Source organism: Rhinichthys klamathensis, unplaced genomic scaffold (genome assembly GCF_029890125.1).
Source record: "Rhinichthys klamathensis goyatoka isolate OS25496 unplaced genomic scaffold, OSU_Roscu_1.1 h1tg000076l_1, whole genome shotgun sequence".
NCBI lineage: Eukaryota > Metazoa > Chordata > Actinopteri > Cypriniformes > Leuciscidae > Rhinichthys > Rhinichthys klamathensis.
The window spans coordinates 2629541-2764241 of NW_026606618.1; the positions used below are offsets into that span (position 1 = coordinate 2629541).

Consider the following 134701-nt stretch of genomic DNA (forward strand, 5'->3'; position numbering starts at 1 on the left):
CGGTATTTGTTGTTGACAGTCTGATATGATGATTTGGATGAGAAACCGCAGACATTGACCCTATCTGTCACTGCACATTTATGCCATGCATGGTTGCATGCTATACTGCAGTTTTACAAGGCCATCTGAGGAAATATTTATTATTATTTATTTTTGGGGGGGTGGGGTTAATGTCTAATGTTGTTTGTCAGGGCAAATACGACCATCTGTGACACAAATTGCATTAACCTTTTCCCAAAAGCTATTCTCATACATCCATGATTCACAGTTAACAAAATGAATATCATGTTATATCTTGCAAAATAACTGCAGGAATGTTTTTCGACAAATAAAAAGTAGCATGCATGAATTCTTTTGGACAGAAACCCTGAACCAAGGTAACTACCTTCCTTTTTCATAGTTCACATTTTTAAATGGGCACAAAATATCTCAGTGATTTTTTTCTGTACTGTAAAAATGATTTTTCAAAGTTGTAAATAACAACGATTATTGAAATAGTTTTTAGAGCAAGAGCATTTCACATTTAATTCAGTGTGTTACTTGGACAGTTACTCAGAATTTATGAGTGAAAATTGTTTCAAAGTAAATATTATTGCTGTTTTTTAAAAGAGATTAAAAAAAGGTCTGCAAAAAGTAGTGCTGTCAAATCGATTAATTGTGATTTATCGCATCTAACAGTTCATCTAAGTTTGTAAATATGTATGTATGTATATATATATGTGTGTGTGTGTGTGTGTGTATACGTGTAAAACTATATACAGTATATACTTTTATGTTAGGTGCGCTTCATCCCGATTAATCGATTTGACATCAAGCTAATTGCTGAGAGTGACAGTGACATAACTTATTATATACATTTTATTAATAAAAAGTATTACAATATACATGACAACAGAAATGAAATCGACTGAAAGGCACTTAAAAATAACTTTATTTTAGACAAAACATTTTTAACATTATACATGAATGCATTTCTCAATGCATTTCTTATTTTTAATACAAAAGGCAGTGAATCCTGTCAAAACAAGGAAGTGCTACTTTTGCTCTGAGACTGCTTAGGAACAAGCTTTGAAAGACTTTGAAAGGTCAAGGAGAATAAGTCATTACAATATGAAACGAGACTCTTCTGTTCGTTTTATTTAACTGAAATCTTGTCTCCAGGTTCTGAAAACTCCTTCAGTAATCTGTGCTCAAATATGTTCCAGTTGTCCGAGCTACATCTGCGCCATTTCCCGGACGGAGGCTTTACCAAAGGAGTAGAGCTGGGATTTAAATTGCAAGACAAAGTACAAAACACCTTGTAAATCAGCTACAATGAAAGTCTGAAGCCATCATCTACATGATATGCCAACTGAGGTAAGAGAAAACGCAGACCTCATGCTCGCTCTTTACAGCTACACCTACTAATTATCAAGGGAAGGGTCCAGGATGGAGGGTGTTTCAGGAGAAATGGGCATATGGACTTTCTTTGCATCACTTGCCTCTAAGTCAATTAGAATGCTACTAAGAGAAAAAGTCCCCAGCACAGTACATTAGCTGCCAGTGATTTGAACATTTATCACTTCAGGACAAGAGGCTACTGCGCTTGCCTGCATAATGGTCCTTACCCTTTTGGGGGCCAACAACAATGTTGTATGTAGACATAACCACCCCTGTGCTCATCTAGTGCAGGCAGTGAACACTTTAAAGACAACAAAAGCCTGAAGTTCTTGCAGAGTAACATTGAGTAGTAGACGATGTGAGCTGGTTAGATGTTTACATTTTTGTCTTATCTCGCATAGGAAGATGGAAGCATGTTTCTGCTTCAGGATAAAACAAAAGATCTACAGTATCAATCATGATTTTATTTAATCAAGTAATATTTATTCACAATTGCAACTCTATTTGTCATAAATGTGACTATTTTTCGTAATTTAGATTTTTTTCAAAATTGACACACAAGTGCAAATTTATATCTTTCATTTGTGTTTTTCTCACAATTACGAATTAATATTTTACATTTGCAGCTATTTCTCACAATTACGACTACATATCTCATTTGCAACTATTTCTCACAACTGCAAATTTATATCTCACATTTGCAATGATTTCTCACAATTACAACTATATATCTCAAATTTGCAACTATTTCTCACAACTGCAAATTTATATCTCACATTTGTGACTATTTCTACCAATAAACGACTACAGTTTATCTCTCATTTGCAACTATTTCTCACATTTACGACTATTTCTCACAAGTGCGAATTTATATCTTACATTTGCGACTATTTCTCACAATTACGACTACCGGTATCTCTCATTTGCTAATATATATCTCTCATTTGCAACTATTTCTACCAAATTTATACTCACATTTGCGACTATTTCTACTAATTGCATATTTATCTTACATTTACGACTATTTCTCATAATTGTGAATTTATATCTTACATTTGCAACTATTTCTCACAATTGCAAATCTCTATCTCACATTTGCGACTATTTCTACCAATTGCGAGTTTATATCTCAAATTTGTGACTTTCTCACAATTACGTCTATCTCACATTTGAGACTATATCTAACATTTACATCTAGTTCTTACAATTGTGAATTTTATCTCACGTTGGCTTTTGTGTTTATATCTCTTTACTATTTCTCACAATTACGACCATATGTCTCATTTGCGATTGTTTCTAACAATTGTGACTTCAGTATATTTCTCATTTGCGACTATTTCTCACAATTGCAAATTTATCTCACATTGGCTATATTTAAATATCTCATGACTAATTCTTACAATTACGACTATATCTCATATTTGCGATTATTTCTCCCAATTACGACTATATCTCACATTTGCGACTATTTTTACCAATTGTCAATTAGGTCACATTTGCGACTATTTCTAAACATTTTGACTGTATCTCACATTTGTGACTATGACCCGGTTTCACAGACAGGGCTTAGATTAAGCCAGGATTATAGGCCTAAATTCAATTAGGGCATTTAAGTAGCTTTTATAAATGTGCCTTAGAAAAAAACATTAGTGGTGTGCATCTTGAAACAAAACAATTGCACTTACATATTTTAAGTTATAAGTTAAGACTAGCTTAAGCCTTGTCTGTGAAACCGGTGGTATATGTCACATGTATGATTATTTCTCACAATTGTGACTTTATTTCTCATAATTGTGACTACAAAATACAGAATTAAAAGATTTTTTTAGCACTTTTCTGACAGCTGTCAGTCATAGGCAGGAACTTCTCCTGGGTCTGCATCATTTGGGATTATAGTAGTGGCTTCAACATTAAAACAAGCACAGCAGCCTTATAATGTGTTATTCATAATGCTGAGAACTGACTAAAACACTTTGACTTGAAAAGCACTGTGTGGCTTTTAGCTCTGCAGGTCCACTCCTGCCTTGGTCTCCAGCTGTCTTAAAGTCTGCTGACGCAGCATGCGATTAACATATACATGAGAGGTGTTTCACACCTGAGCTTTTAAACAGCTTTTATATGTGCCGCATGTGGCCAAAACAAATTTTCTATCAGAAAAGAGTTGAGTCTATCAGAATTGCAGCTTTACAATTCACTGCGATGTCTTAGGATAAACAGAAACATCATATGATGTGTGCCGACTGCCGATGCACTCAATGACCTTGTTGGATATCAGGACTGTCATGGAACTTAAAAGAGAGCTTCCTGGCAACCTCAACCATTTCCTTAAGTAGTAAAAGCTGTCTCCGTGAGACATTAAATTGCCATCTGGCTTAATCACCGATAGGTTTGACTCAAGTCAGTGTTACCAAACTGACATCTGGACGCAAAGCAGTTTCATACTGTAATAGTTACTTAAAGGAATAGTTCACCCAAAGAAAATTATTTTCACCCTCATGTCTTTCTAAACCTGTATGCTGTTAATTTGTTATATACTGTATATTACACATACATATAAAAAAGAGCAGCATAACGAGTAAAATATCTCAAAATATCACCTTTTTGTGAAATGTATATATACACTAAAACTAAATAATACTTTTTTCTTTTCTTTTTTGCGAACTATCCCTTTAAGATGACTAGCATATTTAAACGGCCAGCAGTCACACCGCAGAGAAAGTCTATGATTTGTCTGGTTGAGCTGAAGTTTTTCACTTCCTTCTCTATATTTAACTAACTCTTACATTTCTGGACTTTGTCCTTGGATTCTGTGGGCGAAAAACCGGACGAAACAGGGGGAAAAAAAGAAAGAAACGTCAGTCCGCTTGCCATTCCCCATCCGTATACCTCCTCTAAACTTTCTTTTCTCATCTCTCTCCAGAGTTGCACAGCCTGTGCCAAAGATGAACTGAAGCATTAACAAGCTCAAATGCTGCTGGTGTGTTTCTCTCACACAAGCCCTGAGCTTAAGGCCAATACAGCCAAACAAACCTTCTGCCATATTTCACAGCCCCTTGAGTTGTCGCAACCCCAGGCAGATCAATAGGTCGGGTGACAAGATCACACACATAGTGAATGTGTGAGGTGCCAAACTAACAACTCGGCCTAGAAGGTCGTCCTCTATAGACATTTATGAGCAGATTTGGTCTTTGTATTGTTAGAAAGGGACTACTTTCGTTTGCCCTTTTGGTGAATCATGCTGTTTTGCCCTTCATTGAGAGAATCAAAGGTGGTTTTGGTAGGGAAAAATTACAGTAAAAAAGGTCCAAGGCACACAAAGCATTTATCTAAGTGGATTTTTCATTATATAATTTTTTTTTAAAAAGACACATTATTTGTACTGTTTTCCTAAAATTTTCCATATCTTTTATTATGAAATATCCAGGTAAATACAGGCTTTTTAATAAACCTAAATAAATTGTAGGATATTAGAAATGATCGATGCAAAGAGGGTGTATTTTAAGCTGACTCTTTTCTATAGATTAAAATGACCACATTTGTAAGCTAATTAAATGGTGTGTTGAAGTGTGGGAAATCGTTTTCATTAATTATTAGGGCATAATTCCAGTGCAGTCTGCTGGTGTGTTTCTCTAACTTCCTTCGGAACAGACAGATATGTAGTGTATGCAGATGTCCCAAAGTAATTATTGTAAATTAGTGATTCTTATGGGTCAGGGCCTGCTGGGGGCCCTCAACATTTTTTCAAGGGGGCCACAAAATGATTTAAAATGAGGGGGAAAAAACTGCCTTGGCCTTAAATAAAAATAATATGCTGAGACTAAATTGGTGCAAACTCAGAAATTATGTTTATAAAATATATATTTACAAATTGCACCAAGTTGCTAATGATATCTGAGTCCACATCAGTGATTTCAAGGTTAGACTGCTGTTACAGCACTGTTACACTCCCATTCAACACTAATATAAGTTTCCTGTTAATAATTATTTAAGCAAATAGGCCTGTACATGTTTAGAAATGTAATATATCAATATTCAGTATTGCAATGCACAGCACTGTAAAATATCGCAAGGATTTTACCAAATTTAACTTTAATTTCTAACACTAAAAAAATTGTATTCTGAATTTTACTGTGGAATTTACAGAGCCCCTAAAGGGACATGCAAAAATAAAGGAAACAAAAGATGAGATGGGAGGAAAAATTATATGTCAATATGGTTTTGTTTTCTCAAACTTTGCATTCACTTGAAAATGTTGTGCGTTACCTCAAGAAACTTTGCGTTTGCTCGTAAAGAACTTAAAAGTTTTGCCAGCAAATGCAAAGTTTCTCAGTGGAACTGCAAGGGAACACAAAAGCATTGAAATACTGAATGTTTTTTTCCTCCTATCTCATATTTTTTCCAGCATCACCATGTCTCTTTAAGGCTCCATAGAAAGCAATGCAGGCTAGATCATTTCTTTTAATAACTTAAAAAGTTACTCAGAAATATACATATTTTAATTTTCATAATTTCAAAATGAGTTCACTGACTGACTTTTAGAAGTCGAAGCATCAGTGTTTGTTTTCTCGCCCCATGATCGTTTGGAGCGGGTTTCTCTCACTATTGTGAAAGGGAAAACCCGAAATGGAGCCGGAGCAGAGCGATACAGAGCGCTTTGAGCAGGGAGAGGAAATCACTCCGTTCCACTCATATGTATTTCCAGTCCGGTTTTCAGTCTGTATGTTGCCCAATTTTGTCTGAAAAATAAATTACCCTATAATATTTACTTTTATAGAACTGTTGTAGGTACATTAACTTTATGTTGTAGTATTGTTGACAAGCACGGTTGTCATTGCATACAGATATTCAGTAGCCTACATCAACACAGATAGTCTTGCTTTCTTATGTAATTAAAAAAAAAGTCTGTTGGACCGGAAATAAACAGTTAATTCCTCAGATTAAAAATATGTGCCCCCAAATCATTCTCTTGCATAAACAACCATAACAGACGGAGGAGTTCCCAAAAATTATCCTCCATGTCTCCTTATAGTGCGCAGCTCCCTGTGATTCTTTTCTCCTGCTGCTGCAGCTCGCGGCTGTTCAAACATTCGCGATCTCTCTCTCCTCACAGCGTCTCAAAAAGAATGTCAGCCGTCTATGTCTAGGTTTTGTTTAAAGTCTGAATCTTTTCTCTTTAAGTCTGAGCCCGGTTATCAAGGAGACCATATAGGTATTTCTCAGTGTGAATATCCTTTGAGTAAAGTCAACATCTGAGTCTTCTGTCTCCGCGCTCGCCAATCTCGCGCACCGCGGACACGGGACTATCAACCGTCCGCAATCTCCTCAGTGGGAATGGATACGGTGTCTTTGCTCTTTTTTTATTCGTGAATGGACCCCAAAATAGACAAGTCTGGTCGATTTATGTGTCTGTTTGCTTTGACCGTCTTTTCCAGTTCTTTGACGGCGTTTACTTGCTGGTACTAGATTGCAAACTTGTGTTTGGACAGCCAAAGAAGGGGAAATGATGGACAAAGACGGACTGGTTGTGCTGTTAGTTTTCTTAAATGTCTATTTCATCCACACGGATGCGTTCAGAAGAGATACCACAGAGAGACAGTCGAGATCCGAGGGTGGTTTCTGTCGGATCTTGCGGACGCAGACGCGGGGCGCTCGGAGAGAAGGACACAACGAGTTTCGCCTCAGAGTTGAAGGAGACCCAGAAACTTACCAACCCAGGAGCACTTACAGAGGTTAGAAGTCACAAAATGACCTTTTACTGTCAAAAGGCTTTTCATGCAAGCCTGTCCAAAAAACAGCATGTGTGGAGTTTGTAAATATTGATGCGTAAATCGTCGTGCATCTTCTGCAGGTAACGTTAAATCAAGTTTGGATGACACTAAAATACTGAACAGTGTTTTATGTGATGGTGTGGTGAATATGTGTGATTATTGAAAAAGTTTAGAAAACCTGCTTTTTGCAGCATTATGTTTACCAAAGAGGACATTTGGATATGGGAGAATGGGATTTTAGTAACACGTTTGTTTAAACGTCTGTAACGTTGTGTTTGTGTGTGTCTGGTGACTCAAATTTCGATTGAAATATTCACGTGTCTGCTACAAATTGAAGTAGGTCACACATGTACAATGTATAACTTAACATACTGAAACATAAAAAACATGAAATTATGGGCAATGGCATGCATTTATTGTGGAAATCACGTGTTAAAAAAATCACTGCTGTTTTATTTGAAACATTTTAATTCCAATTCAAAACAACAAAATTGTATTATAAATATAGAAATACATTAAACATAAGTAAACAACTTGTCAAAACAAGACAATCAGCTGATTCGGATGATGCCAATTCTGCCATTTAACATCCATCATTATGATTTCTAACCAAATTATAAGAAAGACATGAAATTATACTTTCAGAATGTTTTTGTCTTTTAAATCCTTTGTTTTCACACACTTTACAACTTTTACTGTCACCTTAGGAGAATGATGGTCATGGCTTAAACTGTTACAAACCTACCCAGTCTCCCCTACAAGTGAGGAACTGTTAGACAACATTGTGACTGATTTGAAAAACCATTTGCAGTATAACCTAGTGTACATTTTAATGTTTCCACAATAAATTACCTGTCAGGATAAGTTAAATATTGGTTTCAACATCAAAACGCCCCATAACCTGATATATTTACTGTCATTTGGATTCATGTAAGTGGCCTTCATTAAGCAGCAGATGCCTTTTTATGAGGGTTTTATGCCCGGCGTGTTTGTACATGCATATGGATTCACTGCTCCATGTGAAAAGCACTCGCACATCCCACACACGCAAACGTACAGTACGTGCCAAATGCGAGAGCAGTTTGCGACTTGCCCTGGCACACTGTTGAGATCTGACCTACTGTTAAGCTCATTTCTGGTACCTCTGACCTATATTTTGTTCTCTCTCTCTCTCCAGTCAGTTTGTATGCCTCCAGCCCATCTTACTTTCGTGGCTTTACCCTCATTGCTCTGAAAGAAGGAAGGGAGGGCGTCACTCCTGACGATTACGCCGGCACTTTCAAGGTGAGGGATTGCAGTGACCCCATATAACTGCCTTGAACTGTGGCAATCAAAGATGACAGTCTAATTGCAGTCTCTGCTAAAGGATTTTCAGTTTATGTCGGGTTGCATCTGCATGTCTGTATTTAGACGTGGTACGTTTTAGGAAGAAAACGACCATTAACCCTTTGACGCATGAAATATTAAATCATAAAAAAAACACATTTGATTACAAAACAAGAATAAAATCTTTCTTTTTTTACCCAAATAATTATGTATTTAGAAATAAATACAGTGCAAAGAGGATTTCATTTTTTGTTGTCATAAATAAAAAAATATTAACATAAAGAGGAAAGTCCTATGGAATTATCGGTTGAATCACCCCTTAGTTAAAGTCGTCATGAAACGAAAGGTGCAATAGTCTTTTCTTCCCTATTGTGAGTGACGTATATCAGAGTTAAACAGCTTCTCAAACAAGAAAAAATGTTGGGCGGGACTTGATTTTGTCCATTGAGAATTGATTGGATGGTTGTGGTTTGCTATTGCTTGTGATGTCATGTGAGTGACTGGTTGTCCCGCCCTCGCGCCAGTAAACACGTCATCAGAGAAGAGAAGACAAGTCACTGCAAGAGAGAGAAGTTATTTTGATTAAAGATTTTGACACATGAATTAAAAAAAAAATAATGATGTGCACAGATAAATCATTTATAATAAACACTGCAATATTCCATAAAAAACAAGAATTGTCCATTTTGATTTCATGGGGACTTTTTTGAAAATGGCTGTAGTGGATGTCATACATCAGAGGGTTAAAAGTGTGTTCACATAAGCAACATTTCTGTGAATTTTCATAGGCAAAAAGGTACATTATCTATTGTCGATAGTGTAATGATGTATGAAGCACCACTCAAACAGAAGCCACTTTCTGTTTGTCATTGCAGCGAATCCTGTCTGACCAATTCGAAAAATGTATCGGGAAATCTCTTGCCCTCACACAAAATTTCCAGACGCGTGGATTCCTATTGAAATGAATGGATTTCACCCGCAAAAATTTGCTAAATGATTGTAAATGTGACCATATACTGTTTTAAGGATTTCAAATCCATCTTTTGCCAGAGAGCAAAGCTGAAGTTGATTCAGACATGTTGCCCCTCATTGGTAACGCACTGACCGTCTCAGAGCCGTGTCCTCTCTGAAAGACAGGACCCCTATCATTTAGTGCTCTCTACATCAAGCCGCAGTGCTTCCCAAACTGAAGCAGGAAGGCTGTTAGCGCGGCATCTCTCCCCCTAGATCTCATTAACTGTGGTTGCCGCTCTACACTCCTTACCGCTGTGTTTTTCAGCGCTCAAATTGCCTGGCGGATGTTAGCAGACGTCCTCTGTTGAGGTCTTTAACTGGGGATTCTTTGGTCTTGACAGACTAAATTGAATGAATGAAAAAACACAATAAAGGCAACTACAAAATGACAAAAATCTGTGGTTTTGTCCTAAACGTTTATGAAGCAATGACATATAATGATGCTGGAGATGTTGAAAAGGAGAAATCTTTTTAAAATCTAGTTCAAAGAGTTTTTAGAAATGGGATCTTTCTATTCTTTTTGGTTTTATTCATTTTTGAGATTTGATTTTTACTATTGACTAAAAACTTGCTTTTTTTATTTATAATAACACTTTGTCAATGTATAGTGAAGCACAACGCTTTAATTATTTACATGCGTGTAGGTTACGTGTTTCTTCCAGCGGCTCCATTCACAGTAATTGCTGCTCCACACGAACTCAGTCTCTGCATGTGCTGTTTGTTTGTGTTTTTGTAACATGCATTTGGGAACGCTTATACAGTCTGACGCACTTTGTGTGTCATAGTGAAATGTTGCACTGTTATCATTTACATGCATGGAGCGCGTCTCATCAGCTCGGTCTCCATCTCCAAACTCCATCTCTGCATATGCTATGAGTTTGGGTCGTTTATAACGTTCATCTGGAAACGCAACATGAGCCATTTTACCAGATGTAAATCATTTATAATCCTATGCCAATTGCCAACACAGAAGAACACATCAATATGTTTCTAAATATGCAAATTGTTGTGCATCGCGATTTCAACATAAAAGTTGAAACCCTCGCTCTGAGTTTTGATGTCCACATGTTCTTGTCCAAGTAATTAACGTGGCTTTAGAATTTCTATCGTACAGAAGTGACCAGATATTAAAGATTAAGTGGACATTTGAATTAAATGTTGTTTGTCCAATATTAAACAAGGATTTGATCATGCTAAACTGTGTAACAACAACAATCACCAGGCCTTTGGTGCTCTCTGCAGGCATTTGTTATAATACATACAGTAATGTACATAAGTTGATAATGTTTAAATTATGTATATTACATTTATGTATTTTAACAGTGTTGTGAACTGATAGATCAAAAATGAGCTTCATCTCAATGACCCTTATCTGTTTTCGAATATTTATGTATACAATAATATATTGTGCAATATAATGTCTGAGAAAAACATTAAAGTCCCTGTAAAGTCAAAATTAAGTATGTGTTCTGAGGTTGTCACACCACAGAAAAATGTGTTATTAGCCACCCAAACAAATTTGAATGATAAAAAAGCCAGCAAGTACATAAAATAAGCTATCAAAATTTAGAAAAAATGAGCAGTATTCTCTGCTCTCAAACGCTGGGGGCGTGTCCACTGGCTGCGCTGAAACCACGCCCACTCGCGGGAATGCTGCCGACGGTGATATTAGGTGATACTGCTTTCGGGACGGGGAGATGAAGGCCGAGATGAAGGCCCCATTCACCAGTAACAGCGGATTATCAGTGAATCCCAGTTGTCTCCGACGAAAGTTTATAAAACTATCCCGTGTAAAATGATCACTACAGAGGCAGGTGTTGGCGGTGATCCTCAGCTCTCCATCAAGGTTGGCTCTTCACAAAATTAATCCACCTCTTCTTGATATGATCGTTTTTAGGAAATTTAAATAAAGACACTGTACATGATCGCATCCAGGTAGTAGCCTACGCATTTCCGTGTCGAAGGCATAGCTAGCTAGCAAACTGTAGTAACTAATAGTACTGACAGTAACTCGCGATTGAGCGGCGAACTGATGCGAATGTGCTCTATTGTTAGGGGAGTGGCCAGTCTCAGTGCGTCATCAAGTAGGGGCGTGTCCATGAGCTCAGGGGCTCCAGTGCGTCATCGAGCCCCGTTTTAGCCCCGCCCAAAAAATCCGGAAAATAGCAATGGTGAAAACCCTGTTTACGGTCTAACTCCACAGTTCAGTACTTCACGGTTCACAGTCTTTGCAATATGTTTTAGCAATACATTTCTAACATTTATAATGGGTTTAGAATTTGTTTTTAGAATTGCCTTTACAGGGACTTTAACATGTCCACTGTAGTATAATGACACCATTTATAACATTAGAATCTATTTTTATGAGCACAAGTTTAGCAGGGAGCTTGACCCATTTATTAGGGTGCTGTTGTGTAATGTAATTTTTGCCCATTGAAAATGATTGCAAACACATTTGCTGGGTGAAATCTATAAGAAGTTCATTCTACTTTAGTTTAGTAATTTGATCAATGACCCTGACCATGACCTGTATTATCTGCAGAATAAAACGTTTCTGTATGTTTTCGGTACTACGATTTGTAACATTTAGGTGTTTTAGATGTTACCTCATTCCTAGATGTTTGCTACCCATGTCTGCCTTTCAAAATATTCATATTCATCAGTCATCTTGACAGTTCATAATATACAATGCTGTTGCACTTTTCAAGCAAACACAAATTGACAAACAAATCTCGGGCCAAACCAGTGTGGTTGAAATAAACATCGCGACATCTCACCATTCGTTTCGCTTAATCTCTCCAAGGAACCCCCTGGAAGATGAAACATCCTCAATTCCTTCAGGAGACGTTGTTATTCACTCAGGCCACGGGGTTCTGTGCGTGCGAGAGAGACAAACTGAAAAGAGGCAGAGTTTAAAAGAGCAAACAGAAAACGGCTTTCACTGTCTCTCAGGAGCAGGGCCACACAGCCTCGCCAGGAGCCACAATTAAAACAAATGCCTCTCCTCTGTTTCCTACAACTTTCCCCCAGCTGGTTCGCAGCATTTCTGAGACAGCCACTTAAAGCCCCCTTTTTTACCCAGGAAACAATGCACCCGGCTGCTTGGCCCGCATGGCCTCTTTTAAAATAAACACTAGGAGAGCGGCTGTTGCACAGTCCTACAGCTCAAAGTTTAGCCTAGTTTCCCTATCAAGTCAGAAGTTTCCGGTTCACTGTTTTGTTTTTCAGTCCGAACATGGTTGCAACAAGGTTGCTTAAGATGCCAAAAATTGTAGATTTTACTTTGGAAATGAAGGCCAGAACCAGAGGGTAATGTGTGCAGTTGGGGTTTGCATGAGAGTGTGTGTGAAAGAGTGGGAAGGGGAAATGGAGAGAACGAGAGATAGAGTGAGAAAGAGGGAGGAAGAACTTAATGCACCACGAGCATGGATTTTACTATTCGATGGACATTTGGCAGCGATTTCGGTTTTGAAACATGCAAACAAAATTGTACTTTTCCATTCCCAGTGGAATTTTCCATCACTTGGATAATGTGTTTTACAAACAGTAGGAGCAATATATATCTGGAAGACTTTTCATGTGCTTTTGTGTCTGTGTTTTTACTTAATAATAGGTACAAAAATTAGCAAAAGTATATATGTGACAGGTATTGAAGAGGGGAGAAAGAAGTCTTCCTTGTTTTTTTTTAAATGTTTTTTTATTTATGGCATTTCAGTGCAAAAGCCTGCATCTTATTTGCTAACCTCTCAAAATCTAATTTAACCAGACGTTGTGAGTATTTATATCACTTCTTTTCATAAAACTCAGCTCTATTTGCTTGCCGCAATTAACTTTGCGCTATTACTGCCTGGGGAAAGCAATTAATTAAACAATTTGATTAAAAATGGATGTTTAAATTACATTTTTAGTTATCATGGAAAAAGTAATTCATCAAATTATGATCAAATGACATAGAAGAGCGTTATAATCGGGCATATTCAACATTTTGAAAAGTCAATTCATGCCCATGGATTGCAGTGGTGCATTTTTCTCATTTAAAAGTTGCCTCATTCTCATTCAGAATCTTGCCTCATGGGTTAACATGAGCTCTAGGTCTAAGTAGCACAGAACCATCAATTACATATTTGTCTTCTGCACTCAAAGATGTTGAAAGAGCTGTCATGTACAGTTAGTCATCTTGGCCCACAGATGAAATTTGATCCTATAGTCATCCCTGAGCTCATTTACGGTACTAATCTGCTGTCTAGTTGGGAAACTGTTGCGTCATTAGTCTAAAAAAAACCCGAAATCAATCAGACTCTTGCTGTTTTTGTTTTTAATTGTCTTAGCTGCCAAAGGAGTAGCTCCCCCCCAAATCAAATGATTTACTCATTCTCACGTGTGGTTTCATTGTTCTGTGTTCCACAGATAATCGATGAAAGTGACACACAGTTCATGACTAACTGCCCTCCGGCTGTCACAGAGAGCATTCCCAGAAGACGCACAAGGATACAGGTGTTCTGGACAGCGCCACCTTCTGGCAGTGGCTGTGTCACTCTCAAGTGAGTTATTATGTTTTGTTTGTCTTTTATTTTGACCATTATCCTGGAATTGGATAGCAATAAATAAGTAAGAATCCATTAAATTGGGCTGATAGACGAACGTCCGTAGTACTGAATTGATAGATTGTTGAATAAATGGAAAGAAAAAAACAGAGAAAACAGGGTACAGTCTGAGCCTCTATGCCGAGTTTAGTGTCCAGAATACAATACCGATTCTAAGCACTTGTCTCATTTAGTCAGTGTTTTATCAGTCACCTTCTTGGAAAGTATTGAAAAAGGAAAACAAAGTCTTTTTCGATCATATTTGAAGCCGAGTAAACAGAAATAAATTTAGGACCATTGATCGAAGATGTGATTATGATTGATTGATGTTGGGCGGTTATTGTATCGTCCTTGAGAGCTCCTATTGTAGGCTGCGGATCAAAGACGATTATGAAAAATTAAGAACTTTTAAAAGTTTTTACGTATTCTAAGCTTTCAAACAACATCCTCCCATGAGTTTTCTTTGCATACAGAAAGCGCGCAAGCACACATGGTCTTCAACCAAACAAAATATGAATGATCTGTATGAATGTTTCCACTCCACCCCCTCATGCTTTCATGCCATATTTGTATTTTTATCTCTCTTTCACCCAGTCCTTTTGAGGTCATAAACAACTTTAAGTACGTTTGATGCATTAAAGACATCTGAAAGTCTCTCTCTCGCTTTAGCTGTACATGGTGCAATGCATTAATGGTACATTTATGCATTTTTTTTCACATTATGGGTGCCTACCCTCAAAAAGCTTTCCAACAACTATGACCTTCTAGAAGTCTCTCTATGCCACTCTGACTTGTTGACACCTGGTCTGAACCAGTGAGGTCTATAATACCTGGAGAAAGCCATCCATTAGGTCATGGACACTCAATCAAACATTAGTTTCGGAGCCAATCACATGAGCCCTTAAAGGGCTTCAAATATGGTAAATGGAAACTCGAACTCAAAGAGTTTTGTACTTGCATATCATGCAAGCAGGTTTGAGGTTTCGCAAGAACCGATGAATGTTGTTCTCACTTGTCATTCAAGCACGTTTGAGGTTTCGCAAGAACCTGTGAGGCAGGGTTTCCGTTGTCCGGTAATTACCGGACATTGGCCGGGAAAAAAATGAAATGTCCGACAAAATTACTTTTTGCTTCTTATTTAATAATCCAGGCAAATTTGTTGATGAAACATTGATTAAAATTAATAAACAATTTATACAAAACGAAATTTTCAAGCAAAAATAATATTCGAAGATCGCTGGGTTGATTATTATTTGAAAATCGCACCCCTCCACCACATGCACGCACACATGCATTAGACTACACACCAGAGCATGTGAGTGGAGCGGTGTGACGCTTATTATAAGTTAAAAAACTTAAATATACGTTTCATTTTTATAAATAATATAATGTTATTATTTTTTTATTTCATCTGTTGATTAGGCTATATGAAAAGGGAACCGCATGAGATCAGTAAGATAGGATCATAAGATGACCAATAGGCCTATATATCGGAAAACATTTGGAATTGGTCAGACATGATTTTGACCACTTATTTAGTTTTGTTTTGTAGAAAGCCTTTCTTTAAAGTTTATTTCGTTTTGTATAAATTGTATCTTCATTTTAATCAATGTTTCATCAACAAATTTGCCTGGATTAAAAAATAAGAATTTATTCATATGAAGTGTGCATTTCTGGCGCGTTCACTACTGCGAAGATGGCGAGCATGCATCGTCAACTTTATCAATTTATCAACAATTTAAATGTTTCATGCATAATCATTACTTTCGCCGGTTCTTTGTGGCAAGCTTTATTTCAGGTGTTGTGTGATATCTCTGCGCCCAAGTAGCAGTGCTTCGCCTGTGTAGAGTCTCCGCAACGGCGATAGATTGAAACGCGCGTCCGAGTGAAGATTGCGCAACTCGCGCAGCGCGTCGTCCATGCAACTGATAGCAGCGGACACGAGCGCTCAGCTTGATTTAAAAAACAACTGATTTTAGCGCTAGATCTCTTATTTAATAGCGAACTAAATGAATGATCTGCTAGTTAAATGGAGATGTTAACTAGTTAGCTAGTTATTTATTTGTAATAGGTACATCCGTGCCTCAATGTTTCAAAAAGTGAATGTGTGTGTAAAAAACAATTGGTGTTAATTGACGCCAATCGGACGTTCATGTTTTTTTCCGTCTATTTGAAAGTTAGGCTAATAATAACATATTGCATTCTATACGGCCTGATTATGTCATTTTTTAAGTTACATAGCCTGCCTCCAGTTTTCCTCAACTTGACTAATTAAGAGGCGATATTTGACCGGCATATCATCAAAATGTCCGTTAAACGAAAACTCTGCCGGTCACTTTGACCGGCACCATTTTTTTCTAGCGGAAACTCTGCTGTGAGGTTTGTTCTTGCACGTCAAGCAATTACGGCCGTGTGATCGTGTCTCTTCAGGAGACTTTGATTAAACCGTTCGAATCATATGGATTACTTTTACAATGTCTTTATGAACTTTTTGAACAGTTTTTAAAGTTTTGGTGAAATGGACTTTCAATGCAGGGACAGAAATAACTCAGGTTTCCTGAAAAATATCTTCATTTGTGTTTCGAAGATGAATGAAAGTCTTATGGGTTTGTAATAACGTGAGGGTCAGTAATTGATAACTTTACATTTTTGGGTGAACTTACAACACAATCTCATGGCAATTCGTAACTATATTACGTTTTGTTGAATTGGTGCCTAATTCGTATGAAGTTGTACAATCTCATTCGTAGGTTTTTATACAATCAGTCACTGTTATGTTTAGCAAGATCATGCTTACTTTAAAAAAAAAAAAATTACGTTTTCATCACATCGTACAAAATTGCCACCTAAAAATATAGTTACATTTTTCCATGAGATTGGGGTGGAACTAACCCTTTAAACCCTTTGTTTAAAGCACAGTTGAGTAGGCAGACCTAATTTTAAACACCCTCGCAATATTTCAACTGGTTTGCAGGTGCTTTGTGAATTAAAAAAACTGGTTGTGCTTTGTGATTTCCATTTAAAATAATGCATGCAAAAGTGATACAACTGCTTAAGTGAGCCCCCAAATGTGTTTTTACTTGAGTAAGGCTAACTTTAATCTGCTTGTGTAGCAATTGTGAAATTAAATTGATGTAGAGACAATTAAAACCTTCTCAGTGGGAGTATTTATGAGCTATTGTCCTCGTTCTCCTCTTTCTGTCACGTACTCATTCATCCCTTTTGTCCTGTCTCTCCCTGTCCTTTTTTTAATTCTTAAAAATAATCTTTCCTCCACCTCACTCAGAACCCACATCACCTACCAAGGTCTCATTTGCGTCCTTTTACTAACTCAAGGAAATATTATTGTAGCTTTAAAATTTATCCATCTGTCTTATTAGGGCAGGGATGTCTGTTTTTTTTTTTCTTATAAACATTTGCTGGGAAGCATCTGCTGTGCCAATGTGGTGGATCTGCTGTCACTTCGCCTTGGCATGTCAGAACCGTGGAGACATTGCACCTTGTAGCACCGGGCCGAATGCCAGATCTCAGGCTCGAAGCACAACTGGCAATGGCGGCAAATGAACATCAAATAAAAGTGCAATTACTTCTGGAATCCCTCCAGCACTTTTCTAGTGAAATGTCAAACAGACCAGGGATTGGAAGGAAGTTTTGATCTGGATTTTTTTTCCCTTTGATTCCTTGGTGCCATCAAGCTGTGGAAGGCAGATAAGATGCAGCATTTGTGATGGTTTTGTTGACAAGCTTTGGGACTCTGGAGATAAATGACTTTCAGGTGTTCAAATGAGATGATCAATACCAAATAACAACAGAGGGGACGTCTTAAGAAGTTTTGAGAAGAATGTATCAAGTCTTGAGCAGTCACACTTTGTTGACCACTGTTGAGACACTTTCACACCAAACATGAATATACGTATATTCTTATCGCTTTCTTCATTGCTCCGTCCCCAAAATGCACGATCATGCAATGCAAGAAGTGGATGTCTCTTTATCATAGCAGAAGCGAAACAAAATAAAGCTTTGTGAAAAATAAAGCGAAGATGACGAACGAGCGACAAGAAAGAACAAAAAATGAATATACAGTACACTATACAACCAATCATTGTTAGTCGCCAGTAGCACACACTCAAAACCAATTGTACTCACGTATGGAGCAGAAACAATGCAACCTCTGCATCCGTTTGCAGGCCTTCCCGCTTAGCTCTTTCCAGCATTGTAAAGCTTTTCTAATAATAACACAAGTCCTAAAGCTCTCGCCTGATCATAATTCTTCTTTTTCCATTGATATTCCTCTGACCTTTTCTCTTTTGTAATGTCTCTCAGCCATCTCTCTTTCATCAGTCTTTTTTCTTCAAATCTCCCACTTGCTCACTCTCTCCTACCCTATCATGAGTGTATACGCCCCCTACTGCTGATTGGCTACAAGTGTGTTGTGGTGCTCGGCCCACTTTCAACAGCATTTTTTTTTTTCAGAAATCGCTTACTGCACCTTTAATAACATATTATTTATTTATTATTATTATTATATGCACACTTAATTAAATTTTTATATTTTTTGTAGTTAATGCGTTAATGTATCATTTTTAAGATAAAAAATGTCAGTTTTAACAAAGATTATACTTCATAAACATAATTGTATACAATATTTTAGTACAATAATTCTATAGAAAAAGATTGTTTTTGCTGCTACACAGCCCCCCCCCCCCCCCCCCCCCCCCCCAAAAAAAACTTATTTGTTGGTGATTCACTTTTCTTATTTCACATCATTTGTTTTGCAAGGATTTGACATTTTCTTTGTCAAACAAGGCACTACTCAGCTATAATTATTTAATTTAACTTCAGTTATGCAAATACATTTTAGGATTTGATCCCACTTACTTTATTATTTTTTTGCTACTAATCTAACAACAAAATTTGTTGGCAATTAATTTTCTTTCGCATCACTTTTGCTGTGAAAGAGCCTTGAAGCGGAACAGCATTCAAACAATCTTTCTATGTCAAAAAAGATGTTACTCAATTTCTCAAAAAGCACTTTGCAAAGCCCAAATGAGCCCAGAATCCATCATATTGGACACATCTTCACATTTTGATAAGGCCAGCACCAGATTTTCCTGTAAACCACCCACATAGTGGGATTATTCTCAGGAGGGCATAGCATTATGGACAGTTCTACCACATGTCATGTCCTTGACTGACAGCAATGGCAATAGGCTCTAGTGGGACAGTACTAGGACTCACCATTGATATTCCGATATAAGCCGAGTGTGGTTAGGTCTCTGGGATACTCCATCAGCAGCAGGTTTAAAGGAGATTCAAACCTTCACCGACCCTCTGAAACATGGACTGCACTCTTGAATACATTTGCTCTTTCTCTGACTCTTGTTAAACATATTGACATCAGTAGATGTCTCTATATGGCTTCATTTTAAAAGCCGAACTGTTTAAAGCATTCAGCATGCTGACTGAGATCATTGAAATATGCTCTCAGATAGTAGCATTATGCAAATGTAGCATTATGCACTGAAGCCTTTGTTAAAAGATGCATCGCCTGTTCCCATTACAATACAATTTTGAATGCGATAATGGTGGTACAGAACTATATCTACAAGACAAAGATAAAAGGCACCAAAAGTTGGGTGAACATTTTAATGTCATTACAGGGCCAGTGTTGTGCAGCGAAGAATCATTTTCTTCCAAGATGAGGGCTCACTTACCAAAAGACTGTGCGAGAAAGGTAATTTTAAAGCTGGGTTTTTCATGCACATCCCTATGATAACATTTTTACATCACCGAATGTGTTTTCCCCCTCCTGACATGCTCAGTAAACATACCTTTTTTCCCCCTTTCATCTGTTTTTGATGATCTAAATAAACTCTGCACTGTACATGGTTGTTTAAGCATGCCGTGTCAATTTGTGCATTTTTAATGTTTGTATTGAGTGTGTATAAGATGGTGGTTAGATCCACATGTGCATTGTTTTGTGACATGAAAGTTAAATATAACTATCTTCTTCTGAATGGTTTTGCAGATCCAGTTGAGACTACTGAAAAACCCATTCAAGAATGCTGTGCTTGTGGAACAGCCAAGTATCGAGTCACTTTCTATGGAAACTGGTCTGAGAAGGTGCATCCCAAAGACTACCCAAGTAAGAACAAGCTATTTGTGACATATTATATTACCATAAAACATTATTAGTGTTGTGAGGTACATTGTGCCAGGTACTGACATTAAAATACGGTACCTTACCCTGTATTGCATTATGGAATTTGACAATATTACAAGTTAAATTTGTAATTTATCTATATTGAAACATTGTTGTTTACTAATTCTGATGCCACACTGATTTTGCAGTGCAAAGTGCATTGCAGAAAGAGTGGGCAGAGGTGGGCAGCAATATTTCTTTCCCACAGCTTTAGCTCTCAGGGCTGGTTTGCTAATATAGCAGTCAGCAGGAGAGCTGGTTCTGTTACCTATGTGTGTGGCAGCAATGATCCAATCTGTTATTTACTGTCTGGCACGCAGGCGAGACGACTGCCTGGGCCGCGATACTTTGTGAGATAAGAGATGCCGGGCAGATGTTGTCACAGAGCGCACTGCCGCTAGTTAATAGGTCTGTGGAAACAGACATTGATGTATGCGGTAGGCTCTTTAAAGAGAGAGAAGTGTAGAAGCTTAGATGTGTTAAGATACACGCTAGAGAACAAATTACTTCAAAAGCAATTAACTGGTAGGCTATGTTGGATTTAGCATTGTATAAAATCTCCAGCTCGAAAGATCAGTTATTTGTTCACTGTTATTTCTGCCCCAAAGGACGTGCTAATCATTGGTCGGCTCTCATTGGTGCTTCTCACTCAAGAAGCTACGTGTTGTGGGAGTACGGAGGTTTCGCCAGTGAAGGAGTCAAGCAGGTGGCTGAATATGGATCACCCGTCAAAATGGAGGAGGAGATTCGACAAAAGGTAGGCCTTCCGGCTAAGATATCAGGATCGGTCAGATTAACTTTAATTTAAAAGCTAATGTTGAAGTAATTGCTCGATTTTCTGAACAAGATTTGTATTTTTCTTGGGATTATCAGCTTATTTTCTTATTATCATTTAACCACCAGAGATTGACTTTTAAAGTTCTTTGTTGGTCAGGATTAGGTCCATTACATTTTCTCAAGATGCTGTTTGTTTAGGATTATTTTAAACATTGTCAAACTAGCCAAAAGAGTCGAATCTGAATGAATCTTTAAAGTAAATGAGTGTTTTTGAAAAAAAAAATTTAAGCAAACAAATCAGTGTTTTTGAACTAACCTTTCAAATCGTTCTCTTTCACTTCCACTAACACTGACATTTTTTGTGTGGAGTGCATGCGTGCTTTGGTTGCTTGATAAAAGTCGACCCTAGTCGATAAAATGGAGGCAACTGTATTGCCTTTTGTGGAGAAAGAGCTTACTGAAAGAGCTTAGCCAGACACTTTTTTTTTTTATTTTTTTTATTTGATGACATGCAAAGTTTAATAAGGCAAAATAAGACTTGTTTTGGGCATGAATGACTCAGTGATTCAGTGACTCATAATAGACAAAAAGACTAATCTCAGACTAATGATGTAATCCACAGAAGTAATGAATCTTATTGGTGAATTTAATCAAAAGATTTGAGTCACTAGGATGAATCAAAATGCCCTTGCTGAATTTTCTCATCTATAATAATTGATCTGAAGTTTTGTCAGCACTCACAAAATCAAATTCCATTAGCTGACTTATTGCTTTCACTCTATCAAAAGTTGCTTGGCACTCATTTTATGTTTCTGAAGTTTTACACGCTCTCACGGTGTTGGAAATAACATGTCAAAGGTTGATCAGTTAACGAAGGGTTCTGCCTAGCATCTTAATTAAACACATTAGTCAGTATCAGCTAATCTTCATATTGCTATAATTTAATGTTAATTTCCGCCTCTTGAAAGACACGTTAACAATTGCATGCAGTCTGAGACGGAAGGTCATTTAGCAGCTTTGTAGGAAGGTGTGTGCAGTATAATTCAGTGTTAACACGACGGGGTTCCTCATGAGGATTTTAAAGGTCGCCTGGGAAAGGTTCATACCCTACATGTTCCCATTTGTCTTTTAACAACGCACTGGGATTTGCAGTGCACATCTCACAATGATGGATCTCAGAATGATGAACAGAATTTTTTCTGCTTCACACACATGCAAATACGGTTGCAAATGTGTGTGTATATGATGAAATAATTATAAATAAAGGTTTATAATAAATTATTAGTATTACAAAATAAAATGTACTTATTCTTTATTTATACACAGATTTGTATATAAATAAATATTATTTACAACCATATTTTGGCGACAAAATTGCTAAACCTGACAAAAACTCCCAAAACCTCCCTTTGAGGACATAATTTGTATAAATGGCATAAAAATAAAGTAAATACAGTTTGTTTGTTTTATTTATTTTTTATTGTAAAAATCCAGAAAGTTTCCTGTTAGGATTAGGTTATAGTATTTATAATTAGGTGCATATTAAAATAATATAATCTCCCTATTTCTATTGTTAAGTAAACATATGTGTGTATAAACAATATATATGATATTTTTCTAAATCAAGTATTTTTCTAAATACACTTCTGCATCATAGCAATATCAAAATGAGAAATATGATTCACTTCATGTCTTATCCGTTTTCATTTTTCACATGTATCTGGAAGGTGCTTGTATTTTGTCGATTGTCTTGGAACATGGTTGACGAATTTACCCACAAATATTTATTGATTCGTGCTACAGGGACTTTCGGGCTGTCAACATTTGTTTCGTTTGTCATTGCAAACAAGTACATTGAAAAGTCCTGTCTGCACAGTTCTCAAACCAGAAAATTCACAAGTACTTAAAACAAGTTCAACAATGAAAAATCAATATTAAAAATACAAAGACACATAGTGCAAAAGTGCAGTACACGAAGCCACTTCCAATAGAGCTACCTTTTTTCTTGAAGCTGTCGAGTGTCTATCATATTTCAAAATTGATTTTGTTTTCTTCAATCTTGTCCATTTATTTTACAGCTCTTTTGGGCTTTCAGGGCTTTTTCCACATGCTTGATCTCCGTTCTGATACTGTTGGTTGGTTTTACCTGACATGTCATTCATCTTTGAGACGGTGCAGACGCTTTATAACCCTAGTGAGGGTGAATCTGTCAATCTGGCTTATTGAACTGATATGCTTTGCAGCTCTGTTTTTTACTTAGTTTTTCATCTTTTATTTAATATTTGCGAATCATTGGAATATCTCAAAAGATTTAATGTGCACTATGTTGTTCGACTTTAAAGAGAGTTCACTCAAAAAAATGTATAAGTGAATGGTGAGTAGAGGCTGTCAAGCTACAAAATCACCATAAAAGTCTCATAAAAAAGTCGTATGAACTTCTTTTATTATACTTTTATGGTACTTCATGATAGCCACTGGACTGGTCACCATTTACTTTTATTGAAACAAAAAGAGCATTACAGACATTTTTCATTTTTGGGTGCCCTATTCCTTTAAAAAAAAGTTACATTTGTATTGCAGTATACTTCTGATAATTGTAAAGCTTTCAGCATAAAATGGTATTTCAGACTTTTTTAAGCCATACATTTTCCCTGGTATACACCTAAAGGCAACCTCCAGAAACATTGCGGCGCTACGAACATCCTACTGTAAAATCAGTCATCAAAACCTTTTACAAAAACCATCACAGTCATTTACTGTCATTTTCGGCAGACATCATTTCACCATTAGGCACATTGCTTTCGGGAATGCAATCGCAGAACATTCTCAGCAGAAAAGAGCCGTGCGGATAAATATTTCAGTCGTCGATCACGTTGCTGCGGCTGAGTCTCTTCTGAATTCAAAATTACGACACTAGACGGGAGCACATTAATACATACGTATTCAAGACCATTGCAGAGAAGCTCAGTAGCTTTCTTTTGTAAGTATGGACTAGCACACTCTCTCTGTTTTTTATTGAAATCTCAAAGCCTGACCTTAAAATGTGGGGAAAATAATCCTATAACGAGCTAACGCTTATAATAGGATAAAACAAAACAGCTTTGCATTAAGCCAGACATATTCGCTCTAGTGATAAATTATACTATTATCTTGTTTACGACTGTTTGCTCAATGGCTGTACCTTTTAAAACTTCAGGTACTTCAGTACCACAAAGTCAAAAGGTCTTTTAAAAGCTGTAATTTTCTTTCCCATAGCTAGTGCATAGACAGAGGTGTAATCTTTTCTAGTCTTTTTTTATTGCCAGACTGTGGAATTCAAATCATCTTTTTCCCTCTTTTTTTTATGATGATTAAAATATGTAATTTTCCTCTCTCCCAGAGTCCCCTGGTAAGTTTTGACCTTGAGCTTATGGTCCACATTTCCACAGACACCTTTAACTTGGAATAAAAAATCGGAATAGCATTATAACATGCTTCAGTTAGTTAATGAGGTAGACGTCATGATTACAGAGGTGTCATAAAACCGACTCTAGGAAGGTCAGACGTTTTTTTCACGATGCAAGATCTCAGACATCAGCAAACACAGTGAGTCAGGAGGTTTCAAGGCAATTTCTTAACATTTGTTGTTCCAACTTAGCTGTTATGTCATTATGAATCTTATTATCATCTCATCTCGGTGATGATATATTTATCCCGCAATCTATCAAAAGCACAGTGTGAGGCAAATGGGAAAGTGAATGAAATGTGCTTTGGAATGAAGCAGGACAGGATGCTTAATGCTTTTGGAGCACTACGATGTATATAACTGTGAAATTTCCATTTGCACTAACAGTATGGGTGCTCTCGATTTACATGCTAAATTTGCCCTGGGAATCTTTATTGTGCTTCTTAGGTGGGTGTTTGCTTGTTCCTCTTAGCAATCTCAATTAATTAGGGTCTGTATGTGCTAATTAAACATTGCAGAATTGAAATGAATTTTAGTTTTTGCTGACCCACTGAACATGATGTGCCTCTTTCCTTGAGTTAATTGTGAGCTAAAGCTGCTAAGCATTTTAGTCAGAACTTGTCTTCGGTCTATATCCCTGTGATATACAGTCCTGCTGCCAAAACACTGCATTTCAGTTGTGAATCTATCATTGAGTAGCTTAACATCATTCAAACCTTTACATTTTGTGTAAATGATGTGCCTTTAGTGTCACCAAAGTGGATTTTAATCATAATATATACTACCGTTCAAAGGTTTTTGGATCAGTAGGATTTTTTTAATTAAATGTTTTTGAATGAAGCCTCTAAATGCTCTCTAATATTATTACAATTTAAAAAAAAAAATTTCTATTGTAATATATTTTAAAATGTAATTTATTCCTGTGATGCAAAGCTGAATTTTCTGCATCATTACTCCAGTCTTCAGTGTCATGTGATCCTACAGATTATTCTAATATGTTGATTTGCTGCTAAAGAAACATTTATTATTATTATCAATGTTGAAAACAAATATGATGCTTAATATTTTTATGAAAACCATGATATATTTTTCAGGAGTCTATGATGAATAGAAAGTTTAACAGAACAGCATTTATTTGAAATATAAATATTTTCTAAATAAAAGCCTTTACTGTCACATTTGATCCAGTTAATACATCCTCGGTGAATAGAAGTATTGATTTCTTTTAAAACAAAATCTTACTGACCCCTAATGTATGTAAATGTGTGAGCATGTAAGTTTAATTGCATATATTTATGTATCATTAATTTTAATTGGATTTGTATCATAGTTGTTTGTGCATATTAAGCTGGAATGGAGAAAGCATTTTACCATTGACAAAAATTACACCATTCAGCTTCAGCTAATTAATTCATTTGATGCTAATTCTTAATAAAGACGCTATATTTTTCTCTTATTGAGTTGCACAAAAAAGAATGGCAACTGATTTGCATTCTTTTGAAAGTGTTCAAGACAGCAATTTAGAATTTTGAACGTATGCACATTGTGTTAGCCTGAGATAAGTTTCCAGCACAGAAACCCTCAGAGTTACTCATTAGCATTGCAAGTCATCAACAAAACAACAAATTTCTACCATGGTGTTCAAACTAGCAATTAACAATGAAGTCAATCCCCATGGCAACTATATTTAGGGTAGACAGACTCATTTTTGCTTCTTTCTGTGATTTAACATCTCATTTCTCTCTTGGATGTGTCCTGCCAGATCCAACAGAAGACCACTTTAGAGTAAAAAGCACCAAAGGGACCGTAAAGAGTCAGCTTGGGCTCTCCGTTTTGTGCCTGTCTCCATCTCAAGCTGCGATGACAACATTCCTAATGCCTAATTCCCGCAGGCTGAGCTTGTGGGGCTTTGGATGGAATCCATCGGATTCTTCCACACCGTCCCAAAACTTCTGCTTGCTGGGCCCATTGTCTGTTCTAGCCCGACCTGGCCCTGCAGACGGTCGCACTGTTTAGAAAGATATTTCAGTGCTTTAGCTGAGAACAATTGTCTTGTTTCAGCCGACTGGCAGGTTTCAGGTTGCCTGTCAGCTTTGCTTTGGATGCTGCATGGAGACATTGGCGTATGAAAAACAAAGCTAATGCTTCTTCTGGCGGTGGTTTCAAAAGGCATTACTGATGTAAAAAAAAAAAAAGGAACAAGGAGGTTGTGCGAATTGTTTCAAGGCCTTTTGGTAGCGGATATGCCACTCAGTGAGCAGCGTAAAAGTCCTTTAATGTGTGTTTAGTGCACGAGAAGACCGTAATAATCAGCTAGAAGTGTACTACAATTTGTTCCCAACTCTCGTGTTGTTTTTTGCATCTAGCTGAGAAAGAAGAATTGGGTTTGTAGTAGCTAATGGGAACAAATGTGTCTCAACGAACACATACAGCTCAAGGGACCCAGTCCTCACAGTATAGAACAGCTTTGAGGCCAAACAACAGTTTCCTTGGAACGTTTATCTATCGTTTGCAATTTCTCCAAATCGTCCTTCAGATTTAGCCATTTTCGACGTCAAAGCGTTATTTTCATAAAGTAGGCTGATACACACCAGTTGTTTTTATAACCCTAGTATTCTGAGGGTTTCGGAGCCTTAAGTTGGGACATTGGCTGTGCAAGCACAAAATGAACCCTCTATTGTGCACACAACTTCTGTCACCTCCTCGTTGGTGTGTGTGTGTGTGTGTGTGTGTGTGTGTGTGTGTGTGTGTGGCACCCTACGTAAGCACTGCGGTCCAAAGGTGCCCAGGTCATGTGTTCCAGTAATCCTTAGGATCATGACGGAATGTGAAACATCTGGAATGGACTTTGCTGTGATAGCAGGGACTCGAAGCCTAAGATCACCATACAAAGCTCTGTGTCATCATGGCTTAGGGTTGGCACTGAGTCTTCCAAGCACCCCCAGGTGTTTTCAAAGCTCCTCTTCTAATCCTGAGAACCTCCAACGCTCGTTCCCAACAACCTCCCTGAAAACACCTACCAGTGTTGGGAATTTTTTTTTATATTTGCACAAGTAGCAGAGAAGTAGCATATTGTTTATATATTTATGAAATACCATATGCAGTCCTCAAATTTGATGCAGAAGTGTGGTGTTATTGGACACAGTTCAGCCATGTTTGTGCAATATGTGCATCGGTGGAGAGGATTTTTCACTTTATGAGTGAGTCATTGATTTATTAATTCAACTGTTTTAGTTTTAAGTATGCTGATTCTTTCAGAAACAAATCAAGTGCCGGTCTTCATGAGTGAGTCATTGAATCATTTATTCAACTGATGTGTTCAAAAACACTGATTATTTCAGACACTAAACTGCACTACTGTGCGTTGCTTGGATAAGTGCAATCATTGCTTTGGCTTTGTGTGTATTTGTTAGTAAAATGTATTTACAGTATATAAAATAAACAATGTATTCATAAAATAATTAAAATCTAGGTATTATAAAGTTTTATTTTAATGATTTAGTTGTTATTTTTTAATATCTAAATGATTTACTTAATATACATATATATATTTTTTTATATTTGGGGACTCGGATCATTGAATCATTTTTGGGGGAAAAAGATTCACGAAAGAATTAATCATCTGAACAAACTGATTCAATAAAATGATTCAGACCTCCTAGCACTAGCTATAACTAGCTCATTGAGTAAACTGATTCAGACTGTATGAGACTTCGTATGAGACTGCTTTGTCAGAATATGAAAAAAATAATTCTTATTCTTTTATTTTGTCCAGTTAGAGACTTCTGAATCATTTTGTGTTAATAGAGTTGTTTCTGGATATGTAATTAACAGTGACACACTCTGGATGTAGAGGTCAATGGAGCGGGGCTGATTGGGTGTATTACATGGATATGGAGCTGTGCTTTCTTTGACAGCGATGTGATACCTTGCTAAGGCTCAGGAAAAGATTATCCCTTGAGCCGCTCCTGGTGGCTGCATGTATAGATGAAATTTGACTTTACTAATTTCCTGTGTAAATTAAAGAATGAACAAGAGAGAGGAAAGATGATTGTGTGATATAGATAGAGACGCTGAATCCTGTTCATTATTACCAGGTGATAATTAAGTCCAACCTTCAAATAAAATGAGAAGCGATAGAGATGTCAAGTGAACTAATGGCAAGGGTAAAAAGTAGTGCATTACTGTTTCTAGAGTTTCCTTTTCAACAGTGCAAAATGATACAGATTTTAAGCATATTTAGGTGTTTCCAGGTACAGAAATGTAATAAATCAAATATAAAATAACACTGCATATAATCTTCACTGTATAAATTAAATGAAGATTAATCCTTATTAAAGTTAAAAAAGTTATTCAGTCAAGAGCAGTGAGTGATTTTTTTTTTTGTCTTTTGTTTTTTGAATAACATTAAAAACACAGACAGCAGCAGGAATATTAGGCTGTCACTTTAAGACTTAATGCACAGGTTCACTACTAATGCTGATACGCATGCGTTGGCCTTCTCGACTGTTTACGCTCACTTAGAGGGTTAGTTCACCCAAAAATGAAAATTATGTCATTAATGACTCACCCTCATGTCGTTCCAAGCCCGTAAGACCTCCGTTCATCTTCGGAACACAGTTTAAGATATTTTAGATTTAGTCCGAGAGCTTTCTGTCCCTCCATTGAAAATGTATGTACGGTATACTGTCCTTGTCCAGAAAGGAAATAAAGACATCATCGAAGTAGTCCATGTGACATCAGTGGGTTAGTTCGAATGTTTTGAAGCATCGAAAATACATTTTGGTCCAAAAATAACTAAAACTATGACTTTATTCAGCATTGTATTCTCTTCCGGTTCTGTTGTCAAGCCGCTTCAGTGACGCTGCTGACGTAAGACGCTGCTGACGTGTGTCTGGTGTGTCCGTGTATTCGGGTTCAAATAAATATGGCTGGGCAAAAAAATGCAAGTCAAGTTTGCGAAGATTGTTTTGTTTACCGTGTGCGTCTCCCTCAGACTGTAAACGAAGCTCGGGCGCACCAGACACACGTCAGCAGCGTCTTACGTCAGCAGCGTCACTGAAGCGGCTTGACAACAGAACCGGAAGAGAATACAATGCTGAATAAAGTCATAGTTTTTGTTATTTTTGGACCAAAATGTATTTTCGATGCTTCAAAACATTCGAACTAACCCACTGATGTCACATGGACTACTTTGATGATGTCTTTATTTCCTTTCTGGACAAGGACAGTATACCGTACATACATTTTCAATGGAGGGACAGAAAGCTCTCGGACTAAATCTAAAATATCTTAAACTGTGTTCCGAAGATGAACGGAGGTCTTACGGGCTTGGAACGACATGAGGGTGAGTCATTAATGACATAATTTTCATTTTTGGGTGAACTAACCCTCTAAGACATAACCGACTATGTTTTCATGTCAAGACGGGTATGTTGACATGATTTTTGTGTGAATTTGTCCATTCAAGTGCAAGAAGACTTGAAAGCATTCAGTATTCACGCACTATCTGAGACGCAAGTTCTCTTTCACTACTTCCTGTGCTTGAATGTTTAAATTGACAAGGCTTAAAAACATGTGCAAATGATAAACTTTTGTGACGATGACACACAGTTCTGTCAACTGTCCCAAGGGTCAGGGCCATCGGGCAGTCCTTATTGTCCCTGCCCAGCTCTTTTATTATTGATTTGTGGCTGTCCGAATTAGTGCCTGTTTAAAGACAGAAGGCAATATGTGCTGTTTTGGTCTCACCTGTGCTCGCGTGTTATATCAACACCCAGGTGATGACAGCGTAAATGACTGGTCATATTAGAGCATACGGCACTCGTATCGAACTAAGTTTACAAAGAGTGACTGTTTTGTCAAGTTTTTTTTTTTTTTTTTGGACCATCACTGTTGTAACGTCAGAATGTTCCCAGACAGGAGATGTATACGATGATGCAGACAGCGGCTTGGCTCCTTCGCTTACCATGCTGAACTGCAAAACACCAACATATGAGGAACTGTGTAGTCAGCAATACATTTACATACTAACAGATGATAGGACAGCTACTCTCACATGAAACACATGCACATCTATCAGCAGAAACTTATATTAGCGGCCTGTTTTACTCGTTGATGTTTTTTTCTTTTTTCAACCAACTGTATTATAGCCTAGATGCCTCGACAGATTTTGAGTTTAGTATATCTCAACTATTTGGTTGTTGGGTGATCCATTAAGAGCCTGTCAGGCCTCTTCGCGTGAGATGAGGCCGGGCCGCCCACCATGTCCTCTTTCACTTTCGTCTGAACCCCACATCTCCGTTTCAGAGGAAATTGCTGCGAACCACTCAGCCCCAAGTCTCCCAAGTCTGTCAAGTGAGAAAAGCAAATGCTAAGCACTCACATCTGACATGTTACAGGATGTGCTGTTATTTTTTTTCCAACTCTGAGGCAACAGACTTTAAAAGGAATCTAAGCTACCATACAACCCTTTAAAGCCTACAGCCTCTCTTTGACTACTTGAATTGAAAATAGTCATCTAAAACATGGCTCCAGCTCTTACCACGCTGTAAAAAAAATTAACCAAATAATATTGGGAAAATCATTTGCGAGGTTTTTGGTTTAGTATTCACAGTTTAAGGTATATCTTGATTTTGTCGTGTCTCATGAGTATTCATGTTGTGAGTATTCATGCCACCTTGTCGATAGTAAGACAAGAGAAGAGCACTTTTCTCTCCATGACGTTGTTGACATTTTTTGAAACATTGTTCCTTCAGAAATTAGCATGCTGTGAGCCATAGCAGTGGAGTAAAGATGTATAAAAAAGACTGACATTTCAGGATTCAGTGTTTCACAATGTTCATTCCCCTGAGGAACAAGAGCTAGACTCTTCATTCCAGCATCCAAAGAATGTAAAAGAATGGCTTGCTTTCCCATATTGAGATTCAGAGGCTGCGTCCTGGTCCCTCGACTCCCTCTATGTCGGTACAGTCTTCATAACCCGGCACTTGGACAAAACACAATAAAGCCACATTATGCGATGCACTTTCTTTAATTCATGAGGGATCCCTCATAAATCCGTTTTCAATAATGGCCCCCTTTCCCTGCCTTGTTTTCCCTATGTAAATGAGACCTCGGCAGCAAAGGGCCGACTGACAGTAATCTTCCGTAATTTGGTTTGCGTGGCTCTGTGGTAGCGCTCTGGGAGGCCTGAAAGAACACATATCATTCAGAGGGAGGTCAGACAGTGCACAAAACAAACTGACAAGGCCAAAGCTCACACACACTGCCTGACTGACAGCTGAGAAGCCTGCATACTCAAAAGGCCAGCGAAGACAGCGAATGATTAAAAAAAAAAAAACCTGTTACGATTCTACTGTGTGTCTGAAGCGTTGATGCCCGTTTGAATGGTCTGTCTTGTTGATTGATGCAGGTCTCCACACCTGTTACACACTGACGTCATTCCTGAATTTTGAGCAGATTTGAAACAATTAAGCTTCATGGTCATTTTACTGCTAGTTCAATTTCACCATTAAGAATTTGATATGTAATGGCTTGTAAAGGTGCTTATCTATTATTTTATTGTTTATAGTCTTATTTAATAGTCGAGTCATAATCAAATGAAGAGTGTCCTTTTAACCCCGGTTCCTTTTGGATGATTTATTGGTGCACACACGTTATAAAAAAGACAATGTTTGTCTTAATAAAAAGAAATGCAAAGTATAGTAGGTTAATAGATTTTTTTATTTTTTATTTATTGGTATTTTTTATCAGTATTTCTTTGATTGTGTGTGTGTCTTGGTCAATATTATTGGATATTTAATTGGTCATGTACATTTTTACTGTACCGTTATATTATAGTTAATTAATTAAAAATGAATTAAATTTAATAAATTGCATTTATTGTTCTAATTATTTAATTTAAAATTATAATACCATTCAAAAAACATTTATTTAGTTTAGTTTAATTTATTTGACAAAATTGTATAGAATTTGCACAGCAATGTATTCGTTATTGGCCATAATTTACATAAACAATAATAATCTATATTGTCTTAAATTTAAATTTTGTGCATTCTGGCTTGAAAATATTTGGTCATAATTGTATTCACAATTTCTGCACCATGGTACATTGACATTATACCATGATACTGAATGATAACATCAGGGTATTTGTCCAATGTACCATGTACCAAAAATAAAAAACATGGTATTTTCATAGTACCCTTTAAAAAAAAACATGGTACTTTTTGGATGTGCTGTTAGTCTAAGCGGTATCGAACATTACAGATCAGGCTTTCAGCAGTTTTTGCCTTCTAGCAGAAACTCACAGTCGTACCCATAATAGTCCCACTGCGGTCCTGTCAGACTGAGAGATGATTGGCTGTAGAGCTTCAAGACGAATGAGGGGGAGAGTGACAGGAGGTGGAAGACAGACTTCAACTCTGTGAAAGGGGAAGATGTGGACTGAGGAGATTGTAAAGGTCTTTCATTTGGACAGTTTTGAAACATGTTTCACTAGATTCTTCACTATTACTCTTACAGTGAAAATATCCAGAACTGGAGAATAAGAAATAGACATTTTAGCATTTGGTATCACTTGAGTTTCAAGAGGAGAGTGAAAATGTACATTAACACTAAATCAAATGTGCCATTATAAATGTAAATTTTTTTTTTTCTTAAATGTTCCTTCAAATTAAGTCGATTAACTAAACTGAAATGTTTCCTAAGATGACTTGATCACTTGTTTGATTCAAATTTAAATCAAGGTTCAAGGCGGACTGGGCAGCTGGGTTTGTGCCGAGCCACATCTGTCGGGTCAGGAGGTCCATCGTAGCTCTTTTTTCAGCCTGTCTCCGAAAAGCATGAGGTACAAAACCTGCACGTCAAAGAAACAGACTTCCCCGGAGGTGTCAGATGTCTTTAAGGTGGTGATGACACTTTAGTTGTGCTGTTCTGTCTTATCATTTTGAGCCATGCCAGATGCTAGGATGGAAAACTCACTTTAGTGCTAAGAACCGAAATATCTATAATCTCAATTAGTAGAAGGCAAGTACGAATACTACTTTTAACTTGAATGTGTCATGTGTGAACCGATTACATTTCATATATGAATGTGGCTTTTATGAAGGTAATTTTGCTCCATGATACCGCAAAATATAAATAGTAAGTAATAAACATAATTATTATAGAATTATAAAAATTATTATTATATACTGTATTGATTTAAAAAAAAAGTTACATTACCAATCTAAAGTTTTGTGTTGGTGAGATTTTTTAATGTTTTTGAAAGAAGTCTCTTATGCTCTCCGTTTATTTGATTAAAAAAAAGACAGTAAAAACTGGAAACCGAAATCTTGTTAATTTGTAAATGTCGCATTTCACTTTTGATCTATTTAATGTTTTTTATGTATTCATTTCTTTAATAAAAAATCTTACTGACCCAAAACTTTTGAATGGTTGTGTATATTTTGGCAGCAGATACCTCAAAGTGTGGAGTAACTTTTTTTTTTCTATTTGATTTGATTTGCACAGGTGTTAATGAAGCACCTAAGGCCACAACAGACCGGGTATTTGTTTGCATGCGTGTTGTCCTGGGGTTGTCTTTGTGGTCAAGATCAGACAGATACTGTCAGCATCCACTGGTTCTCCTGACCTGTTGGATCCTAGATCGCTCTCTCTCAGCTCTGAACTCATTTGGGTGTTTTGTGAACAGACGTTGGCTGATTTATTTGTGTCGGGTTTCATTAATAATGCCGTGTCATTCAAGCAGATAAGTTAATTCTAACTTTTTACAGTGGGTTTTGTACCAGTAACACTTTCCAGCACCAGCATTTGTGATCATTTTCACAAAATCTTCTTGGTCCCCAGAATATTCTGATGTATGAAAATCTGAATATACAATATATCAAAAGAAAGAACAGAGCTTAGAAAATTTATTATTATTTATTTATTTAAAATCTAGCTTTGTGCAGTCTTTTTGTCAAAGACTACGTTTAGATCAAATTCAGAACTATGATCAAAACATAGATCGATTCCATCAACATCCCCAAAGCTTGTACAGTCATTACCTCTTCCTGGGTTCGACATTTAATTCGGTAATGTTAGGCAGTTTTGATTTATATGCTTTTTAATGTTTGATGATCACGTTACAGTAGCTTTGATGCAGGGGCGGACTGGGACCAAAAAGTGGCCCTGGACTTTCTGGCCCACAGCAGCCCACATCCCACATCATAATACATAACCACATAGCCGACCACATCCCACATAACATATTGGCTCATTAATGTGCAGAATAATTTTTAACACCACTTATAGCATAACAATATAACACAATACAAAAATGAATGCTATTTAAACATTTATTTTAAGTAACGCAACATATATTAGGTCATATTTGTAAAACAACGGGAAACAAACAGAAGAACATTAAGATATACAACATTATTAATATAAAACTATCAAGACAGCAAATCAGCTAGTCAGGGGGTATCATCTTGAGTGCAGTGTAAGATAGCAGTGCTGCACTCAGCTGTACAACTGAATCAAGATTGAAAATATTTTTATTTTTGAAAATAGATTCAGCAGAGTTTTATGAGGAGGAGGAGGAGGAGGAGATGGCTTGTGAGTGTGTGTGTGTACATTTGAATGAGCTTGTGTATGTGTATGAGAAACAGAGTTGTGTGTGAGATGAAAGGACTCCTGAGAAGGAGACAAAACAGATTAGGGATTATTCAGCATTATCTGTAATAAATATTTGCCAGTGTAAAGTAAAGTATAAAGCAAATAGCCAACGACAAATAATATTAATACTCATAAAACCTGCCCAGAAAGCCACATGGACAAAAAGGTGCCAACTTAGTGTAAGATGTGTTGGTCCTATCTGCCATTAACATGTCTACAAAATCTACAAAGGTTAGTAGCAAATTTAAATTTCTCTCAAACACTATAACATGCAAATTATCCAATTTGAAACATTAGAGGATCATCAAAATCTTAAATTATGTAATTATTAAGTTAAAGTTTTAAAACATAAAACAAGGAACTCGTTTTTGGAAGAAAAAAATATTGGATTGTTTTCATTTTTTTGTTTTAATGTTCGGAACAACTTTTCAGCTCCACCTTTTCTTTTCTTCCCCTTTTTATCCATGGACAATTATTTGTAATTATCTGCTCAGAGAAATTCGCTGTAACAGATCAATCTCTCTCTCTCTGTAAATTAGACGTGAAAGGGGGCGTGTTTCAAGATACGCAATGGAGTAGACCAAACTATTAACAGGGAGGGAGGGCAACACACTCGCATGCACACAAAACACACTCCATTGTCGGTGCGTGATCGACTCACTCATCCATTTGCGTAGAAAAGAGATATAATATTATGAATTCCGATTTTTTTAAAAATATATTTGTGTACCGGGTGGGCCGGCCCACATTGGCCAGCGGCCCACCGGGAAAAGTTCCGGTGCTCCAGATGGCCAGTCCGCCCCTGCTTTAATGTGCGTCAGAGATGATTCTGTCGCTTGTTTCTGCTTCTTCTTCGCTTGTTTTTGGATCCGAAAGTTCTGTACTATTTCAGAAGACGCGCAATAGCGCCCCCCTACTGGATAACAGTGAAAACATAGTTTGCCGGAAAATTCCATCAATGGCAGGGAAAGAGTTAAAGGGACATTTCACCCCAAAATTTAAATTTCTATTATTTACTCAGCCTCATGTTGTTTCAAACCGGTATGACTTTCTTTCTTCTGTGGAACACAACATTTTTCAGTGTTAACCAAAACTGTAAGGTACTAACATTCTGGTTGAGTAAATGACAGAACTGTAATTTGCAGAGTCTAATGCAGAGTCTTTGGTTTGCATATTCAAATTGGTGTCAGAGATCAAGTTTTAAGTCATTCATATTCATGATATAAGTGCTTGAGCAATGATCCAGATGACACGAATCATTTGGAGATAATGGCGGTGACAGTGAGGAAACTCTAAAAGGCCAATTGGCAGAGTTATGCAGGAGAAACAACAATGGCTCGTCACTATCCTTATTAATTTACTCAAGGAATAATCAAGGTATTTAAATAGCAATTTATGCTAATTGGTGCTTCTGAAAATGTTGAGCTCAAGCCTGTAGAGTGGTATAGAAGCACATTATCTGGACAGGAAGGGGTTTGTTCTTGGCAAACAGTTTTCTTACCAAAGTGACTTTGAGAAAAGAAAGTTTGTATTACATAAGTGGCAATTACAAAAGAAGGTAGCTAAGGTTAAATGGCTAAATCCCACATACGAATGAGAAGGTAATGCAATTACAAAGTGCTGATTCAGTCACAGTGCTAGATACAAGTTAGGTATAGCCTTTGTTGGAAAAAAAAAGCAGTGCAAATGAAGCCTTTGTGTTAGTTGTGCAAGTAGAAATATTCAGGGATGAAAGGTTGTTGGTCCCAAGCTAATACATTTAAATTGTTGTTTGCATAATCACATACAAACTGTCTTGCTGTGATAGATCTATTTTCCCTGGTTATTATATCAGAAAAAGTTTTGTTTCACTGAACTCGTCAGAGAATGTGAGGAAAGTAATTTGACAAGAGATAATGCTGTTTTTTTTCTTTATATTTATTGGAAATATAAGTTTATCCAAAGTGTTAATGACTGCTTAATTTAGGCTACATTTGCAGCCTTATTATTTGCAAGCATGTAACCCAGTTGTTTTTCAGTTATTTATTTGTTTTGTTTTTATACATTTTATCTACTTATTCTTACACATTCAAATACTGCACATTATTGACCTTATGTAGCCCCGACCCCTTTCACGCCACGCACCTGGTGTTCTGTCTTCTGGTTTGTATTTCTACAGCATGAAGGTAAGATCTTACGGATGAATGAACCACTCGTTTTTAAATCTTCTCGGTCCACTGACATCTGTTATGACAACCGCTTCAAACATTACAATGCTCATGATAACTTTAGTTAACTCTACAATAAATAAATCCACTTCTCCAGCTAATTACTCTTTGACAGCGATGCCATCTAAATATACAGAGCAACCGCAAAAACAGAAGTTCAATGACAAATCAATTCTAAAGATGGCTGCATGCTTGTTTCTCTGGCGCATAAGGTCTATAAAGGCAAAAATCTGCATGACTTTATGGTTTACTACTGACCATGTCACCTTTCTGTGTCCTGAGTTCATATTTTCTTTAGCAAAACTGGACATACTTTTTAGCCTGCAGCTAATCTGGGATTTTCGCTAGCCTGACAATGAAGAATTGCCTCAGAGGAGCTAGCGATAAGCCGCACGATTAGCTATCTGATCTGCATGCTCATTAGATGGTGAAGGATCGCTTCTTTAACAAGATTAAACCAATGAATATGCATCACACAGCCCTGAGGGCGATTCATAAAAATGCATCCCGGTGTTAAACGTTTATTTTAATAACCTTTACCTCAACCCCCAAATGACAACAGCACACCAAAACCCAACACCACACACCTGTTGTTGTTAGATGTGAGAAAATTCCAAATGAATTGCCCTGTGGTCCAACACGTATGCAATCAATATCACGCCAGCCATATGAATTAGCAATTACGTCTGAACTTTTCGCTCGGGGGGCTCTGTGGCATGGCATTTGGAAAACAAAATGATTAAACATCGCTTTTTTTTCTCTCCCAATAGCCTTTCTTTTCATTTTTGTTTAATCATTTTATTGAACGTACGTTTTTAAAGTGGGAGGTATCAGACTGCTCTCATACAAGAGAAACTAATTACAAACAAGATACAAAAACACCCATAGAAAATGAAAGTCTGTGGGGCTTCAGAACATGAAATCTGAAGATTGTTTACCTGTTTGGTCAAATGGTTTGTGCATAGTATGATTTGTTTTTGATTGTAATCTTTGGATTAATGTCCTCAAAATCCAAGAGAATGTATTCCCATCTGAGTTAATCTAGCCTGAGGTGTATGTACGTTATCATGTCTGCTTGTATAAGCGTGATGGAGACAGTTATGGCTTTTTCACATCAAAGCAGATTTACTGGAATTGTCACTGTCGCACATATAGAAAGTGATATCTTATCGGTCTTATCCTCCATGCACGGCATAACTGACGTCTTTATAATGCTTTGACTCTGTTCAGCATACCTGCTCTTTATCTTTAGATAATACATTGCTGTGGAGTAACTAAATACATAAAGAAAATTATTGTAACTTGCCAGTAACAAGCTACTTTTTCGAACAAGACGTGTAGCAATACAAAGCACTGCATTGCTGTGATTTTTTTATCATATTTTATTATGAGGTGATCATCAAATGCATTTGATTCTAGCATTTGACAGTCCAATGTTCTAAACAGGTCATTCAAATGAACAGTTCACTGATCAAATAAACGATTTACTTATTCATTTTAAGCTTGGATCTTCTGTTTTGATGTTGTTTTTTGCTTCTGTTGTATAAATTAGATTGATTTTCTATCGTACTTGTATTAGTTGTAATTATTGCAAAATTGAGTTAATTTTAATACTGCAGTGCTAATTGGTTTTTGCCAGATGAATTATCTAATTGAAATTTTTTATCTGATGTTTTATATGTATTTGTAACGAGGTTCAGATGTTATGGGAAGAAGGAGGCGGGAACCGGCGAACATTTAAAGATTTTAATAAATAAATAAACAAATACAAAAATGAAAGTATAAGCCAGCAGCCCCTCGCGGACGACTGCTTGGTTACACAAAACGGAAACAAAACACAACATAAAATCAGGCCTGTTCCTCTCTCGTTCTTCACTGTCGTCGCTCCTCCTTTATGCTTCCGCTACTCCGTGAGAGAGATACGAGACCGGTGCGTCGCGCAGGTGTCGCTCATTATCAATCACGCCACCGGCCTCGCGCCATTTTCCCACGGCCCTCGACCTCGTCCCGCTCACCACAGTAGTTTTTTTTAAATGGTAGCTTGAATGTACTGCTGCGCAAATTTGTTTAGCCAAATTTAGTCAAAATTGAGAGTCTCATTTATGTCACTCTGATATGTCCTGTGACAGAAGGGTTAGGCTCAATTATGCTCAGATTCGTAGAAAATTAATATCAATCTAGTTTCAGTCCAAAAACTTTAAAGCCATTTTTCTCGCTTTCAGTGTTGGCCGTTTGAAAACAAATGAATGTGTGGCTTAAAATTTGATCCATTCGTTTTGTTTTCTCTCATTCTTTTGTTTACCTAATGCTTTCAAAAACATTCAAAAGTGGAATCTCCCACCATTGGGGTTTCATTGTCCTCATCTTCTGAATGACATTTTTGGGGGGGCATAAGGGTTCACTGGGGTTTTCATTAATCCTCCATCTTAATTGCTTGACTCTGTTACCTCACGTGTCACTTCCTATTAGCCGCGTTTGGATGTGTAATGTGCGGAAGACAAGATAATTACGGTGAGATGCTTGGGTAGTGCACAACATAGAGGAAAGGTTATTTGCATCTGTATGGAGCCTGGCTGCCATAGAGCTGCTAAGTGTCACGTCTGAATGTACTGCTAATACATTTAGCTTGAGTTAGACATGCAAGCTGAACTTTCCTAGCTAAAAAAAAAAAAACCTCCCAAGCGGATACTGCTTGAATTCAAATAGTGAGTAAAAAAAAAAAGTTTAATGCTGAGTAATTGCACTGGAAATGTATGAGGGCATATATCTAACCTATATATATATCCTGTGTATGTGTGTGTGTGCCTGGGTGTGTGTGTGTGTGTGTGTATACACAATATAAAATAATAAATATATAGTTTATTTAATATTATATATAAAATAATAAACATCTTATCTATTTATATTTATATGTTTTATTTACGCTTTTACATTTTTATTTTTACACTGACATGGATTTTTATCTTTTTTTATCTTTATTTATTTTTAATTCTTCTCATTTTTTATGTTGTGTAAAAAAGTTACAGAAGGTTTTTGCAAGTTGAAAACGCAGATTTTGACCAGAAAACCAATCCTGATTTTTTACAGTTTACGTAATGCTTATTCCAAGAAGATAACACACAAAATTAAAGCTTTGAGCAATGTTATTAAAAAGGCTAACGTACATTTTAGTGATCCATTAAATTTAAAGATAATTTTGGTGCCCAGAACAGGATATCAAATTTATCTCTTTGTGTTATCAATTTATTTTGGAAGCTCGTGAACAAACAAACTTTTTGGCACAGCAGCATTTTCTGAAGAGTTTATTGGAAGTGCATTTGTTATTATTCATCGCCTTTGACTGGGTCTCGCCTCCACCCATGTCCAAATCAAGATAACATAAACTTCAGTGTGTTCTCATATTGCAGATGTCCTACAAGTCTTTCAGAGGAACTTTGTCGTAAGTCTTTCCCTGCCAAGTAGGTCTATTCCCTGGGCCGGCGGGAGGTCGGAAACTAATTACAGAGCACAGGGCAACGAAAAGTCAACTCATTTTCTTCCACCTCCTTATTGGTAGTTGCACTTCAGGGTGTTGGTATAGCAACGGACATTGACGGATACACTTTTGCCATAATGGATTTGTCAAATAAAGCTTGTTGCACTTTATACAATTCCTCTTTCCATCAACACACACACAAATTGCACACTCCTAGGTGGCTGTAACCCACAATATGATAACATAAGCTTGGAATATGTCTCCAAGCCTAATAGAGCAATTATTTCATGTAACACAGTGACCTGAGCATAAATGTGCCAACCAAGATGCAGAAATTGGTGACTTTTAAAGGTCTATAGATTTTAAGGTGGCAGCTGCCCAATTAGTAACTTATCATCCTCTGAATTTTTGCCATCTGGACTTGCACAAATGAGAACCAAGGCTCATGTTGCTAAGCTACATGGCAACATCTGCAGTTTTTCCAATTTTTTGTTTGTCTAATTGGATTGAGTTTAAGTCTGAGTGCTAATGAGTGTAGGAACAATGGCTGGAAATCAAGTGATACATGCCGACGTGTCGTCTTCGAATAATAAAGTGTAATTGGAAGGACCGATTATAATGAATCTGGCTTTTTAGAGCCAATTAAACTTTATTCAACCTATAAACATTGTAGCATCTGTGTTTTGTTTAATTACACATCTGTTTGAATTAATTTCAACCACAACAAGAGTGAACTAACATGATTGTCTCTTATAATTAAATTCAAGTGAGCTGAAAATATTGAAGATTGTTGTCGCGATTTGAATATAAATTAAATCCAAAATGAACTTGCATTTCTTGAAATGGAATTTACCGAAATGACCTTGCATATAAATGATTCCAATTATTTATTAAAATTTGTACAAATATTTCTTTTCACATTATTCATATTTTGATGCAAAAATCTAAAAATATCAGAATAACTTAATTCAGTTATAAATTATTTTTCAGTAGGAAAACTAAACTAAAAAGATGTAATAATTACAAGCTAATTTCTACTTTAAAAAAAAACAAGGTCTATTGAATGAATATATATTGAAAATAATATATATATATATATTAGGGCTGTCAAATGATTAATCGTGATTAATCACATCCAAAATAAAAGTTTTTTTTACATAATATATGTGGGTGCACTGTGTATAATTATTTTATATATATAAATACACACACATGCTTGTATATATTTAAGAAATATTTTCATGTATATACTGTATATAGATTTATATATAATTTATATTATATATAAATATAAATATTTTATATATAAATAATATTTTTTTCTTAAATATACATGCATGTGTGTGTATTTATATATATACAAAATAATTATACACAGTGCACCCACATATATTATGTAAAAAAAACTTTTATTTTGGATGTGATTAATCGTGATTAATCCAGAAATTAATGACTAATGTGATTAATGACAAGCCAGAAACCCTTTTGACAGCCAGTGCCTCCAAAGCAAATAGAGAGAAAATTAGTTTTACCTTTTTTTATATATATAATGTATTTCCAGTCAATATATTTTACCGACATATGAAATTCAAGGCTGATTGACTTAATCAATCAACAATTCATGGCTGATTGTCCACTTCTCAAAAAGTCAGACTTGGTGATTAGCAATGTGACAAACTTTGACACACTGCAGTTAAAGGCACAATATGTAGTTTTCCGCTAGAGGTCGCTTATTCGAAACAAAACCGTAGCTTGATGACGCCGTGATTTCGCAGAATCATGGGAGTTGTTGTCTTTACCTCTACAGCTGGTGGAAAAGAATCCGATGGGACTTGGGCAGAAATCATGTTCATGGATGAGCTAATGTATTAAAGATTTATTGAAGTTACTGTAATATGAGGCACCTGTTCACACAGATCTGTGAAAATGACTAAAAATACTGTAGGCCAGTAGTTGGCGAGGTCAGAATTAAAGTTAGTTAGCGATTTTGATTAATTCTTTCTAGAGAAGCATTAATAAACTCAGCACAGTACATAGACTGCACACACAGTACGCCTGCGCATTATGTCACCGTTTTCACAAATTAGCGCTTTTGTAGTTTACACGGAGACGATAATGGTATAGTTTTCAAAAACTTTACGTTTGCAGTTTCAGGCCCCTAAAACGCTGTTTTTGTGTAAATTAAGGTCAAAAACTCCAGAACAAGTTTTCCGTTTTTAGTTGAAAATGTGTAAATGGCACCTTTGATTCTGGACATTTTTTTGTCCGTTTCCCAGCAGAGGTGAGAGAGAACTGGAGTGTGGAGAGTCATATCTCTGCACACTTATGGCCGAAACCATTGATTAATGAAATGCTCAGAAGATGATTTTACAGCTCTGCAGTTGCTCTTTCAAAGCTCAGGATACCTAATGGAGTTCTCAGTTTTATGGCATTTATGTTTTAGATGTTTCTCATAAAAATGCTTACAAACAAAAGCAAATGATTGACAGACATTAAGAATTTAGAGCTATAAAATGATTGTGGATAGAATTGCTAAGATGATTTTATCTTGGAGGAGTCTGATGAAAAATGTATTGTCTAATTGAAGGAAAATATCTCTTTTATTTTGAGTTATTGCTTATACAATCTTAAAAATGGCAAAGAGCAAACGTTTTTAGCCTGAAATCCTATAAACCTTTTTAAGCTCCATTTAAGACCGTTTTATTATCTAAATATGTGGAAAACATTCATTCTGGGACTTTAACACATAAACCAATACAACGATCAGAAGAACCTATCGATCCTAAAGCCCAAGTTGCTGTATCTATTTTTAAAAGACTGTTTGAAACTTATACATTCAAAGTTAAAGAAGATTCTGTGTGGGATAGCTCTGATATTATAAATGCCAGTGAGTTGTGACATTTTCCCGATGCCTGCCGGCTGTTGGCCTCACCTCTCCTTCATCACTGACAGACTGAACGACTGAGAATTTTATATGGAGACTTTCAACTGAAACAATGCCTCGGCCCCGATTGGAGGTTATTATAGGCAAAATGGAGAGAGAATTTGAAAATACATTTGTTATATAAATGTCTTGTTTTCTTCATTTAGAAATACTGTAGGATTGACAAAATCCATAAGACAGCCCTATACAGTGAGAGAAAGATAGAGCGAGGGAGAAAGAGAGAGCAAGAGGCTGAATGTTATCTCATTTTCTCCTGTCTTGCGTTTCCCGGGATTACATTAAAGCCTGGATGGGGATCCAGTAAGAGTTGGTTATTATTAGCTCATTTCCCTCTTGCGTTTTAGCAGTATTACCATAAACACAGTCAACTCTTCTCCCACTGTAAACGCAGCAACAAAGGGCCCCCAACCCCTGGATGAAATTATGAGCTCTTTTGATGTAGCAATCTTGAGCCTGATAAAAAGGGGCAATCAAGCTTTGTTTTCGTTCGTTTGATCTGAAGAGTTGGTGTGTTGCTTGGCATCCCTTTCATGTCAGAATTATTAATTGTCTTCACCTGTATAATTTTTTTCCACGCTATTATGATTTTATTTAGAACTTCACATCACAGTCACGTGACTATGGGCTTACAGGAGACCGGGGCTAATTGTCACACATGGAAGTTGACATTTCCCAAGGTCTACATTTCAGTAACTATAAGATTTTTAGACAAAAGTTTAATTACAGATTGCAGAGCTGCAGAGCAAGTACGGAGTCGGACTTGCTCATAGATACGCAGACACACTGCTGTGAGCATGTACAATATGCTGCAGTGCTGCTGCATACATCGACATACAAAGATCCCGTAGCAGATCTAGGCAGGTGGAGCTGGGGGAGGTGGAGGGTTTCAGAGGAACTCTGATTGAGCGCTGCAGGACTAGCATTCAGCAAACATTGAACCAGACTATTTCAATTTTGAGCAAGCAATCTCATTGGGTGCAGGATCAGCAGAGGCCAATCAGCTTGCGCCATGCGGTAATGATGTGATTGCTTGTAGATAGCATGTAAAGGACCTGTTAGCCTGTGCCCTTTAGAGTTTCGTGACTGAACAAATTAGGGGTGGTGAAAAAATATATAGATTTTTCGATTTTAATCGATTGTCATTTTGATGAACTGATATCGATTCTTAAATCCCAAGAATCAGTCTTTTAGTCTATGATGTTTTCAGTTGATTAATGAACAAACTAGTTTATTATTTTAGTCATTTGTTAATTTAATTTGGCGTGACAGATCACTGTAGCCGCCTCAGTTCAAGCGAAGCGGGAGCAGCGTGGAGAGGACGTGAACTGATCGTCTCTTCTGCTTTACTACAAGTTACAGCATGAAATATACATGAATGAACATCAGAAGGTATGTTGAAAGGTACAGTACAACTTACTGAAATCCATATAATGTCTCATGTAATCGCTCAATCAGTGTTTCAACCATGGAAAGACGTCAATAGTCAGCTAGAAAAATTAACTCTAGAGATGAGCATTTTGATACTATACTTCATATTCATTGTATTTTAACTTAACCTATTTGAATAAATCCGTCATTTTTTTGATGATCCGTTCACAATTTAATGTTTATATTTCAAAAAACGAGTAGAAACATAATTATGCCATTTAAAAATGTATTCCTTGAAAAAGCTGTTCCCTGTATAGTTTACTGCATTAGTTGAGAGATCCTTGTAGAAAATATCCTTGAGATACATATCCCAAATAATCAATATTAAATCGCAAGCTTGTGAATCGAAATCAAATGCAATTTGTGTCAATACTCATCAATACTCAGTGTGTGTGTGTGTATATATATATATATATATATTGGATGGACTTGTACTGCATACAGTGCCCATACAGTGCACCATTCACTATCACATCTTTATTTTTAGCGTTTCTTACAGTGCAAGTAGTTTCTATTGATTTAGCCTTATCTCCATTTTGAAAGTCGCATAAGTCATTAACCAGCAAAGTTACAGAGAAAAGCATTCTCATTAAACTTTTCTCTTCTTTTAAACAATTCCAGATCTGTTGCTGATTAAGTGAGCCTTTGTGTAATGGACTTGAAATAACCAAGGACTTTTTGCTCTATATATACCTGTAAACCAAAGACAGCTTCCAATTAAATAAAGCCTTTGTCTTTAGTTTTTACAAGAATTTATGGCGCTGACCAGATAGTTTTGAAGTTTTCTATATGCCCGTGAGTTGCTTATGATATTAATTTAAAACTTTTGCCACTGGAGTACAACAAAGGCTAGAACTCGAACCTGTAATTCCCAAAATACAGAGCATCTACAAAATAGGCTAAAAAAAATTGATTCTTGAAATTTTCACGTTAGCTTTTGAGCATGATTGGACATTTATTTTCTATTAATTTACATCAAATGTGTTTTAAAGAACCTCTTTATAAGAACTCTTTAAGGCTGAAATCAGTTAGATGTGGAAACAAAAAGTGCAGAAGCCTTGCAAATGTGACACTGAGTTGTTAGCTCTGACTGACAGCTCTCTGAGCACAACTCAATTACTGCCACCACGCCGCACTCGTTTCGGCAGCAGCTGATGGACACGTCCTGCGGGGATTGTGGTCACGGGCGGCACAGGGCACAATGGTCCGATCAAGGTTAAGATTACCAATGATTCAGAGCTAAAAGGCAACACAAAAGTGCCAGTAATGTACTAGGGCTGTTGAAGGATTATTCTGAACGGAGGTTATTGGGTGATAAGTAGCAATGACTCTAAAAGAAGCGGTGTAGATTGGAAAAAGTGATTCAGAGGAGAACTTCAGTACACGCTTGCCTAGCTCTAGACGACTGGTAATTGATGTTTGCCAAATGAGCGGCACTTCCAGAAAACTCAATATTTTTCATTGTCACTCTCCATCTACTCTCATTTCTCTGTGTGTGTGTAGCATGGACCGTTTAGCTGGTAGATCAATGTCATGACTCTGATGATGTTTTTTTGTTTTCAAAAATGCATTAGAAATGGAATTTGTGAATAAAATAACTTAAAAACACATCTATGATGAACATGATTAATATCTGAATTAAAATTCATTTTGATATTTTATTTTTGATAATTTAAGGGTGATACAACTGTTATAATATTATATAATGATGAAAAAGCCTCATTAGAGAATAAATGTTTTTCAAAGGAAACCCTTAATTATATTATTATTTCAAATTCGAACAAAAATAAAGTAAACATAAAATATTATAAATATAATAAAAAGAAGGCAAGATTAGTTTAGATTGTACAATGTCATATAACCCTCTATAAATGTAATATTTAATATATGAAAAAATCTACTTATAAAATTTTTTTTTATTTAAATTAATTATTTAAATAAATATATGTACAGTACTGTGCAAAAGTCTTAGGCACACTAGTATTTCCGCCCCCAAAAAATGGTTTTAAGCCAGTTATTTATATATTTTGCTGTAGTTTTAGTAAGAAATATCAGTTTGCATTTCCATCATTCATTTTGCCATTAATTGTAATAATCCAGTGAAATTTTTGTATGCACAAGGAGTCTGACAACAGCCAGTACGATCTGATCTCATCATCATCGAGTCTGTGATTACATAAAGAAACAGAAAAAACTGAGACAGACTAAATCCAGAAGAACTGTGGCAACGTCTCCGAGACGCTTGAAGAAACCTGCCTGCAAAGCCTGAAAAACTATGTGCAAGTGTACCTGCACAAAAACTGTGTTAAACGCAATGGGTGGTTTAGTTAGTTGATAAATAAAATCTATTTTTGACAAAGATTTTTAAAAGCATACTCACTTTTAGGCACTTTTAAGTGCCTAAAACTTCTCACAGTACTGTTGCTTTGCAGTCAGGTTTCTTCAAGTGTCTTTGAGACACGGCCGCAGTTCTTCTTGATTTAGTCTGTCTCAGTTTCTTTCTGTTTCTTTATGTAATAACTGATGGGACTCGATGATGGTGGGATCAGATCTCTGTGTGGAGCACCAGCTGTTGTCAGACTCCTTGTGCATACAAAAATCTCACTGGATTATTACTGACACTACAAAAGATATAAATAACTGGCTAAAAACCATTTTTGGGATGAAAATAGTAATATGCTTAAGACTTTTGCACAGTACTGTATATCTTTGATTTTTTTATTTTTTTTTATTACACCATGTTAAGTTACACCATGATGGTTTTTAGTCATTAAATATAAACTTTTGATGAAAATTGCAGTTTTTATCTTCATATGAAACCAACATAAGCGCAAAGAGTACATTTCTGAGAACTTGGCACATCATTTAAAAAAAAAAATCCTAAAACTTTCTTTTCTTTATCTTATTTATCATTGACTCAGATGCCATAACTACCCCATTATGGGGCAAAAGGCATCTTTCTCCATTGATGGTCATTCAACAGCAGCCGTTGGTAATATGTGAGCTTCATGCCTTGTCAGCCGGTTGTGCCGTGTGCTTATATGAGACTCTTTTGAAGCCTGGAGAAATGGAAAGGTGTATATGACCTTCCCCGAGGCATTTCTCCAAGAACCCTCTGAGACCCTTTGGCTTCTCAGCAGTCACACTCCTCTACCTCTCATCCTTTGTTCCTCTCCTCTTCTGTCTCGCTCCATCCCCCCCGGCAATTTGGTCAGGGTCAGTTTGGGGCGACGGTCTGTGAAGTGTAAAACCCGTTTTCAGAAACAGCAGCCAGGGACCCAGAGTGACACAGTTCTCATTTGCTGCACAGCACGGATGGGCCCACAAGCAAATTCACTGTGTGCAAATGAAAGTCAACAGTTGTCCTTCTTATCCAGCGTCCTGAGGCAAGACACTACAGGTGAATAGGATAAAACATTTTAATGAATAGATATCACTAGTGTTGTCAAAATATTCGGTACTTCGGTACCAAGTCGGTACTAAAAAAATTTAAACGTCACGGTACCAAGTCCCGGTGGTACCGAGTACCCAGTCAAACCCGGTTCTGGATGCGCATGCGCGAAGGGCGTGAAGTTGCATCTTCTTCATGAAAGCGCTGAGACATGGCGACCAGCGGCGCTGCTGATGTGGTGGCTGTGTATATTAAACTGCAAAAAGACTATTTAAATATTAACCCTGCATGTTCTGCTTGTCTCTGTGTGAATGAACGGCCCAGACGCGTCGTTTCATTTAACGTTACCTCACACACACACACACACACACACACTGAAGCACGAGTGACGCTCGCGCTGTTTTCAGTCTCTGCTGCCTCACGATATGATGACATGATTCATGATTCAATTCATCTCCGAGAGTCACTTCATGAGCATTTTACTTAACCGTTTCATTTGAGAAAAACTATCGTCATATCATACTCGCACAGAAACTCAAAGGTCTTCACGGCAACCCGTAAAAGTTTGGTTTAACTTAAAGAAATTGACAGAAATAATTATATTAGGCTACTGTACAATAGATTTAACTACGTCTCCATTAATTAAAGATACTACTACTACTAATAATAATGTGCGCATAGAAGGTTGCTTATTTTTCACTCAACTTTTTTTATAAGCAATATTTCTCAATATCATCAATATTTTTGTTTAAACAGCATGTAGCCTTCAATCCTTTCATAAATTTACCGTCATAAATAATAAAGTCATTGAATTGAATTTAATATATATATATTTTTTTCAAATAGTTAAATAAATTATTTTAAAAAAATAGTTCAAACTGATTTTGCTATGGTACCGAAATTGGTACCGAGAACTGTAACATTTTAATGGTATCGGTACCGACTACTGGAATTTTGGTACCGTGACATCCCTAGATATCACCATACTTTCCCCAGTTGATTAGTCAAAATACATTAAGTCAATTGTTTTGCATTACAAGTTTTTTTTTATGTTTTGTTTAAACATGCAATTATGTAATTAAATCTGAACATTAGATAAATGAAGGTTCAAAATTCTTGTTTCATATAAGAGACAGATTTGTAGACATATAAGAGTTAAAGGTTTTTACAGAAGGGATTTTTGGGATCTCTCTTTTTATCACTCCATAAATCTGAAAAGACTGTCATATTTTTAGAAATAAAATGTTTTATAAATCAGACAAATTTTGAACAAACCCTTCTGTAAAACCCTTTAATAGATAGGAATAAAACTGAAAAGTTTGTCTATAGTTTTGGCTGTAATGTCTTGCGTTAATGAAAGAATTCACCTAAAAATGACAATTCTCACATAGTTTACTTTGTCATTGTTTACTCACCCTCATGTTACAAACCTGTATGACTTTTTCTTCTGTGGAACATAAAAGAAGACAACCGAATTTTGGGTGAACTGTCCCTTTAAACCCTGTCTTTAGCATTCATACAGCGATACACAGGTAATCTGCATCCGCAAAACAAACAGGCCAATGCGTGTGACCTGTATGTGAATGTGAGCGAGTGGTCCAAAGGGTTGAGAATAAGTTTGTGACCAAAACACCAAAGCAAAACCAAAAGTGCACTTGCCTCAGGGTGATTAAAGTTGAATTGAAGATAGACATGTTCTGTACAGCAGCCTTTAGGGAGCTGTAGACTCTCTCAAAGATTGAAAAATTGCCAGTCACCCTTGAGCAAAATGTCTTTCTGTTTTCTTGAAGCTTCTCTGGTACATCCCTCCTTAAAACTCCTCAAGGAGGTAAAAAAAAAAGCTTCAGAAGAACTTAGTTTCTGGCCCAGATGTAGTATTATTATTTTGCACCACAATCGATGGTCATGTTCAGAGCACTGGACCGGTTTGTTTTTTGGTTCAGCGGTTTGGCGATTTCCTTTGAGATTTCGCTCCCAGGTTGTCAACCTAAGTACACTTGATAAATCCTCAGAATAAGCAGAAGTGAAGTCCATTTGGCCCATATCAAATATTTCTTTTTGGTTCCAATGCGAAAGAAACTTCCAGAGTGGTGGACCGTAAATTAACATCCTCAAGCATGTGCGGCACCATCTGCCTCTTTGAAATATATTCATCAATTTGGCCAATTAGCAGATTAATTGCTTAATTACTTCGAGGCAGCTGTGTATTTCTCCCAAAAATGCCAACAATGCCAGAACGAAGTCGCTTCACAATCTTACTTCTTCCAGAGATCTTTGTTTGGTAGCAGCTGTTATAAAATTTCTGTTGCAAAGTGGGTCTATTGTTGAACCAGTTAGTGCGTCGATAAATATAGAAGTTGAATGCACAACAATATGTCTTTGTTGACCCGTGTGGCCTGTGTGTGCTATTTCTGAGGGTAAATGCAGTAACAGGGAATTTACTTTTAGTGCACTTGACCTAAACTGATGGCTGTTTTTAAACTCCCAAACAAAATCTGCATGAAACGATCCAATAAGCATTGAGTAAGCAAGTGAATATAGATTTTTATGCTGCTTTGTATCGCTTCTCTCGGCGTTAATGTAATTCACGCTGGCCATTAGGAATGTACAAACTCGCTTTGTACGTCTGTTTGATGTTGGGCGGCAAACTGTGAGTGTGGATACTTTCCTCACTCAGCTAGCATCAAAAGAGCATTTGCCACCAGCATGTTAATTTTTCAGTAGTCTCACTTTCCTTGATCTGACGGAAGAGTATTTGTGAGGACCTTTGTAATGACAGGTCGCTCGTTGCCTATAGATTGAGGTTAAGCCAGGGGTCTCGGAGACACTTCACAGGCCATATTCAGTGGCTTTTGACACTCCTGACCAAACCTGAATCTATATGCTGAACGGTATTTGGTGCAAAGTGGCCCGTCATTACAAATGTCCTTACAAACGTCAGATTGTCAATTGAAGTGAAGAATAATTTGAGGAGAGAAAAAAACGTATAACATACCAGTTATACGATGCCTTCAAAGATAAACCTTGGGACAAAAAGGAAAACTTATTTAAATTAAAATTCTGTTTTCAAGGCCTCTGTTTGAATTTAAACTACTCAGACAGACAGAGGTCTACATATGAACCGATATATGGCACAATCTCCATTATTGCGTGAGTATTGCACCTGAAACTGTCAGCGGTAACTGGTACCTTCAGGATCCTGTCTGAATGTTGGAACAGATCGTCAGACACTTCTTTCAGCCCCTAGCATCCCCTGATGAACACTTGTCTGTCTTACTTTTTCTGTGCCTTTCGATCTCTGTCTGTTGCTTTTGTCTCAATCACGCTCCTTTGCTTCCTTTGTGTCTTTGACTGTTCTTTACTAATGAGGTTTTATTGTAGCTATTTCTTTTTGTTCTCAGTGAAGTATTGTTAAAGCATGGTGTCTTTTTCCCTAGGGGCCAGGTATCACATAACAACAACAACAACAACAACTGGATCAGTGCTCCAAACAATAGCAGAAATCTTAAACGCACAACCAGAAGTGAAGTATTGTCAGGAATATAATATTTTCAGAGGTTTAGGGAGAGAAATAAAGCATGGAAAAGAAACTTTTCTTTTCGTAGTGGTGGAAAGATGGATAAATTGAAGAAAGTAGAACACAAAATCCTTGCTGTTTTGTCTCAGCGCACTTGTCGTTCTATATATAGGATGCAATAAAAATTAAAATTCTCTTTTTCTGTCTGTTTCTCTCCGTCTGTCTCTCTCAGGGTGATGATGTTATGACAGTTATCAAAACCAAAGCCCAGTGGCCCGCCTGGCAGCCTCTTAACGTGTAAGTTTCCATCTCTTTTGTACTTTTACATTTATACTGAGGCCCCAAAAAGTATTTTGACACTTTAGCCACACTTAAAAATGTAGGAATGTCATTGAATTAGCCCATATGACAAAATATAAAACCAAGTGTGACTTTCTATACGGTAGTGTACGTTTCCAAATCTGTCCATTGTGTTCTCTCTCCTGGGTGAGTATTTTTTAGTGGAAAACAACAAGGTCTGGTTCATGACAAAAAAAACTCTCTTCAGCACCTGCTGGGTATGTAGATGTTTCTTTCCCGCTCACTAACGAGGCGGTTAATATTTTATGTGCGGTTTTGTTTAGCGAAGGCTTCCGTTTTTTGATGAGAGTAGCATTTCCCCCGTGGTGCTTTTGCGATTGAGGTTAATGGCCTCCCTCCAGCTCCAATACATCAGGACATTCTCTTGACCTATTTTAACATCAGACTGTCAATTACCACAACCAATTTACCCCATGAAGAGGAAATGGAATGGCAGACGCTAATTATTTCTAAGCATAAGTCAAATGTACAAGACATTTTCCACCAATAGGTCACAATACGGTGCCCCATAACTTTTTTCTAAAGCATTACAGGCACTTTTTTTTTTGAGAAATGTTCTGTTTGATAAACTATTATCTCACAAAAATTACCTAGCTTGTATAAAATGGGCAGTTTGGTCTTTCCTACCTGTCTTTTTGTATACATATCTTAATTGAACACCCCCCCCCCCCAAACAGCAAACCTCAGCTAGTATTAAAAATAATAAAATTAATAAATAAAATTATAAGAAAATCTAAATTTATAATATATGAATATAAAAATATATATATACTGTATATATAAAACGCAAAGTTTATCAGGGAAACGTATAGGTTTTGTGAGCGAACGCAAAGTTTCTCAGGGGAACACAAAGGTTTTGCGAGAGAATGGAAAAGCTTCTACTTATTTTTCCTCCCGTCTCATATATTTTTTCCACCACCATGTCCCTTTAGGGGCTCCGTACAACAGAACGTCTGGTTTGTACTGGACATAAGTTCACCAACTTTCTTTCTTTAATAGGCAGTGAACAGTTGTCTGCTTAGAAACTTCTCTACACCATACTGGGCTTGAGGAATTGGGGAAGAAGTAAATTGAGAACATTGAGTCACCTCCAATGTTCCCTCTAAGCTGCGCGCGTGCGCGGCCGCGCACTTCTGATGCCTCGGCCGCGCACTTCTGAAGCGGCGGCGCGCAGAAAAGAATAAAATGCCACGCAGATGACTGACGCGAAATGTGTGGGGAAATCCATTTGATTGTAGTTTTAGTGAGAAATAATTTCAGTGCTCTGGTCAACCGCTATAGAGTGAAAACTGGTGAATGCAGTTTACAGGTTTCATAGAAAGATGATGTGAGCGCGTGTGATTGGCAGTGAGTCGTGTGTGCGGACCAAATAGCTCAATACGAGAGGCAACGAGAAACTCATAGACGTGCAATAAAATCACATCATCATGTTTTAAAGAAGAGTGGTTTGATTAAAGTGGTGGAAATAACGGTTGATGAACACAGAACGGTAACACACCCACCCGCGTGCAAACTCAAAATACATTCGTTTAAATAGATGTTTTTGTGGGGGGGGGGTTTCAGGGATGGTTAGATTATAAAAGAGTTCACATTCACTTTTCTTGAAAATATTTAGCTATTAGATCTATTTAAATGCTTCAGTTTGTTTTCATATTATAATAATATAATATGTAAACAAATTGTATATTATATCACTTCAAATACTTCAATTCGTTTTTTTATATTATATTATATTAGGCCTATATTTTATTATATTATAATTCTAAATAAAGAATCTCACAAGGGTATTGTTTAGGGCTCCTTGCCATTAAAAGGTTTGAAACCCCCTGCTAAAGAAAATATTGGAAATTCATAAGCAATAAACAATCATTTAACTTTAATAAGTTACATCAAGGGTCAAATAACATAGAAATGGCACATTCAAGTTAAAAGTTACAACTGAATGTTGAAACCATTGTGTTTCTACGTATGCTGTACAGGTCAGGTATAAAGAATATTTTTGCTCAGGTGGCGAAAAATGTCCGCCCAATAGAAAAAAGTTTTGCTCAGCAAGAAAAAAAATTAGAGGGAACATTGGTCACCTCACCCTAAACTTTTGCACCTCCTGACATTCCCACATACAGTGAAATAAAGTACCTTGTTGCATTTAAAACATTGGTCAGGGATATTGGGGTTAAGTTAGTCTTACAGGGGTTATATAAGTTCTCATTATCCATTATCCATCAATATATATTATATTGTAGTCGTCTCAACCGAGTATCAATGCTTTGCGTTTGTGCCTTTTAACTTATTGTACCTGTGAGTTTATTTTACTTTTGCAGACATTGTGCTTGTCTTTTGGCATAGTTCTTGGTTTTGATTTCAAAACATGAGTTTAATTCTCATCTGCCTGGAGTGCATGTCTCTCTCTCTGTCTCTGTCTCTGTCTTTCTCTCTCTCTCTCTCTCTCTCTCTCTCTCTCTCTCTCTCTCTCTCTCTCTCTCTCTCTCTCTCTCTCTCTCTCTCTCTCTCTCTCTCTTCTGCTCTCAAGTGTGGGCTGTGAGAGTCATAAGGTGCTGGTTTCATGATGCATTTTTAATATGTGTTAATCAATAGATCCAAGTAACATCTTCTCACATGCAGCCTGCTCCGCTCAATTGGCAACAGTTGCTTTGGTGATGGTTTGTTATCAGGGCAATTAGTTTGATTAATTACCATCTGCATGGATTCTAACAAATTATGCCTTAGCGAATAATACATGACACAGACTTCTTGTAAGTGGCACTATGTTTGTGTACAGTCCTTTTCTTTGAAACAACAACTTTATTTTCATCTGGCTTCATCTTTTCCCTCGTCTTCTCTCAGGCGCTCCGCCCCCTCGGCAGAGTTCTCTGTGGATCGAGCCCGTCATCTCATGTCATTCCTGACCATGTTGGGCCCCAGCCCTGACTGGAACGTGGGATTGCCTGGGGAGGACCTCTGCACCAGCCACTGCGGATGGGTCCAGAGAGTGGTGAAGGATCTGGTGCCGTGGGACGCCGGTACTGACAGTGGGGTCACTTATGAGGTCAGCTTTCATAGAGTGATTACATCATTACATTTAGAAAATACTGTGAGAACTTTCAGGATGAAAACCATATACAGTACAGTCGTTCAACGTGAGTCGTTGTGGATAACATTTAAGCTATGTTGAACAATCAAAGTGATAAATCTCATCTCTTCTATCTCATCTTGTCTTTAACTACTATTTGTATGACAAGACTTCAAGTCAGTTGCTTGGTTTGTCTTATTTACATAGAATATTTGTTGTAAGTTGGGCTATTAATATATTATTTATTATTTGAAATATTTAATCACGTTTTCTATTTTTTTTTTTTTAGTTAATGTTAATGCATTCAGTTCCAAAAAAACTAAATAATAAATTTGCAAACTGTTCAGATAATTCACATTAAATTCAAATTTACACTCTGCACAAATGTATGCAACAGTGCTCTTGCCTTGCACAGATTTTGCAAACTGAATGCAAACACGGACCTTAGTGCAAATGTCAGATAATTAAATAATATAATATAATAATAACAATATAATAATACATTTCACTATTAAATTATTGCACATTTGTTTTGAGGTTTATGTGCAAAATAATAATACTAATAATAACTATTATTATATATTATTATTATTAAAATAATAATAATTGAAATAAAAAATATATATAAAATATGATAAAGTAATGTGCACTCTGATTAGTTACAATCAGCTCTTAAGTCTCTGAACAGTTGTTTGGAAGTCACCCATAACAGAATGAAAGTTATAATGTCAAATTAGCTAAAAGCTTTAATGGGATTTTTTAAAAATGTGTTAAAAATGTTTAATCACTTCCATTAACACATTAACTTTGACAGCCTTAATTATAATGGAATAATATTTTGTTTTTGCCCTGAAAGTTTAATGTGGAAATGAAATTGTTATATAAGCAAAAGCTACTTTGTAGCGCATATTTTTAGTTTACTGATTATGAATATACATAATCCAAGGCTACACAAGAAAAATAATTAAATAAATATAGCGAAGAAAAAAAGTGTGTGCAAATAAAGTAGTTTCTTCCCTGTGTCCTATGTTGCTTCTAGTGTCAATAGCATCTTAATATTTACTCAAGAGCCCTTCAGTGGAAACGGTCTTTGCACATCCCAAATGTTAAGTGGAACCAGTGCTTGACACGCTGCCCCCTGCTGGTACAGACCTGAGTTGATCCTTGAAAGAAATAAAAAGTCAGCTCTAGAAGTTGAACTCGGCTTAACCGAGCAGTTGGCGCAGCAGTTGGTCTTTGTTTTGCAGCGTTTCTCTGAAGGCGTTGGAGTGGAACACAAGTAACTGTCAGGTGACCCAAAGTGCAGAGGCAGGAAACAAGGCCATAAATCACTCATAAAGGGAATATTACAGAGTGAATGAATGATGAATATGGAGATGAAAGGTGGGAGGCCCTGGCAGATGGCATTCAAAAGTCTTTTTCTCTCTCCCTCCCTCCCCTCTCTCCTCTCTCCTCTTATCCTCCACTTCATATTTTTATTCAAGTCTCCCAATAAACCCAGCAATCCCCAGGAGCGGATTCGACCCCTCACCAGTTTGGATCACCCACAGAGTCCCTTTTATGACCCTTCCGGTGGCCCCATGGCACCCCTCGCCCAAGTGGTAGTGGAGAGAATCGCAAGAAAGGTGATTTTAAAAGCTAACATGTTTGTTTTAAAACTTTCATATCTTTTTAGTTTATAATAATTCTATCATGACAACTCTCGGAAGAGTTTAGTATGGTAATGGATATTACCATGTAAAAGTGTATTCGGTGTTGGAGGAATAGAACTGCCATGCTGCTAAACTTGGTATTATTCACATCTGTCCTAAAGGTCCTAAAAATCAACTGTAATTAATTTCAATCGGGCAGTACGACCTTAAAAAAAAAAAAAAAACTTTTATTCTTTAATTAAGGGTGCATTGATTTGATCAAAAATGACAGTAAACATTTTTTATATCGTTAGACAAATAAATCTAATAAAATCTATCAAATAAATGCTGTTCTTTTGAACTTTCTATTTATCAAAGAATCTTGATTATTTTTTTTTTATCTTGGTTTGCATAAAAATATAAAGCAGCACAACTGTTTTCAACATTGATAATAATATAAGAAATGTTTCTTGAGCAGCAAATCAGCATATTATAATGATTTCTGAAGGATCATGTCACACTGAAGACTGGAGTTAATGATGCAGAAAATTCAGCTTTGCATCACAGGAATAAATAACATTTTGTAATATATTAAAATTGAAAGTAGTTATTTCAAATTGTAAATTAATCTTTAAAAACACTGTAATCGTTAACAAATATCAAAATGAATATCAGTCTGTCATAGTGTAAATTGTGATTCCTAAATTTACTTTATTTAGAATGATTTATTTTAGTTTGGGGTGTTTTATTTGTTTTATTTCAAACTTAATTTATTTAGACAAAATAATAAAACATTTTAATATTTGTCGGTTATTGGCCATAACATTGAGTATGTTTTTAAGGATGTATTAATGTCTATTCCCTGTTTTCTAGCAAAATGGGACTGTGTTTTTAAACATTCACCATGAACAGCTGTGTTGTTTAATATAGTTACTGACCCTGAATTGCTGAATCATAAAAGTCCATTTGCTAAACAAACTAAAGCAATTGCTTACAAAAATATGTCAAGGCAAGCAGCCGTGATGCACGAAAACTCAGCAATGTTCATAACACATCTGTTATCCTTCAGATGACAGTGTTTGGAGGATTCGATTCTAAAATAACCCATTCTGGAACTTATCGGCATGATCCAGAACACTTAATATTCCACACCAGATGTTTCATCTCTATCTCACAGCTGGGAAGAATCTCATCTCAAGGCTTTTGAGTGGGGTAAAGCGTGGGATTGCCTCTAGCCAGCTAGTTTACAATCATCTGCCCCCGGAGAATCTTTTTTTTTTTTTTTTTGCCGGGCTTAGCGTGATAGTGATCAGATGGCAAATGGTGGATCTTATCAGGCACTGTGATGTTGATCCATGTTCTTCCAATCTGCAGGGAGAGCAGTGCAATACCGTGCCCGACACCATAGACGATATCGTCGCTGATATTGCTCAGGAGGAGAAGGAGGAAGGTGCGTATGGCTACACTATCTTATCCAATTTGTAGCACCTCATTTAAAAACATAGCCAACGGACAGTTTAATGAACAAGGCGGACAGCAGGTATCTTAAGAGTAAACCTCACAATGTCCCTTCTTTCACGGTTAAGTCAAACAACAAGAAGATGAAGAAGAACAATATGCTTTACCATGGTGCACTTCAATTATGTTTGTTGGCTAATGCACCATGTCAGATAAATTACCTGTGGTTTCCCTCTAGTTTCAGGAATGGAGAGATGAGGGCTGGAATGAACAATGTGGAGCGGTGCTAGACTTCTTTTAAAGCTAAAGAGTGTCATTTCTCCGCTACTAGCAGCCATTAGCCCAGCTCCAGACTTAACCGGTGTTACTGTCACACATTCAGGGAATGTTTTGATAGCACCACTGGGAGGAATAAAAAAAGAGACAAGGACAGAAAGACACAAAGAAAAGTCCATTTTTTTCCCGCCATCCCCATTAAATGCCCTGCTAAAGTGTCACTGCTTTTCATGAACCGTAACCATTTCCCCTAATGAGTCTATCCACTCACTTTTCTGCAGGAGACAACACTCCAGAGACGTGCATCTACTCTAACTGGTCTCCGTGGTCGGCCTGTAGCTCCTCCACGTGCGATAAGGGTCGGAGGATGAGGCAGAGGATGCTAAAAGCACAGCTGGACCCCTTCATGCCCTGCCTGCACACCCAAGATTTTGAACCCTGCATGGGGCCGGGCTGCAGCGAGGAGGGTGAGGAAGATAATGCTGGTCTCCAGCTCTCCAGCACATATAAAAGCCTTTGAGGCTGACGGATTTAGAGATCGCTATCTCAGAGCGTGCCGGGAGGGAAGGTGCATGGAATAAGGGGGGGGGGGGGGGGGGGGCATTTATGAAAAATGCATTTATGAAAAATGCATTTATGAAAAATGTCATGCATTTATGAAAAATGCATGACATGAAAATGCATGACATGAAATGCATGAAAAATGCATTTTCATACATGCATTTATGGAAAAATGTTCCATAAATGCATGTATGAAAAGCATTGATTTTTTTAGTCGGCTCTGAGCGGAGCATGTTATTAATTGATTGGTCTTGTGTTGAGTTCTGTAGAGAAATGCAAAGCCTCCGATTTCAAGGTTAAGAAATCCTTATCCGACCTCAAACTGCTGCTGTGGAGTTTTATGCTCGCAATCTGCTTGAGCAGACCAAGGTATCGATTCCCTCGTTGGAGAGGTAGACGCTATAAACCATAACCGTAAACTATAAATTGCGGTTTATCGGTTAAAAGAATCAATAGGACGTTTGCACTTTGGTTGGTTGGCCATTTGGGTCAGAGTGTAAAATCTTGGTAAGTTCAACTGCAAATAATGTTTTCTCGTTTGAGTTGTTGGCTGTATCTATACAACTGTAAGGGCTGCACAATTGATCAAACTAAAATCAAAATTGCTGTATGGCCTTCTGTGACTTTAAATAAGTAAATATAGTCTCCATGCACTGTATGTTCTACAATAGACCTTGTTCAGAGCAGTGCCATGACAGGTGTGAAAGCGAGGTCGTGAGGGATAGACTTGTCATTTTTTCAGTGGTATTTGCTGTGAAAAGCCTGAATAAAGCAAGCTCCTAGATCACTTATTTTCCACAGCTCATCTTGTCTGGAGTTTTTTGTCTACTGAAATTTCATGGAAAGATATTTTTGCAGTGTTTCATCAGCAGTTCAATCCAAAAACATATTAAATAACAGTTCAACCCACTGAAGAGATGTATGTCTATCCCTCACAGCCTCACTTTCATTCCCCAAAGATGGCATTGATGTGAATAAGGTCTATAGGCATTATTCTCCAATGCTACAATTTGAAGGTTTTAAAAAACCACCTTGCGGTGTTGCAAATATATATTTTATGGTATAAAAATTCCAATTTTAAAATATTCTAAAATTTTCTAATTTTACAATATATTAAAATGTTCTAAATATTCAAAATATTCTAATGTTTTCTGTATAATATTATATACAGTAGTATTGAAATTTTTTAATTTTAGAATACTCTAAAATATTCTAAATATTCAATTATTTTTTATAAAATATTTGTATAACATATGATATACTATCTTATATAAATATCTTAATTTTCAATATATTCATGTTCTATATAGTCAAAATATTACAATGTCTTTAATATAATGTTTGTATTATTGTATAAAAATATTGTAGTTTTAGAATATTTTTAAATATCTTTCATTATTTTTCAAAAATAATATTAGTCTGGATGAAAATTATCACAACTAAAATGGACCAAAAATAGGTCTGAGTCCACTTTGAAGTACAATGTGAATGCAAAGAGAACCAGATTGTTTTGAAGTTCATTGATTTTTTGGGGTCTCCTAAAAAGGTCTGTACTTGATTTTAAGAGAACAAGCATGAATGTCCTTCAAGACTAACTTTTTCTGTTAGCACCAGAACTTTTTGTTGTGCAAAACATGTTTTAACTTTGAGACAAAAGGCATAGTTTGTAGTTTTTGCTGTTCCGCATGAGAGCTACTGTTTGAGTTATTCTTGTTCTTTTAATCTTGATATCGAAGCAACTAAAATGTGAGATGTTCTAACACATTGCGGTTCAAATCCCAATATCAATAAGCAAAAATAACCACACAAGACCAAATTGTGCAGCACCTGTGATGCTTTTTTATCGCTCTGTCTCACCAGTTGTCTTGCTGGTGAATTTCTCTCTTTTTTTCTCTGTCTGTCAATGTATCTGCATCAACCCATCCGTCTACCTCATCTGTACCTCTCCATCCTCTGATCCGTCTGTTTTTCCACATCACGTCTTCATCCTGTCAACTTTGACTGAGGCTTTCAAAGACGCTGAAGGCTGTTGTTTCTCGCCATCTCTCGCTATTGATTAATAGAACCTGCATCGCTTTACGTAGACTCTGCTTTGTTTTTAATTAATAGGCCGTTAAGGGCCTGCATTGATTGATAATCCAGCATCCCGTTGACAGGCGTACACTGGGGCCTCTGGGGGGCCCATCAGGGCCACGTTTATTTACAGCTCTTATTAATGATTCACTTAGTTCTGCTTTATTAGGTAGTGCTCGCTGCTCGTCCCAAATGGGGTCTGCAATTCTGCACTAGAGACAAATCTATGGAGAGTCGCCCCAAGTTCATCCATCCCGTCTGATAACAAATCTATTTACAAGCTCTGCCTTAGAGATAATTGGAACAGCTGAGGTGAGATAAAGCATGGCAGGATCGGTCAATTTGATCACAGCTGTCAGCACTTTATAAGGGAGAAAAGGTGGAAGATATGAAGGATGAACTGTAGGAGGAGGATTGTAATCTTACAGTCCGTCATACATAAAGAAAGAAGATTATAGGAACAGGTCACGGCATCATATTGTATAGAGTGAAGAGTGAATATCTTGCATATTTTGTCTTCATCATAATAAAATAATAAGATGCATGACCAGCAATATCAAGCACCAGTATATTAATAATATAATAAATATTATTGTTTAATTCTACACATTAAATATTATTTCATTTGATGCTGATTATAATATTGTAAACTGTAATAATTATAATCACACTATAGTTCATTATTATTAATAAATATTATTACATTCTAAATATTACATTTGATGTTAATTATAATATTGTATAATGTAATAAAAATAATGAAAAAGTTAAAAGTTTTTCTGACAATATAGTTCATTACCCAATTACCCAGTTCATTACCCAATAATTTTTTTCGCCGCTAGAGGTCGCTAACCTCTTACAATAACAAAGGCTTAGGTTGATGACGCATAAGCGGAATTATGGAACTTGTCGTCATGCTGATGGATCTAATAATGTTTTTGGATGAGTGAATACAGTGATGTTTTTTAACATGACTGTAGTATGAAGCCAGTCGCGATTGCTAATGAGAGACAGATATCAGCGCCACACGCGAGTCCTGTAACTTTGTGGGCGGGTCTTGGGCGCTGTTGCTATTTTCCCGGTGGGATAAATGACTCTTGCGCCTGGCACAAATCTAAAAGGGGTTGGTCTGAAGTAGCTTCATTATTCATAGGTGTGGTTTGGGCGTAACGTGAAATAAACCAATCAGAGCGTCATCTCACATTCCCTTTAAGAGCAGGCGCGCTTGTTCTAAAGCGGATTCCTATTATAACGGCGGATTTGCCAGGCGCGCGCCAGAAGCGGTTCACAGCCGAGGAGAGCAACGTTCTCGTCAGGGCCGTAAAACACAGAGAAGTGACATTGGGGATGGAGAAACCCACCCAAATTAACTTCTGTTAAACAGGCGTATGATAATTTGGGTAAATGTGTAAGCTACATGTATGCTTTTATAATAAATGGTCTATCTATCTATCTATCTATCTATCTATCTATCTATCTATCTATCGTAATAATGCATGATTTGCAAAAATGAAAACGGCTGCTTAGATGAGAGAATCAAAGTGTATGCGCGTTGTGCACACACTACATTGATTATGGCCAAGCATGCGCCCTTAAAATAGCATAATGAACAACGCGCAACGCGCCACTGACTTTAGACTAGTTTTTTTCTGGTCAGTGGCGCAATTGAACACGCCTCCTTTTTTGCGCTGAACCGCCCAGGGAGCGCAAGTTCATTTCCTAGTTTAGCGACGTGCTTCTGTGGAGGGAAAATTGCGCTTTGCGCGGGTGCAAAATAGGAATGATACATGCGTCGGTGTACAAAGTCAATTGCGCGGGGTGCAAGATAGGGCCCATAATGTTATTCTGTGCTAGTTTGTGTATGAGACTAGCAGTAAGCTAGATCAACATTAGAATAACATACTGATCATATTCTAACATTTCATCATGTTGAGCTATACACTCACCGGCCACTTTATTAGGTACACCTGTCCAACTGCTCGTTAACACTTAATTTCTAAGCAGCCAATCACATGGCGGCAACTCAGTGCATTTAGGCATGTAGACATGGTCAAGACAATCTCCTGCAGTTCAAACCGAGCATCAGTATGGGGAAGAAAGTTGATTTGAGTGACTTTGAACGTGGCATGATTGTTGGTGCCAGAAGGGCTGGTCTGAGTATTTCAGAAACTGCTAATCTACTGGGATTTTCACGCACAACCATCTCTAGGGTTTACAGAGAATGGTCCGAAAAAGAAAAAACATCCAGTGAGCGGCAGTTCTGTGGGCGGAAATGCCTTGTTGATGCCAGAGGTCAGAGGAGAATGGCCAGACTGGTTCGAGCTGATAGAAGGGCAACAGTGACTGAAATAACCACTCGTTACAACCGAGGTATGCAGCAAAGCATTTGTGAAGCCACAACACGCACAACCTTGAGGCGGATGGGCTACAACAGCAGAAGACTCCACCGGGTACCACTCATCTCCACTACAAATAGGAAAAAGAGGCTACAATTTGCAAGAGCTCACCAAAATTGAACAGTTGAAGACTGGAAAAATGTTGCCTGGTCTGATGAGTCTCGATTGCTGTTGAGACATTCAGATGTTAGAGTCAGAATTTGGCGTAAACAGAATGAGAACATGGAACCATCATGCCTTGTTACCACTGTGCAGGCTGGTGGTGGTGGTGTAATGGTGTGGGGGATGTTTTCCTGGCACACTTTAGGCCCCTTAGTGCCAATTGGGCATCGTTTAAATGCCACGGTCTACCTGAGCATTGTTTCTGACCATGTCCATCCCTTTATGGCCACCATGTACCCATCCTCTGATGGCTACTTCCACCATGTCACAAAGCTCTAATCATTTCAAATTGGTTTCTTGAACATGACAATGAGTTCACTGTACTAAAATGGCCTCCACAGTCACCAGATCTCAACCCAATAGAGCATCTTTGGGATGTGGTGGAACGGGAGATTCGCATCATGGATGTGCAGCCGACAAATCTGCGGCAACTGTGTGATGCCATCATGTCAATATGGACCAAACTCCCTGAGGAATGCTTCCAGCACCTTGTTGAATCTATGCCACGAAGAATTGAGGCAGTTCTGAAGGCAAAAGGGGGTCCAACCCGTTACTAGCATGGGGTACCTAATAAAGTGGCCGGTGAGTGTATAACATTGATTAGTTTTATGTACATTTGCTCACCTGTCTAATAAAGTACATGCAAGAGCGGTGTCTCTGTGGTGTCGTGACTCGTGAAGCTCTGTCAAGTCGAAGTTTGTCGCGGACGTGGAGCTCTCGGCATCTCGAAAACGCCACGCTGATATTGATCCTCATTTTAGTTCTCCTTTTGTCCCAAAGTCTGCTTGCCATGGTCCATAATGTTTGAACGAAACAACAACAGCGTGAGCGTGCCGCTAGACGTGACGCAGTTGTTCACATCTGTCGCCATGGTTACTATGGTATGAGCGGAAACCAGGTATAACGTGGATATTACGTCATTGACAGGCGACAATGACCAGGGACGAGCCATTATTTAAAATTGGAATTTCTCTGAAATTAATAATCTTTGGGAACTTTTGGGATATTGTAAGTACACAACTGCAGGAAATATATCACACTGTGCAAGTGATTTTTGGATATTTTATTACAAAAATCTTACATATTGTACCTTTAATAAGCTAATAAGCATATTATCATTTAAATTCTACACATTAATTATAATATTGTGTAATTTAATAATATCACAATGAACAAATTTATAGTTCATTACTCTATTGCAAGCTTAATAAGCTTAAATTCTGCACATTAGATATCACATTTTTTGTTAATTATAATATATTGTAAATTATTTTTATTATTATTATTATTATTCACAATAAACAAATTTGTGGCAAATAATATAGTTTATTATTATTGTTGTTGTTATTAGTAAATACACATTAAGTATTAAATTTAATGTTAATTATTATATTGTATAATTCAAAAAATTATAATCACAATTACTGATACAGTAATATACTTAATTATTACATTATATAACATCAAATATTTTGTATATAATGTAATAATAATAGTTATAAAACACATTTTTGACAAATAATTTAGTTTAATAGCCTGTTGCGAACTTGCCATATTAATATAATTTATACCACATTCTCTCAGCCCACTTCATGAGGTGCATCCTGAGATGAATTTAAACAGTAATGAAGTTTGCATCTACTGTATGTTTGCCATCTTTTGGCTCCATTTAAAACAATTAAATTACAAATATATTTTTGTAAAGGAACTCAATGTCCAAAGCATAAATCTTTGAATCAAAAGCTTTTTAAGATCGTGAGAAGAAATGTGTCAAATGTGTCCATTCATTCATAACCAGATCTCAGAGTATACCTTTAAAAAAGTTTTGTGACATACAGTACCTCACTAGCATATGACTGCGTTCTGTCCCCTAGAGGCGTCCACATGTATGATGTCAGAGTGGATCAGCTGGTCCCCGTGCAGCGCCTCGTGTGGCATGGGCATGAGGTCCAGAGAGAGATATGTCAAGCAGTTCCCAGAGGACGGCTCCAGCTGTACACTGCCAACCGAGGAGACAGAGAAGTGTGTGGTCAACGAGGACTGTTGTAAGTTAGACATACATTATACTGTATGTTGTGTTGATGTTTTTATGGACATTCAGTGTCAAAAGTCTAAAGCCTAAAGTCTACACCAGTAATGTTAGACACATGTATGTATGTGTGTGTTGTAGCACCCAGTAGCTGTGTGGTGACCGAGTGGGGTGAGTGGGAGCCCTGCAGCGTGAGCTGTGGAGTGGGGATGAGGAGGAGAGAGCGCATGATGAAGATGGAAGCCTCAGATGGCTCTCCGTGTCGAGCGCAGCTGGCGGAGGCAGAGAAGTGCATGATGCCTGAGTGCAGTGAGTATGAAGCGTCAACTTAATCCAACAACCTCTCATGGGCCAGGCAAGATGCCCTGCTTCACCAGGCTTGATTCATTACCAGAATTCCTCTTTGGGGCTAGTCGATTTCTAATTAGACCTGCTTGTCACTTGCCCCGGGTCGGGCTACACCAGCCGCTCATAAGGTCTCATTTAAATGAAGGCGTCAAGTTCATACTCGGGGCTTTGTATACTCGTTGCTAAGTCGGTACTTAATTTGGCTGCACCATTTGTTCTTAAGGCATTTTATTTGCTCTGTAAAGTAATGCGTAGTCACATAATATAACCTTTATTTATCCAATAATCAGCCTTCAAATTTGTACATAGAAGTAGTTAAAGGCTGTCCATTTCAGTTTTAACTTGTAACAGTTGATGCTTCAAACTGAACAGTAATTCAGTTTACCATTGCAATATGATATATAAACAATAAATACATTTTATAATAAGTAATAATAAATAAAATATAATAAATAGTACATTTAAATATGTAAATATTCAGGAATTGTATCTAAATTGTGGCAATAAATAAATACCTGTACAGTAGACTGAAAATATATTAATTCATGCATTTTTATTAAATTCTAAAGATGAAATATTAAATTTGATGTTAATTATGATAATTGTGTAATTTAACAACCACCATGCCCACAACAAATTAATAATTATTATTATTAAATAATATTATTAAGTTTTTATATTAGTTAATTAATTACTTTTATTTATTTATTCTGCACATACTGTATAATAATAAAATATGTAAATGTGACTGGTGAATCAAAATAGTTTTTTACTTAAATAGGATTGATCTACAGTGGATGAGAAAACCATTATGCATCATTGCAAAGTTTTGGTTTCAACACTTATATTAGCAAGTCAATATTTTTTTGACTGGCTATACAGTAAAAATTTACAAATATGCTCTAAAATATACTTTAAAATATTTATAAAAATATAGTAGTAACTTTTGTAACATTGTGTTAACCCTGTGTGTGTAGACGCAGTGGTGTGTATGGTGTCTCCGTGGTCAGACTGGGGAGAATGCAGTGTGTCCTGCGGTGTGGGCATGCGTTCCCGTCAGCGCATGCTGAAGACGCCCGTAGAGCCCAGCCTGTGCCCAGATGAGCTCGAGCAGGTCGAGAAGTGCATGTTTCCTGAATGCCGTGAGTAATACACACACACACACGCCTTTACTTGCTATCTAAATGGGGACATATCAAAGACTTCTTGTTTTCATGTAAAGCTAAATACTACATTCTAAATACTACAGACTAACCCTAATACGATTTACCAAATAAAGATGTCCCCAAACAGAATTTCGTTTGCAAAATTGTCCCCATACTATAGCTAAGTGCATGCACAAAAATGCACAGATGGGTGGAATGCTGTCTTTTTAATTGATTCCATTCCTCCTCCAGCCACGGACTGCATGCTGTCGGAGTGGTCAGCTTGGTCCGAGTGCAATAAGTCTTGCGGGAAGGGTCACATGATCCGCTCACGAATGGTCAAGCTAGAGCCTCAGTTCGGGGGCCTGCCCTGCCCCGAGACGGTCCAGAGGAAGAAATGCAAGATCCGCAAGTGCACGAGAGGCTCCCGTGCCAGCGACAAGAGAAAGAGACAGGAAGCTCCAGACAGGAGGAGAGGAAAACAGAGCAGGGAGTCTGTGGCAGAGGAGAGCTCAGGTCTAGAATTATTTAGTATTTACTCGTTGCAAATTTAGCTCTCTGTCAACAGATCGTTCCTGGAAGCCGGATTTATGTTAATTGCACAAGGATTGTGCAACTGAATCTGAATTTAAAGTCAACCTGAAATCAAATTTGACCTATTTTTTTTACGTGTTCCTGGTTTTACTTTGCATGATTTGTCAGTGGAGGTTAACATATTTGTCTTTTTCTTGGCTGATAGCGGATTTGAGGTGGGTAGAAAAACTATATTTCAATGTTTTTGCAAAGGAACGCAAAGTTTCTCTGGGGAATGCCAAAGTTTTGAAAGTTTTTTAAAAAGTTTGTGCAAAAATTATTTTGTCCCATCTAATTTTCAAATAACAATTGGGATTTTAAGGTTACCATTTGGATACGTCAAGATTATATGAAATGCCTTTTTTTACACTTTGATCAATTCCCAAAGGATAACATCAAGTCATTTTTTTTCTTATTGAATTTTCAATTTTACACAGAAATATGTTACATTATGGTAGTAAAATGAGTTGCAAGTTCCAAAACCTAGTAGGCTACCTACAGAATAAATATTTTAAGGCATCACAAGTGCACTCTCAAGGCCTATTTCAAAAGGCAGAGAAGTAATAATGCACAATAATTTTGTAAATATTATTACAATTTAAAATAACTGTTTTCTATTTTAATATATTTTAAAATATAATTTATTCCTGTGATCAAAGCTGAATTTTCAGCATCATTACTCCAGTCCTTCATAAATCATTCTAGTATGCTGATTTCCTGCTCAAGAAACATTTTTTATTATTATTAATGTGCAAAATGTCCTGTTTCAATCTGTGGTCCATTTAAAGGGATAGTTTATCCAAAAATGAAAATTAGCCAATGATTTATTCACCCTCAAGTCATCCTAGGTGTGTATGACATTCTTCTTTCAGACGAATAATATTTTTGTGCGAACTGTGATGCATTTTTTTTCCCAGGATTCTTTGGTGAATAGAGTTTTTTAAAAACATAATTTATTTGAAATAGAAATCTTTTGTAACATTATAAATGTCTTTACTGTCACTTTTGATCAATTTAATACACATTGCTAAAAAATGAAAATATTAATAAAAATAAAAAAAAATATTTGCATAACATTCCAAATCACGGACTTATGAGGTGCTATGACAATAGGATGCATCTTAAAAAGATCCCTATGTGGGCATCAATGCTTTCTACGTTTTGGAACAGAGCTAATATTTTTGTTATTGATCAAATTGTTCTCTTAAGCTCCCTGTAAATGCTCTGTATTGCTCCTACGTGAAGCGATCAATACATCACATCTTTTAAAGCTCTGCCACTCTCTCATGTGTAAGAGGTGGCAGGGCATCTCTTACACACACACACACACACACACACACACACACACTGTATTGTCAGCATATGATGAAGTGATTCAGTACGGCCACAGATGGTGATGTAGAGAATGTCCCAGGCTTATTGTACAAGGGAAGTCTCTCTGGTCTCGCTGCTCATTTCTAACACACACATATACATCACCTTTAACTATGCTGTCCTCATCATCTGTGGAGGACACTGGTAATCTTCATTCTTGATACTTTATTTTGGTCGCCACCTTCTCAGGAGGAAGTTAAACACTCTTGATAACCACCACTCCCCTTTTTGAGCATAGACACAAAAGTACACTATCCAAACTTAAATGGTTGTAATTCATGAATGTCAGAAGTCAAAGCACTTCAAAAAATGAAAGTGTAAAAAAGTTATAGAAGTTTGTTTACTGTAAAACAAAAATATTGCACTAAACATTTTTTTATTTAATACAAAATATATATTTTACAAAATAATTTGGACTCTACAACTGCTTTAAAATCTAAGACGTACTGTATGTCTCACTAAGTTGTGTTCTAAATTTCAAGTTAATATCACAAAAATTAAGATTGCTGTGGCATTTTATTTAGGCACTATATTGAAAACGACACCAGGTGACACCCACACTGCATTGAACATTTTAGGATGCGTTCACCTGTTGCAAAGTAATACATTTCTGTCACAATATCACTTCTATCACAAAACACGTGGAACCTCAAGTCTTATACCTTTCCAACAATATGTTTTGTCAAGATAAAAAGATTTGATTTGAAATAGTGCAGTAAATTTTGTCAAATTTGAAACATGAGACTGCCCACTAGGGGGAGGAGCTTGATAAAATTATTTAAAGTACTGTTTCCATTAAAACATAATGTCCAATTTAAAAAAATTAATTTTGAGTGTTTTGAATTTTGAATGATACCAAATTTATGATGATTAATAAAATATTTGATAGGGGAAAAGGCAAAAATGCAAAGCGCACCAAGTGTCCCGATACCAGGACACTGACAGTTAACAGTTAAGGGCCCTTGTTCAAAACCCCACCTTGATTTTCTTGTACTCTCTTCCAACAGCCTGTCCGATACGCCCGTGGTCCAGCTGGACGGAGTGTACCAAGCCGTGCGGCGGGGGGATGCAAGAACGCGTGATGAACGTAAAGAAGAAGGGCAAATCCTCACAGCCCAACCACTGCAAAAACAAGAGGGAGATTCGCGCATGCAATGTGCACCCTTGCTAAGAGTGACACTCTATCACTGTAATACACACACACACACACACACCCCAACACACACACACTCAGCCCTTAAAGAGGCTGAATAGGGCAGAAACAGAGTAGTTTTAACCCAGGGTTTCCAGAAGCGGGACCGGCGAGGGATGTGTGTTCCAGTTACAGCTTGTAGGATTTTAGAGTAACACACACGTGGACCAGGCCTGTTATCCGTGATTAGTTTTAGATGCCTTCTTAGCGGGCATATATACCGTATCAATGTATAACCGACACTTTTCAGTACCAACTTCACTAAAAACATCAGTGTGCACTTCTTTTTTTAAACAATAATCACATTTTCCTTCCATTCGTTATGCACAACCACCTTCTTTTGGGGTAAAGGTCAGAGGTCAAAACAGATATGTAGCATTCCTGTAAAAAAACACATGGGCTGCATCCGAAATCGCATGCTTCCCTACTATATAGTAGGCGAAAAACACTATGTGACAAAAGAAGTCACAGAACTCATACAAGAGTAGGCAAAAAGTGCCCGGATGACCTACTACTTCTGGCCAGATTCTGAAGTGTGCATACGATGGACACTTTACTATCCCATGAGGCCACGGGAGAGGATTTGTGAATGTCAGTGAAGCGAACATTCATGACAACGACAACATGATGAATGTAATACATTCACACATTCATACTTTTTTGGCTGTTGCAAAGTAAGTACACTATTAAAAATATAAAATTTCTTTATTGGCATCAATGGTTCCATAAAGAATCTTTAACATCCATGGAAACTTTCCATTGCACAAAAGGTTCCTTGTAGTGGAAAATGTTTTTCACACTTTGAAAAAATATTTTTTTTTTAAGAACTGGTCACTGAACGGTTCTTCTGGGAACTAAAAATGGTTCTTCTATGACATCGTTGTCAAAACACCTTTATTTTTAAGAGTGTACTTGTTGAAAATAAGTAGCTACTCAAGAGAGAATGCGATTTCAGACACAGCCATGGGTTTCTGCACCCAATAAAGCATTTTGGATGCAATCTCATAATGGTTTGTAAAGAAAAACAGGGAGTTTAGCGCCAGCATTTCAGTTTCTAATCCGAGGCCGCCTCTATTGAGTGATATCAAGGTGGGTCACCCACAATCGATGCCCAATTGATTCGGACAGCAAGTGTTTGGTGAGGACGGATGATTTTTGTCGGAAAATCTAGGTAAATACAGGCTTAGGGAGATGCACTGGCCGGCCTATGGATAGTTTAACATTATATTCCTGAACTAAAAAGCACAGGTAAGCATAACCATTCGACTTTTTTTTGGTTTTATTTTATAAATCGTGATATATTAACTTGGAGATGAAAATAGATTGTGTCTTTTCATTGCATTATTAGATGTATAAGAGGCAAATGTGAAATATTAACTCATCTGTAGGGACAGAAGGCATTTAAATTAGACATTTTCTTACTTTTATTGTGGAATTTTGGTATATTTAGCTTCAAAAAGTCTCACCAAAGTCAAGTGTGGATTTTCTTAATTTCTCTCTCGCTCACTCTCTCCTCTCTTTTTTTCATTTCACTCATCCCTTCCTCTGCAATATTCTGCTATTTTGGAATAAATCTTTACAATAAAAGTTTATGTGACTACATGTTTTGGATTGCTTATTGGGGGAAAAAATCATTTAGACACTGTTTTTAATATATTCTTAATATATCTAGGACAGACAGTTCTTTCTGGTAACCACTAGGGGGAGACAGAGACTGAAGTTTCGCTACATAATTATGTCGTAAATGCATCAGCTCGTCACCAAGTGGCATCGTGCGTTTACATTTCAGTTTCTCGACAAACTCAGCTGCAGGATGAGGAATAGGTAGTGAGGACTGAGGAAAAGTGAAAATTCTGTCATAATTAATCACCTGTATGTTGTTTGGCAGAATTGGGGTCTGCGTCTGACAGTCTCAGTCACCATTCACTTTCATTATATCTTTTTTTTTTTTTTTTTTTTTTTTTACCTGAATCTGACGTCTTTGGTTCACAGACGAAACAAAGTCATGATGTGGGTTTGGAACATCATTAATATTACAGGATATAGGCCTATATGTTTTAAATACCAAAGATGAATTTCTGTGTATGCTATAGGCTATCTTTTCTAATTTAGGATTTTAAGAAGCGTCGAACTCAAGTGGTGAGCTGTTATGTGGTGATCCCATACAGTAGGCCTACATACATTTGGGTCATTCCTGGCATTTTACTACCTTAAAATGTTGAACAATATCAATTTTAAACCTGTCTTAGTCATGAATAACACCATTTGAACTCTAAGTATATTGAAGTTGATTAAAAAGATAGCATTTTTATCACCATTTTTTCTGTCCGCACAGGCAGCCTATTTTCCCTTTTTATATATTGTTGGGTATATCATTAATGATTCCCTCTAACATATATATATATATATATATATATACACACCCACTAAACAAAATGATATACACTTTTATTTTATTGTTATTATTTATTAGGCACCTAAGGCACACCTGTGCTATAATCATGCTGTCTAATCAGCATTCTGATATGCCACATATGTGAGGTGGATGGATTATCTCGGCAAAGCTGAAGATCTTTGAGTTCAGCTCATGAAAAATGGGGGCAAAAACAAAAGTTTTGCGTTTATAATTTTGTTCAGTATATATATATATATATATATATATATATATATATATATATATATATATATATATATTTTAAATCAATTATTAAATTTATTTTAACAATTATAATCAAGGTCTTTATCATGTCCCTCAATTTATTGTCCATCATGTTATTTTTGACTACTTTCCCTTTAAATGAAAGTTGAGAAAAATTAAATGAAATCTTATCATAAAGAAGTCATCACTTTTTGGGCAAGTGAGAGATCCTAGATTATTTTAACTGTTTATTTTTTTACCAATTTCATCTTTTAAATTTGATGTGGGCAACCTTAGTATGTCCACCCTGTTAAAAGAAATATGAAAAAAATGTTAGTAGAAAAATCGCATTTTTAAAATTACAGTTTTAAAGACCATGCAAATCTTTATTTGAAAAACCTTCTATGTTAGCTTGTTTCTGCTCAGACACGATGCATTGGCTGATTTTAGATCAGCATGTCAACCCTGTTTATATCTGAAGAGCTAAAGAGTGGACACTGAGAGTGTACATATTAATGATTGTGAAAGTAATTTATGTTTAAAGTAGAAGCAGTAGTGCATTCAAAGTTTGTTGGAGGTGCATTTGAAGTTCGATAGGAAATCATCAATCCATCCATTCTTTATACCACTTGTCCATCCTGTTATTATAGCCTAACAGTTTGTCCACCCTGTTAAGTAGGGTTTTTTGTTTTTTTACAATAATTTCATAAAATCAGCAACAACAACAAAAAAAACCCACTAGTAATTCAGTGACAATGACAATTTACTAGAGATTCAATATTGTAGTACTTAAAAAAGTTTAAAACAAAATGCATTTTAGGCATTTATATCTGTCCCTGGACATATTTGATCTATTTAATTTACTTAGTTTATTAAATGGTTAAATTTATTTACCCAAGCTTGACAAGAATATTTTTTCAGTTCTTCATTTTATGATGCCCAAAAGGCACTGATTACCAGGAATGACCCATTTATTTAGGCGCCTATATCGTGCCCTTTTTAAACCTTTTATAAAAACTTGCACGGTTATTTAGCTTGACAAGTGTGGGGTAAACGGCCCAGGGGCTCTATACTTAAAACACAGGAGATTTTCCTCTCTTCCTAATCATCATAGGTGCAATTTATTGTTAGAACGCATCATGTCTCGGCTAGCACTGAGCACAGAAATTAATTAAACTGGGCCAAACACAGCAGCTTGGTAGTCATGGTAACACACGCTGAAGCCTTATATTTTGCACATGAAAGAACGAATGGGCAGTGGATTTAAGAACCCAACTATGAAAGTTTGGGATATGAATATTAATTAAACTGTGACGTTTTCACAGTTGGCCTGCTTGATTTGCAAGCTACTCAAGATATACATATATTCAGATCATTTTTTAAAATATTTTTTGTAAAAGTATTATAATAGATATTTGCAAATAATATACTGTAATAATAATAAACTAAATAGGCAAGCATCTGCAAATAAACTCTTTTATTAAATTGCACAATGCTTTTGCTGCCTTCACTTGCTTGTTGGAAGATTTCCATTTCCGAAGTTAATAATACTAGTAGGCCTACGCCACATTTTAGGAGGTTTCGGTGCATGTTTTTAAAGGGATAGTTCACCCAAAAATAAAAATTGTTACCCACCCTCATGTTTATTCCAAACCCATAAGACTTTCGATCATCTTCAACGTGCTGTGTAACACGAGAATGAACCTCATTGGTTCTTGCTGAAGCTCAAACGCGCTGTGTAACACGAGAATGAACCTCATTGGTTTTTGCTGAAGCTCAAACGTGCTGCGTAACACGAGAATGAACCTCATTGGTTCTTGCTGAAGCTCAAACGTGCTGCGTAACGCGAGAATGAACCTCATTGGTTTTTGCTGAAGCTCAAACGCGCTGCGTAACACGAGAATGAACCTCATTGGTTTTTGCTGAAGCTCAAACGTGCTGTGTAACACGAGAATGAACCTCATTGGTTTTTGCTGAAGCTCAAACGCGCTGCGTAACACGAGAATGAACCTCATTGGTTTTTGCTGAAGCTCAAACGCGCTGCGTAACACGAGAATGAACCTCATTGGTTTTTGCTGAAGCTCAAACGCGCTGCGTAACACGAGAATGAACCTCATTGGTTCTTGCTGAAGCTCAAACGTGCTGTGTAACACGAGAATGAACCTCATTGGTTCTTGCTGAAGCTCAAACGTGCTGCGTAACACGAGAATGAACCTCATTGGTTCTTGCTGAAGCTCAAACGTGCTGCGTAACACGAGAATGAACCTCATTGGTTCTTGCTGAAGCTCAAACGCGCTGCGTAACACGAGAATGAACCTCATTGGTTCTTGCTGAAGCTCAAACGTGCTGCGTAACACGAGAATGAACCTCATTGGTTCTTGTAGAAGCTCAAACGTGCTGCGTAACACGGGAATGAACCTCATTGGTTCTTGCTGAAGCTCAAACGTGCTGCGTAACACGAGAATGAACCTCATTGGTTCTTGCTGAAGCTCAAACGCGCTGCGTAACACGAGAATGAACCTCATTGGTTCTTGCTGAAGCTCAAACGTGCTGCGTAACACGAGAATGAACCTCATTGGTTCTTGCTGAAGCTCAAACGTGCTGCGTAACACGAGAATGAACCTCATTGGTTCTTGTAGAAGCTCAAACGTGCTGCGTAACACGGGAATGAACCTCATTGGTTCTTGCTGAAGCTCAAACGTGCTGCGTAACACGAGAATGAACCTCATTGGTTCTTGCTGAAGCTCAAACGCGCTGCGTAACACGAGAATGAACCTCATTGGTTCTTGCTGAAGCTCAAACGTGCTGCGTAACACGAGAATGAACCTCATTGGTTCTTGTAGAAGCTCAAACGTGCTGCGTAACACGAGAATGAACCTCATTGGTTCTTGATGAAGCTCAAACGTGCTGCGTAACACGAGAATGAACATCATTGGTTCTTGATGAAGCTCAAACGTGCTGCGTAACACGAGAATGAACCTCATTGGTTCTTGCTGAAGCTCAAACGTGCTGCGTTACACGGGAATGAACCTCATTGGTTCTTGATGAAGCTCAAACGTGCTGCGTAACACGAGAATGAACCTCATTGGTTCTTGCTGAAGCTCAAACGTGCTGCGTAACACGAGAATGAACCTCATTGGTTTTTGCTGAAGCTCAAACGTGCTGCGTAACACGGGAATGAACCACATTGGTTCTTGCTGAAGCTCAAACGTGCTGCGTAACACGAGAATGAACCTCATTGGTTTTTGCTGAAGCTCAAACGTGCTGCGTAACACGGGAATGAACCACATTGGTTTTTGCTGAGGCTCAAACGTGCTGCGTTACACGGGAATGAACCTCATTGGTTCTTGTAGAAGCTCAAACGTGCTGCGTTACACGAGAATGAACCTCATTGGTTCTTGTTTAAGCTAAAAACGTGCTGCGAATGGTGCCAATGGTTCTATGATTTACTTAGGCTTATGATGCTTTTGAGAAATGCAGCCCTGTAGGTGAACCTGATTTCACAAAGTACAACATGTTCCTGGATCAACATCTTTGCTGATCCTGGAACAACATCCAATAAGATTTAAGGGACAAGTTTACAGTTTTTGTCAAGTTTAGGCTTACCATGGTGCTTCTACATCAGTGTTGTTCACCATCATTTCCCTTTGTTTTTAGTAGGGCTGTAACGATACACCAAACCCACGATTCGATTCGTATCACGATTTTTGACCCACGATTCGATTCGTATCGCGATTCTATCACGGGGGCGGGGCTTGAGGGGGCGGGGCTTGTGGTGGAAAAAAGATCCCCCCCTTAGATGATTCTCATGGGGGGGGATTTTTTTTGTTTGAGGGGGAGAAAGGGGGGGCATTTTTTCCAAACAAAATTATTACATTTATCTTGCCTAAATGTTTGCGCTCATTGCATTTTTACAATGGGGTAATAGCCTATTGTTGTTAAGAATTTACACATCACAAGGAAGCTTGATTTAAATTGTTTAATTAAATTGAAAAAAGTAGCACAAATAAATACAATAGAATAAAGATACAAATAAAGACAATTAAAGAGAAAAGTTTTTGAATAGGTCTAACAGTATTCATATACAGATACTGAAAGTAATCAAATGTAAAATAACACTGGGTAGTATTTTAGTCCTGAATAAATTAAATACATAGGCTATTAATCCCGATTCCTTTAACTTAAAGCCATCTTTTGTTGTTTTGACAACAAAATTAATGACAGACACATATGGCGGCCGTCACTTTAAGAGCTAGTGCACGGATCCTGTGTTCATTATACTGGCATGCGTTTTATGCTTATTAAAGACAAAACCGACTATATTTAGAGTATAGCCTACTCACAAAGACCGAAATTGACAATTTTGCGTGTTAAAGCAATATAATCCGCGAAAAATAGCTACTGGCCAGCTGTTTTTGAGGCGGATTTTCTATGAATGTGCGCATAGAAAATAATATCAGAGAGCGCGCGAGCACTGATTAGTTTAAAATCGCTTGAATGTTTAAACTGGTAAGACTTAAAAAGACTTACTCACTGTCACGATGCACTGCTGGCCCGATTGTGCAAGTGAATATTCCGTCATGTCCCGACCTTACAGTCTATGGTCCCGACTCCAAAACGCGAGTGTGTATGATCGCCGCAGCGCTTGATGCCTGCCTTGCACAACACATTATGAGAAGAGAAGACGCGCGGCACCGCTGAACACTCACGCTGTTTGTGAAATTGCGTCTGGAAGATAGTTGTTAAAAGAATGATTTTATTTTATTATCTGTGTGGATTACGATTGCGGGAATTTCCCGCATTATAAATGGGAGACCTGCGGGAATGATTAGAATTATGCGCAATACCCGCAATCCCGCGCCAAAATTCGAGCCCTGGTTCTGGACAGGAAGGATAACTCTGGGAGTTGGAAGGGGTGTGATCCTGTGATCGCGATTCTGCCTTCTCACATCGCGATACAGGATCGTGGACCTTAGTATCGCGATTTCGATTTTATATTTTATTTTTTGTATCGTTACAGCCCTAGTTTTTAGGGATAAGTTATGGGTAGGGTTAGGGGTTAGGAATACATTTTCAGACAGTAATGTTGTTCCAGGATAAAAAATACATATGTTGATAAAAATGAAAAATATATATACTGTTGATCCAGGAACATGCCTTATTGGCAAAATCACGGTGACCCAGCCCTGCATGCAGATCAACTGAAAAGAACTGACTCACAAGAGTCATTCATTCAGGAATCGAACTCCACTGTTCATATAGGCTTCTGCAAGTTCACTAAACAACCGTCTCATTAGAATAAATTGTTCAGAAATAAGATTAAACATTTCGCTTGGTTGTTTCTTGCAGCGAAGCTAAACCAGATGTACATCTAAACTATATTTGTAGCATACATGTTTAATGAATCAAGTGTACTTTGACTTCACAGATCAGATGTTATGACATCATGCACAATGACATCAGAAGAACAATGTCTCCTCTATTGTCTCATAAGGTGAGTCAGTTCAGGTTGCCTGACATTGTTAAATGCTACACATTCATTAGGCTACATGGTTTTCAGTGAAGTTTATTTCTTTCAGAGACGCTTAAAGACATTCAGTTTTTGCTGAAAGGTTTTCCGGAGGTTGTGACCCTAACTTGAAAGAGCATGTTATTGTCTGTGTTGGAAACCATGGGAACATAATGGTCCTACTGTGGAAGACCATGAAGCAGAGAATAATGTGCAGGATACAAAGTTTTCAGATGTTGGTAACCAATGAAACACATTTTATAAAGACATTCTGTGCATCTGTATATGTACATAAAAGATGTTTCCTGGAGCCTTTTGTGAAGTGAATGCCCAATTGCAAGGAATAGAGAATAGCAAAATTAGTATTGTGGGTTTTCAAATGTCACAATGCATTTGACAAACAAAAAAAAACCACACATTTTGAAATGTTAATCTTTCAGGCATTGAATAGAAGGCCGTTCAATCTCTTGAGAACAACAGAATGCAATTCTGCTTTTAAACAATTCAGTGTCCCAAACAGCCCAAAGCATGAAAAGAAATTATGTAGATGTTATATGGTTATAGATGTTGCCTATTCAGGTTGATTTTTTCTTTGTATGCTGCAGTGCACAAACTCCCTGAATGTTTGCACCTTTACCTGTGATGAAAGTGGCCAGTAAAACATTGCTGAGAGTTGTATGTGCTGCCATTGTGTGCGAGGGGAATTCGGGCTCTGTTGGTATTAGTTTCTCTTGAACAAACATGAAAAACAGTGAGTCAGTAAGCTGATGACTCAAGAACGATGAAGCTTTGTGAAGCACTGAAGGCATACACTCACTTCAAGATAATCGGGCCGATTTTGGGCCAAATCCCCCTTCTACAGATTATCTTATCAGATTTTCTTGTGGTGTCTGTGAGGTGTGTTAAGAGTGACTGAATCGTCTCGGAATAACGTCGTTATTCGCCAGCGTTTTTCAACGCGTTTTTGTGTTCACACCCAAGCGATTTTCGCTGACGATGAGCCGGGCCGAGTGGACATGCAAATTCATTCCCTGACATTAGATGGCGCCCATTTGCTCTGCAATACCACTCAATAACATTCTCTTTTATTAAGATTTAGATGTAGTCACTGTCGCGTTTGTCATATAGTTCTTTATGTTCCGACACCAACGAGACCAGCAGCTCTACATTCATCTTGCCTTGCATCTTCCTCGTCTTATTTCTTCCCGGCAGTGTAGACGCTACTTGGCGTATATCTTCTTCGCCGTTACGTATGTGTGCTCGGCAAGACCGTTTTGTGTTTGAGCGCCCCCAAGTTGTGTTTTACTGTAACTTCAGAAGCTCCAGACACGTGAGAAAAAGCACCAATCTCATTGGCTGGATAGTTTTTGATGCAGCGCGTCAAACAAAAAAAACGAACCCGAGGCGTTTTTAAAAAAAATGACGCTTACGCGTGGCGTTTTTCGCGTTGGTGTGCACACTCACATTGGCGCCCTTTGTTTAGTCACGAGGCGTTAAACGTCGGCAAATATCCCGCGCAAAATTCGTCCCGGTATGAACAGGCCTTAAAGGCTCGTACACACCGGGACGAATATCGGCGGGCGCTATTCGTCAGCGTTTTTCAACGCGTTTTTTGTGTTCACACACAAGCGATTTTCGCTGACGTTGAGCCGAGTGAACATGCAAATTCATTCCCTGACATTAGATGGCGTTTAATGTAAAACAGAAATAGTCCTATTTTGTAGTCGCTGTCGCGTTTGTCATATAGTTCTTTATATTCCGACACCAGCAGCTCTACATTCATCTTGCCTTGCATCTTCCTCGTCTTATTTCTTCCCGGCAGTGTAGACCATAGATATCCATAATAAAGGCCATTGGCCAGCAGCGCGGACGAGACATCTAGCCTTTATTATGGATATCTATGGTGTGTAGACGCTACTTGGTGTATATCTTCTTCGCCGTTACGTTTGTGTGCTCGGCAAGACCGTTTTGTGTTTGAGCGCCCCCAAGTTGTGTTTTACTGTAACTTCAAAAGCTCCAGACACGTGAGCAAAAGCGCCAATCTCATTGGTCGGATAGTTTTTGATGCGGCGCGTCAAACCAAAAAAACGAACCCGAGGCATTTTTAAAAAAAATTATGCTTTTACGTGTGGCGTTTTTCGCGTCGGTGTGCACACTCACATAGGCGCCCTTTGTTTAGTCACGAGGCGTTAAACGTCGGCGAATATCCCGCACGAAATTCGTCCCGGTGTGAACAGGCCTTAAAGCTATGGTATACGATTTTGAAAATCGGTCGAGAAAGCCTGAATTTTTAAAAAACTCATCCCGCCCCTCCACACACACACCCCTCCCCTCTGTGCTACCTGATCCCACCCACCGGGAAACGAACTGAACTACGTCACTCAGTCAAGCTGTGATCACCGGTAGTAAACATCGGAACTGAGATGTAATGTCAGTTCATATAATGTTCAATCTAATGACACATCATATGTAAAATTGCCTTTAGACACTTGAACTTAGTTGCTTCATCAACAATTCAATGTCACGTTTGAGTTCACGTCAACGCAAGATTAGCAACACATGAAATGTTCTAAACTCCCCACCACCATTAGTATAATCTTACTAGTATTGCTAAGGTTTTCAGTAATTGTTATTGCAGCACAAAGCGCATCTTGTTCAAATTTCGATCGGCTCGAACAGAAACCCGCTAGGCCTACTGAAATACATTCAAGGACTTCAAGAAATATAATTACTTTGACCCGTGATAGGGGATGCTAAACGGCTAACATTCCAATGCCGACCGGCAGCATGAGCATGTTGTCAGACTGATAAAAAGCTATTTATGTAGCACGTCACACCATAAAAGTATAAATAAATGTTTACCTGCTCAACAAAAAGTCAGCCGTGTCAGCGTCGGTCTTCAGTCCCAGATCTTCCTGAAGCTTCCTCCAACGGTCAATGGTGGAGGGTCCATATATTTATCCTACTCAAAGTTCGGCGTTCTTCACATTTTTTTTTAATCTCTGCTCGTTCCTCTAATGACTTTCTCTTTCGTCCTAACTTTACTGAAGGGACAAGCAGGGGACGCTTGCTGCTGTCGCTTGCTGATATGACGCTTATCAGACGCTTGCTGATATGCTACTTAGCTAGCTACTATAGATTGTCAGCTGCTTACGCGCGCAATTTCATGACGCAGGAGGGGGGCGGGTGCGGTGGAGACGCGAGCATCAGGCGGAGTTTCAAGTGGAGCTGGTGATTGGATGAGAGCAGTTGACCAATGTAAGCTGTCCGGCCGGACAGCTTACATTGGTCAACTTCTCTCCGGCTGTACAGCCAATAGAGTGAATGGATTTTTTTCATTCTTTTTTCTATTCCTATTGTTAGGATTGTACTATATAACCATAACCAGCATCTAAACGAGGATATTAATAATGAACAATCTTTGAAATCGTATACCCTAGCTTTAAGACTCCAAACACTAGTATCGCCATTTCTTCTTGCCCATCTTCCTCCCTGTTTGTTTACTCTAAAGTCACGTTTGACCCCCGAGAGATTTTGTGAGATTTCCTGTGTTCACAGTCAGGAATCCATCTGGTTGTTTGTGAATGGGAATGTGTGATTTCTTGCTCACATCGCGACACTATAGGAACAAACGTTTAAATCTGTGATTTTTGCATCGTCATGTTTATGTTCTCTCTCATTTTGAAAATTTGATAAGATTAATGTTAAGTGGGAGATTTAGTGCTGTGCTATGCTAATTTAGAAGAGTTTCTGATATGTGTTCAGAGATGGGTTACCATCATGGTGACGAGTGGAGCATGAGCTTGGTTTGAGAACAGGTATATGTTCTCATTCTATAATGTTCTATATGTTCTCTATAATGTTCTATCTTGTTGTACTCTTTCAATTGCTATGCTATGCAAATGTTATCAAAGCTTTGTGTTACCAATTAGCTGAATTAGCTAGTTATAGCTAGTAGCTACAGTTTCACTACTACGGTAATATTTAAGTTGAGATTACATGATCATTTTAAGTTAAATGTATGAATTAAGTGAGGAGAAATTAAATGTACAAATGAGTGCAAAATTGAAATCTGCCAGTTCTGCTTACTTAAACTTTGAATTTCCTAACTTACAAATGTTGATGTAACTGATCACCTAAAAATGTTTGAGTTTGCCAATGCCAACTCATTCGGCTTTACAGTGCATCACATTCTTTTGTCTCTAATAATACATTTTTGACAAGTTTCCGTGTCGAACGTAACCACTCATCGCTAACCCAAGAACCACTCACACCGACTGAGTGAACGAATCAGTAAGAATTTTTTGGAAATCAGATTGAGTCTGATTGAAGATCTGAACCTGATCTACATCAACATCTAATAAGGTTTTTCTGGTATAAATCCTCTGGTCTCCTGTGTTGTACGGTTCGATTTATAAGTCATTTAACCTTCATTGATGGATCTTGTCCTTCGAACTCAAGCTGGAGCTCTTGAAGGCTTTAGTCTTTACAAATCTGATAAGAAATGCAGAAAAATCAATGTCATGTCCAGACATGGCGAGACATGTTCGCTGGTGCACGACTCAGCTGTTTTATTTCCCTCAACCAGCTGCTGGCCTTTGAATCAAGCACAGAGGAGAACATTTATTTTTGGCGCAGGCAAGCAGAAGGGGATATTCTCACTTCAAGATTACTGCAAGTCTTTGTGTTATCTGTTTATTCAAATTCATATGCATACAATGCGTCTCCCACATGGCCAGTGATTTTTACGCTTATGTAATTTTCCATATTGTAGTGGGCTAGTGGCTTCAATAGCATCCTTGATCACAGGCACACAGTACAGAACATCATTATATCTTCATCACCGTGAGCTATACAACCAATTACACATATTTGAGCATTGAACACTTCTGAATATTAATATTCTTTGTTCTGTTCAGGTCAGTTCTGTTTTTCTAATAAATTGTACAATGTTCTGTTCAACTCTATTTTTTTCTGTTCTATTTGTTCCATTCTGCTTTGTTTTACTCTATTATATACAGTAGTTCTATTATGTTGCATATTGTGTTCTTTTTTAGTTTGTTCCATTCTATTCTACTTCTATTTTCTTTTTTATTGTTCTGCTTTTTTATTTGGTTCTGTTTTTGGTTCTTTGGTCCTTTTTCTCTCCTGTTTGCACTTTATTTTTGTTCTTTCTGTCTGTCTTTCTTTCTTTCTTCAGTTCTGTTTGGTTCTGTTGTTACATTGGAATATGTTCTGAACTGTTCTGTACAGTTCAATTCTTTTCTGTTTGGTTCTGTTTTCTTTTCTCTTTGTGTCTATTATTTGATTCTGTTCTGCACTGTTCTGTTCAATTCTACTTTTAGTTCTCTTCTGTTTATTTGGTTCTATTTTCTCTGCTTTTTCAGTTCTGTTGTTCAATTCTATTCTATTCTAATTAGTCTACAAAATCAAAGATCTGGAGTTTCATTTATGTATTTGCATATTTTCATGTACAGTAGCATATAAAGACCCGCGTGTTTAAACGTGCATGTGTACGCATGCATTTCTAACATTGACACATCCTCGTGTTTTTACAGTTCACTGTATGGTATTGTCCTCTATTAAAGTTTAATAAGCAAGTGTTCTAAAGGAGACGAGGGACAATCAAGTCTTCCTGCTGCTCTTCTCTGTGAATGCCACCATACTTATGCATCTTTTATTCATGCGTTGACTTTTTCTAGTGTGTCTTTGTACTCCATTATATCAAAAACCCACCTAGCATCACCATCACAGGCTACTCCACTCAAGATTCAGCTTTACTGTTCATTTGTCATAAACATATACAAAGGATTATTTTAGTTTTGAGTTGGAGTCGGACATATCAAAGGGCCTGTTGAACTATGATGTGCAACATGCTGCTGGGTGCTTGGTCGGTTTAGGGGGAGGGACTTTCTCATTTTAGAGCATTTGACTGGACAAAAGGTATCTAGTGCAGGATGAGTCATCAACATTTTTGGTTCATTTTTCCAGAAAAGAGCACATCTTTGCATTCCACTGTGCAGATTTTCCATCGTTTTTCTATTTAAACATGCACTAGACTGGCATGTTTGACCATTGCACTTGTGTCTCTAATCTACTGTATTTGAGAGTTCAACTTTAAAAAAACATGCCTCTAGAGTCTAGACCTTGAATGTTTGAATTTTGTCAACTTTCATGAGCATAGCTTGTCATTCATTCATTAACTACAGTATTTAATATCCGTCTCTTGGTGATCCTGCCACTTTCATCATACGCGAGAGACTGTCCATGAATTTTCTTGCCGATGATTTTCCCAAAGTACAGTAGGTCGCCAGATTCTCCAACCCTCCCGATTACATGGCTTGAGACTCACACACACACATTTACACCTACGGACAATTTAGGGTCGTCGATTCACGTTTTTGGATTGTGGGAGAAACCAGAGCACCCAGAAAAAACCCATGCAGACACAGAGAAAATGCAAACTTCACACAGAAAGATGACCTCAAAGCTAACAGACATGGACTAAAAGTCACAAAACTCTCACTTTAAGATCTTTTGTGGAAGTGAATTTAGAGAAAGGTGAACTCAAGGTTGAACTTTAATATAAATCTGATTTGATCTTTAATATAAATATAGATTTGTTTAGGTATATTTGGAAATGAAATTCCCAAGTCTGTCTTGCTGTTTTTCTTCTTTTCCAATTAGATTTTTGTTCAGAACACATTATCAACTGATTTTTAAATGAGTGCAATCATCACCCGGTAGCTTTTGTACATTATTCTATCATCACTCATTTTTGTTGACTAAGCCATAACAGTGTAACCAAAAATAGCACGCATTCTTGAACGATTTCGCAAATGCCAACATATGCCACAGTAATGATGCTAAGGTGACATTTAAAAGGTACAGTAACAGCTTAGGATCGAAAAATTGCTTTACTTGATATTTTAGGACGCACAATTAAAGAGGGGTTGTTTTTGAGGAATCAAGGCAGGAATCTCTTGCAAATGAGCCAATAAAGAACATTGTGTGGGGTTATAAAGCGTTCAGAACATATTTAACGAGTTGCCATAGAAATATAACCATAAAGAATTGTAGTCATAGGCACATCATAATCAGATCTTTTAATAGTTACACCGTTTTTAGAGACAATGACAGTTCTCCTATAAAAACAAGAGGAGGGGGAAATGTACTCATTATTCCTTACAAGTATTCCTAGAAGTATCTCTCAAAATAATTATTTTTAGCATTTTATTTGGAAAACAATCAATGTGCAATACAAGCATCATATTAATTATGTCATATTGCAGTGGACACAACCTCCCACCTGAGTAAACCCAGCTGCCCTGACAGACTTCAGCAGTGATTATTTATTTTTTAACCTCATTACGGATGACACAAATGTCTTCCTCAGCAAGAGGGACTGTTGCCATAGTAACAGAGTGCACATGGTCCCTCTTATGGGACATGCCCTTTCTAAGTTTTTATTCTGTTATACACATGGTCAACCAATCACAGTGGCCTACATGATGTAATATGTCAGAGTACCGGCGACGTGATGCCATTGGTCAGTGATAGCAGAAAGACAGGATTTGCTCTTAGAGGGACAGATGTCTGAGAAAGCGTCTGCTCTGGCACGTGTGATTCATCAAGTGATGGAATATACAGACACGGTGTTACCATCTTTATTTGTTCTTCAGGGGGCTCAACTGTAATGAGAAACAGTGTGGCGAGTTTCAAGAGCCAAAGGCCATAATCATGTGACAGTCAGCCACCTTGGATTTAGTGATGATAAACAAGGAGCCCGCTGGCATTCTGGGAAAAGTTTGGCTCCTGTTGTTCATTTAAAAGTACTTTTGACCAAGATAAAGATTGATCTGGACCTGCTTAGAATCTGATAACAGTTCCAGTAGAAGAACCTCAAGGGGACAGTTCACCCACAAATGAAAATTCAATTATCATTTATGCACCCTCAATTCCTTCCTTATGAATCTCTTTTTTCTGTGGAACACAAAAGGAGACATTTTTAGAGGAATGTATTAGGTGCTCTTTGTCATACAATGGAAGTGAATGGTGACCAGAGATGTCATGCAAGATATTCGGGGACTAACAACACAAAAGCATCATAAAAAATGTCTGTTAAGGGTTAGTTCACCCAAAAAGGAAAATTCTGTCATCATATAAAGCGATCGTGTCTCTTCAGAAATTTTTTACTAAACCACTCAATTAATATGGATTAGTTTTACGATCTCTTTATGAAATTTCTGAAGCGACAAAGTGGTAGTTGTGTAAACTGTCAATTGAGGGACAGAAATCTCTCAGATTTCATTCAAAATATCTTAATTTGTGCTCCGAAGATGAACGACATGGGTTAGAGCGACATTATGACAGAATGATGAGTTAATAATGACAGAATTTTCATTTTGGGGGGAACTAACCCTTTCACATAAACCTGGTGTTTTACACATATTTTGAATTACGTTAATATTGCACTGTGTTGTGTTTTATGCTTAAAGGAAATGTTCGTAATCTTCATTTTCTGTCCTGTCAGAAAATTACCAATACCTTTATTTATTTATTTTTTTATTATTTTTTTTACAGATATTTTTCTTAGAACACGAGTCAATAGCCATTTCATGAGTCAAGATACTTTTTTGGTGTCATTTTGTTATTGTTAATTAAAATATAATCTAAATGTAATTATTAATAGATAATATATTTAAAAATAAAGCTGTAATTAATATATATATATATACTTAAAAAAAAAATAACTTAAAAAACTAATCGAAATAAAGCAAGTAAAAACTAAACCTTAAATAAATATTAAACCAAATTGAAATATGAGATCACGTTGAATAATAACAAAATCGCATAAAAAGTACTAAAACTTAAACTAAAATAAAAGATAATTAAAAATATTAAGAATAAAGGTCATACAGTTTTGGACAGAATGACAGAATGATCAGTTTTGAGTGAACTATCCCTTTAAAAGTGAAAAAAGTGTTATTAATCCAATCGAGTTGAACAAATCTGAACTAATTCCTTTAGCTGTTGTGCAATGGTTTACTTGTGCCTTGATACGACAGACTAAGCATATTATTTACTGCAGTGGACTAATGGGATACTGTGCCATAAATTCACACATTGTTTCTTAAGGCTACTGCGTTTGTTCCAGTGGAGCTGGTGAGAGAGGTGCAAATGCAATCTCAAAGAAATCGCAATTACATCATAAATTCTATTTGGACATACTGTGCTATGAAAGATGATCAAGCGCATAGAGATCAGAGGAGCACGACTGCTGAGTGCTTCGACTCAATCAGTGTCATATATGTGAAATCTTTCAAGTTCCTCCCTGAAAATAAAAATCAAAAGTTGTAAATTGTAAAAGAAAAACATAAGGAAGGTTTTGTGTTCAATACAAGCTAAATGTGGTAGTTAATGTATATGGCCAATATGGTTATCGTCTTGCTCCTATATTGACTAATAGTGGTGTGGCTTCAATATGGCACCAAAATATTCAGTTGAAGAAATGTTATTTACATCAACCATGATTCATTAATTCAAATAAATAAATAGTGCATTAATTAATAAAAAATTAAATAAAGTTGCCGCAATCAGTTATATTTATATTCCATGAGCAAACGTGTCCTCATTTATGGAATGATTTCAGTTCAGCTATAAAGCAGTGATGTCATCTAACTCAGTTCTCTTCTGATAGTGTCAGTGTAGTCAGATCAATAATATTGCTGAATATTAAGTGTCCCCAAATAAGCAAGCCTGAGGATTTAGTACACTATTGATACAGTGTGACTGGAGTATATGACATGAGTTTACATCATTTTAAACGTGTAATAAATAAAACATAACTATAACTCAGGGATGAGTTGTTTGAGTTAGGCTATCATTTTTGTCCTGTGGTAATCATCAGCTTGTCACAGATGCTGTTGAAAGTGCTGAACATAATATTTTTCTATAGGTTATTTATAAGTAGAATGCACTTTTAATTCAGCACTTCTTGGTTTTCTCGTTGCTCTTGAAGTTTACTGTTCAATTCACCGTTTGTCAGTGAGTGAATGCAGTAGTTAAGTCTATACCAAAGGAAATGTAGACCTAATTGTAGTGCATGACAAACACAGAAGACTTCATCAGATATATCCCACAGTGCTCTGTGTGTGAGAAAGTAGCATCTTGGAGTTCACAGGACATTGTCCAATACAGGGATTTGCTGACGGTGAGTGTGTGGGAATGAGCAGTAATGACTTCGATTGAACTGTGTGTTTACACTTGGTCACTTCATGCATTTTGATTGGATCGCTATTCAGTGCATTACATAAACACGTAAAAGAAGGGTTATTATCGTAAAATAAACTATTATAAACTAAATAGAAATTAGAACTGTTGCCTAGCTTAAATTGATATAAGACTAACCGGAAATAACTAATAAGACAGAACTAATGTAATTGAACCTACTTGGCCGGCTCCGAGCAGGATTCGAACCAGGGTCTCTGGCGGGGGAAGCAGGCGCGCTAACAAGGATGCTAAAGACAGCAGCCTAAAACGCCAGTCGCTAGCGTGGCTCTTGAGATCAGGGGAGTGAGGTTTACACGCACAGCTCTTACTGGCATACGTACACTCACACCCCTAAACCTCACTCTCATCCGGGTCACGGCACCAAATGTAACCGGTCCTACTCGACCCGCTCCGAGCGGGATTCGAATCAGGGTAACAAGGCAGTCGCTAATGCGCCTCTTGAGGCCAAGGGAATGAGGTTTAATGCACAGCTCTTACATCTGTTACACTAAATATAAAACTGAAATAAAATAAAATTAAACCTAAATAGTAATATTTAAAGAAAAAAAAACATAAAATTACAGACACTTTTTCATGAAAACAGTAAAAGCTAATTCAAAATATTAATAAACTATATAAATAATACTAGAATAACACCTCAAAGATTGTGAACTTTTTTTAAATAAACACATCTGTGAGCTGATTATCGGTTAGCAACATTTGCATATAATTTATAGGAATTTTAGAATGATGGTTTCCTGTTTATGAGTGAAATAAGGTCTGTATTGAACAATACTTGCTAAAGAAGAATTAGCTACTTAAAAATGTTCCCTAACATAAATGAAAAATAATCATATCTCAAACATGAATTTCAAGCATAGTGTGCTTTAAAAACAGAAGTTGAAAACAAAATGTTGCACCATTGTGATAGAATAGATGATCTGTCCTAACAACTTCATGAACATTACTGTACAAGCCAGGCTGAAAACATTGAGTGTGATAAAAGAGGAAGTCACAGTATTTCTCTGTGCTTGCTTATACATCAATATAATGGTCAAGGTGATGTTGCCAGAACATTCCACATAGTCTTCAAACAAGTAGAGCATGCCATGTTACGTAAGTGTGCTCTGTCAAAGCTTTTTTTTTTTAAGTTCTTCAGTAAAAGCCGATCTGACCAAGCCCCAGTAATAACGTCTTGTGGCCACTGGATAGATCCGCAATGGCTGTGAGGCTTTTTGCTTCAGCCAGCATATAACTCACTTAAACAATATCTGATGCCCCTTGGCATCCAACATTAGAGACTTATTTGAACCTCCAATGGTTGGTATTGCTTCATACTATTGATGGGAATTGTGGAGGAATATCCGGCATCTGCCAAAGTACATGAAATCACAGCTCAGAATAGTTTTTGTCATAATTTAAGATCAAAATGTGTTCAGTAATGTATGCAGTTTTAAAGAAATCGACTTGATCTTGAAGCACTTTTAAGCACATCTCCAGACAGTCTTTCTCCAACCAAACTTTCTCAAGCGCAGACAGCAATGTATTCATATTTAATACTGTCCTGCTAAACTCCATCAGTCAGGCCTCCAAACTGCGATTAAAAAGGATGCCATGCAAAGAAACGAAATATTTGCGCCACTAATTAAAACTCCAAGGGTTGGGGAAATGTGTGTGTAATATGGTTTCAGACTTAACGAACAATAGCAAAAGCCTTGACGCCTGATTTGCAAACAAATGACTCTTTCCAACTGGTTCTTTTTACTGAGTCAGTCAAAAAGATTCATAAGTTGTGTCCCAAATGACATGTACAGTGTAGGGGGTGTCCAATCCTCAATCCTGCTCCAGGAGGGCCACTGTCCTACAAAGTTTAGCTCCAGCCTAGATTAAACACACCTGAAGCAGCTTATCAAGCTTGTGCATACTAGCTGAGTGCATGAAGTGTCCAATATTCCACACATTTCTTTTTGTTTTCGTTCATTAAGTGCTTTACCATGCATTTGAAGTACACTTTTTCATTTAGGGATTTTCAGTGTGAACACACTACTCTTACTATTTATGCAAAATGGCATAGAATAGTGTACAATTAGGCTACGCAAATTGGGACGTATACAGTCTCAAACTCGGTTTGAAATTGAATTAGACTCACTTGATCAGTGAATCGTTCAAAGCTCTTACAGATTTCACAAGTGACTCCCTTGCTGAATGGGGAGTCATTTTTCGGTTATGTCCGATAGAAAATGAACCAGCTCGCGCGCAATCGGGGGTACGTGGAGGCATAAAGTCGAGGGAGAAGCCCATAGAGAGTCATAAAGTTGCTCCTGCTGCTAGCTCATGGACAGCTCCTTCTCACGCTCTCAGTCTCTGCAAGATTCGGAAGGGAATGATCCAGATTCCTCTCGGCACAGCTAGAAGACTTACAACTGTCAGACAGGTTGCTCACGTCACATCTACATCGTTAAGCTCAGTTTGAGCCTGCGCTGTACGCTCAGCCATCGGCAAGTCAGTGCTTCTAATTGACTTCACTTTTCTCCGTTGAAGTCTATGGGGTCGCTGTGTCCATTTCTTTTACTGTCTATGATAATGAAAGCTCGAGCCGTGTGTCGCGCTTGTCTCTCATTAGCGATCGCTCGTTCCGCTCCAACGGCTTTCGTAACGTTAATAAATCTTTAATACATTACACCCATGAATATGATTTCTGCCCGAGTCCCGTCATATTCTCCACCGGCTGTAGAGGTGATAACAACTCCCTGATTCCGCGAAATCAAGGCGTCATCAAGCTACGCATTTGTTTTGAATAAACAACCTCTAGTGGTGAAAAATGGTGCCTTTAAAGGGTTAGTTCACCCAAAAATTTTAAATCTGTCATTAATTACTCAGCCTCATGTCATTCCAAACCTGTAAGACTTTCGGTCATCTTCGGAACACAAATTAAGATATTTTTTGATGAAATCCGAGAGCTTTCTGTCCCGAAGATACGCAATAACACTAGGTCCAGAAAGGTATATAGGAAAGACATCATTAAAGTAATCCATGTGACTCCAGTGCTTTAACCTCAATTTTATGAAGGGACACGAGGGTGTCCCTTCATAACACCCTCGTTTATGAAACCCAGTAGGGGGAGCACCACAACACATGCATGTTGTGTTGACTCGAATGCTAACGTAATTCCATGAATGCGCAACAGCACTCGCATCACTTCATAAAATGTCTGGAGTCTCCAATTTCACTGGAGTCACATGAATTACTTTAATGATGTCTTTCCTACCGTTCTGGACCTTGAATGTGGGAATATCCTATCCCAATGGAGGGACAAAAAACGCTCAGGTTTCATCAAAAAGATCATTTGTATTCCGAAGATGAACAAAGGTCTCACGGGTGTGAAACAACACGAGGATGAGTAATTAATGACATCATTTTCATTTTTGGGTGAACTAACCTTTTAAGACTGAAAGGTGGGTGACATTTCCAACCTACATTTTAATAAAGAAAGTGACTGATACGACACAAATACAATCGGGATCAGAAGTGACAGCTTTAATATATTGGAAAAAAAAAGTTGAAAAACATTCTAGTTTTTATATAACTTAAATTGTCTAGTCTTTTTATCAAAAACATCTCTTCATCAAATCACATAGCAGTGACTTATGTTAAAAGGCAAACTGCACTCAATGAGTGCTTGTGAACAATCTTTTTTATTGAATGAAATGTCATTTGATTCCTAGATGTTTAGTTTTTTTTTAGTCTGGTGCCCTGTCAGTGTAATTTGTATCTCTCAAAATACATCCCAAAAGACATTTTAAAGTTAAACTGAGTCTTTAAACATCAACCCTATCCAGCAGACCGACTCTTTTTGTTATATAAAGACGAATCAGAGCACATAAACTGTTCATAGCCTATACACAAAGATAGAAGAAGGCCAACCGTACTTAGCCTTGCCTCTAAGATGACTGCTTTCTTTCAAAGCGACAGAACAGCTGAAGAAAGACTTGACCGGTCTCTAGATTAGTGCCGTATGAATAATCCAACAGGAAACACAGAACCTACATTATCACAGAGAACAGCTCTGTCTGTTGACTCTGTGGAGAATGGCTGGCACTTACAAAGTGTGAGAGAGCTAATTAAAACACAAGATGTGGCACCACACCGCCATAGATAGGAGCAAAGAGAGAGAGAGAGGGGTAAAAAGAAAGCAGGGGTGAGGAATCTACACATCTCATTAGCCTTCATCCTTGGATGTGGGACAGTCTGCACTTGTCTAAGCTTTGACTTAAGTCTTTGTATATCTCGTCACATTGGTAAATTGTTGATGTCGGAACACAAGGAGAGTCTGTGTGGAGTTTCAGTCTATTAGCTGCCATGCACTGACGGCTCCAGAGGAAGGGGAAGGGCGAGAAGAATCCTCTTTAGTCTACTGAGGCTGCCTTGGCATTTGATAGAGCTTTAGATGCCCGAGTCTTTGTATACTTGGAGTGAGAGAAATCTTACTGTTCCATTACAGGACTATTGGTATTGGGAAGGATAATGGATCCGTGCTGCTGACAAAGGCATTACATAATCCATCAAGAAACTGGGATTATCCTGGTCAGATGTCTCTTATGTGCAGACAACACAAAGTGCATTGAATGTGTATGAGCGGAATAATGGTGGCTGTTACATAAGTGAATACATATTTGATTCAGCTTTCCATTGGAGGTTCTCGGAGTTCATTCATCCTTCTCAAAGGATGAATTATATTATGTTTTTATTTCCTTAATGTTCAACCGGTTGTTTTGTTACTGTACATCAGTCCTTTGCTTGGGGGGTATTCTTTGTCAATTAGTTATGTATATTTTATATTATACAAAAAATTTAAGTAATTTTTATAATATATAAATGATAAATTCAATTTAATTTTTTATATTTATTATATATTTAAATCATAAATCTGTATGTATGCATACAGGTTTATAATAAATATAAATATTTAAATTAAATATACAATTTATATATTATAAAAATTACTTTAATTTTATAATGCCCGGTATAATGTATATATAGGCTACAGTATTTTATATCTCCTATATTAAAATAAACTATTTAAATTAAATAAATGTAGCTGTAGATTATATATAAAAATTATATATTCATTTATTTTATGCAAGAAAGATTTGTATTTTATTTTAAATACATTTTTATTCTATCAGCCAGTAATGCATCACTATATTTTCAAGTTCTGGCAATGACAGTTATAGCCTAACTGTTTTTAATCATAAATTTAATAAGTTTCATCAACATCAGTGCACAAAAACATGTATTTTACGTCTGTATACTGGCAACTGCTAATGTTGTTGTTTAACAACTCATTTTAAAAAGTCACTCTCTTGATACCATTCTGGCAGAATTTTCTCCCTTCTCATTTTTCAATTTCTTAACAACTTGATTTCTTATGGATTTGAGGAGCACAAGTGGGATTTTGTATAGCCAAAATGATCCTGTAATAGCTAGTCTGGTGTGGAGAAGAGCAAAGCTGGTGTGGGAGGAGCAGTTTTAGATTGGCAGGAGACAAGGGATCCCAGAAGGCTTGAGGAAGATGCGAGCCAGCCAGCAGCTTTTCATTCATGAAGATGCAATTCAGCTCTGACACTTGCTGTTTTCTTCGGGAGTAGCCCAGCTGACTGTGTGAATTCAACCAGTGTCACCGAGCGCTATGCACCTGACCCAACTATAGACACACTGAGTGCAAACTTGTGGGCTTGATCTGAACACAACTGACACTGTTCAATTCAACTTTCCTTATGGGATTGATCTGGGCGAGTATGAAGAGCGCTGTCAGAAGCTGGAAGCGGCGGTCAGTGTCTCGATAGGCGTTATAGAAGTGTTCATTCAGAAGGATGCTGGTGGGAAATGCCTGCAGACAGAGAGGATGAGATTTGTGGAAAGGCGCTGGAGCTTCTGTCCGACCTGTGCTCGAAAGGAGAGGTGCACAATGAAAACTGCTTGGAATTCACCTACTATTTTCGCGATCTCGGGAGACCGAGATATTCGGACTCTGGTAAGGACAGTGTTGTTCAAAACATTATGTTTGCTGACGAGGTGTCGTGTGTCGTAACTAATCAAAACGCCGAAAATCAAATTTAAACAGTCGCGTTCAGCTGCTTTTAAACTACATACGAATCTTATACTTGCTGTATGGCACTTACAGGTTTTTTTTCTCTCTCTAGAAAGTTATCAGGAAGGTTTTCTGGCGACTTTTCGTGTTCAAAATATGCATTTTTTATTTATTTATATGTTCGGCTAATTAGCAGCTAGCATTGATGAAGTGTTTCTTGTCATTAAAGTAACCACACCCATTAGTTACATTATATAAACCAAACAGTAGCCTATTTATTAAGATTAAAAAGGCGTACTTTTGTTGTTGTCATGCTCTTATTTACAGAAATTATTATTTGATTATTGTTATTGGTGTCATTTTTGACTTATGCTTCGTTTAGTTTATTCAGTTTACTAGACTTTCTCTTTTTTTCTTAATGTCTGTTTGTTAAAAACAGAAAATGTAGGAACTTATAACAATGAATAAATGTCTTATGCTTTGTTACTATATTTAATTACAATATATATACATATATGGTGTAAACGTGTTTTTTCTAAAGTAAAGTTACATTTACATCATTATCTAATTACATGATCAGACATGTATATAATTTTTGACAGATTCTTTGACAAAATTACTAAAAAATGTATGTTAACAATGGTATTTGGATTGTTTTTTTTATATATTTTTTTATTTAGACTACATCTTACTTTATTCTTATTTATTTTTTTGTTTGTTTGTTTGTTTGCTTTAGTTTTTATTCTCTACATTAATATATTTATTTTACTTCAAGACAACTACACAGACACACACACACACACAAAACAAGCCCTAATCATCAATCCCCACACACAGTCCAGCATTAATGACCTATTTCGAGCTGGCCTGTATTTTGCCATTTGGAAATGCAGCCTACATTCATTCAGATTTAATGCTGCAGCATGTCAGAAGCAGTGTAATTTTAGCAATAATATTCCTGCACGACCTGCAGGAACATGAATACGTTTTTTGTTTTGTATCTTTTTGCATTCAGAGGTTAAAGGAGCTGTATGTAAGATTGTGGCCAAAACCGGTACTGCAATCACTTTCAAATTACTGTAGAGTGGTGTATCCCCTCCCCCTCCCCCCTGACTCGAGGTTGCCAGATCGGCTGCATTTTTTTATCCGACACGTGTGTAGCTGCAGCTGTGGCAACTAGAGCAGAGCTGGCAACCCGGATGCCGCAACACTACTGACTTCGTGAATGGTCGATAGGTGGAGGGTGGAGCATCAGACCAAAACACAACATGACAACATCAACATCAGTTGAGGGCTGCAACTTCACTTTTTAAATGACAATATCCTGGCCGGACTACTGTTGTCAGTGATATAAGTATTTGAAATTAACATGATTTCTCAATGTCTAGTGACATATCAGGGCCATTTTATGATTAATTCAAATAAATTTCTTACATACAGCTCCTTTAAATTAAACACAACATTTTTACACAGGTATTCAGTGTTCCTGGAAAGCTTCACAGGAAACTTGTGAATCCCCAAAACAACCTGTCATTGATGTCAGAAATAGAGCACTGCTTGATTCAGTATATGGGCTAAACTAAACATTAGCTTTACTGAACCTTCATTCATAGATCATCCTCTCCTCAGATCCTGTCGTCCTCATCCTCAGAGACACAGAGCGGTCAACAGGAAGCCATTAGGATTCCACCCCACCCTGCTACTCTATACACTTTCTCCTTTGTGATACCCTGCATTGACATCCGTTAACACAAGGCCCTCAGACCCATGGGAGAAAGATTCATACGAGTAATTTGGTCCCTCAAGATGGATTGTACAAGAATTTAATGAAAGGGAACAGCTGGGTTCAGAGTCAGACAGAGAAACCCAGTAAATATACTCTTAGCCTGATGGGAGTTCACATGCTTCGCTGCAAAGTGCCTGTATGGTGAAAAGTCTTTTGTAATAGAACCCAAGGGAACCAGGCACTTTGAGAGGTTAATAACACATCACTGTAATGGATGACTTATGGACAGTTCAGATGGCATGGTGTGGACGCATATTGACAGGTTTATGTGTAACTGACGGCCCAAACACAGGAAAGACAGTGTTTCATTCTTACACGGGAAAGTTTATAACACATCCATGAGCAATGCAACAGTGAAGGGCTATTGACTCTGAAGCTTGTGTACTATTATGTGAGTCATATTTATTCATAGCTACCCTCACCTATAGTTTCTACTACCGTTGACATCTGGACTGTCATAAAATTGTCTTCGATTGGTAAACCTCTAAACACTTTTCTACCCTGTGGCAGAAAAAAACTTTGTATATTGCCATTAAATTTGCGAACAGTCTCCCAGCTTCGATCTGATTGGCTAGTAGCTGCTAGCATCTGCACTCTGCCACCTGGATTCACAGAAGCAGAAATAAAAATAGACATTCGTGAGAGGTTGAGCTGGGCGAATATGGTCTTTCGAACTATCTAAATGACTTAGCATGCTTATCACACGTATAAAGAATGATTAAATAGTGTTTTTGTGTTCATATGTGAACAAATACCCAGATGCAAAAGGTGTCTGGATTTATGTTACACCTGCTAAAGCTCAAGCAGACACCTGCTTAAAAAGATGCATAACAACATGATCCCTGGGAATGTACTGTGTCTAGCTTATTAAAATGAACATGCAAATTGAGAGGCAGTTTGTCGGGAAAATCTGGCTGTAATCCATTTGACACCCTAAATCATGGTTTACCTTCTCTAAGTGACCTGACCTTTTCTTGTAGACATTCAGGTGTGATTACCTCAGCAGGAGGCTTCATCCTCTGTTTCTTATGTAAAAGTGGGTTCATCTTTGCTCATAAGGACACAAAAAACTCAGAGGACGAAAAATGCAATCTCTCTCTTTTTTCGGGAGCGGGAAAGTAATGGTAAACAAATTCGCTTTAAGCCTGTGTCATTAATCTTGTGTTGGATAAGTGAATAATGTGATGTCAGAGCTTAGAAATGAGTTTAGTGTCTTGTGGGATTGTGAAATCATTTTGAAACCATGAGGCGCAATCTTTAGTTTCCATATTTGTAACCATTACAGATGCAACATGAAGATGTTTCCATAGAGATGCACTGTTTTTTTCTGAGTGCTTGTTGTTAGTGCTTTAAAATGAAGAAACATCCACAATGAGTCAACAACCTCAATTGTTTTTGATCTTTTTAAATCTAACTCCCTTTTATGGCAAGTCAGTTCACTCAGCGGCCATCTTGGAAACAAAATGTACAGTTATTCAAGTATAGCTTATTTGAATGGAGAAAGAGCTTAATCTATTAAAATGTTTGTCAGTGTTACATTTAAATGGATACAAATTTCACATTAGGAATGAATTGTGCTTTTTTTAGCTGAAATTACATAAAAAGGATTGTATTTTTCAAGCTAGTCAGGCTAATGCACATACATGAATAAACAACGCCTCTATAAAAAAAACAGTTGAAAGTTTTAACTTTCAGGTGGGATTTTCATTTGTCTAACAAACGTGATTGGCTGCTTTAACTGTTAGTCGGCTGAGATCTTGAATGCTATGATTTCTCCAACTTTTTATGTTTTAAATGTACGCTATGACTTTTGGCGCTCTAGCAGTTAAAAAACAAACTGCATGCATTTTGTGGAAGAACATTGTTTTGGTTGTGCTTTGTCTTTGCGTGACTGTGTGGATGAATATTGTTATCCTACTGCTCATAAAACATTTATTAGGCTTAAGAGATATAACCAGTTTAGATGGAAAGGATCTCAAGCTGACTCACTGAAGACGTTACTGTAGCTATATCCATTAAAAAACATGGTACTTCCTTCAAAATAAATTACAGCACAGCACTACAACAACCGTAATGAAGTCAACTCAATGATGCCAAATCAATGTTGATTCGGGTTTTATTACGTGCTCTATCGCAGCACATGCGTATCGCATTCTCTTTTTGACTCTCCTCTGTTCTGCATTTTTTCAAAACGGGTGATTCCTGGAGGTTTGAGATTTTGCATGCTCCATGTTTATCTTTCTTGCTCGTTGTGTCAACTAACCTATGCCACTCACGCGGCAAACCGGAGCAATTTTTCTCTATTTACGGATATGACGAGACATATGACGTGTGTTCTCAATGAAAACCATCCCACTATATCTAAAATATCAACACTTATACTAAGCTTACCATAGTGAATCAGGGTAAGACAAAAAAAAATTTGGAAGAAGGATTGATGATTTTCGTTAACTCTTTTCCCGCCATTGACGGAAATTTCCGTCATTTATGACACAGCGCTTTTCACTGTTATACGGTAGGGGGCGCTATTATACATATTCTGAATGAGTACTGAATCTTCAGATCACATGTGAAGATGATGCAGAAACAAGTGATAGCATATGTAAGCATGTAAAATAATGCGATCATCAACATTAAACGCCATATAAATCAAAACTGCCTAATGTTACGGAATGAAATGTCAACTCAGGATGGAAACCTTTATGAAACTTGCAAGTGCTGATAAAAAAAAAAAACTTTTGATATATTGCATGTTCAGATATTCATAAATCCATGAAACCTTTTTGAAAATGATCAAAAATGTTGGCGCTGGCTGGCAACTTTTTTCAAAAACGCTGATGGGGAAAGAGTTCATTTTGAACTAAAAAAAGTTACATAGTGTACCTTTAAGTATATTTTTAGTCATCTTCAGAAAAGCAGTCACTACAAAAACATGTAATCAGTAACAATATCGCACATATGCTTTATTAGACAGGAGATATTAGCAGCTCAGCTGCTATTCACTTCTTTGAGGCATCCCACAAAAGTTTATGTTGTAAATTATATAAGTATATTATATTATAAGTAAATATCATCAGCACTTTTGCCACCATTTTTCGCCCCATTACTTTTTCATCATCTCAGTAATTCTGTTTATTTGGATAAATCTGATTTGCTTAGATTTAGCATTGAAACATGCTCTGATATTTACAGTACACTTAGAAATCTATATTGCATGATCTTCATTTTCAGTTCAGATTTAAGCTTGGTGTCCTATTTAGCTTACCTTTGGAGTCCCACACTGAAACAATATCCATGAAATGGTATCACACTGAATATGTGTCCCAGTGAGGCTGCTGGTTAGAGCATGTTCTCTGTTGCATCATTTATTCATAATGTGTGTCCGTATCGTAACCCTAAGGACACAGTGGCTGTAGAGAATGTTATTTTTTTTTAGTGCATATTTTTTATTTTTAGCCAACATGCTCTCATGGCAATTCACAACCTACAGTATTTTACGTTTTGCTGAATTGTTGGCTAATTCGACTTCGAATAAATTTGTTCAAACGGGTTTGTACGATCTACCTGTCCAATAGGCTTTATGCCGAGCGTCACGTGACCAAGCCGGAAAACAGATCACATCGCTTCCGATTCAGGTCTTTTGTATGTGCTTCATGAAATTTTTTGCGGTTTTACTCAAGATAACTTAAAAGGAGCAAGCAAAAATGAGCATAACCAATGTCCCTCGCATGTGCAGATTAATATTTAAAAGTTTTTTAATTTTTCTTCTTCACACTAACATTTAGATATTTAAATAGCATAAAACACCAATAACAAAGTGAACTTAGTAGGTTAGCTGATTACCTTAAAAATCCATAGATATCGTAGTTAGTTCTTACGGCCGTTAACACTTTCTGTGACAAGCGGATGCAATGAGACCCGTTTTCCGGTTTGGTCACGTGACGCTCGGCATAAAGCCTATTGACAGTTAAGTTTATGGATGGACCTCCAAATTTTTTCCCCCAATTTTTTTTTTTTTTGGTACAGATCACATTTAATGCAAAATCACCAGCAGTGTAGGTTATCAAAAACCCAGCCCAAGTGAGAAAAAGTAATACAAATACAAAAGTTACGTAATGCATTACTTTTCATAGTAGTTAATTGGTTACTTTTTTAGGGAGTAACACTGAGTGTTACCCAACACCGATTCTTATGAGACCGGGGTTTATTTTAGCACAAAATATTAGCTAAATATAATTTTTAAATGTAATATTAGCCATAATAATAGAAAACATGAATTTGTCACAATGTTTTCAAATCAAAATGGCCATCTAATGGCCATGTTTCATGCAAACAGGGATATTGTTGTATTGGAAGTGTGCTGGATGTCATGCACATGGTTTAGTGCACTGTTACGCAAATGAAGCCTGTAGTTAATTTACCGTGTCATTGGAATCCCACAGAGTCTATTAAAGTCTGTGGAACAATGCTGAATGCTAATAATACTGATTACACCTTGAGAGCATTACAAAAGGAAGAAATTATTAATCCATTCAATGTATAATTTCCCAGTATGAAGCCTGCAGTAGGATCTGTTTTGTCAAATGATATGTGCTCGCTTTTAATTGAGCACTCATGAAATTTCAGAACAGCCAAATCAAGAAAATCAAAGTACTTGATATTTTAGTACTTGATATTTCCTCATGATTTATGGAAAGTATAACTAATTATTATAAAAAACGAAAAATATGTTTTATATAATGTCTTCACTTTATAAGCCTCAAATCATTAAAAAAACAAAACGATTATTTTAAAAGTTCATAACACTTGATCTGTTGAAGTTTTAATGTAATATTTTCCACAAAAAGGAAGATTTTGTCATTATTTAATCTGCTTCATGTTGTTCTAAACTTATTTGATTTTCTGCAGAACACAAAAGATGTTTAGCAGAAGGTTCACACTGATCTTATCCATACAATGGCTTTTATGGTACTTTTATTGTGTTTTTTTGCCATTTTTGGAGCCCATGATCATTTAATGCAAAAGCACCATTAATATCTTGCCTAACATCTCCTTTTGTGCTCTAAAAAAAGAAAAGAAAGTCATAGATGTTTGGAATGACATGAGGGTGAGTAAATAATGACAGAATTACATCATTTTTGACTGAACCATAGCTATAAGTGCATCCTACGTCTTCCTGTCTCAGGCAGGGGCGGACTGGCCATCTGTGTGATCTGGAGCATCACAGAACGGCCGGTACTCCAGGACGGCCGGCGGGCCGGCCCACCACCCGCCACACATGCAGTCATAACCTGTTTTTTCCCCCCACTAATCTGTTTCACACTCCAGTACTGTAGGTGGCAGCAATACACCTTTAAGTTGGATGCCAGCGCCGAGCATTATCAGCTCGGCCCAAAAAAACTGCGATCGCGGCCGAAGCAGCTGTGCGGACTGATCTCGATCACGCGAACATTATTACACAGAGTTGCGCGATCCACTGAGAAGCATTTCAATTCAGCGCAGAATTCTCTATCTCTATTATAAACCCACAGATGGCTGTGATTTAAGCTAGTTAAAAGCCAGATTAAACAGCGCTGATATTCTCAACATCTTGACGCAAAAAAACAGGTGAAACATTGTTCCAAGAACAAACCAGTTAGAAGACATTTCACTCCACAACTTATGAATTAACTGTAACTTAGTAAAACAAATTTTTTGGCAGAAATGTGCCTGTATTCATATTAAAAATGCTGTTATATTAATAGTCATGTAGGCCTATAAGTGTAGGCTATTAAATGTAATGCAGTAATGTTTTTGTTTAGAAGTTATGGCAGTTTATTTATTTATTTTGCATTAAATATTTATACTAAATGTTTATGCTACAATAGGTTTTTAGAGAATAATATATATATATATTACAATTTTTTCAGGAATTGTTGAGAATATCAAGATATTTTATTATTTCGCATATGATGGTGAAAAGTAAAAAAGTAAAAGTTAAAAGTAAAGGTAAAGGTAAGGTAAAAAAAAACACCACCATGTTATATGTATAATAAATATTTTTGAGGATAGCCCTTCTAGATTATTTTATCCCTTTAGCCCTCGCACACAAAAAGGTTGGAGACCCCTGGTATATAGTAACTATATGTTTTATAATTACAAGTTTGTGTAATTAGGGTTTCTGTAGCCAGTGACATTTCATTATTTGTATTTTATTTTCAATGCAGATGTAATGGCATTGTAAATTTTGTTTTGTTTTATTTGAAGACTGAGGCTTCATTAATAAACAAAACCCCAATTGTCATCATTGTTTTTGAGATATTACTTGCTGTGAATACCTTGTCTGATATAGGTTACAGTATTGTGGCATAGTATCAGGACATCCTAGTGGCTAGGGGCGAATGGCTGGAGGATGGGCCTATTTGGGAGGAAGTCCAGGGCTGTTTTTTAGCCCCAGTCCGTCCCTGGTCTCAGGTATGATAACCTGCAAAAGTAGTCTGAGTCTGACCATATATATTTTTACCCCATACAGGGAGAAAAGATCGGAGTGGACAGAATAGCAGGAGGCAGGGTGGTCTGACAGGGATTCATTCAGTCCACACTGCCTGGGTGGCCTAATTCAGAGAAACCATCTCAAGGGGGTGAGAGAGAGAAAGAAAGAAAGAAAGAAAGAAAGAAAGAAAGAAAGAAAGAAAGAAAGAAAGAAAGAAAGAAAGAAAGAAAGAAAGAAAGAAAGAGATAGGGAAGGAGACAGAGTCAGGAGTGGATCTTATTTGAATCTATTACTGTGCATTCAGCAGTTAGAGTTAAGGTTCAGGTCTAATCCAGATATCAGAGATGTCCTTTGCAAAATATCTCAATATCTGGATCACAGAAAGAGTTGTAAAGTTTTCAGCTTTTATTTTGAAGGTCCGTGGTTTGGACGCAAACCTGAATAACTTTAAAACCTTTATTAAATACTTTAATTATTTGTGAAAGTTCACTTTACTGTTCTGAGGCTGCGTCATAAACAATTCAGCTCGCCTGTTGAGTTGAGTCCATTTGTAATGCCTGATCAAACAAAAACATAAGTTGCATAAATCATATAGTTGAAGGGAATAGGTTAAGTTAGCAGACTAATCAGCTAGCAGAACTAATCAAGTCATTTTGAAATTCTTAATTTCTCTTAATGATTCTGTTAATGAAATGTATGTTAATTAGCTTAAGACTATAGGCCCCTTCAAACTAAGAATGATAACTATATTAGCGTTCACACCACGTTCTGTTTATTATAAGCACGCACTGCAGTTTTGTCGTCTGCCGCTTTAAATGCTCCAGCACTTCTGATTGGCTGTCAATGTTTTTATCGTGCATCATCTGGAAAAAAAGTTTTGAAAGTTATTATTAAAAGTTTATAGTTATCATCAGGGTGGAGGATGACCAACTTTCTCTCTTGGTCTTTGCTCCAGATGTGTCTGTGAGCCTGTTGTCCCTTTTGGTGACCACATGTGGCCTGGCGCTGTTTGCCGTCTCCCTGTTCGTGTCATGGAAGTTGTTTTGGGTGCCATGGCGAGATCGCTTCTGGCCCGGCCTAAAGGACCAGCAGGGCGAGCAGCAGCCGGTCCTGGCCGAGGTGGAGGGTATGGAGCGGGAATACAGCGAGGACTTTGAGAAGGATCCCATCGGCCCAACGGTGCTCCCAGAGTCAGCCATGAAGATCAGCCACACGTCCCCGGACATCCAGCTGGAGGCCCAGTCTAAGGCAAAGGAGCTCAACCACATCCATGTAGCTCGCGTACAGCGACAAGTCACTGAACCGACCTCATCTGTCAGGTGAGTCATGTGTTCCTGACTTCATCAGGCATAATCACTCAGCCACCATTGATATTCATTTAGCAATTCCCAGTTGGCATTTGTCAGACAGTGTGTGAGCCTCTGTGACCTTCAGCTTTAATTAAAGTTCTTTTCAGTCTCGTTATTCAGATGTCTAGCATAGTGGTGGCCAACAGAACAGAAATCCGCCCCCCTTTTCTTCTCACTTCAGGCACAACTCCATCCGGAGACAGATGAACGTCTCCAATCCCGATTTCAACATGGCCCAGTTCCAGAGACAGGAGTCCATAACGGGTCCAGGCTTGGGACGCATCAAGCCTGAGCTCTACAAGCAGAGGTCAGTGGATGCGGATGACGTCAGGCGAGCGGACAGCTGCGGACGCCTGCACTTCATCATTAAATACGACTGCGACTTGGAGCAGCTCATCGTGAAGATCCACAAGGCCCAAGATCTACCTGCCAAGGACTTTACGGGGACGTCCGACCCATACGTGAAGATCTACCTGTTGCCAGAACGCAAAACCAAGCATCAAACCAAGGTCCACCGCAAGACTCTGAACCCCATCTTCGACGAGGTTTTCCTGTTTCCTGTGGAGTACGCTGAGCTTCCAACGCGCAAGCTCCATTTCAGCGTCTACGACTTCGACCGCTTCTCGCGTCACGACGTCATTGGCCAAGTGGTGGTGGACAACTTCCTGGATCTACCTGACTTTCCACAGGAAACCAAGCTCTGCAGGGATATCCTTTATGTTAGTGCGGTAAGTCTTCCACAGTTATGTCAATATTACTCCTGAATTTGCCCTTAAACATTTTGTGTGCTCAGTCCTCTCAAATGATGTTGTTGTGGCAGAATCTCTAAATAGTGAGAAAAGTAACATTCATGAGAGGAAAGCAAGGCTGTTTCGTCACCTGGCTTGAGTGAGGTGTTGGTTGAATTGGCTGGCGTATGCAGTGTTGCTTCGAGTGCGTGACTCAAGAAGGTTTTATCCAGGTACAGGAGGCTGCTATTGGAAATCTGTGCAGGGAATTTGTACATTGATGATAGTGTCCGTTTAAATTAAACCAAACACAAGAACAGTTTGTGTGTGTTTCCCTTGATTTCTGTAATTATAATCCTTTTCTACATGTATATATTTTCTGTATTTATTTATTTACATGTTTATTGAAAATACATTTTGTAGTTTATAATTAGTGAAATCAAGGAAAAAACTTTATATAAAAGTTTAGTTTTTTAAAAATAATAATACTTTTATTCAGCAAGGATGCATTTTTACTAGGGCTGTCAAATGATTAATCGTGATTAATCACATCCGAAATAAAAGTTTTTTTTACATAATATATGTGGGTGCATTGTGTAAAATTATTTTATATATATAAATACACACACATGCTTGTATGTATTTAAGAAATATTTTCATGTATATACTGTATATAGATTTATATATAATTTATATTATATGTAAATATAAATATTTTATATATAAATTATATTTTTTTCTTAAATATACATGCATGTGTGTGCATTTATATATATATACAAAATAATTATACACAATGCACCCACATATATTATGTAAAAAAAACTTTTATTTTGGATGTGATTAATCGTGATTAATCATTTGACAGCCCTAATTTTTACATTATGAAAGATTTCCTTTTTGTATAAATGCTGTTCTATTGAACTTTCTATTCATCAAAGAATCCTGGGGGGAAAAACAGTGTCCACAATATATTCATGAAATCAGATTAAGCATCACACAAATGTTTTGCAAAGTGCTGAAATCTCCGACAGATTCGAACACAACTGTGTACTTTTGGCAAGATTATAGTGGTGTTAGCAGTTTATTTTAACACCATGAAATATGAATGGAATTGGAAATGGAATTATAAGTCCATTTGTAACCGTTGTGAAGTAAATGCAGTTAATGGTCATACTGAAAGAACAAGTGAAAATATTTGAGGATAGTTTTTTCTCTCCTCCGATCACTTTCATGCTTTAGAGGGAGCAACATAAAAATATACTTTGAGAAGTGTGAATATTTCATAAGCACACATGGCACACGTAGGGGTGACCTATATTTGAAATAGCTGGAGAGTTTGCTCTGACATGAATATACGGTGGTTTCAGGTTTATTGTTGTAAATTGAAGGAGTGCGGGATAGATGTCTGATGGGGTGAAATTGATCCGTCTCATAAGTGGACCTGTGCCAGTTGTCTGGGGGAAATGCCCTCAGCCAAGAAAGAAAGACAGAGGTTTTTGTGTGCAGGCGGTCTTATGACATACTGTACTTAAAGGAACAGTTCACTCTCTTATAATATTTTGAAACCCGTTTGGCGGATGACTCTGGCAAAAATTTTCTTTCACAATTCGTTTTGAAGCCTTACCTGTAATTTTACATGTTAAATAACCGAAATATTCTCAGCTGTTTTGTGGTACTGTGCTAAAATACAGGACAAACTGCATTCTGTAGAGATTTAATGTGGATCTCAATTCTGTTCCCTTTAAATGAAGTATGGTATGGATTGTATTAAATGGGATGGTTGGGAACCATATTGTCTATTTGAATATTATCCATGCTATAAATGAGTATTCATCATTGTTGACATGTTTATTTTAGTCTAGCAGCAATTTCATGTATTTCACTGGATCTAGAGGTTGATGGAGAGCATCACAGGCTGTTTCGGTGCATATAAGTGGGCCATACCTCTAGGGATCGCCTCTTGGTGGAACACAATCCACATGTGCCATAAATGCATGAATCCTTTTTGGAGGCTTGATTGTGTATCTAACATAACTTATGCAATAATACTATGGTGTAAGACTTTACATTTCGATAACTGTATGTGTGTTGATGACTTTAGTGCCACTTAAACAATTATACTGTGTTTGGTCGTCATTTGCACACATTCATAAAGCAATTACTTTAAGATGAGTGAATTGCCATTGCAGCCTATTTTGCAACAAGATTTCATTGGAAAAAAGTAGGATGGAACTTAACCAAGGATGGTTTCAATGGTGAAAAGTGGGTGTTAAACACAGTATTGGAGCAAATTTGAATGAGAGTTTGCTAAAACAATGGCTAAATAGTTTAGTTAAATTCAATTCAGAGCATCATTGCCAAGTCTGCAGTTTTCCCGCGATGTTGGGCTATTTTTTAAGGATTATATAAGCACAGTTCGTGTTTTGAGAAAGTAAATAGGGTCAATCTTTTTATTTTAATTTGACTTTAAAAGTCTAAATCAGTCTTTTCCCCAACTAACAGAGTGCTGCGGGACTGACACCAAAACCCGGAAGATTAATTCGCCAGTTCCCTCAAGATTTCCCTATTGTTTTTTTATGATGGGGGTTTTCAATTTAAGAGTAAAACACAAATTGATGATATTTGGATGTTTTGTTCTACAACGTAGCCTAAACTGCACACACCCCCTAAATGTTCCTATCTAGTTACTTATTAAAAAAAAATTTTTTTTTAAATAAACATAAGAGTTTCAAAATTCGCATTTTCGATTATGGGTGTGTGTAATTTACGTTGTAGAGCAAAACATCCAAGTATCGTCAACATATGCTCACGGATCTTATTTTACTCATGTAAAAACCATTAGGAAAATCTCTGGCGAATTATTCTTTCAGGTTTTGACATCATCTCTGCAGCACTCTATAAAGATAAATCATGTTTACGCAAGCACTTGTTGATCTTTTTGGATAAAGCCGACTGTGATTAATAAAGGCAAAACTAAATAAATATATAAAAAATATAAAATTTGTAGCCTACCATTTATCTTTCTGCTCTCTCTATCTGATTGAATCAGGTTCATTTCTATATTGGCATCGATCAGCTAACAGTGTAGCACAGATGTCAGAGTGCTCTCTACCTTCATGCTAACTCTGTATTACTTTAGGGATTCTGAGTAACTTGTTAAAAATGCATGAGAGTTCCAGCAGCACAGCCGGTCTTAGATTGAAATGAAATACAATCCACCGTACACGATCATGACATGCGAATACAACTTTCCGAATATCACCTCTGAAAAAAAAAGCAACTTTAACCTTTCTGGGTTTTTTTGCACGCAAGTAATTTGCATTTCAATCTGAATGAATGATTATGTTTGCTCAGATCTATTCAAGGTGTAATTCGGCTCTGCCTATAAATAAAACACCAGCTAGTTAATGTACGAAAAGGCCAATCCATTCCACCCAGCTGGAGAGAGAAAGATTGACGCATCTCTAATCCGGAAGAGTAAAAAGGTCGATCAGCAGGATTTAGTGCCATTGAATCTCCTGTCAGGATTCACCTCTAACCACAAGACATTTACCTTTTTTTTAAGGATTGCGACTGAAATGACACTTTTTGTAAACTTGAAACGAAGGCTTTAATCCAGCTATTCTTGGCTTGGGAATGATTGTGACACGAGATAGTTGCTTGTTTCACATTAGTGTACTTGCATATCCTGATGCCACATGATTTTCAGCATTATTACTCCAGTCTTTAGTGTCACATGATCCTTCAGAAATTAATATTAATCCCACTGACCCCAAACTTATTTATGATGAAAAGTAGCCTTTAAAGTTAATGTTATCCAATTGTATTTATCATAATCCCATACCACCATTCTACAGCAAGCAATACAACAATCTGACTGAGGTGGAGAGAGTTGTAACAAAGCAAACCCTTATTTTCTTGTTTGTTTGTAAGCATATATAGACATGAAAGACGGGTATTTCAGCAGACATTTTGAAATAGTCTGCAGTTGAAGTCAGTGAAGCCATTCGCAGATAATATAAAGCTTTATGGCAGTTGAAAGAGAAAGACTAGGTCTGCATGTAGTAACAGACATAAGGAAAAATTGACAAATTTATGTGTGTTTTTAGGTTAGATACTTTGCTGACAACACTATGCAACTGTATAAAGGTAATTGTGAGATAAAGTTGCAAAAATGAAATTAAGGGACAATTGTGAGAAATAAAGTCGCAATTATGAAAATTAGTTGTAGCTGTTGGACTGAGATATAGAGACACACAATTACAAGAAGTAAAGCCTTAATTTTGAGACATGAAGGCACAATTGTGAGACATAAAGTTGCAATTACGAGAAATAAAGTTGTCATTTTGAGACACAAAGGAACAATTTTGAGATATAAAGATTCAATTAGGAGAAATAAAGTTGTAATTTCTAGATGTAAAATTCACAATTCTAAGACATACAGTTTACAAAGCTGTCATTTTGAGACAAAAGAACAAATTTTGAGATCTAAAGATACAATTAGGAGAAATAAATTTGTAATTTTTAGATGTAAAATTCACTATTGTAAGACCAATAGCAATGCCTTGTGGAATTTTGAAGAATTCATATGAAATTGTAAGGTTTTGTGCCAGTGCTGGAGTATAGATTCACTTTCTGCGTGTGGTCTTGTCACAAAATGGAAAATCTGTGATTAACCAAATGTTAACAAGCCTCTTTACTTTGCCCGGACTTTCATCAATGTGTTTTCATTACGCTCTTTCTTTCTAATGTGGCGAGCAGCCCTTCTTAATAAGCCTTTGAATAAGTGGGGGTGGGTGGGATTGGAGATCGAGAATCACACTAGATAGACTCTCTTCGAGCCATATTCAACCTCTTCACGACTGGACTATAATTTCATTCACAGTTCGCAAGTGACCATAATTTTACCGCTGACTTGATTTAAGTGCTTATGAGAGCAGAGGCGTCTGTTATCCTATAGTCTACAGATGGAAGGGTGTAATTCAATTACCTCACCAGAGAGGAATTGGTTTCATGAGGTCCGACCCTTAATGTCTCTCACACACAAAAAGAGGGTGTGTTCTGAGCATTAATAGCTGGTTGTCCCACGCCCCTTCCCACCACATCCCGCCCACTTTACCATGACACGTTAGGAAAATAGAAAACAAAATACACTTGTATTCAAGAAAAAGTCTTAAGATTTTATGCAGTGCTGCTTCTCAAGGAAATTTATTTTGTTTTAAGGATTTTTAGATTTTTTCTTGTTTTCCAGTAAAAATCAAGAATTTTTATCTTAGTATAAACGAACATTTAAATTGTCATTAATTTATTTCCGCTCTAGTGCTCAAACTCATTGACATAAAAATGCATGTTTAAAGGTGCGTCACACCAGGTTTGACATCATTAACACCATATTTCAATATGAGCATATGTTTTGAATACAAGCACACATGACATTTAAATTTTACATTGGAGAGCAAGATTTTCTGTAAATAAAGGTTGTCACACAAAGCTACTGGCTTCATAGTTTATGGTTTATAAACTATGTTCATGGTTTAATCTTAAAAAAAAAAAACGCAACATAAACATTCTTTAAAATGTCTTCTTTTGTTGTTCACGGAAAAGAAACTAAGTCTTAAAGGTTTGGAACAACATGATGATGACTTTTTAGTGAACGCATCCTTTAAACAAAAGCCTCTAGCATTTAATTTCTTAATTTTGTGTGCTGCTTGCTTTAAAAGACAAAGCATTTGTCTTTATAATGAAGCAATGAGGATTTGGCTTGATGAGGAGAATCCAATTTAGGATTTAATTTGCAACAAGAGTCAACCTCTCTTACCTCTCTGTTAATGAAGGTTGTGCATCGTATGGATGAGACGAAGGCAATAAGAACATTACCTTACTCCCTTACACATACTCCCTTTCCTAGACACTAATTATTATGTGCAAAGAACAACAAACACAAACTGCCTACATTACATCAAACCCACAGGCCATCTCATTTATTGATCTTTCTGCGTACTTGGCCGACACTAGGGATTATATCCAGTTTTATTTAAATAAAATTGCCACAAAAAACAGCACAGTTACAATGCAAAATTAACACATACAAATACACTTTTAAAAAAAATTAGTGGAGTTACTGATTAATTGACTATATATACACTACTGTTCAAAAGTGTGGGGTAAGATTTTTTTTAAATGTTTTTGAAAGAAATCTCTTATGCTCACTGCATTTGATCAAAAACAGTAAAAAAAACTATAATATTGTGAAACATTATTACAAATTAAAATAACTGTTTTCTATTTCAATATATTGTAAAATGACATTTATTTCTGTGATGGAAAGGCTGAATTTTCAGTCTTCAGTGTCACATGATCCTTCAGAAATCGTTCTAATATGCTGATTTGCTGCGCAAGAAACATTTCTTATTATTATCAATGTTGAAAACAGTCGTTCTGCTTCATATGTGGAAACTGGACACTTTTTTTTAGAGCAATTGAAACAGCATTTATTTGAAATAGAATTTTTTGTAACATTATAATTATCTTTATCCTCACTTTTAAACAAAATATAATGCGTTCTTGCTAGATAAAATGAATGAACCAAAACTTTCAAATAGTAGTTTTTATTTCTTCTGATGAACGCAAAAGAATATACAGTATGTTCAAAAGAATGTCTGGAGTTTTTTTGTACATACAATGACGGTGGGATCCAAACATGTTTTTTGGACCCCAATAGCTTAAAAAAAAATCTTCTTTTGTGTTCTACAGAAGAAAGTAAGTCATCATACAGGTTTGGAACGGCATGAGGGTGAGTAAATAAGAACGGAATTAAATTCTTTAGGTGAACTGTCCATTTAAATAAGCCCATGTTGTTCGGAAAGGTTGTGCTTGCCACTTTTGGTGATAAAGACTGACGGTAAACTGATCCTTTACCAATGTTTGAATCCATGTTCCAAAGGCAATTAAAGGTGATAGAGTAGTAGTTTCGACTGTGGAACTGCACTTGAGTCTGATCTCTGTGAGGCAGTAAAACACCATCCAGTTCCAGTTCATCCCTGTAGAGCATTAATGAACACGACTCTCAGCGTAGCTGACAGGACCGGACGTAGTGCTGCGACCTGGCCAGATAATGAGCCTATCTCTGCCGCCTGCCTCCATGACCTTTCTGCTTCACCGTAATAGATGGAGCCTCCTACTGTGCGAGAAGCCTGAGGGCTGTGAACTGCTCCGAGTGGGACTGATCTATCTTAACAGACCCTCTGAGCTCCTCAAATACACACAATCACAGATGATTAGATTTGTCAGGAAGCCTTAGAAGCCCAATGAGGTGTGCTGACCACTCATGCAGTTTCCTTTACAGTGCACAAAGTCACTTCCAGAAAGGCAGTAAGTCCATGACCAGCACTAGGCATAAACCCATTTGCTAAATCAGAGAATAACATCCTTGATATAAGTCTCCAGTATTTAACGTCGAGTCTAAGTCAAGTGTAAAGCCTTTTAGATAGGGTCTGTCAAGTTTCAAGCATTCGAGGTTGAGTCCAAAGGTGATGATACACAGGGCAACTTTTTGAGCAATGTTGCTGGGCAATGTTGTCGTCAACGGGCAACCAGATGAGACACAGGGCCCAAGACCGATCTAAATGATCCAGATAGAAATGTATTGGTCACTTTCAATGGGAAAGTGCCCAAGCAACAATCGCTCGGCAAGATTGCCCAGCAACATTGCTAAAAAATTGCCCTGTGTATCATCACCTTAAGTCAAGTCTAAGGTGTTTAGGGTAATTTAGTCCAAGTTAAGTATCTCTCTCTCTTTTTTAACTTTACTTGTTTATTTTAAGTTTATTTTTCTTAGCCCACTGGTCCTGTTTTTTTTTTTTGTGGGTTTTTTACGCATTAAACCTCACAAATTATAGATTTTTTTTATTTGATATTTTTTAAATTAGTTTTGAAACAGTAAAAAAAAAAAATATATATATATATATATTTGCCAAAGTCAAAGATAAATTCTATAAAACAAGTCTTAAAATCAAAATTTACTGTTCAAAAGTGTATTGGTCGCTATGTTTTTGCAAGAAGTCTCTTATCCTCACCAAGGCTGCATTTATTTGATCAAAAATACAGTAAAAAATGTAATATTGGTTAATATTACAATTTAAAATAACTGTATGTAATTTGCCATCACAGGAAATTAATTACATTTTAAATTGTAAAGCTGAATATTCAGACTTAAGTGTCACATGATCCTTCAGAAATCATTCTAATATGCTTAATACATTTATTATTATTATTATCAATGTTGAAAACAGTTGTGCTGCTTAATATTTTTGTGGATACTTACTGCAATAGATTTAGATCAAGGATTCTTTGATGAATAGAAAGTTGAAAATGATAGCATTTATTTGAAATTTTGTAGCATTATAAAGGCTTTTACTGTCACTTTTGATCAACTTAATGCTTCCTTGCTGAAAAAAAGTATTAATTGTAGTGACCTGAAACTATATATATATTTATTGTTAAGCAAAACAAAGTTTCTCTTATAATGCCCACTGATGGGTCTCATGCAACTTCGAGATCATTCTCTTGAATCCTTTGCGGGTGGAAAGATATGAGAGACTAAGTAATGTTAAGAGTTCTTACATACTCTCAGCAACATTACACACCCATCTGATCCCAGTGCAGAGCGTGTCCATTAACATAGATCAGTTAATAATTGACAGCACGTGAAAGTTCTGGTAGCTGTGGGATCCGCCAGTGCTTGGCTGCTGTGTGCATTAAAGGCCCATTTGGGTTCTGCACACTCTTTGATTCATTACTAATGTATGTCCGTCGTCTTCTCTTCCGTCCTGTTGTGTCATTGCATTAACTCGCTGAAATGAGCTACAGTGCTGCATGTATACATAACAGTTCACCGATGGTGACCCAAGAAATACATAGTTACCTAGATCACAAAGGTTATATCACGATTGTGCTCTGGGGTAATGCATTTAACCCTAGTTTGCTTCGGGGGGCTCGTCCAAGCAGCTGGTAAGCGTAGTCTATCAATCTATGTAGTCTATCTTTTTCCAATGACCATTCACAAGTTTATTCTGATGAAATTCATTTTTAAATAATATATACACTCATCAGCCACTTTATTAGGTACATCTGTTCAACTGCTCGTTAACGCAAATATCTAATCAGCCAATCACATGGCAGCAACTCAATGCATTTAGGCATGTAGACATGGTCAGGTGATCTGCTGAAGTTCAAACTGAGCATCAGAATGGGGAAAGGTGATTTAAGTGACTTTGAACGTGGTATGGCTGTTGGTGACAGACAGGCTGGTCTGAGTGTTTCAGAAACTGATGATCTACTGGGATTTTCACGCACATCCATCTCTAGGGTTTACAGAGAATGGTCTGAAAAAGAGAACGTATTCAGTGAACGGCAGTTCTGTGGGCGAAAAATGCCTCGTTGTTGTCAAAGGAGAATGGCTAGACTGGTTCGAGCTGATGGAAAGGCAACAGTAACTCAAATATCCACTCGTTCCAACCGAAGTCTGCAAAAGAGCATCTCTGAACGTACAACACGTCGAACCTTGAAGCAGAAGAGCTACAGCAGCAGAAGACACACCGGTGTCACTCCTGTCAGATAAGAACAGGAAACTGAGGCTACAATTCTCAAGGGCTCAACAAAATTAGATTTTGGATTGTCAAAATTGCCTGGTCTGATGAGTCTCGATTTCTGCTGCGACATTCAGATGGTAGGGTCAGAATTTGGTGTAAACAACATGAAATCATGGATCCATCCTGCCTTGTATAAACGCTTCAGGCTGCTGGTGGTGTAATGGTGTGTTTGATATTTTCTTGGCACTCTTTGGGCCCTTATTACCGATTGAGCATCGTTTAAACACCACAGTCTACCTGAGTATTGTTGCTGACCATCGCTTTATGACCACAGTGGACACATCTTCTGGTGCATACTTACAGCAGGATAACTCACCATGTCACAAAGATCTAATCATCTCAAAATGTTTCTTGAATATGATAATAAGTTCACTAATGGCCTCCACAGTCACCAGATCTCAATAGAGCGCCTTTGGCATGTGGTGGAACGGGAGATTCGCATCATGGATGTGCAGCCGACAAATCTGCAGCAACTGTGTGATGCTATCATGTCAATATGGACCAAAATCTCTGAGGAATGTTTCCAATACCTTGTTAAATCCATACCACGAAGAATTAAGGCAGTTATGAAGGAAAAAGGGGGTCCAACCCGCTACTTGCAAGGTTTAAACAATAATGTGTCTGGTGATATATATTGTTGGATCCCACTACACTGAGGCTTATTTTGATGAGATGTTTTTTATGGATCGCATTTTTAGTTCATTATACGAACGACAAAAAAAGGTGCAAAATGTGTCTATTTTCAGATGTGATAATTAGGCAGCATGTTTCTGCTCGCTGTTATGAGTGGATTGCAAAGTGCAAGAACAGGATTCCCGTGAGGTGAAACGCTTCTCTGTTCCCATACATCTTTTACCAATTTATTGAGTCCTTACTGTATGTCAGACAAACGTAATAATGTGTTTTATTTCTTAAAGTGGTTATATTGTATGCAGTTAATGATATTGTATGCCCATTTAATGATTCTTGCACCAAAAACTGTTGTAATTTAGCTGTACGTGACAGATTTCTACCCTCTTTCTGACCTTTTGAAATGAGCAGGCTGCTGTTGCATGTGTAATGAGTTGCAGTGTTTACTTGCAGGTTTGCTGTGGGGACCAACACGATTGGCACTGCTTCATTCTTCAATAACTGCATCTTTGCCAAGCATGAATTACATTGACACATTCAACAAACAATATGTGCCTTTCAGCTTTGTGTTTGAAGAAGCTCCCAATACTAAATATTAAAGTGAGTTGTAAAGGCACGTTCACACCAAGGACGATAACTATATTAGCATGCACACCGAACGGTAACACTTGTTTATTGTAAGCTAGCGCTGCAGGTTTGACGTCTGCCGCTTTAAATGCTTGAACTCTTTAAAGTCTGGTGGATTCTGATTGGCTATTAATGTTTTTATTGTTCATCAGCTGGAAAAAAATCATTCTGAAAGTGATTCCTACAATATCGTTTCTCTGTGCCATTATAGTTGTGAAGTGGACTCTGCTATTCTTTAATATTTAGAACGATTTTTAGAACTATAACTCTTAGCGTTATAGTTATCGTCCTTAGTGTTAACGGGCCTTAAAGGAACACTCCAACGTTTTTTTAAATAGGGCTTATTCGCCGTCTTTACTCACGCCATGCTAGCTGGCAACAAAGGATTCCATTCATTATGCTAAGCTAAGCTAGCGGCGGCACTGCCAAACTAAAACAATGCATGCACTGAGACAAAAATGCATTTGCCCACCTATCTAAATGTAGGAAAGTGTGTTTTCTAGTGTGTGTTCCATTAACTCCACAAATAAACTTCAAATCATGCAGGTTGTTGAGAAAAGGTGTGCTATTGCTTTTCTAAGCATCATGGGAGTTTTGCACTTAAAACAGCAAGGAAAGAAACATGTTTTCCATGGTATGATCCCTAAGAGTGTTTAAAAAGCTATTTCTGTACAAGTTGTGTCCAAGAAAGAGTTAATAAAACTGCACACTGCTATGGAATGACAGTTACAATGACCAGAAGCTCAAAGAAGACTTCTAAATGTTATTTGATTTGCAGTAAATCAGCTCATATGATTCTTTCCGTTAATGTATCCTGTTTCTGTATTGCTGTGTCTCTTCTAGGATAATGTGGATCTGGGAGATCTGATGTTTTCTCTTTGTTACTTGCCAACTGCCGGCCGATTGACAATAACGATAATTAAAGCCAGAAATCTTAAAGCCATGGACATCACGGGAGCGTCTGGTAGGCTCCTCACCATCCTCACCTCTACATGACTTATTGTCTCTGCAGTAATGATTTTTTGGTGTCATCATGACATGTTAAAACAAAGGCGCCCTGGGCTCTCTAAAAGAGCATTGATTTAATCGACTAAACACTTGAGAATGTGGCAGGAGATTTTACATACACAAGTAGTGCTAAGTGGGGTTAGGCAAAATCTGATAAAGTCAGAATTGTGAGATATATAAACTCTCACATATAAATATATATATATATGAGAGTTTATATATCTCGCAATTCTGACTTTATAACTCGCAATTGCAAGTTTATAACACATAATTCTGACTTTATAACTCGCATTTGCAACTTTATATCATGAAAATCTGACTTTATAACTTGCAATTGCAAGTTTATATCACAATTCTGACTTTATATCACGCAATTCTGAGAAAAAAGTCAGAATTGTGAGATGTAAACTCGTGTGTGTGTGTGTGTGTGTGCAAATAATTTTAATTGAATTGCAATTCCTCAGTCCTGTTCCAATTTAAATAATCTGAATACTAATTCAAAAAACAACAGGCATTTTTAATTCAGTTCTGAACGGTGCCGAACCCTAGTGCTGCTGAGCAACTTTTTTATGTTCTTTTTCTCTTCTGTCTTTTTAAGATCCTTACGTAAAGGTTTCTATAATGTGTGACGGCCGGAGACTGAAGAAAAGGAAAACTTCAACAAAAAGGAACACACTTAATCCAGTCTATAATGAAGCCATTGTTTTTGATGTTCCACCTGAGAACATTGACCAAATAAGTCTTTTAATAGCAGTCATGGACTATGACCGGTAAGGTATTAATGTGTCTTATTAGCATTATCTTAAAACTAGTGACTAGTATTACATCACTGTTTTATGTCACAGTCACATTTAAAGCACTACTAAAGCAATAACACATCAGAATGTGTCACATTGGGAAGTCTAATTCATTTTAGCGAATTGGCTTGTGCAAACGATTCATTTATATGAACGGATTCAGAAATGATTCACTGAGTTCATGCAGAGTATTTTACTGATTCTGCAGTTCATCACTATGTTTTTGACCCATTTATATAAATTAGGATGTTTTCTAGTTTGTCATTGCATTTGCTTGTACATTTTTAGTTGTATGTCTGTAAGTATACTTTTTAACCCCTTACATAGCTTCAACATAGCTAGCTACCTTTTGTTATTATCTTGTACTACTGTAGCTTTACTGTAGTTCAGCCTGTTGAAAAGACCAACATATGCAAGCAGCAAGCGTTCAAACCATCATAAACCAGCTTGGTCTGGTTAGAAGAACCAGTCCTGTCAAAGTCGCTTCCCCAACACTTTTGTTAGTCCTTCAGTTTTAGCAGAGCTAATCTAAAGGTACAGCTAGCAGCGTGGTGGGAGCTAGTGAGTATTCAGTGTCAAATTTGCACTGAAAAGAAGTCACATTTAAATTAAATATGCTTTTAATTTTTGCCAAGCACAGTGCTTAGAGACTATAGAAGTGTATTCTTAGTGCTGGTGGGTGATCTGAGGAACAGCCTGAGCTGTATATTCCCAATGCAGCGAGAGATTCATATCAGATTTAGATCACTGTCCTGTTTGAGAAGTACGAACCGCAGCATCGCATGCTGCAAAAATAAGAGAACAGAGAATGTATTGGTTGGAGACGTTCATGTGATGCACCGAGTGAAAGATATATAAAATATTTTAAGATATAGAAATATTTTGCAAAAATCATCATATTTTTTGCTGAAGGGGTAGATGTGGCACTTTAAAGTTGGAAAAAGACACATTGTTTTTTGGCATCCTGGTTCAGCTGTCACATTTTAAGCATGGATATACTCTTCTCATTCACAGCGTAGGTCACAATGAGGTTATTGGTGTGTGCCATGTGGGAAACAGAGCTCAAAGTTTGGGACGCGATCACTGGAATGAGATGCTCACATACCCACGCAAACCCATCGCCCGCTGGCATCCGCTTGTTGAGGTAATGTTGAGCTTACGACTATCACTTTATTTCAATTTCAACAGCTCCATTTGTTTTTTGAGAAGTGTTTGGAGACCTAGATTCACTAACAACCTGTTAATAATTACATTTGCTGATGTTTTGAAATTCCTCTGAATCAGTCAAATAATCTTTAAATTTACACTTAGAACCAGGACTGTATTCATCCATCCATCCATCTATCATTCTATCTATCTATCCATCCATCCATCCATCCATCTATCATTCTATCCATCCATCTAAGCCCTTTGAAGTCATGTAGGCTTCAATTCTATTTTTTTATCTATCTTCTATCTGAAACATGCTAGCAATGCGATATGTACTAGCAACCGCATAGCAGCACCCTAGCAACCACCCCGAGTACCCTTGAAACCACACAACACCCCTGTCAGAGTATCCTAGCAGCCACATAGAAACACCTTAGCAACCACTTACAATACCCTAGCAATTACATACCAAACATCTTTTTTTCTGAAAGACTTTAAACCTTCAAACTTTGAGCTGAAAACCGATTCAAATTTAAAACCTTTAATCTTTTTAAAGTGTCTCTCTCTCTCTCTCTCTCTCTCTCTCTCTCTCTCTCTCTCTCTCTCTCTCTCTCTCTCTCTCTCTCTCTCTCTCTCTCTCTCTCCGTCGAAACTGTTTCACACCTCAAGCTTTTACAAGTACTGGTCATATTTACATTTAATGTTCATATTTATGCATTTGGCAGATGCTTTTATCCAAAATGACCTGCATTGCATTGAACGTCTACTGTGGCCATGCATTCCCTTTAAATCAAACCCATGACTTCGACGTTGCAAATGCCATGTTCTACTGTTTTCTACTATTCTGAGATTGTGGTATTCAGAATTTGAGTTCAGTAGATGATTTTGTTTTCCTTTTAGAAGTGAGAAGCAACTGTTTAGCTCTTAAAGTTACAGTTTGTTTACTTTTCATATGACTTGATTTCTCATCATACAGTATGGTACTTTTATTACATCATGCAAAACTGCAGCGCAGATGTTATTGGAGTCAACTAAACCCACAAAATATGCTGGGGAAAAGTGAAAAGTTATTTAAGGTGATAATGTTTTGGCAGAAACCCAAGCTGAAGTCCAGTGTAATGTCTCGTTTGTGTGAATCCCGTAAAGACTCTTTTAGGTTAACACTGTCAGTTTCATCATCTTCTTTTCCTTTTTTTAAGGCTTTTCTCACATTACTGCACTGAAATCATGTTTGCAAATCTATGACCTCTCTGGAGCCCAGACTACACATCTTTAATAATTCACAATCCCTGTCCTCCTCAACCACATTATACTCCCCGAGTCACCGTAATATCAAACAAAAGGGAAGCTTAAAATTTCTCATATAGCCAGCCTTGGCTCGCCTGGCATAACCAAATCCGAAAATCACATCTCGGAAGACGGAGGACAACATAACGTCAAGCAAAAATAAGTCATTTTAGGGAAATCTGAGGTCGATGAAAGGGTATCATGAGCTGATTTTTGCAGCCGTGGCACAATCGCAATTGATTTGAAGGCAAAAATGAGCCGTTCAGGCGCTTAGAGGACCATTGTGACGATATGTGCAGCACTTCAGCCGTTCATTGTCAGGGAATTGGATTTCGTCTCTTCCCACGATGTGTATTATGTCTGAGCTTTAAATATGATTTTCAGCATCTGATCTGATTTGAGTTGTCCTCTGCTAACCCTCATTTTTCTCTCTGGCAGTGGGTTGTTCAGACCACGACCGGCGGTAGCCAAGACTCCTGTAATTCCCTGAGGACACCTCCTTCCCCGTAATGGATGCCGTGAAATTTCAGCCATGGAGAAAGTCCAGTTCACAACTTTAATGAAAAGGAAAGCGCCAAGAGAGAGGAGGAGAAAAAATCTCTCGGTTCTGTTAAAGGTCACTTTAAATGTGTGCACACACTCAATCCAGTAAACACGCAGGACACCTTAGACGTAAGATCTCCTGGGTAGAAGAAGAGTGTCATGTCCACTGCATGTGAAGTGACCGTGTGTGAGCAGTATTTGGTTATAAATCGAGCCTTGAACATTGTTCTGCTTTTGTTGCAAACTTTAGTTGAGAGGCAAGTATTTTTGACATTGTCATGTTTTATGTATCTGTATAACACATTGTAATACACTAATATTGTTTGAAATGTAGTGCATGGGGTCTATTTTGTGGTATTTTATTGTAAAAACTTACTGTATAAAAATATATAAGAAATGCATTACAGACTCGAGTCATGATTTCTGCCAAAAGCAAATACTGCCAAAAACTTTGAATCGTTTCAAAAAAGTTCTATCAAAAGTTTTTTAAAGTCTCTTCTGCTCACCAAAGCTCAACTCGCCATCAAAAATACAGTAACAACATATTGTGTAAGATTACAATTTAAAATGAACTGTTTTCGATTTTAATATATTTTAAGATTTAATGTAGCCACATCTTTTCTATTTATTTTATTTGATTTATTTTAAAGAAAGCCTGCAAACTGATTCAGACAATATAAAAGATATTACATAAATACATAAAGCAACAAAAAACACAAAAAAATCATTACAATTACAATAAAACTAACCTGATGTTTTAGTGTTTAACCTCATTTTGGTGTTGAAACGTAATCAATAAAAATAACTCCAAAATGTATTTACATCCGGTGTTTGTTTGCAGAGTATTGCTAACAAGCCGTATACTGCACTTTAGGAGTGTTGTTTGATACTTTGTGATATTTCTGTCTGTGAAGATGAAGTTAAATTTCAGTCAGGCTGCTGCTTTAGAAGGTTTTAGGGGTTTTTGTTGTACGTACAAAGGCATTCCCTGAACGAGCAGAGCAATGAGAGAGATCAAAGATGAAGGCTGAGCTTTCGCTGTAATTTTCGCTCAAATGATTCCCCTTCTTGCCCTCACTCTTTTTAGATTCATCGGGCCCGACCACACACGACTGATGCTCGTCTACTCTGAAATCAGTCTAGGGTAAAAGATCCTATACAGAGCTCCCTGACAAAAGTGGGGGGAAAAAATAGCAATCTGCAAGAAAAGATGATTGATGGCTCTTTAATCAGTGTCCTGCTGCACTGAGGCTTCCTGACGTGTGGAGCGACCTGGGTTCACATCTGTGCGAGGGGTCTAAACTTTTGAAATGATACTCGTCATGCTGTGCTTTTTACCGGAGTCAGTGGACGAGGACTGATGATAGAAAAGATGCTCCTGCCAGTTATCAGGTGGAGATCACAATTACTGACAGCTGGGAGTGAGAGCTGCAGCTGATTGCTGAAGACACACGTAGAGCAGCTAAAGCAAGTCAGGAAGATTCAAGAGGGTTAAGATCAGGAATGCAGCGCTGCATTGCTTCTGGACACATTTATGCGATTTATTTCAAATGCAATTTAAAAAAAAATGAAACTTTAAAAATGATTAATAAAGTAAATTTTAATAAAGAGGTAATTACCTCTCCTCATCAGCATGACTGTTACTGTGTTGTCACTTGGGGCCTCCAAGTTATGATATTCGATCCCTGATTATGGCTGTGGGCAATATAAATGACCATGTAAATTTGGGAATTTTTTTTATCAGGTTTTAAAAAGAGTTTTATTGTAGGGTTGTCACAATCAGAATTTCAGTAATTGATACTAATACCACTGAAACTTCACAATTCTCAATATTATTTTTTGATACTACAGCACACTTTTATTATTTAAAAAGTTAAATTTACATTAATATTTATATAAATATTAAAAATTATATTTGGCCTTCAAGTACTCCTCAATTAAGCAAACGGCTGCATTGTTAAACATTTATATTAATATTTATATTATGAACAAATGAAATTGTCAATTAAGCAAATAGCTTAATTTTTTTATATTTATATTAATAATTATATTTGGCATTCAAGTATGTCAATTAAGGAAACAGTTTTTTTTATGTTTATTCTAATACCAAATATACATTTTAAGTATTTGTCAATTAAGCAATCAACTTCATTTTCTTTTTAATGTTTATATTAATATTACCACATTTACTTAACCTTCAATTATTTGTTATTTAAGCAAACAGTTTCATATTTTAAATATTCCCATTAATATTTGTTTTATCATTAAGCTCAGGCTCAAATATTTATCAATTAAGCAAAAATTATTAATCTTCCAAAAAATATATGAGTTACTTGCTAACTAAGTTTATTAAATTTAGGGATTTGAACAAACCACTAACCCTGAGTATGAGCAAGAGTAATATTAGCATATTAGCTTAGCAAGCACCACTAATAGCATATTTGGGCTGTCTCACATCATAACCACAGAACTGTCTACACTATAGTGTAGCTTATGTAAAAAAAAAAATTATTCTAAGAGATGAAACAAATGTTGCTAATAACAGCTTGCAGACTATAGCCGGCTTTGTTGATCATAACAGGGACGTTCTAGTTTTGTTGCATTACTCGCTCTTATCGGCGACAGGGTGTTTTAGATGTTATTAGAAGCATTAGTTTTGTAAATTGACCGCAGTTAGAATTCGTCAATGTTTACCTAATGCAACCTGAAATTTCATGACGGCAAGACGTGCTAATGGCTCACATTGCTAATCAAGGAGCTGGCACTCAGGGGTGGAGGAACTGTCAAGGGTGAAGAGGGAAGTGTTTCCAGTAACTGCTGTGTTCTGTGGGCCCCACCGCTTCCTAATTACTGCCAGCATTATGAATTATTGAACAGCGTGATCTCTGTGATGTGCAAAACTGAGCCAAACTCTGTGCTCTCAGATCATTCCACGAGGCCGATCTGTCACTAGACGGAGGGTGCTTTAGTAGCGCAGGCACCGTGGGGATTCCCTTCAGTCCTGGACAGTGCATTTCGCAGCTCGATGAACCTATTCTCTTAATTCTCGCGCAAGTCTTAAAATCTACTTATGCTCATTTACTGGTTCCGGTAACACGGCTCTAATCAGACTGCCTTGGAGGGCCGTTAAGGGGGTGAAAGTTAGGACGATTCTAAGGGCCCACGCACTTTCGGGGGTCCCAGAGATCGATTTTATTAATGGAATGGGTGCAGTAGGGGGCCCAACCTCGTATTCTTTCATAGGGCCAAAAATTGCTGATTAGGGCTTTACTGAGGTAGAGCTGAGTGCATATGTATTGCTTTTTTCAGTTAAACATAGGTTTTACAATGGTACAGTGATGGTATGTTGTTATCTTTAAAGAAACTAAAACTATTAAAAAGGCAGCAGCTATATTGCGCTAAGTGCAAATAGCGATAGATACTCTTTACACCAAGTGTAAATAGTTGTTAGATGCTTAAAGGAGAACTCCGGCGCAAAATGAACCTTTGGTCTAATTACACATTGTTACCTAGTCAACCGTTATCTGAGATTTGTTTTCATGATTATCGAATGTAAATAGTTTTATCTCTAAAAACAGTTTAGCCTATAAAGCTAGTATAACGCTAGTATATTGGGCATCGAGTAATGACAAATAAAAATCGCTTGTTAATACCACTAACAAGGCTGAAAATAGCCCCACACTAACACGGTAGCATAATGAGGGTCCCTACCTTCAAACCGAAGCATTGAGAACTTTGTCAGTGTCCAGACAGTTTAATAAGAAGATATTTTAAACATACAGTCAACTTCGCGTATACAGGCAGGAGCCATCTTTGAAATACAGTCTTTACCAGTCGATCTACGAACGCCGATAAGAAGAACTTACAATAAGCTTACAATAAGAAGCATTCAAAACAAACAGTCTCTCACTTCCGCCAATATGGATCAATGATTTTGATGACATCACTCTGCACTTCAGCTTTCATCAGATTTTCTGTCCAATCAAATGCTCTCTAGAATCTAAAGCGTCCCGCCCCCTACTCCATAAATAGATGCTGAAGCTGCAGTTGAAATCTGTCACTTGTTCACACATTTACTATTTTCTATGGTGATTGGAAAAGATTTAGAAAGTGTACAGTACATTGGGACAAATAAAGTCTGATTTCACGTTAGTGTCATGCAAACCGCCACCACAGCGCACACACAGTCTGCTCCGGTACAGAGACACGATAGCACAGAGCCGATCGAGTCGGTGCAGACCAGAAAACGCATCGGACCTGAAAACGTCTCGGTTACGGATGTAACCCTCGTTCCCTGAGTAGGGAACGGAGACGTTACGTCGGATGACGGAGAATGGGGGTTTCGCCAGAAAGCCTATCATCTTCGAGTATTAAAAAACGAGCCAATGGCAAGAAATGCCATGGGTCTGCGGAATTTGCATAATGTATCTCCGCCTCACCGCGTGAGTATTTAAGGAGAGACACCTGCAACAGCAGATCATGTCTTCGCTGAGGAGCCGAGACTAAACTCACGCGTCTACCCAGCGGTACAGCGGAAGTGGCAGGGAGACGTAACGTCTCCGTTCCCTACTCAGGGAACGAGGGTTACATCCGTAACCGAGACGTTCCCTTTCGTAGTCACTCCGAGTTACGTCGGATGACGGAGAATGGGGGTCCCCGTGTAATCACGCCACCTTCACAGCTGTCTTCCAGTGCCCTGCGAAGTCTGACCTCCCTGTCGTGACATAGGCACGGACGAAGGAGTCCTACTTAACACAGGAATACCAAGGTACACTGGGAAGCATATCTCAGGGGAGATATGCCGCAGCATGCCTACCCGTAGGGAGGACTTAAGAATACACATATGGCCCGAGGGGGCTACATATGGAGGAACACTGGAGTGACCAGCCCGTGGGGTGGCATCTACTTTCAACTCCAGGAGTGGCAAGGTGGCTTGCCGAGGGAAAGACACATGCTCAAAGAGGCTTACAGTGGAAATACACATGTGGGGGTTACTCAGAGGAGGAACCATGCACACGGAGGCACCTAGCCGACGCACAGGCAATAGACACTGGCGCCAGCGTCAACAGTGCTGGAGGAACTCAGGGCTTCAGAGAGGAAGGCTCACCTGAGCAAATATCGCACGTATCCAGTCCGTGGAGTGGAGTGGCGAGCAAGCGAAGACACCTAACGGTTCCCGTGTTAGCTTGAAAAAGTCAGTACACGGGAGGAGACTGGCTCCACTCGGAGATTGTAAAATCTGGCGAATGTGTTAGGTGTCGCCCAGCCTGCAGCTCTGCAGATGTCTGTTAGCGAGGCACCACGCGCTAAAGCCCAAGAGGACGCCACACTCCGGGTGGAGTGGGCGGTCACACCAAGGGGGCATGGTCGACCTTGCTGCTGGTATGCCAAAGCAATGGCGTCCACTATCCAGTGAGACAACCTTTGTTTGGAGAGAGCCTTTCCCTTCAGCTTCCCACCATAACAGACAAAGAGCTGGTCTGAGGTCCTGAAACACTGCGTCCTGTCTACGTAAGCACGGAGTGCGCGTACTGGACAGAGCAGTGCCAAGGCTGGGTCTGCCTCCTCCCGGGGCAGCGCTTGCAGGTTCACCACCTGGTCCCGGAAGGGAGTGGTGGGAACCTTGGGCACATATCCAGGACGGGGTCTCAGGATCACGTGAGAGTGACCGGGCCCGAACTCCAGGCACGCTTCGTCAACGGAGAATGCGTGCAGGTCCCCTACCCTCTTGATGGAGGCCAACGCAACCAGGAGCGCTGTCTTCAATGACAGGATCTTAAGCTCAGCTGATTGCAGAGGCTCAAAGGGAGCCCTCTGCAGGGCATTTAAGACCACTGAGAGGTCCCAAGAGGGAACGAGAGGAGGGCGAGGAGGATTCAGTCTCCTCGCTCCTCTCAGGAACCTGATGATCAGGTCGTGCTTTCCAAGAGACTTACCTTCAACTGCTTCGTGATAAGCGGCGATAACGCCCACATACACCTTCAGGGTGGAGGGAGACAGCCTTCACTCCAACCCATCTTGCAGGAAGGAAAGCACGACACTGATCGAGCATCTCCTGGGGTCTTCTCGGCGAGAAGAGCACCAGTTGACGAAGAGGTTCCACTTCAATGCGTAGACGTGTCTCGTGGAGAACGCTCTAGCGGAAGTGATGGTAGCCGCCACCACAGGTGGCAGGGTACTTAACCTGCCTCGTCCCGTCTAGGAGCCACACGTGGAGTCTCCAAAGATCGGGACGAGGGTGCCATAGGGTGCCCCGTCTCTGAGAAAGGAGGTCCTTCCTCAGAGGAATTGGCCAAGGAGGTGCTGTCGCGAGGAGTATCAGTTCGGAGAACCAGGTCTTGGTGGGCCAGTATGGGGCGACCAAAATGACCTGCTCCTCGTCCTCCTTGATCTTGCACAGAGTCCGTGCGAGAAGGCTCACTGGGGGAACGCATACTTGCGTAGGCCCTGCGGCCACCTGTGCGCCAGTGCATCCGTGCCGCGCAATGGGATGAGTCGAGGGAGGCAAACAGATCTATCTGTGCGTCCCCGAACTGGTCCCATATCAGCTGGACCGACTGGGGATGGAGTCACCATTCGCCAGAGGTTGGCCGGAGCCGTGACAGCTCGTCGGCTGCAAGGTTCCGCTCTCCTGGAATGTAAATAGCACGAAGGGACCTCAGGTGCTTCTGACTCCATAAGAGGAGGTGGCGTGCGAGTTGCGACATACGGCGAGAGCGTAGACCAGCCTGACGGTTGATGTACGCTACTGTCGCAGTATTGTCCGAACGGACAAGTACGTGTTGACCCAGGAGCAGCGCGTGGAAGCGGTGCAGGGCAAGGCGTACTGCCAGCAACTCGAGGCAATTGACATGCATGAGGCGCTGGGGTCCTGTCCAGGAGCCCGCGGCTGCATGTCCATTGCACATGGCGCCCCAGCCCGTAGCAGAGGCATCTGTGGAGACAACAACATGCCTGGAAACTCGTTCTAGGGGAACTCCGGCCCGTAGAAGCTGAGGTTCTGCCACGGGGTGAAGGACTGACGGCAGGTCGGAGTTATTAGAACTCTGAGCGTACCGCGATGCCATGCCCACCTCGGGACCCGATCGCGAAGCCACAGCTGAAGCGGTCTCATATGAAGCAATCCGAGTGGCGTAGCCGCGGCTGCGGATGCCATATGCCCCAGGAGCCTCTGAAAAAGTTTCAGTGGGACCGCACTCTTGCCCTCGAACTGTCGAAGACAAGTCAGCAGTGAGTGTGCGCGCTCGCTCGTAAGCTGCACGGACATGGCGACCGAGTCGATCTCCATACCGAGAAAAGAGATCCTCTGCACGGGGCAGAGTTTGCTCTTCTCCCAGTTGACCCGAAGGCCCAGACGGGCTAGGTGCCGGAGCACAAGATCTCTGTGTTCGCAAACCTGATCTCGAGAGTGAGCTAATATTAGCCAGTCGTCGAGATAATTCAGGATGCGAACCCCGTGTTCGCGTAGGGGAACAAGGGCTGCCTCGACGACCTTCGTAAAGACGCGAGGAGACAGAGCCAGCCCGAATGGGAGAACCGCGTACTGGTATGCCTGCCCCTCGAAAGCAAACCGAAGAACGGTCTGTGTCGAGGTAAAATGGAGACATGAAGTAGGCGTCCTTCAGGTCTATCGCTGCAAACCAACCCTGTGGCCGCACGCATTCGAAAATGCGTTTGGCCGTGAGCATCTTGAACGGCAGCCTGTGAAGGGAGTGGCTCAAGACGCGCAGATCCAGGATTGGCCGTAACCCACCGGTCTTCTTGGGGACAATGAAGTACGGGCTGTAAAACCCAGACCTCATTTCGGCTGGAGGGACAGTCTTGATTGCACCCTTCGCCAGCAGGGTGGCAACCTCCGCTCTCATGATTGGGGCATTGCCACCAACCAGAGTAAAACGGACTCCCCTGAAGCGGGGAGGAGACCGTGCGAATTGGATCGCATAGCCGAGCCTGATAGTTCGGGCGACCCAGCGGGACAGGTTGGGAAGCTCTAACCAAGCTCCCAAGAACTGAACCAGCGGAATCATCCGAACCACAGACGTCCCCCCGGAGGGGCAGCGAAGCGGAGTGACCGACCCAGGCGTGGGTGGCGCAGCGGCCCGGTGCGGGGGCACGGTCATGCTCCGCGTCCTGACAGAGGAGACCAGGGAAGGACCAGCGTTCCACGGGGGTCTGCTCTGCCAGGGGTCTGGCGACAGAGGGGGACGAGAGTGGTGTGGTCCGGAGACGGCACACACTGTCATCCGCGCCCTCAGAGACAGAGGGGGACGAGAGCGGCGAGGCCTGGGAGCGTCGCGCACTGTCGTCCGGCCCTCTGAGGGCTCAGAGATGGGATGCAGCTCTTTGGTTTAGAAAAGATTCTCCCCCAGCCCTCCACCGGGGGAAGGAGTGGCCCTGCATCCACTCCCTGAAGAACTGCAACCCACATCTGAGCTGCCCGTAACGGGAGCGCCGCAAGCCTGGCGTTAGCGGGGCTGCGGGGCTGGTACGGGCAGGGGCGCCTTCCTGCGACCACCTCCACGGCACGGCCCAGTGCTGCTGGGGGCCGGGCGGGAGGGGGCGGAAGTCGCAGGAGGGCGCATTCGGCAGCAAGCGGACTGAGGCGTCTGAGCCGGCGGCTGGAGGCAGCAGAGCCGCGGGGTCAGACAAATAGCCACAGTCCACTTCTGGGCAGCCGAGAACTGTTGGGCAGAGTACTCGACCGCGCCGCCGAAGAGGCCAGCCTGGGATATGGGGGAGTTGAGGAAATGTATTCACTCAGTCTCGCGCACATCAACCAGGTTAGCCAGAGGTGTCTGACCACCTATGTGGACATCACCTGACTCAGGGAGCGTGCGGTCACCTACGTCGCTCGTAGAGCAAGGTCGGTGATGGCAGGCAGCTCAAGGATGAGCCCTGAATCAGCCCTACCCTCGTGCATGTCATTGAACACCCAGAAGGATGGCAATAACACGCAGTGAGGTGGCAGCCTGCCCCGCAGCTCTATAGGTCCCCGCCACCGGAGTAGACAAGAACCTACAGGCATTGGAGGGGTGCTTAGGGTCGCCACGCCAGGTGGAGGCGCTGTGGGGACACATAAGTGTTGCCACAGAACACTCCACAGGGGGAACCCCAGTGTACCCTAGGCCGCGGCCTCTACAAGGGCAGAGAAGGCGGAAGAGGCCACTGAGCAGTCGCGAAAAGTCAAAAGAGACTTCCACGATCTCATGATCTCTTCATGCACGTCCGGGTAGAAAGGATTTGGGTTCGCCACCCCCAAAAACCAATCATCAGCCTTAAGTGCTCGGGACATGGCAGAAGGTTCCACACAAGCCCGATACTCGCGGCAGCCCGGGAAAGCATAGCTGTGCACTCTGGATCAAACTCGTTATGCTAGCACATCCGAGGACGGCAGCACAGACGAGCCATCATCTCTAGAGGATTCCGGCTCACCTTGTGATGCGGTGATATACATGATTTCATCAGCCGGGGGACCGAATGATACCGCGGGCGGGCCGGCGAACTCACCCGGGACCACGCGGGTTGCAATGTGAAAGACGGGGTGTGGACCGAGGAATTTTCGTCGGTTTATTTCCAAACCTGCCGTCTTAGGTCACCCTGGCCACCAGCCGAAGTATTGTCTCACGTGGAGAAAAATAGATCGGGGTGTGGATGAGGTGACTCTCACTCTAAAGAGCTCATCGAGTCTCGACCGTTACATTGCGATGGTCACGTTCCCAGTGAGAGAACGTGACACACCCACGAGCGCTGTCTGAGCGCGCCCAAACACTCAAACTGCGCTCGCGCCCATCAGCTGAATCTATCAGAATACCACACTCAGAAATACACGGGCAGATCGTCTTTAGAAAGACGCGTCTTTAAAAAGACGTGCCGCGTGCAGCTCTTTAGTGAGAGGAAAAAACTCCGCGGATGTTGAAGCGACCAGGGAGAACACACAGACTGGCAGACCACTGCTCAGATCGCAGGCAATGTGAAACTCGCTGGATACCGCCGTCACACCAACACCGGAGAGTTCGCTCGTCTCGAAGAGATGTAGTCACTGAAGAAACTCAGGATTTGGCTTGTGGAGTGAAGAGATGCTCTTGGCTCCGAAGCGAAAACATGATCTGCTGTTGCAGGTGTCTCTCCTTAAATACTCACGCGGTGAGGCGGAGATACATTATGCAAATTCCGCAGACCCATGGCATTTCTTGCCATTGGCTCGTTTTTTTAATACTCGAAGATGATAGGCTTTCTGGCGAAACCCCCATTCTCCGTCATCCGACGTAACTCGGAGTGACTACGAAAGGGAACCACTATTTTTCAAGAATTCTTTGATGGATAGAAAGTTCAAAAGAGCAGCACTTATTTGACAGAAATCTTTTGTAACTATAAAAGTCTTTACTGTCACTTTTGATCAATTTAATGCATCCTTGCTGAATAAAAGCATTAATTTGTTAATTTATTATTATTTTTTTTTTTTATCTTATTGCCCCTAAAACAGTAGTGTATGTGATATGGTTTCAAGGCACTTTACAAATACCATGATACATGTAGAAAAAAGTGGTACTTTTAGTGAATACTTATTATAACCCCACCGTTAATTTATCAACAGAGCAAGAACTTAGGTTAGACAATCATATATAATCTACACAAGCATTAATCAAACTGAGAAAAGTTTTCGCTGAGGCGATTCACACTGTTCTTAAGTGGTAAATCAGTTAAATTAGCATCTATAATAAACCAATGAACTATACCAAACAATATTGAGTGGGAGAGAAACATTCATATTTTCTGATTATTCTCCACCTACACACCTGATCAAATACAATTTGGGGAGTCATTTTATATTTGCTTTCATCTGCCATTGGTTGCATTCAGAGCAGTGTTATAACGCCAGTGTGCTTAGTAATGACTTTTCTTTAGCAGCTACATCTGTTACAGGACCTGGAGGCTGATAAAGATGTAAAACGATGATATCAATAAGAGTTATTTTATTTTAAATGTGACCATTTTATGATGTGATACACCAAATCAAATCATTTTTGCTTCATATCCCTGTTGTGTGATTTAATACGTTCATTAGGTGTTCAATGAAATGGATTTAAATGTCAAAAGTGATCAGTAGAAATAGTTGTACTTGGCTTATAGTCTTCCTAAAATCCCTGCTCAGTTTTGTCTGATCATGTTAACAGCCTTCATCATGGGGCTTTTTGAGCTTTAAGTTAGGGTAGGCAATTTCGGAGAGGCAATAGCAAGCTAGTTTTGAAATCATAAGATCCCTCCCTTCAGAGTGCTCTCTAAGAGTTATAAGCAATGAACCAAACCTACCAGCTACGAGGTGAATCACACCATTACTAACCTTAATTTGGGGCAAAAAGGTACAAGAATGTGTAACTACAATCCCATTTTTAATTAATCAAATTAAAAACGATGGACAAATAAAATAAAATGTTAATTTAAAGATGTTGTTTGTGTATAAATACACAATCAATATATATTCATGGGAGTTCTTTTCGCACATTTGCTTGTCACAATTCCCTGTTTGGTGTTCCCTGTTTTGCAGAATCATAATGTAGTTTTTCACCAGGACTTTCACTGTTAAACATGATTATTTAAAAAATAATTTGAAATAATAGCCTGATGGTTTAAAAAAATGCATATATGCCATCAATTAACAACCTAAGCTCGCAGTGGGTCTGTCTTAAAAGGTTTAAGTTTTTGTTCAAAATTAATTACTTTGGAACCCGACTATTGCAAAATAATATTGCAAAAGAAGACTAGCTAAAGATTGCACTACTGTTTTCTGTGAAATTCTGCAGCCATAGCACACCATATCTTCAGTAGTAACAGTCCTGTTACAGAGACAGTTCTCCCCACTATACACATTACTATACATCCCCCACACACCTGTTCAGACAGCAAGCTGGATGACATACTCGTGGATGATTTGGTTCATTACCAGTTCTTCTCATTTTGCACCTTTAAATTAAACTTGAGAGTGTGCTAACAAGGGTTGCATCCACATAAGCCAGAATATGATATGGCAGCGTGTGATGTTTGATGCTAATTTGTGCATAATAAAGAGAACACTTTCTGAAGTGCTTTCTAAATCAGATTATAGACAAACATATGCTGTGTGTGCTCAAATGGCACACTAGTTAATCGGTTTTGCCATTGAAACATCAGTGACATCAGGTGCATGTTACCGTGGTCCACTGGAACTATTATTGATGGTTCATTTAGCCAAGAAAAACCAAGTGCAGAGCACTTCATGGCTACAAGCTTATTTTGATGCAAAATAGAAACCATGATATTCTTAACGACAAGCCTGTGATTTTATTTTTTCTCTATCATCCTTATTATAATCATCACCAAGGTATATATCCTCTCTCATTAAAGTTCAAAGGTGAATTGCAGATTGCAGCCCATGGGCCTCCAGCCTTAAATGGAAGCCAATTAGGTGAGCAGTGCTATGGTTACATGTCTCTGATTTACAACCCAGGGGGATTCAGGAAAATTGGGGTTTCACAGTTAGCACGCATCACTTATTTGAAAAGCCCTGTGAATGATTGAACATCCATCTAGATTAATCATCAAGGGGATTCCATGCTCTCACAAATACCCAATAACGGTTTGTTACTGGCTACTAATCGCGCGATTCACACGCAGAACAATTAAGGCTCCGACCTACGGCTATATCGTTCTCCAAACAATATGGTGTTACTCATGATAACTCTTTATTGTACACACAAACATTTATGCATGTTAATATACTTTAATGCACATATTAAACCACAGATAATCAGCTAATGCTGTTTTAGGCTGAGAACAATATGCGTTGCATTCGCATTTCCTAAAAATGCCATTATGAAATTTTATATAGGAACATGTATTAAATGCCTTAATATGTTTAATAATGATAATAACAATCAAAGTGCTTTACATATGGAAGGGGGCAATCTCCTCTACCACCAATGTGCAGCATCCACCTGTATGATGCGACGGCAGCCATATTGCACCAGATCGCCCCACACACACCAGCTTACTGGTGGAGAGGAGATGGAGTGATGAAGCCAATCAGAGTATTTATGGGGATGATTCGGAGGATGATGGACAGAGGCCAATGGGCAAATTTGGCCAGGATGTCAGGGATTTTAAATAACCACAAAGAGTCAGGACCTTGGTTTAACGTCTCATCCGAAGAATGGTTTAAGATGGGTTTGAGAATTACTACACAACTAAACCCTAATGAGATATGATTACAATGCGTGCTTTATAGCATTTACGTCAAGCAATGTTTTTACCAGTGGTTTTCAATTTATGGACCTCTTGAAAATGGGTCTCAGATTCATTCTGATGTTTAAAACAACGCTAAATGCAAGCAATAAAGTGCAACTAACCGTATAATCG

At 38.1% G+C, this 134701-nt stretch overlaps 2 protein-coding genes across 2 annotated transcripts; both read left to right on the forward strand.

Annotated features, from left to right (window-relative positions):
* The first annotated feature begins 6385 nt into the window (after positions 1–6385).
* On the forward strand, positions 6386–71050 carry spon1b (spondin 1b). Its single transcript, XM_056250920.1, has 16 exons — positions 6386–7109; positions 8326–8432; positions 13896–14029; positions 19732–19805; positions 20100–20216; positions 20882–21030; positions 52355–52419; positions 55327–55528; positions 57037–57177; positions 58558–58633; positions 59199–59384; positions 65984–66154; positions 66280–66447; positions 67464–67628; positions 67884–68147; positions 70586–71050. The coding sequence occupies exons 1-16, from the start codon at positions 6881–6883 to the stop codon at positions 70747–70749; spliced, it is 2412 nt and encodes an 803-aa protein (XP_056106895.1). The 5' UTR covers positions 6386–6880; the 3' UTR covers positions 70750–71050.
* A 23689-nt stretch (positions 71051–94739) lies between these two features.
* Positions 94740–121332, forward strand: syt9b (synaptotagmin IXb). Its single transcript, XM_056250924.1, has 7 exons — positions 94740–95223; positions 104494–104857; positions 105069–105615; positions 117369–117489; positions 118132–118303; positions 119345–119474; positions 121205–121332. Exons 1-7 carry the CDS (start codon positions 95076–95078, stop codon positions 121274–121276), a joined length of 1554 nt encoding a protein of 517 aa, XP_056106899.1. The 5' UTR covers positions 94740–95075; the 3' UTR covers positions 121277–121332.
* The last annotated feature ends 13369 nt before the right edge of the window (positions 121333–134701 follow it).

Coding starts and splice junctions, on each gene's coding strand:
- spon1b (XM_056250920.1), top strand. CDS start 6,881: ATGATGGACAAAGACGGACTGGTTGTGCTGTTAGTTTTCTTAAATGTC. Junction 7,110..8,325: donor ACCCAGGAGCACTTACAGAG/GTTAGAAGTCAC, acceptor CTCTCTCTCCAG/TCAGTTTGTATGCCTCCAGC. Junction 59,385..65,983: donor GCCGGGCTGCAGCGAGGAGG/GTGAGGAAGATA, acceptor TCTGTCCCCTAG/AGGCGTCCACATGTATGATG.
- syt9b (XM_056250924.1), top strand. CDS start 95,076: ATGCCTGCAGACAGAGAGGATGAGATTTGTGGAAAGGCGCTGGAGCTT. Junction 95,224..104,493: donor ACCGAGATATTCGGACTCTG/GTAAGGACAGTG, acceptor TCTTTGCTCCAG/ATGTGTCTGTGAGCCTGTTG. Junction 119,475..121,204: donor GCTGGCATCCGCTTGTTGAG/GTAATGTTGAGC, acceptor TCTCTCTGGCAG/TGGGTTGTTCAGACCACGAC.